Consider the following 142,157-nt stretch of genomic DNA (forward strand, 5'->3'; position numbering starts at 1 on the left):
CACCCCAAGACGGAGGGCTCTAATTTATGGATAAAAACCACAGGGTTTTTATTCATCTTTTACAATTATCCAGTGACCACAGGAAAGTCCTCAGAATGTTTGCCCTTCGTTTATTTTTAATCGAACTACTCACCAATAAACTCAGTACTAGCGCGTGTAGGGGCTGCGGGAGGAACCCCGTCCCAGGCCTGTAACTGGGGGGGGTGGGGGGGGGGGTGTGGGCCTGATGGCTTTCAGCTGTTTGTAGACCTGGACAGATTCACTAGAAATCTTACATTAAAGGGATGATTTGCTAAAGCAGATAACAGGAGGAATTCAGCACGCTTTTCTTTTAGTCCTTCTTGTACAGCTCAGGGGGGCTCAACTCCCATCCTCAATCCCCCCCCCCCAACACAGGGGGGCTCAACTCCCATCCTCAATCCCCCCCCCCCAACACAGGGGGGCTCAACTCCCATCCTCAATCCCCCCCCAATACAGGGGGGCTCAACTCCCATCCTCAATCCCCCCCCCCAACCACAGGGGGGCTCAACTCCCATCCTCAATCCCTCCCCCAACACAGGGGGGCTCAACTCCCATCCTCAATCCCCCCCCCCAACACAGGGGGGCTCAACTCCCATCCTCAATCCCCCCCCCCAACACAGGGGGGCTCAACTCCCATCCTCAATCCCCCCCCCAACACAAGGGGGCTCAACTCCCATCCTCAAGCGCCCCCCCCAACACGGGGGGGTTCAACTCCCATCCTCAATCCCCCCCCCCAACACAGGGGGGCTCAACTCCCATCCTCAATCCCCCCCCCAACACAGGGGGGCTCAACTCCCATCCTCAATCCCCCCCCCCCAACCACAGGGGGGCTCAACTCCCATCCTCAATCCCCCCCCCCCAACACAGGGGGGCTCAACTCCCATCCTCAATCCCCCCCCCCAACACGGGGGCTCAACTACCATCCTCAATCCCCCCCACCAACACAGGGGGGCTCAACTCCCATCCTCAATCCCCCCCAACACAGGGGGGCTCAACTCCCATCCTCAATCCCCCACCCCACAACACAGGGGGGCTCAACTCCCATCCTCAATCCCCCCCCCAACCACAGGGGGGCTCAACTCCCATCCTCAATCACCCCCCCCCCCAACACAGGGGGGCTCAACTCCCATCCTCAATCCCCCCCCCAACACAGGGGGGCTCAACTCCCATCCTCATCCCCCCCCCCCAACACAGGGGGGCTCAACTCCCATCCTCAATCCCCCCCCCCAACCACAGGGGGGCTCAACTCCCATCCTCATTCCCCCCCCCCCCAACACAGGGGACTCAAATCCCATCCTCAATCCCCCCCCAGCACAGGGGGGCTCAACTCCCATCCTCAATCCCCCCCCCCCAACACAGGACGGCTCAACTCCCATCCTCACCCCCCCCCCCAACCACAGGGGCTCAACTCCCAAACCCCCCTAACACAGGGGGGCTCAACTCCCATCCTCAATCCCCCCCCCCCCAACACAGGGGGGCTCAACTCCCATCCTCAATCCCCCCCCAATACAGGGGGGCTCAACTCCCATCCTCAATCCCCCCCCCCCAACACAGGGGGGCTCAACTCCCATCCTCAATCTCCCCCCCCCAACACAGGGGGGCTCAACTCCCATCCTCAATCCCCCCCCCAACCACAGGGGGGCTCAACTCCCATCCTCAATCCCCCCCCCAACACAGGGGGGCTCAACTCCCATCCTCAATCCCCCCCCCCAACACAGGGGGGCTCAACTCCCATCCTCAATCCCTCCCCCAACACAGGGGGGCTCAACTCCCATCCTCAATCCCCCCCAACACAGGGGGGCTCAACTCCCATCCTCAATCCCCCCCCCCAACACAGGGGGGCTCAACTCCCATCCTCAATCCCCCCCCCAACACAAGGGGGCTCAACTCCCATCCTCAAGCGCCCCCCCCAACACGGGGGGGCTCAACTCCCATCCTCAATCCCCCCCCCCCCAACACAGGGGGGCTCAACTCCCATCCTCAATCCCCCCCCCAACCACAGGGGGGCTCAACTCCCATCCTCAATCCCCCCCCCCAACCACAGGGGGGCTCAACTCCCATCCTCAATCCCCCCCCCCCAACACAGGGGGGCTCAACTCCCATCCTCAATCCCCCCCCCCAACACGGGGGCTCAACTACCATCCTCAATCCCCCCCCCCAACACAGGGGGGCTCAACTCCCATCCTCAATCCCCCCCAACACAGGGGGGCTCAACTCCCATCCTCAATCCCCCACCCCACAACACAGGGGGGCTCAACTCCCATCCTCAATCCCCCCCCCAACCACAGGGGGGCTCAACTCCCATCCTCAATCACCCCCCCCCCCCAACACAGGGGGGCTCAACTCCCATCCTCAATCCCCCCCCCAACACAGGGGGGCTCAACTCCCATCCTCATCCCCCCCCCCAACACAGGGGGGCTCAACTCCCATCCTCAATCCCCCCCCCAACCACAGGGGGGCTCAACTCCCATCCTCATTCCCCCCCCCCCCCCAACACAGGGGGGCTCAAATCCCATCCTCAATCCCCCCCCCCCCAACCACAGGGGCTCAACTCCCAAACCCCCCTAACACAGGTGTGCTCAACTCCAGTCATCCCCCCCCCCCCCCCCACGGATGCTCAACTCCAGTCCTCACCCCCTCCCCCCTCTGATTGAGCCACCTGTGCTGAAGCGGGGATATCCTGAAAACCTGACCTGTTGGGGGAGGGGTTTGATGGCTGGAGATGAGCTCCCCTGGTATAGCTGACGAATCTGAAGCCCTTACAATTTTAAAACCCAAATCTACGTTTTATCCAGTTGGGCCTAAGAGGTGTTAAATTGATACCTTTTACAATTTAGTGAAAATAATTGTTTTTTGTGTTTTATCTTCCAGTCGGGCCTGTTTTAAATATAGTTTGGTAAAAACGGAGTGAATGGCGCTGGATAACCTCCTTAAAAATGATAATAAGAGTATTATTAAACGTCATCATACAAGATGTTACAATTTTAAGAAGGCACAAAGGCTTTTAGGGAATGTATCTTCTTATCAAATAACTAGTGATGTAACTCAAGATATATACACCGGTATATATGTAAAAAAAATGATAAAGGTTTTACATTTTTTTGCTAGATGAAGCTTTGCCTAATGAGATACTTACCAGTAAAAAAATATAAGGTTTTTATTTGATGGTTATCCAAGAATTTTTAATTTTTTTAATTTAAATTTTTTTTATTATATATTAATAAACTGCTCAAGATACATGAGAACCTGGTGGACGCTCGAGTCAGACTAATTAAAGCAGCATTTCCTCCTGCCCGGGTGTTGTAATAAATGCGGCGGTTCTGTACGTTTACGTCAATGCGATTACCCGAGCTGCCGATCGCTCTATTCTCCCGCGATCAATCGGCGAAGATCCTGCTTCCCGGGGCACCCAATATGGCCGCCTATGTCAAAAGAGGAAGTGCTGTGGCTTCCTAAACCATTGCTATGGCAACCCAAAAAAGCTTAATACATACAAAACCATTAATAAGGACGTACAGAGTGAAAATAAGTATTATCTAATTCTACCAAACTGATTTATTTAAAAAAAACAAAAAACAAGGTTTTGGATGAAATGCCACTTTAATGGGAAAGAAGGTATCAGTTGAGTTAACACTTGTATCACATATAAGATATTTGGCATCTACTGGGCTTCTAAATAGAAAGTATCTGCTCTGGTGGGGTTTATTGTCACTTGTCCTCTCTGTTATTATCAGTTGCTCTTTTATACAGAGCTGGGTGTTTATTATAGAGAATACAAATAATCCTATTCATAAAAATATTCCTCATAGCAATAAATAATGAATCCCACCAGTCATTATGACACAGCCCCTATGTCACGGTTACTATATCACTTCCCCTGCTACTGTCCCTATAGCACTACCCCTCGACCCTATATCACTGCCCCTGTTCCTATATCAATGCCCCATACCCTATAGCACTGCCCCAAACCTATATCACTGCCCCTGTCTCTATATCTCTGTCCCCGTCCCTATATCACTGCCCCAGACACTATATCACTGCCCCAGACACTATATCACTGCCCCATACCCTATATCACTGTCCCCATCTCTATTTCACTGCCCCTGTCTCTATATCACTGCCCCTGTCTCTATATCACTGCCCCATGCCCTATATCACTGCCCCAGACACTATATCACTGCCCCAGACACTATATCACTGCCCCATACCCTATATCACTGTCCCCATCTCTATTTCACTGCCCCTGTCTCTATATCACTGCCCCTGTCTCTATATCTGCCCCATACCCTAAATCACTGTCCCCGTCTCTATATCACTGCCCCATACCCTATATCACTGTCCCTGTCTCTATATCACTGTCCCCGTCCCTATATCACTGCCCCGTCTCTATATCACTGCCCCATACCCTATATCACTGTCCTGTCCCTATGTCACTTGCCCTGTCCCTATATATCACTGCCCCTGTCCCTATATATCACTGCCCCGTACCTATATATCATTGCCCCTGTCCCTATATATCACTTTCCCTGTCCCTATATATCACTGCCCTTGTCCCTTTATATCACTTTCCCTGTCCCTATATATCACTGCCCGTCTCTGTATATCACTGCCCCTGTCCCTATATATCACTGCTCCATCCCTATATATCATTTCCCTTGTCCCTTTATATCACTTTCCCTGTCTCTGTATATCACTGCCCCTGTCCCTATATATCACTGCCCCTGTCCCTATATATCACTGCCCCTGACCCTATATCACTGACCCTGTCCCTATATATTACTGCCCCTGTCCCTTTATATCACTTTCCCTGTCCCTATATATCACTGCCCCTATATATCCCTGTCCCTATAGATCACTGTCCCCGTCCCTATATTACTGCTCCGGTCCCTACATATCACTGCCCTGTCCCTATATATAATTGCCCCTGTCCCTATATATCACTGCCCCTGTCCCTATATATCACTGTCTGTATATATATATACACACAAAAAGGAGACAAAGAAGTGGCGCCTACTGATGGCTAAACTGACAAAATATAATAGGCAATGACTGTGATGAACTAGTAAACCAAAAAAAAGTTGGGGAGTATATGAACACAATATATATATATATATATATATATATATATATATATATATATATCTCAACTACTAAAAATATATATATTTAAAAAATGAAATAAATGTAAAAACAATGAATATCAATCAAAAAAATTAAATAAATATAAAAATATAAAAAATAGAAGATACAAAAACCAGTCCCAGAACACTGTCCCCCAGTCTTTTCAGCCTGTTTGGGGGGAACAGCACTCCCTTGAAGATATCTAAAGGAAAAACAAACAGAAAACAGTTGCACTCATAGTGTAGTAAGGTTAACAATTTTATATGGGACTGGGATAAAATATGAACTGCGCACTCACAAACGGATGAATAAAAATCGCATGTATTAGATATTGTCTCAATCGCCAACAGCTGTAGCAGGAACTCAGCTGGATCTCCGGAGTAGGTACTGTCCCGTCACTGTACAGGAGGGACCAGATGATCGCGGTAAACGCTCCATGTATCGGAAACAGGATGCATACACGATACACCTCTCTGTTGTTCAAACGTTCCTCTCACCATAGAGAAGGTCCGGGTCAGCTTCGTCACTCCCACCACAGTGAGCGGTGTAATGCTAGTCAGTCCCGATTGCACAGGGACAGGCGCTCCGTTTGTAAGCAAATATTGCAAGTTCAATACAATGAAAAAATATACTCCAAATTATATGCCCTACGCGTTTCGTCTTGTGGACTTCGTCAGGGGTATATATAAATATATGGTTTACACACATTATTTATAGCTAGAAAAGCCAATCGCAAATAGACTTGATTTGATTAGGTAATTATTAACAGGTGAGTAATTGGAACCAGATAGAATTAACCCATATTCAGTGCTGGTAAAAAGATTATAGATTCAGAACATATATATATATATATAACATCAATGAATAAGTATGAAACATACAAATATGTTGAGATCAGCATGTACACATGTATAACAGGATAAACATTGTAACAACATATATTGTAACAGGATGAAAAGTGGAGCCACAGTGTAAGGCCTCGGTCCCGCTGCGCTCGTTGGCGCGGGCGGCAATGTAGCGAGTTCACCACCAGCAGGGGAATCCTCGCGAGCCGGTCCCGGTCCCCCCTGGCTGCACAGCTGACTACACGCTGTGGCGCGTCAGCCGCTAGGAGACACAACAGAATGGTGTTTCCTAGCGTTGACGCGTCACGTGGTGTGGCTGTGAGCCAATGGGGAGGGGAGGCTGCGGGAGGAGGAGAGGCTTCGGGGAGCGGGGAGGAGTGTGGAGTGAAAGCAGGTGAGTGCCTGTCTGTGTGTGTCTCTGAGTGCGTGCGTGCCTGTCTGTGTGTGTGTGTGTGTGCCTGAGTGCGTGTGCGTGTATGTGTATGTATGTGTGTGCCTGAGTGCCTGTCTGTGTGTGTGTGAGTGCGTGAGTGCCTGCATGTGTGTGCGCGCGTGTGTGTGTATGTGTGTATGTATGAGTGCTCCAGCCCGAGTCCGTGGAGGGAGGGGGGGGGGAGAGTAGCGGGACCCTCCTGCAGCCAGTGGAGGGAGTGGGGGGAGAGTAGCAGCTCCCTCCTGCAGTCCGGGGAGGGGGGGGAGAGTAGCAGCTCCCTCCTGCAGTCCGTGGAGGGGGGGGGGAGAGTAGCGGGTCCCTCCGCTCAAGCCACGCCCCCCCTCCCTGTCAAACTGCCCACCTCCCGCTCCCGCTCCCTACAGACCGCATATTGCGGTCTGTGTATCTCAGCGCACCGCCCGTATGCAGCGCGGGTGCGCTGACTCTGGGAGCGGGGCCTTAGCCTTAGGGTTGCCAGAGCACTAGAGATTCAAAGGAAATGTCAGGATTCATAGAGGAAACAAGGATAAATGTGTTAAAATAACCCATCAATATCCTCCATAATAGGGGAACTTGTACAAAATATATTGTATATAAAATACATATACACACAATATATATGTACAGATATAGCATTATTTAGGTAAACATTAGAGATCATATGTAAAAATGTGTGATAAAATAGAAAAGAATATATATACATATACAGTATACCACACATAATGCTTGTTGGATATTGAAAGACAGGAAGAGGAGATGAACGACAGCCACTACCCTAAACAGAGTGTGGCATACAAACAAATTATTAAGAATGTATATTATTATAATTAATCACAATGAAAAGAAAGAGAGTGGTATCTCTAGATATACACGAAAGACAACAACCCAGAGGGAACAAGACTAGCTTGTTCAAACCAGACCTCCAGAATGGTCCAACATGGTATAATGAGGGAAAGAACACTACACCACCATACTAATATCAATAGTGTCATTGAGACCTCCAGGGTGCAATGTACCCAAGACATACACCCAGTAGGTCTCCCTGACACAAAGTCGTTTAAACCTATCACCTCCCAAAAGGGATGGTGAGATGGATTCAATACCCATGACAGACAGGGAACAAGGGTTCTTAGCATGTGTATTGCAAAAATGACGGGACAAGTTGTGAGCTTGAAAACCATGTATTATGTTTCTCCGATGTTCAAGAAACCTAGTACTTAGGGACCTTGAAGTGCAGCCCACATACTGTAGACCGCACTGGCAAGATATGAGATACACAATATATGTACTTATCATAGGCAATCTATATAACTGTTAACCTCATAGGAAGAGCCATTGGAGAAAGAAGTAAATGATTTATTTATATTTAGATGTTTACATGTTATACATCTACTCCTTTTACAGGAGAAATTTCCTTTTAATAGGCTAGTATTGGTTTTCTCCATTAATGTATTTTGTATAGTTTTTAGTTTGCTAGGAGCTATGATGGTTTTTAAATAAATAGCTTTTCTAAATATGATAGGAACTCTTGTAGGCACCATGGGCCTCATGCAGTAAGCGACGATTATGTGAAATCGGCAAGCTTACCGATTAGTCATGTTATTGGCGATTTTTCCTCTCCGTATGCAGTAAGTGCCGAATACATTCAAAATCAAGCCGAAAACAAATCCGCCCACTCTCACGATGATTAGCCGATCACACACAGGTGTATCGGCGTGCGTGGCGGGGTGCTGTTAGGTTGCCCAATCACAAATCTTGCTGAATCAGGCGAAACAAGCATGTATTGGATAGCGCGCCATATTTAAAGGCAACGTGTACTGCTAATCATTCTCTGTGTTGTTGGGAGTGAGAGAGAGAGAGACGCAGAGAGCTTGGTGATTGAAGATTTGCATATTGACTGAGAGACTTGTTGTGTATTGGGAGAGCTTTGTCCTTTGTTGTTTTGTTTACATCTTTGTCTTGTTTTATATGTGGAAGTGTTTCGTGTGATTGGCTGTACATTTGTTGTCTGTTTTTTGTGAGTGCTGTAAGTATGCCCGCAAAGCGTGGGAAGAGTGATGCTGGTGGGAGTGGGAGTGCTACTCGTGCGAGTACGCGTCGGAGTGAACGTACTGTTCAGGGGAGTGATGTTGCTGGGAGTGCGAGTGGTGTTGCTGGGAGTGGGAGTGCTGGTGCTGCGAGTGGTGTTGCTGGGAGTGTGAGTGCTGTTGCTGGGAGTGTGAGTGCTGTTGCTGGGAGTGGGAGTGCTGGGAGTGCTGGTGCTGGGAGTGCTGGTGCTAGGAGTGGGAGTGCTGGTGCTAGGAGTGGGAGTGCTGGTGCTAGGAGTGGGAGTGCTGGTGCTGGGAGTGCTGCTGGTGGCGCAGTTGCTGATGGGGTGTCTGGTGGTGGCGTGCTTGCTGGTGGCCAGCTTTTGGAGGCTCTTCCATTGGAAGAAGGAGAGTCCAGTCAGCACCAGCCAAGCTCTGACCCTAAACCTGCTCGGAAGAAACGTGTGGAGAAGCCACGTAATCCTCGCTTCAATGACCAGGAAAATACAGCTCTTGTCACTGGGATTCTGGAGCACTATGACAGTATCTATGGACATTTAGTAGGTAAGTGTACCTTTACATTTATTCTTCAAATACATGTGATCCTAGGTCATCTGAGTTTTGTTCATATGCAAATATGGGTACAGAATATCTTTCTATGTTAATTAGTGTGGAAACACAGCTTTTTATCATGCGTTACAAGGACAACTAAACACAGGCGTTCAATTTGCCATAACTGCATACAATATGAATGCAAGCTTGCTTACATGTATAGGTTTAGTAGTGAATGCTCATGTGCTTCACATATTACACCTAAAACAGCATGTTTGCTATCTCTTGGAACAGCTAGCAGTGTAGGAAACTGGTGCTTCTATTATTATTAATTTACCTCATATATTTTATATGTTTTTCAAGGGCGGACAAGTTCATCAAGCAGAAAAGAAATGTGGGACACAATAGTCATTGGTGTCAATGCGTGTGGGAATAGTGTCAGGGACAAGTATCATTGTCGGAAAAGATTTGATGATATTAGGTCAAAATTGAAAAAGAAAATACAAGACCAACGCGTGCATGCTACTGGCACTGGAGGTGGGCCGACACCACAACGTCTGATATTAACTCCATTGGAGGAGCTGCTTCGGGCAAAATTACTTCCCGTCGTCGTGGAGGGATTGGCTGGTGACCGTGATATTGGAATTTATCCCTCACAATTTCCACCAGGTGAGAAATATTACTGTACTAGGCGTGTCGTTGTTTACAGTTATTTAGCATATTTACGCAGCTTTTTATAGTGTCTTCCCAATATAAACATACCTACATCTATATATGTATATGTGTGTTTCTCTCTGTCTCTCATATATATATATATATATATATATATATATATATATATATATATATATATAGTGTGTGTGTGTGTGTGTGTGTCAAATTAGACATATCTGTTGTAGTCCTACTAAAAGCAGTAACTAATATACCACGTTGCATTGCGTGCTCATTTGCATGTGAATACCCACAATGCTTTGCTGCATTGGAAGCAATTTATGGTGGGCGAAGATGGGGAACAACAGGGTAGCACACATGTGTAACACATGATAATGAGAAATTATTACTACCTACAGGTACAGAACATAAATATGTATAATATTATTGTGTATTTTATTTATTTTACTCCTACAAACACGACATTACTGCCTATTTTAAACATGCATCAAATATATTGCATGCAACGGCCTACAAACATCACTTGCACTAACACATCTATAGTTGTTTATGAAAAGGTCCATTTTTGCTTTATGTCATATACAGACAGCATAATGAGGCACACGTAGCATATGTTATGTCATTGTGTTCATAACTTAAACAGTGCAGACGACTATTTAGCTCCTCTACCATTGTGTTAAAGCAGCTGCAATTAATATCTCATCACAGCATACACTTCAACAGAGGGGGTGGGGTTCAGCACACACACAAATTACAGGCTCATTTTAGGGTCAACTTAGTTCACACCATTTTCACCTGTTTGAAGTAATTGAAAGGTGTGGCTGATTAGGCTTTTTGGGGAAGGGAATACCGTTCTTACAACCTGACTAGCACAACTGAAGTTAATCACACTCATTTGAAAGCTTAACTCTAGCTACTAAATGCCCCAACAACTCATTACTTATCAAAGCGTACATCACACATTAGTTCACTCATATCTATAGTTGAACTACTATCAACGACACATTATCACACACTGCATGTGTTGTCTTGTTGAGTGACAGCCACATTCAGGTGTGCCACATCTTCTATTAATGTACCACACATATCCTGTACCAAAAACAAAACTTTTTGCAATATGACCACCTTCATGATAACCATTGTGAATGGTCATCTCATGATAGTTATGTACATTATGATACTGATATCACTACACAACATATGATTTTTATGTACAAATTTAATCTATTTATCCTCACGCATTACTGCAGAAACATAGTATGTTGTATGTTAGGGAACTCAAAACTTCTAAGTACACAGGCATGTACATTGTTATTACAACTATTTATGTTCACTTTCACACACACATTTTCGGTTAAGGAACTGATGCTGTTAGGTAATCATAAATACAGAACATACAATAAGTGTTTGTTCAATATTTACACATGTAAATGTAAAACTAATGTTATTGTTATATATAGTTGCCCCTGGAGGACATGTGTCACCTGAGATGGAACAAGTGTCTTCACCTGGGTCATGCAGCTCAACACACCTAGAAGGTGAGTGTATCAGTTGGTGGCCATATAATATGTGCACTTCTATATGTTATGTTGTCATATTCATTATTTGTTTTGCACATCTTCTTTAAATAGGATTACTTAGTGTCAGTGAAAATGAAGTGTAAGGCAACATGTATTGTGTTAGTGATGTTAACTATCATGTAGGAGTTCTGAGTTTAGAGCAAGTTTTCATTCATTCATATTTCATACTGAGTCCAAACATTATTCGTAAGTCAAGGTAGTTTTTAATGTGAGGTTATAAAACGTATGGAAACATGTTAGGTGTTACTTATGACACAGTAGAATTACATAGTAACACAGCAGAGATTAACATGCCATTTAATAATGTGTACATTTATTTGTAGAACATGATGATGAGGATTATGATGATGATGATGATGATGCCGCCATAGACACAGAAATACAAGCAAGTGACCATGAAGAGGTTCCAATTGAAACTGTTTTACCGCCAAATCGTCCAGCAACTACCACATACGATGCAATTGTAGCTTCTGAGGGAAAAATTGTGGAAGCAGAAAATCGTCGCCATTCTGACCTGATGACAGTGCTGGAAAGGATGATTGCACTGCAGGAAGAAACAGTATCACAATTGGCACATCTCCACAGAGTCTTCATTGAAGTGCCTAAACAGTTGCAAAGAATCAACACCTCATTCGAAGCATTAGTTGTTCAGCAAACCCAAGCAAATTACTTGAGAATGACTAATGTACCACAATTCAACTTGAACACCTCACAGGCAGGATCTGTACATGCTGGTCAGTTTTCACCACATGCATCTGATCTTCATTCCCCAGGTCCGAATGTTACCGGTCAAGTAGCAGACATTGCTGTGCAGGTTCCTGACGACATCCTACCGCTGCCATCTGTACAAAATCAGCAGCTGACACCTACAAAGGAGGCGACAAAAACAAAACAGCACAAGCAGTTACTACTGACCAGTTTTTGGACACAAACAAAAAAAGACACACATGAAACAAACCAACCATCACTTGTGCAGTGTCTACCAACTTGCTCACATGTGTCAGTGGGCACAAGCTCTGTCCGTGAACAGTCACTGCCCAAAAGCCCTGTAGGTGAGTCACTGCCCAAAAGCCCTGTAGGTGAGTCACTGCCCAAAAGCCCTGTAGGTGAGTCACTGGCCACAAGCCCTGTAGGTGAGTCACTGCCCAAAAGCCCTGTAGGTGAGTCACTGCCCAAAAGCCCTGTAGGTGAGTCACTGGCCACAAGCCCTGTAGGTGAGTCACTGGCCACAAGCCCTGTAGGTGAGTCACTGGCCACAAGCCCTGGCCGTGAAGTGCCAGAGGCCACTCAAAGTGGCTCTGTTGTGGCTAAAGTTGTTGCAAAAAGAAAAAGGAAAATCCAAGAGACAACAAGCAGGCCTGTTACTCGCTCTCAAAAGGAACAAAAAAAATAAATGTTATAATTCACTAAATATGTCTTTGGCCTTGTTTTGTTGACTTCAGATTATCTAATTAATATTGTATGTATGCTGAAGACTGTGTTGTTTCCAAACTTTCAAGTATGTTCTTGTACACGTGAAGTTTTGGAAATTTTAACAGTCGTAATTAATGAATAGTGTTATTAATATTGATGTATGAATCGTGTATTCAGTAATGGTCCACCAGGAGCCAGTTGCTAAGTTTAGAGAAGCTGCCATTGACTTTGCAGCAAAACATTGCATTTGGGTGTGTTACTTGATGTAATCATTGCATGTGCATATTATTCACATGCAATTAAAAAAACACCTATTTAACTGCAAACATCTTTCTTGTACGTGTACAGCAGGATTATGTGTTAAATATTACTTACCTTTGCCTTGCTTGGGCATTGTAATGTTGTCCTTTAATCATTTATGTGTTCTTGTTTCAAGAACATCTCTGAATGTATACTAATATATATATGTAGTATGTATGGATATATGCACACACACACACACACACACACACACACACACTGTGTGTGTGTGTGTGTGTGTATGTATATATAGTACTATCTAAACTGGTATAGATGTATTTACAAAAAACATACACTTCATGCTTCCTTGTGAAAACACAGTATTTTAATAATACAGGCCTAATGTTTGAGAACTATACTAAGTGTGAGCCTCTAACAGTATTGGGCGCAAACAAATGTTTATTACTTAATTCACTCATGTTTATCACCATTTAAATAGGTTTCATACAAGGCCTACTTACTGCCATCAATATGTTGTGTGTACTCCTGCAATATAAAAAAAATAAATAAAAAATAAATATATATATATATATATATATATATATATATATATATATATATATACACACAATATACATATAGTACAATATACACTTTATATATATATATATTTATGAGAGAGATATATTTATATATATATATATATAGATACACACGTATTTAAACTCATGCAGACAGGGAGTTAACCAGACTTTCAAATACACACAGAAATGTATGCGGGAAAGAAACATTTCATTTTGCAGGTGTGTGTATTTACTGATATGGCTGTCTAAGCACTATTTTCACACAGTGCTCTTTGTTATTTTTCAAGAAAACTCAATGTTACTGAATTAAAAGTGTAGGAATGTTTTCAGAAACGAGATAAAAAAAGGATACATGTTTGTCCCACAAGCGGCTATCAGAAACCACAAATGTTCAACCAATTAAAACTACAGATCCAATTGGCGTTTGAAATAAGGAGTAAAAGTTTATACTTTTGTTGACCTTGAAAAGGAAACACAGCAATTTGTTAGCCATTGAGCAGTTTCATTTTTATGAGCAAAGAACAGATACCTGCACACATCTTTTGTGCTAATCTGCAATGGCTGATGAATTCGTTAAAAATATGAATCCGCAATAAGGGTAATAATACATGGTATCAGAAGCGATTTTGACAACTTGCGGACACAAAGCGAGCACACGCCAAATCTATGATTTGATTCGAGCAAAATATCCTTATTACCAAGACCGTGGGCATGCGCGCAATTTTAATTCCTCAGTAAGATTCACTTTATCAACTAATGACTGTTTTGAACGTGTGCAGGATAAGCTAGAAGACAAGTATGGTTTCTGGAAGATTGCCAAGGAAAAACATTTCACCGTGAAAGAGGGCACACATATTGTGCTTAAAGGCATATTTATTCCTAATGCCAATAGCAATGGATCCGCTACTACTGTTCCGTGTGAATCGATACCTGCTGCAATATCTGCACCCTCCATTCCTGAAACCCACATTGTACAAGAACAAAACTACTATGATTATGTAGCAAGCCTTTCAGCTGAAAATGCATTGGAATGGGTACACGAAGAAATGAACCTACCTCCGGACCAATTGTTTGAAGAAAGCAGTGGCGATTCCTATGAGCGCTTCATGGAGGAGATGTGTGTCATACTGGATTCAGCGGTTGGGTCAAGCGTGGATGAAAATGCCTTGCATTTCTGGAGCGACCAGTTGCAGGCAGACGAAGAGTTAATTCTAGAAGAATGGTAAATATAACAACCGTTATGCGTTGACTCTGCGTTTAAAAATTTTTTTTTTTGTAACCACCATTTTCACTTTCAATGCGTGGATACAGCGTAACATTGCAGACTGCATAACATGTAGCGATCACAAAGAAATTGTTTCCTAATACAATATAGTAGAACCTGAAAGAGTAGTACACATTGCTGACGGAATAAATATACGTACTTTCCTATCCCTTTAAACATATTAGCAACATTTTACCATAACTCTAACACATACCTGTTTTGTTATCATGCAACATCTACAACATTTAAAACCGGGTCCACCACGTATGACGTGGGACCCTTGTCATGGGCCAAGGCGTCCTTAAAAAGGATTACGGATGTAAGTCCCGCCCCCAAGCGACGTGCGCGCCTCAAAGCCTATTGGCTGTCATGTTTTGTTATAGTAACGGTAACTGCAGTGTGTCATGCGTGCGGCTCAGTGTTTGTAGGCGTCAACTGTGTGTTAGCCGAATGTTAATTGAGTGGGAGGAGTGTTAGCGTGCGTTTCACGCTGGCTTAACATGACGTCACACGTATTGCATTTGCGCATTGTGTTATCGGCCGTGCTTTCTGTCCAAACACGTCTGTTTAAAAAGAATACAGATGTACTCGTTTAGAACGAATGTAGTTTCATCTTCATTGTATTTGAAATAAAGATTTTATGTTTACTGGTATTTTCAACATGTATTGAACGCACAACGTACGCTTTGTTTTGCGCATGCACTAACAGTTAGTGGAGCCAAGCGTGAAGTGCGTGCGCACACTAAGATATGCGCGCACATTTTTCAGTATACAGGCAACGTTCACTTCATATACATAGTTATGGCTGCTACCAATTTAAAGAAAAATTACATACTGATGTACACTTGTAGTTCTAACATATAAGTGAGTGACGTGTGTATGTACACAATCATATAGAGCTGTGTAACGCGTTGTCACGGATACATATATAGTAAGGTGCCATCTTTGACCATCATGTGTTTGCTGTATTTCAGAGATGTCGGGGAAGATACAATCGGATCAATGTATGATTTCAGAAGAGTCTACCTTTATATGAGATGATTGTGAGGAGGAGCCACCGACTACTATACTACATATGGAACTAATTTTATATTGCTTGCAGCGCTTATTAACAAACAATTAAAAATGTGATACCCTTATGCCTATATTGCATAAGCACTTAATTAACATAATGATGTTGCAAAAGAGTGCCTCATGAATTTTTCTTGAGTGTTCTTTAATTACTACTAGCATTTTATGGCATGGTGTGTTTTATATATAACAACCATTCCCACTCTGCTAACACATTTGTGTATTCTATTGTGTAATGGAACGTATGACTGTCGAAACTATGTAACAATAATAATAATAATAATATGAGCATGTTCATGTATAGTGCTGCTAGTTGTACGCAGCGCTTTACAGACACATTTTTCAGGCTGAGGTCCCTGGCCCGTGGAACTTACAATTTATTTTTTGCCGCCTGAGGCACAGGGAGATAAAGTGACTTGCCCAAGGTCACAAGGAGCTGACACCGGGAATTGAACCAGACTCCCCTGCTTCAAACTCTCAGTGCCAGTGTGTGTCTTTACTCACTGAGCCACTCCTTCTCCCAATGTAAAGGACACTTACAACCAACTAGCCATTTATTGTTAAAAATCTCTTGTTACATGGGTATGTTGATAAAATGGTTTGGGACTGTAGCAAATAATGTTATTGGCCAGATGTTGTGGTCCCCTACAATGCATGATGTTCTGAATATGACATCAACATCATGTAATGAATTACGTTTCTGTGTATATTTCATTAACCTAACTAACTATAGTTTACTGTGTTTATTAAACGTTCTAAAAATAAATAGTATAGTCAATATGATGATATAAGCTACCATAATAAAGCTGCTGTTATCATTTGTCGGTGTTATACATGGATCCTACACAAATTGATACAGACACAAACAGTTGTCTTAAAAAGTGTGTCTATGCTAATGTGCACGTGATTGACGTTACAATTGTGAGAATACTTGATAATTATCATCATGATAATGATGAAGTGACGTGATTGACATTCCAAAAATATTACCAACATTGTCATATTGGTAAATTAGAAATGCTAAATGACAGTAACATTTGCGACAAAATTGTCTTTTCTGTTAACAGTTTTACACTTGGTACATGTAGGACACATCCACACACGTGTGACTTATACATACACATGTCACAAATTTAAATTAATGTTGACTATTAATTCCTAGCATTAATAAACACCTACATTGCTAAATATAAGATGTAGTACGCATTGTTGTGATTACAGGCATTCATGCATGGAGTGTTATGATCAGTCAATTTCATCCGTGATGAATGATCTCCCGTAAGTAAACAAATAAGTACAGTTATCCCCTTGTCTCCAAACACCTCTATATTACATTAATGGAATTTATAAGGAAACATACATAAAATGTGATGAAATGGGAGTAATCATTTTCTAATACAATGCACATGAAACCTCAAGAGTAGCTAAATGCATATACATGATACAGAAAGTACATGTATGTTACATTTGTGTTTAAACCAATATGTTGGGTTTTTACTTCAAATAATTATAGGAAGATTGAGGTAGGCACATCTTATGAGAGATGTCAGCAAATATACATACCATGATCAGTCATACTGGAGATATACCTATAATGCAAAGGAACAATATATAAATTGCAAACATTGACATGCCATCTTCAGTACCGTAAACAACACAGCAAAGTGTGTATTTGGTGTTAAATGTGCAACACCATGTATATTTAATCACATTCAAAATGTAAATCAGCCTGGTGTACACATCATATGGATGTACATGTTACACTGCACCAATAACATTGTATGTAAGCATACTAGAAGCATGAATGAGTATGGGCATAATATGTGTATTGTCTTAGCATAAGGAACAACACAATGCTAAAATATTAGTGCTTTGTTACCCCAGTTGTATTCACATACACACAACTAAAGTACAATTGAAGAGGGATTATATAACCTGTGCAACAATAACATACCGGTGCCACATCCCTTTGTGCACACAGCAGAGAAAAGAAAGGTGTGCAACCCATATTCATCTGTGTCCTACCAGAAGGGTATATAAAAAAACATTATTGTTAAGATAACATAATGTAACTATAAAAGTAGAACTTGGAACATATATGTTTTTACTTACAAGAAAAAAATGAATTGATGAGATTCTGGCGTGTCTGGCCACCACTGGCTGTTTGTTCATTTTCAGCAGCTACATGGGTGGGATGCTCGTCTACCAAAGGCTCAGCTAGGTCTGATTGTACATTGTGCCTGAGTGCAACATTGTGCAAAATGCAACAGGCAAGGATAATATCAGAGACTTTTTGAGGCTTGTATAGAAGAGCCCCACCAGTTCTGTCCAGACACCTAAATATGGTCTTGAGTAGGCCAAATGTCCTCTCTATAACAGATCTTGTAGATATATGGGCTGCATTGTACCTCTCCTCTGCTTCAGTTTGAGGGTTTAGCACCGGAGTCAAGAGCCACGGCCTAATTCCGTATCCTGAGTCACCTATAATGAATGGAGCACACATAAGCTGACATTAGTGATCAAATTGTACAATGCCAACATTCCTAAATAAAAATGTGTTTTGTGTTAGAACATGTAAATCTGTACTCACCCAGCAGCCAACCATGTTCAAAATGTCCCTCTTCGAACGCATGGAAGACTGAAGAGTTCCTCAGGATAGAGGAATCGTGACTGGAACCAGGGAATTTGGGTACCACATGCATTATCCTCATCGTCGCATCACATACCACCTGTACATTGAGTGAATGGTAGTGCTTACGATTGCGGTACACATGCTCACTCTGACTAGGTGCAATCAAAGCAACATGTGTGCAATCGATTGCACCCAGCACACATGGTATCCCTGCTATATTATAAAAGCCAGTCCTGACTTCCAGCCACTCTGTCGCCTCTGTAGGAAAATGAATATAATTCCTAGCGCGTCTATTGAGTGCATAGAGAAACTGGGTAAAGGCCCGCGAGAATGTAGATTGCGAGACCCCGCCCACTATGCCCACAGTTGTCTGGTATGACGCGGAAGCAAGATAATGTAATGAGCACAGCATTTTAACAAGCCCAGGGACTGCACGACCTCTGGCTGTGAAAAAATCTAAATCTCCCCTTATCTCCTCATAAAGAGATAAGATTGCTGCTGAACTCAAACGATAGCGACTTACAATCTCCTCCTCACTCATCCCATCTAACAGGGTTCTCTCCCTGTACACACGCGGACGAGGCACAACTTGTCTCCTCTGTCTTCTCCTCTGATCTCCTGTCCCTCTACCTGTCCCTCGGCCTGTCCCTCTCCCTGTCCCTGTCGTATCCGCGTGACTGTCCCTGTCACTGTCCCTCGGTCTGTCCCTCCCTTGCCCTATATCATTCTCTTGATCAGCAAGCATGTCATAGAAAAGAATGTTCCTCCGTCTCCTAAACAATCGCAACATTTTGAAATGAGTAGCTGTGAATGAGCAGGTAATGGGCGTCCTTTAAATAGGTATGTGATGATGTCAGGTGACATAGTAAAATGCAAGGTGTTACATTAACATAATAAAGTACTTCTGTGGCAAGCTGTGTGCAGTTGTTCTTAGAAGTATTTGTTGTGTGTATTCTGCAGGGAATGATGATATTTGCCAATGATGTGACGTGAAGCTTTGTACAAAGATTGCTTGAAAATAAATAGTTGAATGTGCAATGCATGTAACACTTCTGAAGGCAACAGTCAGTCATGTAATTAGACAAAAAGGCTGAGATTGACGTGGGAAAAGTTTGGTGTAACATGTGTAATTAGGCATGTTATTGTCACATGTTGACAACAATGAATAGTCGTGTGCATATGCATGCATTTCTGTAATGAGGATAGTTGCTATAGAATGAGTTTACAAGGTGTCCCAATGATGAATTACTGTACATGTGTGTATAGGTTAGGTTGAAGTGCTTGTAATGCTACGGTTACAATGTAAACATGCAATGTGATTGAGCGTCCAATAAGTGACGTCATGAAAATAGGGAGGACCCAAAACTAGATGTAAACATGAGAAGACAGATGTACATGAACGTTTAAAGATGCGTGTCACATTACAAGCATTGTGTAATGTAAAGGAACATGAATATACGGTGTATGTGTGACATGTGTGACATGTGTAACATCATGTAAATAATTGTTGCTCAGTTCAGTAAAATGTGTGATATGATGTGAGGTTCTCCTTTAAGAGTTGAGTATAGTATTTTCCCTTGCCACATCATCACATGATGAGTAATGTGACCCGCAAATGCTGAAAACATGTAAAAGTAGAATGTTATGCAAATAATACACGTCAGCTGTGACACAATGCAGGGAATGCCCCCACACTGTAATGCAAATGACGTTTGTATTGTGAGCAATGAAACGTAAACAGTACTATACTGTTATACGTCCCCGCTCCATTGACTCCATTGATGTACAGAAGATTTTTTTTTTCTAAGTGCCGTTCCGGCAGCCTTAGCGATCGTTCTCCCCTCCAAACTGCCAACTTTAGTTGGCGGCAGAAATTGGCCATAACATCTCAATTTCGTAGTGCGGATCAGCCCCGATAAGCTGATTTTTTTTCTTGAATCCAGCCGATTTAAAAAAGTGACGATCAGTGGCGAAAACAGGCTTATCGGCAGCCGACTGGCCATAACAAAATTATCGGCTCCGAAACCTGGCGAAATCAAGCACTTATCGGCGCTTACTGAATCTCAAACCCAATTTTGGCTATAAAATGCCGAAAAATACCTTATCAACGCTTACTGCATGAGGCCCCATATGTCCTATAATAGGGTCATTTTGTATAATGTTCCAATGTTTGTTAAAGATACCTTTAATTTTATAAGCTAATTGATTGTACTGTGTTATGAATTTGGGAGTAGATTGTAAGGTCTTAATGTCATGAGTAACCACATTGTTACTGAATGTAGCCGGGACAGATTTAGCCTTGGACCTCTCCAACAGGACATCCCTGTTGGTACCATTAGCTTCTTCAAAAGCCTTTCTAACTACTTCATGGTTATAACCTTTATCAATAAACTTCTGTGTCAGTTTCCTACCTTGATCACAGAAATCAGCGGACAAGGAACAATTTCGACGTAATCTAAAGAATTGGCTTTTTGGTACATTGTTTAACCATTTTTTATAATGGTTACTGCTATATTGTAAATAGCTGTTAGTAGATACTGCTTTGAAGTGTGTCCAACTTTGGATGTTCATATTTGATTTATCAATAAAGAATTCAAGATCCAAAAATATTATACTGTCTGGATGTATAGTGTGGGTAAATTTAAGACCCATATCGTTGTTATTAAAGGATTCCAGAATGTTTTCCAGTGTGTTTATGTCACCATCCCAAATAATAATGATGTCGTCAATGAAACGGCCATAGAACACCAGACCCGCCGCCAGCTGTGTATCACCACAAACATGGAGGTTCTCCCATAACCCCATGAAGAGGTTAGCGTAACTAGGGGCGAATCTGGTCCCATGGCCGTCCCACATGTCTGTAAATAATAAGTGCCATCAAATAAACAGTAATTATGTGTTAAAATAAATCTAATACATGCCAAAATAAATAACCGTTGTGAAGTGTTTAAATGTGAACCTGAACTCAAAAAGTGATCTATAGCACCTAGACCTTTAACGTGATCAATACAAGTGTAAAGTGAACAAACATCACACGTGGCCCAACAAAAAGTGTCTTTCCATATAATGGCAGAGGTGGAGTCAATGACATGCAACGTGTCCCTAATGTATGAAGGTAACTTAGAAACATAAGGTTGTAAAAAATAATCAACATATTGGGACACGTTCGACGTCATTGACCTCACCCCTGATATAATGGGTCTTCCAGGGGGATTTGTGGTATTTTTGTGTAATTTAGGTATGTGATAAAATATAGGTGTTCTTGGGTGTTTTATATATAAAAAAGTGCTCTCTGATTTAGTGATGATTCCCTCTATTTGTGCTTTCTGTAACAAGTCATGAAATTCTAACTGGAAAGACATGAACGGATCCTCATCCAGTACACAGTAAGATAAACTGTCCTGCAGGAGACGATCGGCCTCACAAAAGTAGACTTCTCGGTCCTGCAGGACAATAGCTCCACCCTTGTCGGCTTGTCTCACGACAAGATCAGTATTATCTCTAATGTTTCTCAATGCCAATTCTTCATTTTTACTTAGATTTCTATGAACCAGATTAGTATTAGTGTGACACAGTAGCTCAAGAGCTTTAAGAACTATTGTATAGAATGTGTCAATAAAATTTCCCTTGGATTGATAGGGAAAATAAGTGGATTTGGGAAGAAATGGAGAATGTTTGAAGTTCAAGGCTAAATCCGAACCAACTTCACAGTCAATCAATGAGTGTTTGGTAAGATTCTCAGGTAAATCACTCATATCTGGATGTGTTACCACTATTGAGGATGGTGTTTCCTCTTGGTCCACCTCATGAATGGTAAAATCCCCATTTAGTGGTCCCAATAAATCATCAGACATAGCTTGTATCTGAGTACTGGTATTACCTCCACCCATGAGGAATGTACTTAGTGCTCGAATACACTCCTGTTCTTGGGTACCAGTATCAGTGGGACATAGTTTCCCCCTGTCTTTGATGGAGTAATGTCTCATAAGTGTTAGCATTCGTATATATCTATTGAGATCCACAAATAGATCAAACTTATTTGGCAAGCTGCTAGGTGAAAAAGATAATCCCTTTGCCAAAAGCGACAAATGGTAAGGTGTAAGTGTGTATTTAGATAAGTTATATATGACACACTCTACCGTTTCCGTGACCATCAGTCTCTTCTCTTCCAATCTTTTCCTCTGCTTTCCTCCTCTGACTCATCTGAATCTCTTTTTCGTCTCTGGGAACCTTGAGACTGTTGATTCTGTTGTTTGATCCATAGGGGATACTGTTTCCCCTTTTCTTTCGGATTGTGATGATGACTTCTCTCTAAAAAAGAAGACGAGGATGTTGTTTTAATAGGTGAGAAATTAATCGGTTCTGAATTTCCATTTGACCTAGATTTGGGTCTAGCACCTTCAGTTTTGTTTTCTGTATGTTCATTAAGATTAGATTCCTCAGATCTATCTTGTAAGACAGAATATGTATTAGATGTGGTGCAACCTATATATATATATAGGCAGTGGCAGTGATATATAGGGGCAGTGATATATAGGGACAGGGGCAGTGATATATTGGGGCATTGTGATATATATATATATATATATATATATATATATATATATATATATATATTAATACACACAGAATACCGCTCAACACAGTGAATAACTGGTGTCCACAAAACTGTCAGTAAGTAATACAAATAATACTCAGCAGTGGTGCTAAAGGTTGAAATAGTATTTGTACAACAGAGAAAGCAACCTGTAAAGAGCACACGGACATACCAAGCAAGTGTCAACAATAATTTTATTAGGGTAAATAAAAACAAGGGATGAAGTTAAAATGGTGGGGGGGACTAAACTCTACCAAGTTTGTGTACCTAGAGGCAAGGGTCTAAACATAGAGCCAAATCTGACACCCGAGAGAACACACAGGGAGCTCTGTAAAGCACACATGTGAAAAAACCTGTGCACACACTGGAATAAAGTATATTCGCAGATAAAAATGCACCACACAATCTAGGTGAAGAGTAGCATTGAGTGGAGGCAAAAATAGTACACAAAGCGGTTGGTTATATACATCACCACTCAGACTGCGGGTGTCACGGGCAAAAGGTAAGCCAAGGCCTCATATCAGGGTAGAAGAGGTAGGGTCCCCCCCCCCACGAACTCCCACTCAATGCTACTCTTCACCTAGATTGTGCGGTGCATTTTTATCTGTGGATATACTTTATTCCAGTGTGTGCACAGGTTTTTTCAGGTCTTTACAGGTTGCTTTCTCTGTTGTACAAATATAAATATATATATATATTTATATATATAAGACAAATTAAATACACTTAAAATAGAGATTGCAGATATTAAGGATCTAATTAAACCATGTATAGATACAGAAGATTTTAAGGAATTAGATGAAGCTGTGAGCAAAAGGGTTGTAGACTTTGAAAAGGAAGTGTTAGAGAGAAAGAGGAATAAATATGCTACAGATAAGGAGGACTATGCCAATAACAAAGTTCGAGACTGGAGAAAGAGGAATCCTAATTTTTAATATATATATATCACACTGCCCCAATATATCACTGCCCCTGTCCCTATATATCACTGACCCTATATAGAAAACTGCCCCTATATATCACTGCCCCTGTCCCTATATATCACTGACCCTATATAGCAAACTGCCCCTATATATCACTGCCCCTGTCCCTATATATCACTGACCCTATATAGCAAACTGACCCTATATATCACTGCCACTGCCCCTGTATATCACTGCCCCTGTCCATATATATCACTGCCCCTGTCCCTGTATATCATTGCCCCTGTCCCTATATATCACTGCCCCTGTCCCTATATATCACTGCCCCTGTCCCTGTATATCACTGCCCCTGTCCCTATATATCACTGCCCCTGTCCATATATATCACTGCCCCTGTCCCTGTATATCACTGCCCCTGTCCCTATATATCACTGCCCCTGTCCCTGTATATCACTGCCCCTGTCCCTATATATCACTGCCCCTGTCCATATATATCACTGCCCCTGTCCCTGTATATCACTGACCCTATATAGCAAACTGACCCTATATATCACTGCCCCTGTCCCTATATATCACTGCCCCTGTCCCTATATATCACTGCCCCTGTCCCTGTATATCACTGCCCCTGTCCCTATATATCACTGCCCCTGTCCATATATATCACTGCCCCTGTCCCTGTATATCACTGCCCCTGTCCCTATATATCACTGCCCCTGTCCCTGTATATCACTGCCCCTGTCCCTATATATCACTGCCCCTGTCCCTGTATATCACTGACCCTATATAGCAAACTGACCCTATATATCACTGCCCCTGTCCCTGTATATCACTGACCCTATATAGCAAACTGCCCCTATATATCACTGCCCCTGTCCCTATATATCACTGACCCTATATAGCAAACTGACCCTATATATCACTGCCACTGCCCCTGTATATCACTGCCCCTGTCCATATATATCACTGCCCCTGTCCCTGTATATCATTGCCCCTGTCCCTATATATCCCTGCCCCTGTCCCTATATATCCCTGCCCCTGTCCCTATATATCACTGCCCCTGTCCCTGTATATCACTGCCCCTGTCCCTATATATCACTGCCCCTGTCCATATATATCACTGCCCCTGTCCCTGTATATCACTGCCCCTGTCCCTATATATCACTGCCCCTGTCCCTGTATATCACTGCCCCTGTCCCTATATATCACTGCCACTGCCCCTATATATCACTGCCCCTGCCCCTATATATCACTGCCCCTGTCCCTATATATCACTGCCCCTGTCACACTCCTGCTGTGGGCGGGAAAGTCCCTTTAACCCGGCTCCGCCCACACCGTTTAAACGGACCAATCAGCGTGCGGCGCTGCAGTTGCTCCGGGGACCAATCGGGTTTAAGAATACTGGGCTGTAAGCGTTCAAACGGGCGACAGCAACGGTTGCGAGTCTGACACGCTGGGATATATCGCGATACAGCGTGGGGGGGAGCCAGCACCAACACAGGTCAGGGTCCATGGGGAGAGCCCGGTCACTGAGTTCAAGAGGTGTGTGAGGAATATGTGGGGGGCCCTGGGCTGTCCTTGAGGTGTGTGAGGAATATGAGGGGGGCCCTGGGCTGTCCTAGAGGTGTGTGAGGAATATGTGGGGGGCCCTGGGCTGTCCTAGAGGTGTGTGAGGAATATGAGGGGGGCCCTGGGCTGTCCTAGAGGTGTGTGAGGAATATGAGGGGGCCCCTGGGCTGTCCTAGAGGTGTGTGAGGAATATGAGGGGGGCCCTGGACTGTCCTAGAGGTGTGTGAGGAATACGAGGGGAGCCCTGGACTGTCCTAGAGGTGTGTGAGGAATATGAGGGGAGCTCTGGACTGTCCTAGAGGTGTGTGAGGAATATGAGGGGAGCCCTGGGCTGTCCTAGAGGTGTGTGAGGAATATGAGGGGAGCCCTGGGCTGTCCTTTGAGGAATATGTGGGGGGCCCTGGACTGTCCTAGAGGTGTGAGGAATATGTGGGGGGCCCTGGGCTGTCCTAGAGGTGTGTGAAGAATATGAGGGGAGCCCTGGACTGTCCTAGAGGTGTGTGAGGAATGAGGAGAGCCCTGGGCTGTCCTAGAGGTGTGTGAAGAATATGAGGGGGGCCCTGGGCTGTCCTACAGGTGTGTGAAGAATATGAGGGGGGCCCTGGGCTGTCCTAGAGGTGTGTGAAGAATGAGGGGAGCCCTGGGCTGTCCTAGAGGTGTGTGAAGAATATGAGGGGGGCCCTGGGCTGTCCTAGAGGTGTGTGAAGAATATGAGGGGGGCCCTGGGCTTTCCTAGAGGTGTGTGAAGAATATGAGGGGAGCCCTGGGCTGTCCTACAGGTGTGCCATGAAGATGAGTGGCCCCATGGCTGTCCTACAGATGTTTGTGGGGAAGATGATGGCCCCCTGGGCTGTCCTAGAGGTGTGGAAAGATTACGAGGGAGCCTTGGGCTGTCCCAGAGATGTGGGGGTACTTGAACTGTTCTAGAGGTGTGGGGATTCCTGAACTGTCCTAGAGGTGTGGGGATTCCTGAACTGTGGGAAGATGCGGGGGTGGCTGCTGTCCTAGAGGTGTGTGTGGGGTGAAGATGAGGGGGCAATGGGCTGTCAAGAGCTTGGGTCTAGTTATGATGCTGCTGAAGCAGACATGACATTGAGCAATGCTGTAACTATTGGGCTGCCCCATGAAGCAGGCTTGGGCTTCTCTGGGAGTGTCACTGCCCACTATGTCTGTGCATCTGCGCTGCTGCAGGTACCATCCTACCTGTTGTGGGGCAGTTTCTGGCACCATTAATGTGCCAAGTCCGTCACATGCTTGTCGATCCCATGGCAAATGGGTTACCCTGAACCTACGCACAGCATTCTGGACCAGAAGCCCAGATGCTCTGTTCTGTCGCAGATGGTAATGTGTGGATCCCGGCTTCAGAACGGTTATTTGCTAGCTGTCGTAGAGTGGGGCCGGGGGGTCTCGTCCCTTTGATATCCCATGTTCCACCACAGAAAACATACATTTGTAAATCATGTAACCACAGAACTGGCTTTAACAATGCTAATAGCAAAGGTTTGGCTTCCTTTATTTTTTGGACATGTCGGCGCCTACGAATGGGAAAGTGGCAATCAACGGTTTTTCACCTTTATCCCACCCTGCTCTGATCAGAGCCACTGGAATGTGTACAAACACTTAAGTGACATCAGACAAAATACTTATACAGTAGGTGTCAGATTTTGGTGAAGACTGTATTGATCACACAGATGAGACCTCTTAAAGCACCTATGTCTTTTTAAAAAACAAAAACTTGTCTCCCCCTAGGTGAGAAGCAGGGGGTCTCCATAGGTGATCTCCACTCCAGGGACCCCTACTCGAGATACTTGCATCTCAAGGTGATGCCGGTATCCCTCTGGTTTGAAGGGATGGCGTTGCGTCTTCCTATTAGCCGGAGGAACCTTTATTTTAAGAGTAATTTCTGTGCCCAGCCGAAGCTGCTACAGGCAGCCTCTTCCTGGTATGTACCGTGGGAAGCAGCGGGTCCCCAAAGGTGAAATAAAGGCGATTCAGCTCTAGACTCCATCTAAAAACCTAGTGTTAAAAAAACATGGGGTAAATGCTGCTTTAAACGTGGAATTGGTTCACTTTGCTCCCAGGTGGGATTCAAAGGAGCAGGGCATTTCTAGTTCAGCCGTTGTGACTGCGTTTCTAAAGGGCTGCTACATATTATGGAACATATTCAGTGATTGTATTCATGTTTAAACGTATGTAATGGGTTGTGTGCTGTGTGAGGTGTATGCCATGGTATCTGTCGTGCAGTCCTGGCCAAAGAAAATCTTTGATCTGCTAATTATCATAGTGCTTCAGCTTTCAACTCGCAGGGCCATATAAAATAATCTGAGCTGCTTTCTGGTCTATGACAAATTACACATCAAAATTGTATATAGCATATGTCGGAGGACCCACTCCTTTCTGGGGCTTGGAGGACCCCAAGAATCTCTGTTTAATGTTTTTCAAACTACGGAGATAAATATTGTGTGTTCATAAAATCATACTGAGAACATGTATTGCAAAGGTAGAGAAGGGTGATAATGCCATGGGACGTTATGCATTCGTAAATATTTAAATTAAAAAACACTTGGGGTTAGGGTTATGGCTTCATAACGAAAGAGCTGGGATTCGGCATTCTGCCCCTCAGCTAATTAGCACTTATCTTATTGCGAACCTCTTCATGGGATGTAATATAAATTTAGAGTTTATGGGGCTACAAAGAGTTGTCACTCACTAAGACTTTGGGGTTGAAGAGATGTTGGGTGACTTGCCCAAGGAGAGAGGTCACTGATGTGGAACATGCTCACCTGCGTCAGATAGTGACATTACCCCAGCGTTGCTCCTTCAGCCCTCCCTGTGACCTCTTCCCAGGTTTCTAGCAACCTCGCCCTTTTTCATTTCTCTGGTGTTTTGTAACTTGTAAAGTTACCTAGTCAGTCTTCAGTTCTTTGTCCTGCCCATGCTTTGTTATGTTTTTAGAATATTGTTGTAATTGAAGTACTGTTTGTTACCTGCCTAGCAACTGTAAAGTTGGGTACCATGTATTGCTGGTACCGAGGTGGGAGTGCTTACTGCTTGTGTACTGTATCCCCATGATGTGTTATTTGTATGATCTGTTTTATGATTGTCGCGTGTATTACTGCTGTAAAGCGCTATATAAATAAAGGCATGCATGCATTTTGCCATCAGCACAGACTCTGGTGGGCACGTGCTTGTCACGTAAACTGGCAGTGTTAAGGTAAGAGGTTTACTCAACCATAGGAGTCTGAAACACCACCAACTACACGAGAGTAACTTCTTGGTGTCTATACCTGGTATCTGATTAGAACGGTGTGTTCTGTTTTAAGAGGCAGCAGTATGGTATTATCAGGAGAAGTATTAGATGAGCACTGTGGTCTCATGGACAGCCGCTGGTTCCCCCTCCTCCCGGCGCCACAAGCCAGATGGTTATGCTGTCACACTTGACTCCTCCCATTTTTACCACACATCCAATGCCTCCAAACATTACAGATATACACCCCCCCCACACCACGCAGTTAACAATTCTAGTTGATGCACTTTCCATATCTTGACTGGACTACTGCTAGTCTCCTCCTTCCCCCTGCTGCCAGGCTCCATCACCTCTCCAATGCTTCCATTCCTGCTGCTTCACTGCATGTTCTGATACTGGATTCCTATACCCAGCACTCTCATCCAAGGTTCTGGTTCTCCCCTACAAAGCTCTCATAACACCCTGCCCCCCCCCCCCTCCCTCTACATTTCCAATCTCCACGTACTCTCCCACACGCAGGCTCATGGCCTACAGCTCTCCTCCTTACTCATTACTTCCATTCATTCCTGCCTCCAAGACTTCTCCAGGGCTGCAGCCCAACTGTGAAACGCATTACACTACATCACTCTCTGACCCCCCCGCGCCACCATTCACACTTTCTGACGTTCCCCAAAGAACACCTCTGTAAGGAGACATGCCCAGCACCCTCCTGATAAGCCTACAGTTTGCCATAGTGAGTGGCCTTATACCCCCTCCTGTCCTTGTCATCTCTCCCATTGCTTTTAGATTATAGGCTTCTTGGAGCAGGGACCTCATTACCTATGGCTTTATATTGTATGTGATGTTCTTGTCTCCATATTGCACTTTAGTATATGCTCACACCATATAAATATGATGATGGGGAAAATAAAATGCTTTGTGCCTGCTCTGGTAATTTCTAGTTCTATATACCTGGTTTGCTGGTCCAAATCTGTCATATCTCTTGGTTTGAGAGGACGGTGCCTGGGAGTTGTACCAAGTGCTACAGGTGTGGCTGGTTAGCTCTGCTGCCCTGACCGTGCCAATTGTATACTCTAGAGCAGTATTTCCCAACTCCAGTCCTCTGGGAACCCCAACAGGTCAGGTCTTAAGGATATCCCTGATCCAGCACAGGTGGGTCAATCCAAATGACTACTCGGGTTCCCTGAGGACTGCAGTTGGGAAACACTGCTCTAGAGGTAAATCTCCTTCAGTGATGGTGGAAATTAGTTGGTGGAAAGAGAAGCCATGGGACTCCACGTCAACTTGACCCACATGGACATGAGCTAGGCAAGTAGCTTTCATGACAGTTATCAATGGAACGTGACTTTTCTCGATCATTGTCTTGTAGCAATGGAAGATATGGACTCTTTCTGGTGATGGGTATCTTCTGTTTGTCACCATGTGAGTAACAAAGTCAATGGCACATAGGTTGCTATTATCAGATGTGAAGGGGTGACATCCCATGAGCTACAAGTACCACCTAATAGTAGCTCGGTGTGGGAAGAACCCGCTGTGCCACCTCCCATTTGTGTTGGTGTACTACAGGTCCCTTTGGGCAACCTGGCTGGTCCTAGTGAAGTATTTTGGTGTAATCTTAATAGCAATCCATAAAATGATTTAAAATATATCTAAAGGCTGGGGCAGGCTCTGCAAGCTATTGGAATGTTCTGTATGAAGCAAGGTGATGGTGTCCATGCGTCATGGTGTTTAATGCACTGTTTGCCTCTCCTGGTTGTGGAATCGCACAGAATCCCTCTGTCTCTGGTGCTGTTGGCACAGAGCCCGATTCTGTGATGGGATTTACCCCCGCCCCCCTTTGTATTTCACCCACTGAGTGCCCAGTTGATGAATAACAGGGGGGGCATGCTTTGCGGCCCCCCAGCTCTGTGGGTATCATTACTGTTGGTGCTAAGCGGTCACTAGTGGCAGAGGCTGGGTTCCCCTGTTGGTGGCATGGGTGCCCGGTTATGGGAATGAATGCCCAGGGGCACCAGATAGACATAGGGGAGTAGCATGGGCAGGCTGCCAACGTCACGGGGGGCCGGGTGTGGCAGCTTCATGTGCTGGGGGCGGGGCCTCGGTGCTCTGTCGTTGGGGGCGGGACCTCGGTTTTCTGTCGGTGGGGGCGGGGCCTCTGGCAGTGAGCGGCAGGGCTATAGTGATTGGCTCCCGTCGCCGGAAAGGGTAGTGTCACGTTTTTGTGGCTGTTACGTGATTGGCTGCCTGGTCTTAGCGGCGTGAGCCCCGGGAGGTGCGTCCCGGGCCCTTTGTGTGAGCTGCCTGACCGGTCCCGGTATCACTGCTCCGGTCCCCCGGGGAGACGGCGGCTGCAGGGCCGGGAGGTAAACCAGGTGTCGGCTACATCAGTATCTCCCCACCCTCTATACTGCCATCTCCCAACCCTCCCTCTGTACTGCCATCTCTCCCCCCTACCCTCTGTACTGCCATCTCTCCCCCCTACCCTCTGTACTGCCATCTCCCAACCCACCCTCTGTACTGCCATCTCTCCCCCCTCTCCTCTGTACTGCCATCTCTCCCCCCTCTCCTCTGTACTGCCATCTCTCCCCCCTCTCCTCTGTACTGCCATCTCTCCCCCCTCTCTGTACTGCCATCTCCCAACCCTCCCTCTGTACTGCCATCTCTCCCCCTCTCCTCTGTACTGCCATCTCTCCCCCTCTCTCCTCTGTACTGCCATATCTCCCCCCTCTCTCCTCTGTACTGCCATCTCTCCCCCCTCTCTCCTCTGTACTGCCATCTCTCCCCCCTCTCTCCTCTGTACTGCCATCTCTCTCCCCCTCTCTCCTCTGTACTGCCATCTCTCCCCCCCTCTCTCCTCTGTACTGCCATCTCTCCCCCCCTCTCTTCTCTGTACTGCCATCTCTCTCCCCCCTCTCTTCTCTGTACTGCCATCTCTCTCCCCCCTCTCTTCTCTGTACTGCCATCTCTCTCCCCCCTCTCTCCTCTGTACTGCCATCTCTCTCCCCCCTCTCTCCTCTGTACTGCCATCTCTCTCCCCCCTCTCTTCTCTGTACTGCCATCTCTCTCCCCCCTCTCTTCTCTGTACTGCCATCTCTCCCCCCCCTCTCTTCTCTGTACTGCCATCTCTCTCCCCCCCTCTCTTCTCTGTACTGCCATCTCTCTCCCCCCTCTCTTCTCTGTACTGCCATCTCTCTCCCCCCCTCTCTTCTCTGTACTGCCATCTCTCTCCCCCCCTCTCTTCTCTGTACTGCCATCTCTCTCCCCCCTCTCTCCTCTGTACTGCCATCTCTCTCCCCCCCTCTCTCCTCTGTACTGCCATCTCTCTCCCCCCCTCTCTCCTCTGTACTGCCATCTCTCTCCCCCCCTCTCTCCTCTGTACTGCCATCTCTCTCCCCCCCCCTCTCTCCTCTGTACTGCCATCTCTCCCCCCCCCCCTCTCTCCTCTGTACTGCCATCTCTCCCCCCCCCCCCCTCTCTCCTCTGTACTGCCATCTCTCCCCCCCCCCTCTCTCCTCTGTACTGCCATCTCTCCCCCCCCTCTCTCCTCTGTACTGCCATCTCTCCCCCCCCCTCTCTCCTCTGTACTGCCATCTCTCTTGCCACACCCCCTTGTACTCTGCTTAAAGATAGACATTGTTTTTGTTTATTTGTGACTTCACATGTGTGAGGCTGGAAGTGTGCATTGCTCTCCAGCGTCTCTGCACTATACGTGATGCTCATGTCTGTCTTATTGATGCATTGTGCACTGGATGCACATTGAGTTGAGTCATAGCTGTCACATTACAGGGCGGGTCAAACCAGCCGAGCTTTGCTAAGAGTTTCATGGCCTGTATGAAATGCTCAGGCAGGAGCCGGTGTGGGGTCGTACCTGGCGTGAGCAGCACCGGGCAAGCAATATACCAATGTAAATGTGTTGTATTAATGGAGCTCTGATTACAGATACTTTCTCGCTCCCGCCGGAGTTATTACTGATCCAAATGATATGCAGCACGTCTCAGGGGGTATTCCTGAAACAGGAGAGATGTGTATAGTCTATTTCTATTTTCTCGTGACTGAGGTCAGGTTTTGTGATGTAACGTTCTGCCCATCCTCCTTTGTAAATGACCTGGCTGTGAGTGATCCCACAGAGGTGGTGAAAATGTTTCCATGCACCAGGAATGTATATCTGCTTTACATGTCATACAGCGGACTTGTTTCCATGCCGTCCTTTACATACGCTGCTTAGGAATTGTTCCTAGTGCATACATGTTTTTTCTGAGTGCTCTTCAATGTGTAACAAAGGCTGTTCCCAGAAAAGCGCTTCCGTATTGGAGGGCCCAGAAACACAACCTAGTTCTGTATGGGCTTCTGCTGCATTAGATGATTCTGCACCTGCTGTGTATAACACCATTTTATTTGCGTAGCCTTGGTATTGGGGGAATGAGTGGAGATCTGAGCACCTATTTTGTTTAACAAGCTGCTGTGCAGGACGGCAGTTCTTCAAACACCCGGGGGTCCTCGGGATGCCTGGAACCGAGTGCAACTTCAGAAGGCATATTCCTTAGCCCATCTGTTTCCGAGTGACCCTAGAATGTATTGCAAAGCACTCCTCCTCACGCACGTAGCTGCTCGTGAGCACCTATATGATGCCTGTTATCTGCCGTACCATAACCGCGCAGGAACATGCTGGATAATATAGGGAAGCTTTTATTGGTTCATAATCGAAAGATGGAGCCGGCAATTGCCTCTAACTTTTTTTATTTATTTTTTTATTTTTCCAGCAATAATTTGGCACTGGAGCGGCAATCATAGCTGCACTCTTGCAAAACCAATAATGGTAATATAATAAGTAAAATGACAATACAGTATAACCGATAGAGCTACACATGTATTGGTGAAGCTTTAGTATAAGCATTGATAATATTACTGTGAACTTTGATTCCTCCTGTTGGTTAGTGGATCAGGTGCAGACACAAAGCAAAACTGAGCCGTGGCATTTACTATATTCAGTGGTGGCATTTACTATATTCAGTGGTGGCATTTACTATATTCAGTGGTGGCATTTACTATATTCAGTGGTGGCATTTACTATATTCAGTGGTGGCATTTACTATATTCAGTGGTGGCATTTACTATATTCAGTGGTGGCATTTACTATATTCAGTGGTGGCATTTACTATATTCAGTGGTGGCATTTACTATATTCAGTGGTGGCATTCACTATATTCAGTGGTGGCATTTACTATATTCAGTGGTGGCATTTACTATATTCAGTGGTGGCATTTACTATATTCAGTGGTGGCATTTACTATATTCAGTGGTGGCATTTACTATATTCAGTGGTGGCATTTACTATATTCAGTGGTGGCATTTACTATATTCAGTGGTGGCATTTACTATATTCAGTGGTGGCATTCTCTGCTCCCCTCTTGCTGAATTCTGAGGCTCCCTGGAGCGTCTCTTCCCTGATGCATGGCTGGTTTCATGGTCTTGTTACATTAGTGTTACAATTTGCAAACACGACTCATTGTAACTGTCCTGGTGGTTACTTTCTGATTCGGTAAACAAAGAGCACAGGTTTTAGTTGGCGTGAGATCTATCGAGCGGGTTATCCCCTTCTCTTGAATTAAAGCCACACACCCATTTATGAGGGCCCTTTTTGATATGTTGGAGCAGGTGTGGCCAACTCCAGTATCCCTGCTTCAACACAGGTGGTGCAATCTTCAACTGAGCCACCTGTGCCAAAGCTGGGATATCCTGAAAGCCTGGCCTGTTGGCTCTTGTGGACTGGAGTTGGCTGCTCCTGCGTTAGAGTAAACACTGGCCCTTGTTACATAACATTGGACATTATTTGTAGTAGCTCTGTACATTTATGCTCTGTAGGGAATACGATCAGGATGTGATTTCCTGGGAAGAATGGCAGCAATCCCTATGATGTAGGGATGGGTACCCTATTCATGGTATAGCTTTGGTAATTTGCATTAATTGGGCTCATTACTTTGACCTAGTCAGGACTACCTGTAAAGTTACAGTAATGTATACAAAATTGCCGTTTATTCTGCCCACACCCTGTGTGCTGCTTGGATGTGCCCAGGACATACTTGAAACTGATGGGTAACGTGCAGTATTATTTCCTGGTGAAACTTTCTATAAATATACTTCTGTGCTTCCCCCTGGAACATTGACCACACCTGTCTGTGCTTCCCCCTGGAACATTGACCACACCTGTCTGGATGTGAGATTTTCAGATACTTTGTTACTACTTTAATGACCGCATGATCTGGCTGCATTTTATTTTCCCCAACAAATATCAAACCGTGTCACTAACCAGTTTCACAGCCTGACTTTTAACTAGTTCCAGGGACCGGAGCTTTTCAATGCATTCTGTCACCACACCCACAGACCGGTCTGGATAATTGCAGCCCTTGGGTTGGAGTAGCTTGGTGTTTTCTGCCTATCCCAGCTTAGAGCAGTAACTGGTACTAAACACTAGGAGGCTGCAGCGGAGGCCTCTGTGTGCAAGTGGAGTATAGTAAACTGGTTTATACCTTGGGACCAAAGGAGGCCAGTAACGCTTCCCTGCCTCCTTTGGCAGTAATGGGGTGGAAGATATACACCCCCCCCCCCCCCCCTGCTTTTATTTCTCACTGCATAACAGGCACTCCCATCTCCCAACAGATCACATAGCACGGAAACCGTAACGCCACCATGGCAGACGACAGTGAGTGGATGAAGCTGCCTGTTGACCAGAAGTGCGAGCACAAGGTACGTCCAGACATCGCATGGGGAGGAATCTGGGGGTTGGGGTGGGTGACATTGCTGGCCTTCTGGCTGTTTTGAACGGAAAGTCCCTGAGCCTGCGGGAATCGGTTAATGCCGGGTGCTCTGAAAGGCCCGGTGAGAATTCTAATTATTTGTACCTTCTCAACTGGTTTTCCCCTGTGCCGTACCATATGGTCTGCAGCCCCAACCCTTCACACCAGCCCGAATAGTCGCCAACCATTGTATTTTTCTGTCTCACGGGTTTGCACAGCATGTGGCTGATTAAAGATTCTATTGATCTGGCATGGGGGTGCATAGTCTGGTTTTATAAAATGCTGAGGTACAATGTCGTAATGTAAGGTACAATTCCAAAAGTATGGGGAAATGGCCTCCGGCGAGGAGAACCCCGCTTGTGCAGCCAACAAAACAAAGAAACAATTTCTTCAACGTGCAGGTCTCCTCAAAGACAGAGACTCAAAGCAGATCTCTACTCAAGTTCTCCTTTAATGTGACGGTCAAGAACAGTGGGAAAAATAACTTTTCCGGTCTCGTATGGACCTTTCAACCTGATGAAAGGTCCATATGGGACCTGAAACGTTGTTCCACTGTTCTTGGCTGTCACATTAAATGGAGAACTTCATTATTTACTGTAGGGTATCCAGCTGACCATTGATCTGGAACAAAATATTGTCAACTTCAGAAGTCGGCCCCACAAAGCCTTCATTTTTAAGCATGGATCATGACCTGACCTCACCTTTTGGTTAGGGTGAAATCTGTTGTGTTATCCCCTTCATGGATTAAAGCTGCACGCCCATTGTATCAAGGGGCTTCCCGATATGGTCAAGTGAAAACACTGTTGATCTGCCGTGCAAGACATAGTGCCATGGTGGCCAACTCCAGTCATCAAGGGCCACCAACAGGTCAAGTGTTAAGGATATCCTTGCTTCAGCACAGGTGGCTGTCGTTGACTGAGCCACTGATGGAGCCACCTGTACTGAAGCAGGGATATGGATCTTCTTAACCTGACCGGTTGGCCCTTGAGGACTGGACTGGCCCACCCCCGCCCTAGTGAATACATTCTGGGTAGGAAGTGGTGCTACGAAGATTGTATTTTTGCTACCATTCTTTCTGTGATGCTCACTGATCACTATCCTCCATTCCCAGCTGTGGAAAGCAAGATTAAGTGGCTATGAAGAGGCCGTGAAGCTGTTCCAGAAAATCGTTGATGAGAAGAGCCCAGAATGGTCCAAATATCTGGGTCTGCTGAAGAAGTTTGTGACCGACTCAAATGCAATTGCCCAGTTGAAAGGTCTGGAAGTGGCCCTCATCTATGTAGAAAATGCACAGGTTGCAGGAAGGTGAGTACGTTGGTTATAGTATACAGAGCAGTGTCATTCAGCAACTTCTCATCTCATGTTTGAGGCTGAAAAATAAACCTATCCATGTAGCTGCCATCCTGATTATACATGGTTCTTAGTGCACACTGACGTAGGCTTGAATCGTGTGATGTGAGTTTATCAGCTAAATGTCGGGCAATTTTAGCCCTGTCTTGTGTTTTCTTAGGCCCAGGCCATGCGAGGCGCGCGTCACGTGCGCCTGCTGCAGGGGCGATTTGTGGCCTAGAGGGAGGTGTGGCGGTGACATCATGGCGCTGGTTCACCCTCATTGGCTGAACCGCTCACATGACCCGGCCGTCGCACGTTCTATGGCCTGCCTAATAGAGGCACGGCCTTGTGTTCGCGTCTCGCCAGGTATGGGCGTGCCTTACTTTCCAAATAAAGCCAAGCAGCAGATTGAAACCATGCATATTATCCGTCTTATTGCCAGATGGAACGAGATTATTTAGCAATTGTATGAAATAAAATCTTTGGGAATGGATTTGACTAACAAGGAAGAATTAACTTACTTGGGCCTCATCCCGACTGCGTGCTACGGCGCAAACAAGATACGGTCCTCTATGGGGCCGATCACTGCCTGCAGAAAGCGCCATGCGTAACCACCTTTGCCAAAAGACACAACATTTGTCTTTTGGTGCAGCGGCCAAGCGCTGGCAACGTCACAGTGGCAGTCCAGCCAACGAGGGCCAACCAGCTGCGTAACTTCATGGCTGCACCCCCTGCGTGCCAGCCCCTTCTCTCCCTCCCCGTCCCTGCTCTTCTCTGGACGCGCAAGCACAGATCGCGACAGAAACTGGTGCATGCGCAGCTAGACGCTCCGACATATGCACGCAGTGACTGGGGCTGTAGCTTTAAATGACATTTGTGTGGCGCTTGTTTTGTCTCCCCTCAGTGTCGCCTTTTTTATGTAAACCACCAAATAACGTCACTTTGGCTGCTCTGCACAGGGGTTCTCATCTCCAGTCCTCAACAGGAGAGGTTGAAAGGATATCCTTGCTTCAGCTCAGGTGATTGTCAGTCCCTGCTTCTTTGACTGAGCAACTGAGCGAGCCACCTGTGCTGAAGCAGGGAGATCCTGAAAACCCAACTTGTTGGTCAAAAAAGCATGTTGTGTTAAACGGATTTACAGGCAGATAATCCTGTGTGCTGATATAAGTACGGTCACTAGAAAATGAGGCTGTTACAATGTAGTGATGGGCGGGATGCAGCACATCTCGTGGTACTAGGTGAAGATGGCTCTTTTTTTGTTTCTTTGTTTAGGACCACAGGGGAGGTGGTGTCCGGAGTAGTAAATAAAGTGTTCAACCAGCCAAAAGCCAGAGCCAAGGAGCTGGGAATAGACATCTGCCTGATGTACATAGAGATAGAGAAAGGGGAGGCCGTGCAAGAAGAGCTGCTGAAGGGTCTGGAGAACAAGAACCCAAAGGTTGTGGTGGCGTCTGTAGAGGCCCTGCGGAAAGCGCTGAGGTGAGGGGTTCGCCTTGCACGCCTCACTCGGGCCCCGCTGCTGAAGCTGTACTATCTTTGCGCACACCCCTTCATACATGACATATTCTTTTCTTCCCTAGTGAATTTGGTTCCAAAATCGTGCCCCTGAAGCCAATTATTAAGGTGTTGCCAAAGCTATTTGAGTCTCGAGAGAAAGCGGTTCGAGACGAAGCCAAACTCCTATCAGTGGAGATCTTCCGCTGGATCAGAGACGCCGTGAGGCCTCCCTTACAAAACATTAACCCCGTGCAGGTGAGAGGAGGGACATAACATCAGATGGGGCCAATGTTTGCGCTGCCGCCTTCATTTTGTCTACGAAACAGCCAAGATCCGTGTCCTGCTTCAGATGCGTGTGCATGTTTGGTATAGCCCATTTTATAGCTTGGTGTTTAGTTGGTCGTGCCCAGGCCGCTTTAAATGGGCCCCGTCCAAGTGGGAGGTTTCCTCGGCTCATAAACATTTTTTCTGTTGCTCTTCAGCTGAAAGATCTGGAAGAGGAGTGGGTGAAGGTTCCCCAAATTGCTCCCAAACAGACTCGTTTCCTGCGCTCACAGCAAGACCTCAAGGCGAAGTTTGAGCAGCAGCAGGCAGGCGGTGATGCTGAAGGTGAGTGTCCCTCGGAGCGATAACCATGTACGCAGAGGTGATTGCTGCAGGGGTGCTCCAGTCCTCCAGAACTGATCTCTCGCGCCCACCCCCAGCAGGTCAGGTTTTAAGCACATCCCAGCTTCAGCACAGGTTGCTCAGTTGAAGACAGCCTCTGAGCCACCTGTGCTGAAGCTGGAAAAAGCTGACCTGTTTGAGGACTGGTGTTATCGACTCCAGGCTGCTGGCATTGAAGGGAGTGGGTTTGGGAAGAGGCTGGGCCGTGGGGGTCAAACCTTTCTCTCCTGGGCACGAATTGCTGTATGAATAGGGCTGGTTGTCGTTCTCTGAATCCCGCTCCCATGTGCCCCAGGGGAGGAGTGCGATGAGGAAGTGGTCCCTCAGGTGGATGCCTACGAGCTGCTGGAAGCCGTGGAGATCCTGTCCAAACTGCCCAAAGATTTCTATGATAAAATTGTAAGTGCCTCTTCTAGCTTTTTCTATGGGAGTATAAATAGGATTCAGTGCATTTTCTGGCTAGAAACAGCCTGCCTATTCTGCTGTCTGACACCCCTCAATCTTTTTACTTGTAGGAAGCCAAAAAGTGGCAGGAGAGGAAGGAGGCTTTGGAAGCTGTAGAGGTCCTTGTAAAAAATCCCAAGATAGAAGCCGGAGACTTTGCAGACCTTGTGAGAGCCCTGAAGAAGGTAGCGACAATAATAGTACCCGCTAGACATGCCAGATCCCCCGACATTGAGTTGAATACGGCATACAAGGGGTGACGGGTGGTGCTGAGCAGGCTCTCCCATTACTTCTGCAGGTGGTTGGGAAAGACACAAATGTTTTGCTTGTGGCTCTGGCTGCCAAGTGTTTGACAGGACTGGCGGTTGGTCTCCGGAAGAAGTTTGGAACCTACGCCGGACATGTGAGTGATCCTTCTGTGTGGGCACTGCTGCTAGCACATAGCTGTGGTGATTGATGGGAGCTTTACATGGGAATGTTTACTCTGTAAAGACAGTCATTTTTGCCTCGTCCCAAGGGGGGACCTTTCCAGCAACCAAAGGTAGAGACTTGTGGAACTCCATTAGACTTCAGCATTATCCTTTTTATATAGGAACCTTGTTCCTGCATTAAATGCATAGCGGCATATCCGAGTCTAAAGATGCTGAGTAACAAACATGCATCTGACTATATTAACGCATTAACTGAAACATTTCTGAAGCAGTGTATCCTTGTTAACATGACATGCTTTCCAGCTCCTGTGCAAGGCTTGTCCTATCAGCTTCCTCGTGCTGACATGAGCAAGTCCAGTACTGCACTGGCACTGGGTGCATAGAACAAGGGGGTTGTGTAGGGTTATGGCTTATGAAGAATAAATGCAGACAGCAGGTTTCCTTGGAGTCTGAGGAGCTATGGGGAAGCGGCATGCAATAGCTGGATGTGAATAGCCTGTCTGGTGGTATGAGGGGATCAAAGGTACATTCTAGCATGAGACCAAATGTATTTAATGACTGCTGATTTAAATGGGTTTAAAAAATTATTCTGACTTGTTCATAAACCATATGTAGGAAATGTTTAAACCTTTAAGTTTTGATGTATTGTGATGCTTTTTATTTCTGCCTGAGACACACTGCTGGTTACAGCCCTTGTAGATAAGAACATGCTGTGTGCAGCAGGTGTGAGACTTTTTTTTTTTTTTTTTTAATTTTGTTTAACGCATCAATGATCTGAAAGGAAAACATTGATTGCCACTGAGTGCAGGCTACACGTGAGTTGCTGGTTGCACAAGCTATCACTGAACTAACTAGTCCATCTCTGCAGGTTGTGCCAACGGTATTGGAGAAGTTTAAGGAGAAGAAGCCCCAGGTACTCCTGGCCCTGCAGGAAGCCATAGATGCCACTTTCCTCACGGTGAGTGCCTTGAAAACACACCGGATACAGGAACCTGTCCTGCAGGTGTGAGGCTTACACATGGTGTGCTGTTTTAGACCACATTGCAGAACATCAGTGAGGACGTCCTGGCGGTCATGGACAACAAGAACCCAGCAATAAAGCAGCAAACCTCTCTCTTCCTTGCAAGAAGCTTCCGTCACTGCACTCCTTCCACTCTGCCCAAGAGCCTGCTAAAGTCTTTCTGTGCCGCACTCCTCAAGGTAATCATCTGTAGGCCTGTGTGCCCAAGGTGTCTGGAAGCTAGTGGCTTAATGTCTAATTTTATTATTTGTTAGTCCTTCTTTGCCGGCTCCAGTACTGATTAAGACTTCAGCACAGTCTGCTCTGGAAAATGATCAAACGCTGCAAGATATAACTCTTTATAGCACTTTTCTGTCATTGGGACTCTACCTGTAGTACGATATAATGCACTGTAAGCAGCATTGCACATAAGGTTTTACACAGTCGCTGCTACAATCTGTTTGGCAATTGGTGTCTTGCCCAAGATTGCACGGTGTCGACATTGGGACTTGAACCAGGTTCCCCTGCTTCAGTTCAGTGTCTTTACTCTGAGCCACTCCAGCCCAGATATGACACTATTGCTGCTTTTGTTGGGAGAGTGCATTCTCCTGGAAGCAAGAAGCAGGATGATGATGAGTCGCACAGCCACGAGAATCCAACTCCCAAGGGGACCGGAAGGTATGAAACAAAAGCACACACTCCAATGATGCAATAGGTCTGGTTTAATGCAGGTTGGTGCAACAACAGGACAACACGAACGTTGATAAAGTGCCTTGTGCACGAAACGCGTAGGTGCGTTCGTGTTGTCCTGTTGCACCAACCTGCATTAAACCAGACCTATTGCATCATTGGAGTGTGTGCTTTTGTTTCATACCTTCCGGTCCCCTTGGGAGTTGGATTCTCGTGGCTGTGCGACTCCTCATCCTGCTTCCTGCTGTTTACCTACCTGGATGGGCTGGATGCCTGGAAGTCCTGCCAAGCACTCAGGTAAAGGGCCGCAGTGCCCTAACATATATACATATGGAGACCTGTGCTTCTGCTATTTACATATTGGTTACTTGGCTGGGTTCATATAGTGTTTAAGCTGTGGAGGTCAAGTGGACCCTACTAGACACTTAGCCCTTGCCATATACACTGGCGACACACTTTATTCGAGCTCGGCTAGTCCCACGAATTCGGGTATACCCGGGTGTATTGAGGTTTGTGACTGTTTTCTGCCCGAGTGCATTGAGGTATTTTCCAAGCAGGGATTGAAGCATTTTATTCCCGCTGGCTGCAATACTGCACAGTATGTATCTGCCAGGTACATACTGGGTATTTGCTCGAATAAAGTGTGTCGGTGCAGTATATGCCTTATTATTCATGGACTTTCCATTGTCATCCTGATTATTAATACATGCTATGGAGGAATTCTCTCTAATTTTGGAAGCATCACATCTGTTCTACTTTGTCCTGGAAGCAAGGAATAAAAGATAAGTGCCAGAACTTTTAATAGCATCTACACGGTTCAATAAATTGCCAGCTACCTGGCCATCCAGCTATTTGTTATACACTTCTCTTTTCCTGGGCCATGCTGACGTAAATACATCAACACAAGTGTTTGGGATGCAGAATTGAACCCTTGGGATAGGGGCCAGCCAGGATCTTAGACTTCACAGGAAGGGGAGAAAGTTCAGACTTGTTGGACCAAATGGTCATTTTGTGAAGTGTTTTTTTTTTTTTTTTTTTAAATTTTATTTAATGTATAAATGGTTTCATGTCTTCATCCTCAAAACCGCTTGGTTTTCCTTCAGGAACTCTGAATTCCAGCATGTCGGATACTTCTTTGTGTGTCGGCCTGATTTAGTGGTGGCTCCATACTTAATGTCTCCAGATGTAGTCATTGGGTTCTTTGTCTCCACAGCAAATCAATGACTCTGCTGCTGAGGTCAGAGACGCAGCCTTTGAGGCTCTAGGCACAGTACAAAAGGTGGTTGGCGAGAAAGTGATCAACACTTTCCTTGCTGAGGTGGACAAGCTGAAGCTTGACCGGGTAAGTGCACCATGTCCAGTGGTGGTTCTGGTACGGTCCAATGGGGGGGGGGGGGGGGGGAAAGTATCTTAATGCATGTCCAGGGTCCATTGGCAACACCAGAATAGACACCATGGGTGTAAACTATGAAAACGTGTTAACTGCTTTGGCAGACAGCTGGGCCTGGTTAACCAAGGGTGTCAGATTGAAAGTTGTTTTTGTGCGTTAAAATAAAAAAATAAACCACAAGCAATCAATTCGGGGGTCCCGAAAGATTGGGGGACCACTGAAATTCCTGGGGGACCTCTCCAGTCTGGTATTTAAATAAACACACTATATTGTGCATGCACGTGGATTACATGTACATTGGAATTGTGTTGGTGATGGCACTGATTTTTACCACCATGCTAGAATGGGTTGTATCCCAAGAGCTTCTTTGTAAAGCGCACATGATCACAACTAACTGAATGCACTTGATGCTTTAGCTGTTTCTTATTGCGTTCAGTTAGTTGCAGCTTGGCTTCTATCAAATAAGCTATTGGGATACAACCCTTTCTACATGGCGGTAAACGCGGGGTGCAATGTGTTAAAGTCTTTTCTCGATTTTTATGATCAGGAATCGGGTTTCCAGTTCAAAATCAACATTCTTTATTTTCCTTAATCGGCTTTCAGCAGGGATACAGCATACTATGTCAGCTCAGTGTAACGTATCTGAAGGTAGCTCATTAGCTTCTATTCGATGTAACGAGCATCTTTAGACAGTAGAAGGTAGTAACGTATGCTTAACATTGTTCCCTTATACGCTCAGGACAAAGATATAAATCACTCGTCTTGGCTAACTAGACTAAATGACGTACTGGTTTCTCACGAAGCTAAAAGTCAGAATATAAGTTGGAGAATCAGCAGAATACAATGTGTGGGAAAGTTTGAAATTGGGCAAAAACAAGTTTTCTCTCTAATATATACATCTTGTCGCTCTGTTTCAAGTCACCCCTGATACTAATAACATTGTATATCATTAGTTTCAAGTTGCCCATAAGAACCACTTGTAAGGAAACATTTTAACCTATTGTGTGCTGAATATATTTATCGCTCATAATATATCGCACTGTATGCCTAATGTTCCACTATTCCACAGATCAAAGAGTGTGCAGACAAGGTGGAGCTGGCTCATGGCAAGAAGGGAGTTACAGCCCCTGGAGAGAAGGCGCACACTACTCCAGGGAAACCAGCTGCAGCTCAGGGAGCAGCTGGTGACAAGGATGCAGCCAAGCCTGGAGCACCCGCCAAAAAGGCCACTGCTGTAAAGGTGTGTGCAGTCGGAGATCTGTAGGGAGAACAGTACATTGCAGTTGAGCGGCTTGTAATGATGGCATCGGAGCTTAATCTGGAGAGGCGTCCAAGTCTCTTCTATAAAGATTTGTTTTTCTACAGGCAGGCGGACCAGTCAAGAAAGCCAAAGCTCCCGCGTCTGCTGGAGGACCCTCAGCAAAAGGGAAGAAAGGAGTAGATGTTAAAGAAGTCATTGAGTTGGAGCTGTCTGTAAGTTTGTCAAGCTGCGGTAATATGCTCAATCCAGGATTAACTGTTAACATGTTAAGGCCGTTTCCACTGTCGCCGTCCCCTCCATTTGCTGGCCTGTTAAAGGTTCAGTGAATGTTGGAGACATATATATATATATATATATATATATTATTTTCTGTTTTTGCAGCCGGAGGCATGTGAAGAGAAAGCCGCGGCGGTGCTCCCGGCTTCCTGCATGCAGAACTTGGACAGCAGTAACTGGAAGGAGAGGCTTGCAAGCATGGAGGAGTTCCAGAAGGTATCTCACAACTTGGGTGGAGATGAGGTGGGCTGTGAATGTCTTGACACTGGACGTTGTATCAACTATGTTCTCGCTTCCCAGGCTGTGGAGGTGATGGAGAGGAAGGAAATGCCCTGCCAGGCGCTGGTTAAGATGCTAGCAAAGAAACCTGGTTTTAAGGAAACGAACTTCCAGGTGTGTAGTAAATTCACCAGCTTGCTCTGCAGTTTTACTGCCCATCTAAGGGACTTGAGACCTAGCATGTTTTTCCCACTGCTGCGGAGCTTCTACCGAAGGAACAATTGTTCCATGTTGTCAAAGTACCTAGCAGTCGGCACTTTTTTTGTTTTTTGTAGACCTTTACTGCCAGCAAGGCGCCGTGCTGCAATGCAGTAAAAGGGGTTACTACCAGAGCTGGGCTGTAGCAGCAAACTGAGATGAATGGATACTGCTCTGTAAGGCTACGTCCATGCTGCCGCGGGGCGCAATCTGTTTGCCTTAAGGCATTGATTGCGTCCATAGACCGAGCGGCCGCAGGATTTAAACTGATTCCTTGGCGAGATGGGCAGGTCACGTGAGCGTTTTGCCCACCACGGCATGTCTAGCATGGACAAACAATGCGGGTGATGTCACACAGGCGCGGGCAAATGCAGTTTGGACCTGCCCTAAGGCTTTGTCAATAGTGCAGGATACGGCGCGAGCTATGAAACAAACACTGGGACGTCGATGCATACAGTGGCGGCCGCCACCGCGGGATTTTTAGAACGCAGCGTGCGCGCGGCTTTTTTTTTTTTTTAGTTTTCCCGTGCCGCGGGCGCTTCCAATGATGAGCGCCATTAGCGCTTATCTGATGAATGCGGCCGCCACGCGGGAAACTCCGCTAGAAACGGAGATATCGCCCGGATAAATGCGGGCAAGTAGGAGGCTGAAGGCGGGCGCAGCAGTATATGCATAGTGTGTGCACATGCGCTACAGGGAGAGCGTGCTTCGTAATACAAACAAGTTTGTATTTGAAGCGCGACGCCGGGAGGAAGAGTCAGCGCAGAAGCTGGCGTTTTCTACTATGGATGCGTCCTACGGTCTTGTGTGTGTGTCCTCCCTCCCCCTCCCTGGCGTTTCATATTTTTACATCTGCAAAAATGTTCCTTGGGTTCTGTTTTTAGGTCATGCAGATGAAGCTGCATGTTGTGGCTCTCATTGCTCAGAACGGCAACTTTTCCAAAACCTCAGCCAGCGTGGTCCTGGATGGGCTGGTGGACAAAGTAGGAGATGTGAAGTGTGGGGGAAATGCGAAGGAAGCCCTGAGTGCTATTGCTGAGTCTTGCATGCTGCCCTGGACTGCTGAACAGGTGAGTGGCCTGCGCTTGTGCCAAGGTAACCGTGCTCCTCCCGTCTGCATATTCTGATGCACCCCTCGCCTCCACTGTCCACAGGTAGTGTCGTTGGCTTTTGCACAGAAGAATCCCAAGAACCAGTCGGAAACCCTGAACTGGCTGTGCAATGCCATTAAGGAGTTTGGTTTTGCGGGGTGAGTGTAGCTGCTTTTTTTTTACCTGCATGAGCATCTGTTGGGGGAATTTGTGTCCTTGCCAGACGCAGTAGAAAGTCTTGTTGCTTTTAGCTGCTCTTTAATTTTGTAAAAGGTATTTGTACGTGGTTTAATATCCCAGTTTAGTCTGGAGATGGTTATCTAGTCTCCATTTATTCTGTGCTGGTCCATGCATGCTACTGGGTTCACAGACCACTTCTGTATAATGTGTATTGGTTGAGGGGCTGGGAAAGCTGTGGCCTTTTTTTCTTGCGTTCTCTTCTAGGACCAATAGTGTCATTTTGATTAACCTAATTAGATGCTGTAATCTAAGCTTTTGAACTAGCCGCCATTTCTCTACTTGTTGGGTTCAAATTCTCTTAACAACTCTGACACCTACTCAAGGGGTAGGCAACTCCAGTCCTTAAGGGCCACAAACAAGTCTGGGTTTTAGGATATCCCTGCTTCTGCACAGGTTGAGCCACCTGTGCTGAAGCAGGGATCCTGACCTGTTGGTGACCCTTGAGGACTGGAGTTGCCCACCCTTGGAGTAGGTGTCCACGTTGACTCGGTCCAAATGAAGGTATTGCAGCCTGTAAATGTCCCAATTCTCATGCTTGCCCTGTCTTGTCCATCAAATGACCCTCCTGGGGTTTAATAAACAAACCGTTCTTGTTAAAGTGTTGCTGCTGTCTTTCTTTCAGGCTGAACGTTAAGGCTTTCATCAGCAGCGTGAAGACCGCTCTTGCTGCCACAAACCCAGTAAGTAGGATTTGTGGTGAGGGGAGCTGCTTGCATCCATGCTGCAAGTTGTCTGAAGCTGTGCTCTGTCCCTACAGGCGATCAGGACGTCCGCCATCACCTTGCTTGGCGTGATGCATCTGTACATGGGCGCGCCACTGCGCATGTTCTTTGAGGAAGAAAAGCCGGCACTCCTCTCGCAGATCGATGCAGAGTTTGAGAAGGTAGGCGCAGTGCCCAGCTGTATTTAGTCTGACCAGTTGGGCGGTAGCTCTCAGTACATTTTAATCGGCGGTGTTCCTACTGCATATGTCTTCAATGAGACAATTGCTCAACACCAGGGTCACAGTGCAGAATAACCAGTGTAAACGTTGCCTGTTGTATATCATGGGGCCTACTTTCAACTTTACCAGAATAACTTATCTTTAAAAATATCCAGCCTGATAACATACTTTTATTTATGTATCGTACCATGGTCGCGTCGCCGGCTGTATAAGCGCGGCCGAAATGATATCCCTGCTTCAGATTGAGGCACCTTTGAAGCAGGGATATCCTTAAGACATGACCTGTTGGTGGCTGTTGAGGACAGGAGTTGGCCTCCCCTGGTGTATACACCATCTAATGTAGAGCAGATGCCCCCCACTGATTTTTTTTTTTTTTTTTTTTTTATCGTTGCGCTGCTGGAAGAAACCCAGCCCCAGGTTTTTTAACTTTTGCTTCTGCCGACAGGTGAAAGGTCAAACACCCCCAGCCCCAACGCGGGGGTCTTCAAAGAACCGTGCAGGAGGAGAGGAGCGCGAGGAAGGAGAAGAGCCTGAGGAAGAGGCTGCAGTCGATGTGATGGACCTCTTGCCGAGGGCTGACATCAGGTGAGGCGTTAATGCCACAGTCCGCACCGTAACCGCTTTCCTGTGCTCCTTCCCTTGGCGAAGACCTTTTGCTGCAGTTAGAAATGCTGCCTTTAAAATGCTGTAGTTGCAGTCTGAAGAAGTTACCAGTGTCCCTGAGTTTTTAAATGGCATTTAGTTGAGGTTACCCTGGTAGCTGGCAGTGACCTAATCCGGTGAGAACAGTCCTATCGCGCTGAATTATTAGTCGCTGCTTTGTTTTTTAGCGTGTTCCTGCTTTAGGCTGTGTACAAGAGCTCCCTCTTGCATGTGAAGTCGCAGGTTTTGTGGCCTTATAACAGATCTTCCTTCCCAGTGACAAAATCAGCCCTGACCTGGTGACAAAGATGAGTGATAAAAACTGGAAGATCCGGAAGGAGGGACTAGATGAAGTGACCACCATCATTAACGAGGCCAAATTCATCCTGCCCAACATCGGAGAGCTTCCAAGTGCACTGAAGGGCCGACTCAACGACTCCAACAAGATCCTGGTACGTCAGCTAGCCCAGTGTCTGGATACCAGGCAGTGTGTCTGGAGACGTTGTTCTGCTGATGGGCATCCACATCACTCCCACAGTAGAACCTCACTCCCAGCTGTTGTGCTCAGTACCTCTTATGGCTTTTCACGTTCAGGGATCCTTGTGTCCAAAAACCTCTCCGCTCCCTCCCCCGAGTCTGTCCTTTGGAGTCTGCATGTTTTCAATGGATATTTCATTTTTATTTATACCAATGGTTTACCAGGAAGTAATACCTTGAGCGTTACACCTAGTTTTTAAGTGTCTGGGCACAGTTGTGATTACAAGATTGCATTAAAGGAACTGAGGTTATGCATATGTACAGACATTTTTCATGGATGGTCAGATGTTTTTGGGAATTGTAATAGAGCATCCCAAAGATCAGCAAAGCACGTCTGTGTTTTGCTTTAAGGGGGCAGCATCTTCAAAACAATGTTTGGGACAAACCGAATATTAAAACGCTGATTACATTTTTATTCTCCTTCCTATCCTTACTAATCCGGTGTTTAAAGCAACAATACTACATTCCCCCATTTATCTTACATTTTTATTTGTAAATTGTGACCTTGTATAGTTCTACATTTTTACCCAAGATGGCAATTGTTTTGGTGCTCCTATGATGGATCTGTCAAAATCCTGATTGTGTGCAAGTCGATGAAATGCTTAGCGTAATGGGCTGTTTGGAACACGGCATACAAATCACACAGCAACAGATCTGTTTGATACTTTGTTGCCAAAGGGCAGAGCTCAAAAAGATGTGCGCCTGTTTCAAAAGAGGAAGTGGATATGACTTGCTAAATGGTTGCGGCAGCAACCAAAGGATTATCAGTACATTAAAAATGGCATTATGTCTGCATTTTTAAAGCCTATCTAATACAGGCATACCCCGCATTAACGTACGCAATGGGACCGGAGCATGTATGTAAAGTGAAAATGTACTTAAGTGGAAAAAAGGGAGTGTTTCACTTTATCGATGCATGTACTGTACTGCAATCGTCATATACGTGCATAACTGATGTAAATAACGCATTTGTAACAAGCTCTATAGTCTCCCCGCTTGTGCACAGCTTCGGTGCAGGTAGGGAGTTCAACTTTGCTGTTCAGGACGTGCTGACAGGCGCATGCGTGAGCTGCCGTTTGACTATTGGGCGATATGTACTTACTCGCGAGTGTACTTAAAGTGAGTGTCCTTAAAGCGGGGTATGCCTGTAATAACAAACTGATTTATTTACTTTACACCATATAGGGTTTTTCTGCTTTTTAAAGTAGCTAAAGGTTTGTTTACCTCCAGATATTGCCAGGGTTATACGGTGTAGAATGAAATGGTGCTGATCGACACACTATTGCATGGCAACTCCTTGACGTCAGTGGGTGTTTCTGTGCTGGAGTACCCCGATTGTCACTATCGCTGTTGAGTTAATACAGTAATGTTGCGATGGGCGACTGTAACAGGCTGGCACTGCATCTGCTGGTAGCACCGTACCAGTCACTCCTGGTCTAGCCGGCACTTCCCTGGCTTGTAATACACAGCTATCATGTTACTGTTCTTTTGTACAGGTGCTGCATACCCTAACCATCCTCCAGCAGCTCTCCACTGCCATGGGACCCAGCATCAAGCCGCACATCAAGAATCTGGGAATTCCCATCATAACAGTGCTGGGTGACAGCAAGGTGAGCAACACATGGAACTGTGGGGTCAAGGGATCAAGGAGCAATGTGAGGACCAAGTCTGGTAATGTGGCTGTAACTACATTCAGAGGGGAAGCTTTTCCCAAGTTCAGCCCCTGTCTGTTCCATAGACTTCGTCACTTACATGGATTTGCTAAACTTAAAACCCTCTCTAATAAGCGCGTCTGAGATCAGATGCATTGTAAATTCTTCTGTATCTGGTACAATTTTGAAAATTGCAGGAAACCCCTTTAGGGATGCCCACGGAACCCAAGGATCCTAGGAACCCCCAGTTAAATACTAGTGTGAAGATGAACACATGACTATTACACATGCCTGCTCCTATTACACCTGCGCTAGTGACCACGTGCCAGCTCTAGAACACTGCCTATTACATACTGTTCCCTTTTTGTTTTCCCTTTACACCCAGGCCAACGTGCGAGCGGCAGCGTTGGCATCTCTGAATTCCTGGGTGGAACAGACTGGGATGAAGGAATGGCTGGAAGGGGATGATCTTTCTGAGGAGCTGAAAAAGGAGAACCCTTTCCTGAGGCAGGAGGTAGAGACTTGTACACATTAATCAGGCCCTGCTTTAGCACTCCACCTGCTGTTCCTCTGCCAAAATCAGCAGTGTCTCATTTTCTGGGATTGCTCTTTCTCCCTCCTGTAAATTTGTTGGTAATGCGGTCAGGCCCCCGAGGTGCCCTCCGCACTCATTTTATTTAGATTTTTAGAAGTTCCCTTTCTACAACCTGTTTTTACTGGTAGCTTTTCATGCACAATCTTTGTCTGCAGTTTGCCCTGTTCGTGTGGCTGTTAAATTCACAGCGTTTTTTAAATGTTTAAGCCCAAATGCCGAGCCTTTTTAGACGAGATTGCTGTGTCCGTTGCATTTTTTTTATTTCTGCGTTTAGGATGGCGCTGTACTTGGAAAATATTTTGTTTATCGATCAGAGCTTGGGGTTTAGTTGTAATCCTTCCGCCTGGGTTCCAGCTCCTGGGGTGGCTGGCGGAGAAGCTTCCCACCCTCCGCTCTGTCCCCTCCGACCTGCTGCTCTGCGTCCCCCATCTGTACTGCTGCCTGGAGGATCGCAATGGGGACGTGCGCAAGAAGGCCCAGGAAGCCCTACCCATGTTCATGATGCACGTTGGCTTTGAAAAGATGTCCAAAGCTGCCGGCAAGCTCAAGGTACGATGAGCTGTGTCTGGTGCCAGTGTGAACCAACGCAGAACATATCTTTGTAGTTGGTAGTGAGGTTGTAGCTTTACTCCCCCCTTCGGGGTGGGCTGTCTTGGCATTTACGTTGAACGTTTCACTGTCTGTCACTCGGGAGTCCAAATTCGCAGCGTTTATAAATAATGAATTGTGTCGGCTTGCAGCCTTAAGACCGGTTTGTGTGATAGCCCTGATCCCTAAGCGATGTACACCATCAAACGCTCTAAAACAAGGCTGGCAGACTCCAGTCATCAAGGGCTACCAACAGGTCGGGTTTTAAGGGTAGCCCTGCTTCAGAACAGATGGCTGTCAACAACTGAGCCAAATATGCTGAAGCAAGGATATCCTACTTGGTGGTGGCCCTTGGACGGGTTGGCCACCCCTGCTTTAAAACACGGGCATTGTTTGCCCTCACATTGGGCAGAACATTGCTTTAATTTTTTTAACACTACTTCCTGCTGGAATGTGGGAAGTAACGTCACAAACTCTCCATGTTACTTTAGTGCCAGTGCTGCCTGCAATAGATGGTTTGCCTGTTGTATACGTATGTTCTGCATGGTGCTGGGTTCCAGGCAGCAGTGCTGTAGCTCTGTATTGGCAGTGCTCTCTGGGCAGTGACAGTGAGCCTCTGGAGATGTGATGCGATGCGTATGTTCTGCATGGTGCTGGGTTCCAGGCAGCAGTGCTGTAGCTCTGTATTGGCAGTGACGGTTAGCCTCTGGAGATGTGATGCGATGCGTATGTTCTGCATGGTGCTGGGTTCCAGGCAGCAGTGCTGTAGCTCTGTATTGGCAGTGACAGTGACGGTGACAGTGAGCCTCTGGAGATGTGATGCGTATGTTCTGCATGGTGCTTGGTTCCAGGCAGCAGGGCTCTAGCTGTTTATTGGCAGTGACAGTGAGCCTCTGGAGATGTGCATGTAACGCTTGTTTATTCTTAGCCTGCTTCCAAGGACCAAGTCGTTGTCTTGCTGGAGAAGGCTAAAGCCAACTTGCCGGCCAAACCTGCTGCTCCTGCAGGGAAGACGTCTTCCAGACAGCCGGTGGCTGCGGCTCCAGCTTCTGCTTCTGCACCAGTGCCAGGTAAGAGCAGAGTCCGTGGGTGTACGGCAGAAGAGCTCAGTACAGCAATGGATGTGTTTTGACTCTGACACTGGGTTACAATTGGTTGCACATATGGAACGTAAGGTATTCGCATACCTGTCTAGAGGCGGGCAGTCGGCATATATTATGGAAAAGAGACCATGTGAGTGAGGGGGGGTTACCATTACCCCCATAACCTCTTGCCTGCCCTGGTGCTTGCAAATGGTTAAGATAACGAACCGTGGCCCTCGTTCCTCCTTTAATCTACCTTCCCTATTACAACTGCTTAAAGCACTGACTCTTAACCATGTTAAGCTGCTACTGGCTGTTCTTGCGACCCTAGTAAGAAATGAAGGTGCTACTGGCCGGTTCTTGCGACCCTAGTAAGAAATGAAGGTGCTACTTCATGACATTTTTAATTCTAACGCTTGCACTTTTTATTTATTTAAATAAATCATCTCTCTACGTCCCTCCATGCCAGTACAAACGAATGAGACTTAAGCGCTGCCCAGCTGGGCAGGACCGCTTTCATAAAGTCTGGTTCCATCAGCCCCTATTGGACTCTCTGCTTTCCTTTTTAAAGCAACTCCTAGCGATCAGGAGTATGAGCCCACGGTTATTACAACAGGCAGGACTTGTGCTGCCTAGTATTCCAAATGTATGGTGTCTTCTATGATCTTGAACAGTGTTTCTTCAACAGGGGTTTCTAGGTTCCCCGGACACCGGGTTTCTTGCAATTGTCAGGTCATTTAAAAATTACTGAAAACAGACTAATTTACAATGCATCTGATCTCAGACGCGCTATCGGAGAGAGTTGGGGTTCCTTACAATGCATCTGATCTCAGACGTGCTATTAGAGAGGGTTGGGGTTCCTTACAATGCATCTGATCTCAGACGTGCTATTAGAGAGGGTTGGGGTTCCTTACAATGCACCTGATCTCAGACGCGCTATTAGAGAGGGGTCGGGGTTCCTCAGAAATAGTAGAACTTCAAACTGACTCTTGCTCATCACTACTTGTGCATCTTTCTCTTCTGGCTGCAGGCCGTGCTGCATTATACTATTCATAGGTTTCTTTGTTACTGTAATTAGTGGCGCACCAGACTCTTATCTAGAATTCAACCCTACAGAAGAGATTCAGCTTCTGGATCTGATCCCCTATGCTTAGATCTTGAAAGTTATTTAGCTTCCATTGATATTTGTTTCAATGGCTGGTAGTCTCTGTACTGGCATAGGAGGGATGCAGAGGAAAAAATAATCATTCTTGGTTCATTTATTTACTTTTTAGTTCCTCCATGCCCAGTACAACTGTCCCCCCGGTAGAAGGTGTCTTAGAGCAGCGGTGCGCAATCTTTTCTACTCGCGCTTCCCTCCCTGCTCGCGCCCCCTCCCTCTTATCTTCTTTTCGGCTCCCGTCGTCAAATGACGCTGCGGTGTCACGTGACGTCACATGACCACGCGGCGTCATTTGACGAGTCGTTACAGAGGCCTCACGCAATCTCCCGGCATTAATTTAAATGCCTTAGGGGAAGAGCGCGGAGCCCCTGAAACCCCTCTTCTCCCCCCCCCCTCCCAGAATAATCTTGCGCACCGCCATCTTAGATCGCTTATTTGATACCTCTTTGTTGGGTTGTATCTTGCTGCCAGCTGCATGGGGCTTAATCCCCATTTGTTTGTGGCGAGATTAAAAGGAATTGACAGTAAGGATACTTGTCCTGTTTCTGCAATGTTGGATTGGGAGATGTCTTTGTACGAATTTTGGGTGTAATCTTGTATTCTGAGCCTCGTCCAATGTTAAAGCCAGACTTTGAAACGGAGTAGCGTGTAAATCTTTGCCCTGTGATCCCTTCTCTTTCACAAGCTGCTTTAGATTGTGGGACCAGCGCTGCGGACTCCAAAGCAGATCCGAAGAAAATCAAAGGAGGAAGTTCAGCGCCCAAAGCAAAGGTACAATGTTCATCAAGCAGGTGGGGTCACAGGACTGTGGGAGGCTCATGTAATGCTCCCTTAGCCATCGCCTTGTATCAGAGGGAGCTAAAGGTGTGAGGGACATCATCCAGTGTTTGTAACACTGCAGCCTGGTTTCAAAACCTTCCTCTTGCCAGTGAGCGTTGGTGGCAGTTTGCAGGGATGTTGGTGGGAGCTGCTTTGGTACTCCTGATTAAATTCCATTTTTATAATCCCTATGCTTTGAACTAAAATGGTAAAATTGCATCTTTATACCATGACACTGTGCAGGCTCCAGTATTGTAGCATTTGCTAGAAGTATTGAAGGATTACTTTTGGTTCAGAGTAGTTCCATTCTGGGAGGACTTGGCAGCCGTATCCTGGTGCAAACGGTATGAAGCGTTCTAGAAACTAACCCAGAGTGCTGTGTGTGCGCTGCAGACGCCTTTACCAGTTCTGTAAACGTGGAGTCCTTTCTCTGTAGGCACAGTTGTCTGAGGCTAGTAACGGTATGTCTAAAGCAAATGTCAATCTGACCAATGCTAAGCCACAGGTACTGGAAAAGGTGGTGTTTAGGTGGCACCTGGCTGTATGGAGTTGACTTGTGTGCCATGTCTCTGCACTTCCTGGGTGTATAAACTGCTAGAATTGAACATGCACCCCCCTCTTCTCCGCCCCTCTTTCTCTCTCTTTCTCTCTTTCTCCTCTCTCTCTCTTTCTCTCTCTCCTCCCCCTCTCTCTTTCTCTCCTCCCCCTCTCTTTCTCTCTCCTCCCCCTCTCTCTCTCTCTTTCTCTCTCTCCTCCCCCCCCCCCCCCTTAGAGGGCTGTGCTATAATTTCCATAGTGATGGGTTTCTGTGTTTCCCACACTTGCTACTGGTCACCTGTCTTTGTCCTTGTCCTGTATGTGACATGGAAGCTGCTGGAGGATGATGAGCTGCACGAAGGGAGCCACGGTGCTGGGCACTGCGACGCCCGTCAGAACCAGGCTGGTGACACAACTATGTGCACAGGGGCCAGCTGACTCCTTGCAGCTTCCAGAGACACCTTATCTCGCCCATAGCGTCATGTTCAGTGAAGCTTTAAAGCAGTCCCTCTGAAATAGCTTGCAAGACTTCCATTCTCTGTAGCAGGGGCATCGGTCAGGGACAACCAACAGGTCAGGTTTTCAGCATATTCTTGCTTTAGCAAAGGTGGCTGTCGAAGACTGCACCACCTGTGCTGAAGCAGGGATATCCGGAACACCTTGACCTGTTGGTGGCCCTTGAGGACTGCAGTTGGCCGCCCTGGCTCTATGGTGTTGAAACCACTAATTACATTCAATTGTTCTGTTGCATCTTAAAGTATTTTGTATTAGAAAAAGCAGCAACAATTCACCAGATAAGTGAAATATAGCGGGGTGCTTGAAATATGTCCCTTTATTTAATGTCCTCAGGCCGTGCCTGGGAAGAAAGTGCCAAGCAAACCTAATCTGAAGGACGAGGAGGACAAGTCCGGGCCAATCTTTACAATCATTCCCAACGCGAAGGAACAGCGGGTGAAAGATGAGAGGACACTGAAGGTAAAAGGCTGGGGGGGGGGGGCGCGACACTACCAATGGATTGTGCAAACCCAACAAGAATTGGTGAAGTTTGCAGTTGAGATCTTCTCTTTTTGAGCCATTGTGACGTAATATAAAATCTTGTTCCCCGCTTCATCTTTCCATAGCTTGGATTTGCTTCTATAAATGATGCAGTCTGGTTCTTGTCTGTAGTGGTTTCCCACAATCCTTACTGTCATGTCAATGGATGTGCATCCCTTGAGTTGCTCGGACGCCACTCTTCCTCCCTACCACTGCTCTCTTGCACTCTGGTCCGATTCTCCACTCGATGCCATTCCCTTGCACATAGAATGGATCTCACGGAGTCTGCATTGGTTTTTAGATCCTAAAGTGGAACTTCCCTGCCCCCCGTGACGAGTACATTGAGCAGCTGAAGACCCAGATGTTGCCCTGCGTGGCCAAATGGTTACAGGACGAGCTCTTCCACGCGGACTTCCAGCACCACATAAAGGCTCTGGCTGTGATGACCGAGGTGAGCGCGCATCAACACATGTGGTCTCTAGTACAGGTTCCTTTCTATATTTTTAATAAAGATGAATTGCTCTACTTAAACCACGGTTAATTTGTTATTTTAATACATAATCTTAAACGCCCCTGGGATAAATAAAAATGTCTGCCAAGATACAGTCCCCCTTCTCGTACAGCTCTATTTTCTGCCCGGCAAGCGTTGGGCATTTAGGTCTAACACATGTCCCTCTGCTGCCCCATCGCAGCACTTTGAGAGCGAGAAGGAAGGTGTGATCAACTGCCTGGACCTTATCCTGAAGTGGTTCACCCTCCGCTTCTTTGACACAAACACGAGTGTCCTGATGAAGGGGCTGGAGTACCTGAAGCTGCTCTTTGCCATGCTCAGCCAGGAGGAATACCACCTGAGCGAGATGGAAGCCAACTCGTTCATCCCTTACCTGCTGCTAAAGGTGAGCTGCCCAAGCCCCCTCTCCTATGTATAATGTGCCCGGGTTTGGAAGCTGCTGGAGGATGATGAGCTGCACAAAGGGAGCTGCGGTGCTGTGTACTGCAGAGCCCAACAGAACCAGACTGGTGACAGAACCAAGTGCACAGGGGCCAGCTGACTCCTGTCAGCTTCCAGACATTGAGCCCATATCGCATGTAAACCTGTTCTCCAATGTTTTGTGCCCTGTATTGAGCTTGAAGGCGGCACGTGACAGATTCCTGGCATTTGTAGTACATGAGTAAGTAAGTAAATTGTGTCTTTGGTCCTGATAGGACTGCACCTAGGTAAACCCGCTTGTAATGTAGACATTTAACATGGCTCTTTGTATTTCTCTTCCGTGTGATTTTATTTTCTCCCCTTTTTCTATGCTGTTCTGGAGAGATCTGCCTCCTCCATAATCAGACATGTGACTGAAATTAGGACAGCTGCTCTCTCCCCCATGACACTGCTAATGCCAACCCCTGCACGTATAGATCCGCTATCCGATAAGATGCGCAAGTGGGCTCATTTACATACATGTGTTGCATTTACCACCCTCCCCCATTCATAAACTAATGATGGGCATATAGCTATAAAGGAAATACAGCAACACTTTTGACAAACTGTAAATTAGCGCAAATACGGGGTGCATGACTAGGCGTGGGAACATTATAGCACCAGAATTCAGTTTTTGGGGGGGGGGGGGGGGGGCGGGGAAGGGGTAGCATTTCTTGGGTGTCCCAGTCTATGCCTGTGTTGCTGTAACGCTAACCATTGCGCAGGTGGGAGAGTCGAAGGATCTTGTTCGTAAAGACGTGCGTGCCATTCTGAGCAAGATGTGCCAGGTGTACCCAGCCAGCAAGATGTTCAACTTCGTCATGGATGGCATAAAGTCCAAGAACTCCAAGCAGCGGGCAGGTGAGAGGGCAGAGTAATGCAGGGACCCGGGCACGCAAAGCGCAGCTGCAGAAAACATGGCGGAGCTGCCAGCATGGTGGATCTCTCTCCTTGTATTGATTACTGTCCTGTCTGACTTGGGAGCATGAATCGAAAAAGCAAGGACCTCCAGAGACCCCGCTGGAGAGGAGAAGCTTCAAACAGGATTACAAATATAATACATTTTCGTGTGGGTTTAGTTTTTTTGCCCAGTTTATGGAGCCTCTAGATGCAGAGATGCCTGGATCTTCGTATTACATTTGCCAGCAAACCTTACAAGTTGCTAAAGGACCTATGTCAGGGGTGGGCAACTCGGTCCTCAAGAGCCCCCAACACATCGTGATATCCCTGCTTTAGCACAGGCTGAGCCACCTGTGCTGAAGCGGGGATATCCTGAGAACCTGTTGGTGGCCCTTGACTGGAGTTTCCCACCCCTGACCTGCATCACATATCCTCTTTGTAGATAAATGGCAGATGTGTTTTTTTTTTAAAGATACTTTTCCTTTTGTGGGTGTTCCTATAAGCAGAATACGCGCTTCCTTTGCGCCTGTTCTGTATGTTCCTACCTGTCCAGTGAAGAAAGGAGGGACGGGGCACTACGGATTTAACTATAAAGACATTTATTGGCCAATAGATTACGACCTCAGTTGGCCTTTCTCAAGAATAAATTGCATAATGGTAAGAGTCCAAAAAGTTCCAATAAATAGCCCCAACACCAGGTGTCCCACATTGCTACTTATCAGTAGTGCTTGGTGCATCATCCAGCGCCGTCAGTGTATCCGTGGCTATCGCGTCATGCGGCAGAATCATCGTGGGTCCTCTCCAGGGCTTCTTCCTTCCGTTAGGTCCTCACACGATTAGCATATTCCCCTGATGTCTACGGTGGCGCGTGACATCACCACGTGTTGGCGTGCATAGTCATCCGCATCCTCCATTGTTGATGTTTGTCCGGTTGCTGAGCAACCCGACTCCATAGCGGTAAAACAGGTTTTTTATCCTTTTTCTAGTGTGCCAGTATCAGCCACCATCAGCATATCATAGCAATGTCATACTTCGTGGGAAGGATGGCACATTGTTGTTAAAGATGTAGTTATCAACATACTACTTGTGCCCATAATTAATAATTAAAAAATGTTTTTTATTGTGCATAAAAATGACCACAATAATGGTTGTCAAAGTGTAGATCTTCACATGGTCATTTAAAGTGAAAAGTGAAGACCATTAATAAAGTCCTAATTCAAACATACCCTCAAGGTTATGTTCTGAGAAATAGAGAATATGTTCAAAATCCTTCAAAAAACATCCCAGGGCCAAAATATCATTGAGCTCCTTTGGGAAAACCGTATCCAGGGTAAAGATCCAATATGCCTCTCGTCGCAAAAGTGTGATGTCTTTATCTAATCCTGAGCATCCGTGTTGTTTTCCCTATATAACATGAGCCACAAGGGCAAGTTATCATATAGACAACGAATGTTGAGACACGTGATTCTATCCCTAATGGTATACCTCTTTCCACCTCTTGGATGAGAAAGTTCTGTCCCAGTGTTAAGACTGTTGCATACAGAGCAGTTATGACCTCTAAAACAGCCTGTTTTTTGAAAACTCAAAAAGTCCTACCTGTCCAGTAACACTTCACACCTCCAGCCTGTTGCGTGCTCACCCCCAGCCCATCCTCCCTTCTCACCCCCAGAGTGCCTGGAGGAGCTGGGCTGCCTGGTGGAGTCCTACGGTATGAACGTGTGCCAGCCTACTCCGGCCAAAGCTCTGAAGGAGATAGCTGTGCACATCGGGGACAGGGACACGACCGTGCGGAACGCTGCTCTCAACACCATCGTGGCTGTGTACAACGTGCATGGGGAGCAGGTCTTCAAACTCATTGGAAATGTGAGTTGTACCTTTTTTGAGGGGAACCAGGGAAAATAAAGCCCACTTATTGTTGAGCACCTTCCTGTTGGGCAAATTGCAGTCCGTATAGATTTACAATGTATCGATAAAGGTGAGTGTTATATGGAGGCAAATAATGTGTTCTATAGAGGGGAAATGCATCCTCCTGTGACACTCTCTCCGGTTGGTGGTCAGTGCTGTGGACTCCTGGGCTTGTACTTTCTGGCTATGTAATGGCAAAGCTGTGCATGTATGCAACCCTTCCCCATTACCATCGCTCGCACTGCTCTCTCCCCTCAGCTCTCTGAGAAAGACATGAGCATGCTGGAAGAGAGGATAAAAAGAGCGGGCAAAAAGCAGGCGGTGGCAGCGGCAACTAAGCAAGCCGAGGAGAAGCCGCAGCGGGCGCAGAGCGCCAACGCCAGCCTCCTGCGGAAAGCGCCACCCGAGGACATGTCGTCCAAACTGAAGTACGTACAGTGTGGGAGCCGAGATGGGTCTGGTTGCGTGTTGTGATCTCTGGGAGTGGGGTAACATGCTGTGAGATCTCTAAATGTTATGTGCCTTCTTTCACTGCTTCTCATTGGACAGAATAATCTATCGCACTTACAGGATGTAAGTACTGCCCGTAACTTCCCCGCACCTCTCTGACCCCTTCCCCTGGGCAGTAATGCTGCCCGCTTAAGGCTGCGTCCATGGTGGCGTCACGAGCGCCTGTAGCTGCAGCAATTTGTGGCCATGGGGTAGACACCATTGACGCGGCCTCATGCCGTGGTGTTTGTTGAAGGCGGTGCTGTCACTAATCACCTCCGTCTCCAGTGCCTGAAATCAGTGTATTTGTTTCTATTGGATAAATAACGGTAGCAGGAACTCCTTTCCCTAATGTTAGTTTTATGTCTGAAGCGCTTATTCCCATTCTGTTAGAATATTGTCACGTATTATAGCTGTGACGTGCTATATACATATCTTACTCCATATAATCTACATGATGATGATCGTCAATTAACATATTTTTAGTATTATATAAAGAGATTTAGTGGCCATACTTTTTGGCAACAGCCAAATGCTATGATGATAAATGTAAATGCATTTCAAGTGTCATAATATCCCAAACAGAATATGCCCGTAATAAATGTCACTGCGCGCGCGGAATAAATGTGATGCGCAAAACGGTGACGCTTATCCGCAGCCATCAAGATGCTGAGCGCACCCACACGGTCAGGCAAAAAAGGGGGGAGAATCACTGAATCCATCGGCGACAAAAAGTGCCGTTGGCAGAAAAGGACGCCAACGTTTCGGGGGCTGACCCCATCTTCAGGCCCATTCCACTGATGGGAAAATAACAGCAGTAGTTCACTTGGTGAGACGAGAGAATATTTTGTTTTCTTGTCTCAGTAAGGGAAGTACTGTAGGACATCACACACACACCCTTCCTGCACGTGGGGTACACACGCCCACATGTTGTGTTCCATCACACACACTTCCTGCACGTGGGGAGGCACAGAGCCCCAATTATCTCACTCCATTATTCAATCAGTGGGACAGGCCTGCAGATGGGGGTCCGCCCCAAAAACATTTGCCCCCGTTTTTTTTTCTAGATTTCTCGCTGGTGGTTTGATCTTTCTGCCCCCCTCCCCGTCACACGCTGGCAGCCTGAGCATGGGGGCGCGCTCAGCATCTCCGTAGCTGCGGATAAATATAATCGTCTGCGTATCACATTTATTCAGCCTAGCTCATTGTTACTTTTATTCAGGGCACATTCCGTTTGGGATATAGTGTTACATGGTAGGGGAGGTTGAAAGACACATGTCTAAATTAAACATAGGTTGAACTTGGACAACGTATGTAAATCCAGATCAATAGTCATAATCGTCATATTCATCTATTTTTACCATCATACTTTTTGGTAACCGCAAAATGCTATGGCCACAAGTTATACTAACTTTTCCATAAATATCTTTCATTGACTATCCTTGATCGCATGTAGATTGATTATTATATTGTGTGGGATACTATTATTTATCCAAATATCTTTTTTGGGGTTCAGGGCTCTGAGGTTTCCGTGCACCATCTCACGCCGACCTTACACTTTGCAATCGGGTGTTGCTGGTTTTTCTATTTGTTTTTAGTATTTATTGCTATTGCGCTGCTAATGCTTTTTGGCGGGCAACACTATGCATGAATCAACCACACTTACTGCTCCCCTCTGCCATGTTTAATGCTAAAAATGTTCAGTGACCCTTTGACCTGACTTCCTGGGAGAACAGTTTGAGAAGATGTAGGTGATGGTCATGTCTCCTATGGACACCCTGTATAACACCTCACACGGTGCATGCCGTCCCACCTCCGATCTTGCATGTCTCTCGCTGTCTTTTCCCATGTACAAGAACCCAGGCAGGACATCTATTTGGGCCAAGAGTGGCCATCTCCAGTCTTCAAGGGCCCCCAACATGTCAGGTTTTAAGGATATCCCTGCTTTGGCACAGGTGGCTTAATCGAAGATTGAGCCACCTGTGCTGAAGCAGGGTTATCCTTAATATCTGACCAGTTGGTATGGAGTGAGTTGCCCATACCTGGTCTGGACCATACCAGACTCGTAGTGTGTGTTGGGGCTCTCCACGTGTAGGAAAGGTGTCTAATGTCCTACAGTAAGCATGCACAAGGGCACTCCCCCTCCCGCCCTTTTTTTAAATGTATATTTTCACCGTATCTCCTCCCTCAGCCAAGCCAGGAATCTGGGGGGTCACTCGGAAACCTCTCACACTGTCCCGCGGGAGTTTCAGCTGGATCTGGATGAGATTGAGAATGACAACGGCTCCATGAGGTGCGAGATGCCAACACTCGTACAGCACAAACTGGACGAGATCTTCGACCCGGTCTTGATCCCGGAGCCAAAGTGAGTCTCTCACTTGTTCCCTTTTTAAAAAGCTTGTTGGGACATGGAGTGGGGGGGGGGGGGAGAGCTCCTGATCACATGGATTTCCAGTCTAGTTCCATCCTTAACCAGTTGGGCTCCCAGACTAGGAACAGAGCCAGACAGTTATTGGGGTTACAGATTGATATCCTATATACCTGCATATGTTCTGGTTGGTGGGTGTTATAGGTGTAGTCCCGTGTTATTTTTTTTTTTTTTTTTAAATATATACTGAGCAGCTGATGCAAGTTTTTGCTCTAACGTTATACCGTCTGAGGTAACGGTTTCCTTGTATTTGTACTGTGCAGCATTCTGTATCGTGAGAATTTGCTTCTATATGGAAGAGTGCTGTGTGACGGCAATAATGCTCGCGACTTTAAGGTTATCCGTTAAACTGCGATAGTGCTGATCAGGGTGCTACAGCATGTACACTATTGTCTTCAGTGGGAGTTCCTGTGCAGATTGGGGCACTAGCTCAGGTCTGACCCGCCCGGTACGTGTTTTTGTCCCCAGGATGCGGGCCATGTCTCCACACTATGACGACATGCACAGTAACACTGCTTCCACCATCAACTTTGTGATCTCCCAGGTGGCCAGTGGTGACATCAATGCCAGCATCCAGGCACTGGCACAGGTGAGGCTGCAGTCCATTGAACCCAGTGATGACTTGCAACTATGGCAGAAAAGGCATCAGCAAATGTTACTCGGATACCAGGGTTTACCCCCAGCTGGGCACAGTGACCCACATCTAACTTCTGTTATTATAAAGTCTTTCATGAATAAAAGAGCCAATGAGTGTTTTGCAAATATGGGACTTTGCTTGCGCTGAAGGCAAAAGAGGCTTGCAGCGTCTGGATGTAATTACAAACTTCCCCACCTGAGGGCAGTCTTGCCACGGGGCCCCCTGGGAATTGCCGTACGCTGACAAAGGGCTGCGACGCGCTGTTTTGCAGATTGACGAGGTGCTGAGACAGGAGGATAAGGCAGAAGCCATGTCTGGCCACATCGACCAGTTCCTGATCGCCACCTTCATGCAGCTGCGTCTGGTGTACAACACCTACATGGCGGATGAGCGGGTGGACAAGGATGACACGGTGCGACTGTACAGCTGCATCATCGGCAACATGATCTCGGTACGCGGGAGTTCGGCTGCGCGTGCAGCGATGCGTAAAAGCACGTGCCTCTGGGGCAGCCAACATTGACCGAGCCACCTGTTCTGAAGCAGGGATATTCTTTAAAACCTGGCCTGTTGCTGACCCTTGAGGACTGGAGTTGGCTGCCCCTGACTTACATGCAAAAGCATAAAATCACAGATTAATCTGATCTACTGTAGTCTCAATCTGTGTACTGAATGAACTGGAAAGGGCCCTCTGACCCAGCGCTGCCCAGGCTGCGGTTATTTGGTAGGACTTTGTAATAGTCAAACGCGCTCATTTTTGAAATCCGAAATCTGCTTATTTGGCTGTTCTTTTAAATGAACAAGATGCGTGGCAGGTATGTTCTCTCCAGCATGCAGTGTCCGATGCTTTAACCATCACTCTCTGCACAGCTCTTCCAGATGCCGAGTCTGGCTCGGGAAGCGTCCACGGGCGTGCTGAAGGACCTGATGCACGGACTCATCACCCTCATGCTGGACTCCAGGGTGGAGGATCTGGAAGAGGGGCAGCAGGTGGTGCGCTCGGTGAACCTGCTGGTGGTAAAGGTTCTGGAGAAGTCGGACCAGACCAACATATTGAGGTGGGTCCCTGGATTTTATTTCTTCGTAGTTTGGGCTCTGAGCTCTGCACATTGTAACCAGTGTCCCCTCTGCAGTGCTTTGCTGATGCTGCTCCAGGACAGCCTGCTCGCAACATCCATCTCTCCCAAGTTCTCTGAGCTGGTTATGAAGGTGAGTGAATGATGTGAGCTAAAGATTAAAGGGAGTGGGGGCCAGGGGGTTAAAGTGTTTTACAGCATCTTGAAAACACACGTAGAATTAATTGTCATCGGCTGCTGGTTTCTGTTCCAGCTTCCTTTTATTGGGGCTGCAGTTTATCAAAGACAGGACTTGCTAATTCAGACCTTCGAGTTGTGGCAGCTTCTGTCATAGGTTCCTAAAGCCAATTTTAGTCCAAGTTGATAAATTTCTGGAGAGATAGGCAAATAGTTTCCTTATTTCTCCTGCTGCATGAATTGCCCTAAACATGTAAAAGGTGCCTGTGGCAATTTCATTAACACACACCACAAGCCTATTGCACTGGGTCACAAACCTAGAACCCATTCAGTGATAGAACCTCGTGTTACTCCAGGGAATTCTCACACACCTTCCTGGTCTCTTCGATACTCTCTGAACACCAGGACTTTCTCCTCCTCCCCTGCAGTGTCTGTGGAGAATGATTCGTCTCTTCCCAGAAGTCATAAACCACATTAACTTGGACCGCATCCTCCTGGACGTGCACAACTTCATGAGGGCCCTGCCCAAGGATAAGCTGAAGCGGCAAAAGAGCGAGTTGCCCATGCGGACCCTGAAGACACTGCTGTACACGTTCTGCAAGCTCAAAGGGCCCAAGGTGATGCACTGGTGATGGGAGTTGGTGGGAACTAATCCTTGCTGGAGGTTGAAGAACTTTGGGCTTTGTACACGAGCGAAGCTCAAGATCTTTAGCAGGAGAGGTAGATTCGGTCCTCGAGGGTCACCAACAGGTTAAGTTTTCAGGATATCCCTGCTTCAGCACAGGTGGCTCAGTCAAAGGCTGATCCCATGTGCAAGATTTAGCTTTTTGTACTTTGTGTAAATTGCATATTAACCTGTAGAACTGAACCTGTTTCAGTGCTCCCAAGCCTGTGTGCACTGTACACCTTACTCTTGGCCTGTCAGTCCTGACTCTGAACCTCTTCCAGATCATGGACCACTTGAGCTTGATTGAGAACAGGAATGAGTCCGAGCTGGAGGGTCACCTGCTTCGGGTCATGAAGCTCTCCGTGAATCAAACCGGGTCGAAAGCAGATAAGGAAACGGAGAAAGGAGCCTCTCGCAATGTGAGTGAGAAGCCTGAGGGGTCTGGGTCCTCATTGATGGCTATCTGGTCCATAATTATCCATTTGCCAAATTCCATTCACACCCTCCGCTTAGCTGAAGGTAACAGGAAAGGATATGTTTATATCCTGTCCGTGATTACCGTTACACTGCAGCTCATAACTGTTTGCTTCCTTTTGTACTCGGCTGCCACACTACTTGAGTGGGGGTTTTATTAGTATGTCTTCACCAGCTACAGCCGGGTGGCTTTAAAACCATGTGTATTGTAAGCCACCCAAGGGTGTTCCTAGGTATGAGTGGGTAATCTCTTATCTCCACATAGGATGAAAAGGGTTCGAAAGCCAACGTGAGCGACTTCCTGGCAGAGATTTTCAAGAAGATCGGCTCCAAAGAGAACACAAAGGAGGTGAGGGGGAGTGTAGCTTGTATTGGGCCTGTGTTCCCTGAAAGGTCTTGCTGTCCGGGAGATATTAGGGGTGTGTCTTGGTGCTTAGGCAAAGCTTTTTATGGATGCATTTTCAGGCCCCTTGTTGGCCTATAAAAGGCCCAATCATAGGGGTAGAAACTCTTCCTTCATAGCTTGTATTGAATTGTATATCCCTAAAGTATTGGGAGTGATGCCCAGTGCTTCTATGAACCATTATAGGGCTCGCAGGAGCTTCCCTTGATGTGAAGAACCTCGGACTAGGTGTTTGCTATACTGCTATGTGCCAACAAGGTGTTCCTCCGCAGGGTCTGGCCGAGTTGTACGAGTACAAAAAGAAATATTCTGACGCCGACATCGAGCCCTTCCTGAAGAACTCCTCCCAGTTCTTCCAGAGCTACGTGGAGCGCGGCCTTCGACTCATTGAGATGGAGAGGGAGGGCAAGGGTCGCATCACCACATTCGCAGGTAACTGCATCCCAGGGGCCATCCCCCTCGCTGCTGGGACTTGCAGGTTTTAGAGGTCCCCTGAAGGCGGCAATATCTGCGGCTCCGCTTTCAAGTACAAATGTTCAAACCAGGTCTCCTGAATCCCAAGTTTTGTTCCCCTACATTTTGTCCATCCTGGTAGCTAGGACCCTGCATGCAAAGGCAGTCATTTTACCTGTGAACGGCAACGTGAATACAGCTGTCTTGCATCTCAAAGGGAAGCTGCTGGCTGTGGTGCCAAGAAACCCTTCTGGCATCAAAAGTGATCACAAGTTCCTCTTTGGGTAGAGGGAGCCAATTCTTGGTGATTTCAACCTAAAATTTGCTTGACTCGAGGGGAAAAAAATAATCTAGACACCATTCGTCACTAAATGTAACCCAACTACTCAAATCTTCCAACCATTTCTCGCGAGATTGGATTCTATCCTCGTGTCCCACCAGACGTTAATGTCTGTAAATTGAATGTATAACCTCTGTTCTTTTACTGTAACATAACTCTGTGCCCAGGACATACATTAAGTCACCTCTCTTGTTGTTCCACGTACCATTTCCTGGTCAAACCTTTTCTAAAAACATCGCTATGCTCCACAGGGATTTCCCCCGATGCGATCGATTTCACCCCTGGCCCTGCAATTACCAGCACCACTCACCTTACTACAAACTCAAATGGGGAGGAGTTGGGGCCCTCTGTGTACCTAGAGAGACTGAAGATTCTGCGTCAGAAAGGCGGGCTGGATAATGCTAAGGTGAGCAGGCTGCGTGTACCAGGGGCTGGTGGTACTAGTATAAAGTGGAGGCCGGTGAGTTGGGTATTTTTAGAAGGCCGGCGTGCACGTGATGTACAGTGCTGTGGATAAAATGTTGCTCACGTGGTATACCTTCTGTTTTAACTGAACCCAAAGCTTCATGTAGCAGTCTTGGTGGGATTGGGAAATGGTGCAATTCTGGTCTGTCAAGATGTTTTTAACTCCATAGAGTAGTTCTGATGCATGTCTGGGAGGGGGAGGATGGGTTAGGAGTAAAGTCACGGCCCTAGCATTGTGCTGACTGGCATGTGGTAAAGTGTCCAGCATTGGCAGGTGTGAGCAGTCAGAAGCCTGCAGTAAGTGTGCTTTCTTTCCCCCACAGCAGGACGAGAGGCCCATGCTGAGCTCCCTGCTCTCAAAGTCCCCTGCCTCATCGGTCGTGTCCTCTACAGACATGCTGCACAGCAAACTCTCCCAGCTCCGGGAGTCACGCGAGCAATTCCAGCACTTGGAACTGGACTCCAACCAGATGCCCCCCAGCAACTACAGCTCCTCGTCCTCCTCTCCTTCCTCCGCAACCAACATTGACGACTTGAAAAAGAGACTGGAAAAAATAAAAAGCAATCGGAAGTGATGACCCCCCCCCCCCCAAGCTCCACAGCTGCTGTCCTGTCCCTTAAAGTCCTTTCTCAATGCCCCTGTACCCAGCTCAGTGGCTGTCTAGGCCTAATGTATACTATTGTCTTATGTATTATACTGTGCATCTCTTTGGGCTTGGAGGGTAAAGTTGAGTATTTGTACATACATTGCTGTTCTGACTTCCTGTGTGTTAGTGTACAGATGTCTTCCCCCCCCCCCCCCCCTTCCATTTCTGGCCTCCGGAAATTCTCCTTTTCGTGTCTGGTTTTACATCCGTCTGTTTCCGTGTCTCTTATATTTGTATCTCTGTGGCTGTTTAACTTGCTTTTAATTTAACACAAAGCGGTGGATCTCTGGTTCTGTACTGAATCGCATGGCATGAAGAAAATTATTTTTGTAAATAAAGTTTGAATTAAGTGAGACCGTGTAAACGATGCAGTCTCTTCCGTTTCTCTGTTCTATTTGTGTACATTGGTTACTTTATAATTGGGGGAGAGGGGCCTCTTGCTACAGTCTGTACTAGATGGCTGGTGCCACGGGTATATAGATAAAAGGATTGGTTACTTGGTATATTGTGTTGTTGACGGTAACTTTGACATGTAGGTAGTTGTCCAGCAGTTTGAGTTAAAACATCACTGCATCGTCTGGAGTATAGTCTGGTATAAAGTCCTAAAAAAAACACTTCTAGGGGATTCTCTGGCATAAAACCTGTCCCGATACTGTGTGAAACCGCATTCTTTTGTTGTGCAGCTGCATCTCCATACATTCTTCCCATTCAACTAACATTTAGTTTGTCTGACCCCAAAATAAGATTTACCTTACAATCTGAAACAATGGGGAAAACCATTCTATATATTTGTATTTTTTCCTCCCCGTCTTGGATAATGTCCCGAGACCGAAGCAAACTGCAGTCCTGGGGTCTTTCATTTTGTTTTTTGGGCTGTAAATCTGAGGCCTGGGTAGCTTACCTGCATATTGCCGGCACTGTGTCTATACAATGGTACTCCTCTCTGGGAACTAGTGATTAGCGCAGGAGAGGAGCGGTCACTACAGGATTTCTCAGCCGGTCAGGGAGTGAGGAAGCTGGAACACGCTGCAGCTCCCTGCTCACTACGAGTGAGGGCTTTTGATGACCTGTTAAACCTCAAAGTACCACAAAACTTTTTTTTTTACCTACTTTAACCCGCTCGACTCGTCCTCAAGCCACCCAGCAGGTCCAGTTTTCAGGATATCCCTGCTTTTTGTTTTTTTTTAATGAGTTTGTAATGTCACCTGTCTAGATCTGAAAACCTAGTGACGTGTGTAAAGCTGGTGCTTGTCCTGTAGGTGCACGCGTCACTGGCAGCTATGTGCCTTATCCTCTAAACTTCATGAAACCCATTCATTTCCACTAGTAAGAATACTATGCTTACAAATATTACTTTATAGGGGGGGGGGGGGTAGGCTGAAGGAGTACAATTGGTCCAAATAACTGGACACAAGAACACCTTATAAGCACTCCCAGAGAGACCGCCTTACATCATTGGAAATTAGCTTTTACTTTGCATTTTATTTTTATTTTTTTGTACTAAACTAATTTTGTAAGCATTCATGAACCAACCTTCATCCTCAATCTGGGACGATGATGAGCTGGGTTGAAAGTATGTGGTGGGTGTAATCTGACGAACAAATCCAGTGCCTAGCTAGATCAGAAAGATATTTTCAGTGTTGCCTTATAACGTCGTCAGGATGGTGTAGCAGGAAGATAATCTGAATCATTCAATGTTTAAAAGGAGAGAAATCAAAGACATGATTTCTGTGCTCTGCTTCTCATTGCAAACCTCCCTGCCTTCGTTAATTGATATCTGGTTAAACTTGGCATACTAGTGCGTCTTACTACTGTTGTCTGTGCCCTTAGGTCGAGCTTGTGACGTTTCGGAGGTCACCGGAGTGAAACGTGCGTTGGACTAAAGTGATGTCGAGCACTACTGAGGTGCACAGCTGTGGTTAGAGTAGCAAGACGCACCAGTACACTGCGTTTAACCAGATCTCAACTAACTAAGGCAGGGAGGTTTGCCACGGAGATCAGACGGAGCACACCGCAATCATTGGGGTGATTTCTCTCCCCACCTCACAGATAAGGTAACGGCACCCTGAAAATACTTCTGAGACAAGGATAAATACTGGATTAATTCACATTGATCCCCCCTTCCCCTTTTATTTTCAACACCATATTGTGGGAACAAGACAGAGTTAATCTCTATTCTATAAATACAAAGCCCAGCTCATCAACTAGGTCCCAGATCTTGTGAGTTTGAGGATTAAGTGTGGGCAATTCGTTTTCTTACAAAATTGGTTTACTAAAACAAATCAGAAGTGAATTTTTAATTCTGTAAGGAAGTGCCCCTTAGAGTGCTTATAACGGGGGTTCTTTATGTTCAGATTTCGATAAACAATTCACAGTAGGCATATTCTACAAATTAGACTGGTGATTTCTTCATGGTGAAGGTTACGGCGCGCGCCTGTCCTAACTGCCGAACTTCTCTATCGTTTTCATCAGCCACTTCCTCATGCGGTGCACGTGAACGTAGAAGCCGTACTTCCCATCACGGTCGCAGCCTTCGCCCCATGAGACTATGCCAGACTGGTACCAGCGGTTGCTGGCTGGGTCCTAGGAAGAGAAAAAAAAATGGGGAATATCAGTCTTGAATGTAAATTAGGGGTGGGAACCCCCTAACCCCTTTTTGGAGCAACGTGTTGCCAACTGGTTATGGTTTTGTAGGATTTGGCGTGGGAGTTTTTAATGTCTCTTACGGCTGCCATGATCTCTCTTCTCCCATTCTCCCTCCATCACACGATGAAAGAAAAGTAATCCCGGTTAAAGCGCTTGGGAGTTTTCTCCCGGATAAACCTGGTGTAATTGTTTTTGCGTGACGCCCGTTTCGCACCCAGAAGACACCAGTAAGTACACCCTTTTCTGTCTTCCCTCGGCTAGCAAAAATGAGGGGCTTGCTCGGGGTGTGTACAAAGTTGGAGTCACAAACTTGAGGCTCCCACTTCAAAGATCAATGTTGCCCTGATACAATCAAAGGCTTCATTCACCACCTGAGTTGGATATCGATACAATCCTCCCCTGCCTGTATGCAGTGCGAAGTGCTCAGTTTATACCAAGGTTTGGCAGTAGCGGATTCTTGTATAGCCCCACAGCTTGTACACCCGACTCCTGAGAGTTTATTGCCCCACTTACCTTCATAACAAAGGGACCCCCACTGTCCCCCTCACATGCATCACCCCTCTTGTTATCTTCAGGCTGTAACCTGCAAAAAGAAAGTCGCACTGAGTGGGAGAGGAGGGACGTGCAGGGTTACTAGTTAAATTCGATCTGCATGACTTTTTCAGTATGCACGCCGGTTATTATTGTGATCCAACATCTCGAGGCTTTGATATACAGTGAAAGCACTCAGGCATTCAACATCGTGTCCAAGGCGTTCACGTTTGCCTTAATTATTGAAAAAGCCTTTTAAATTTGAATTACAGAATTCCAGTGGAAATTGCCTGGATTGTACATTATGTACTATGTTCATTCAGGGCTAGTAAAGATATTATACCTAAATAAGGCAAGATTTGTCCTGAAATACTGATGTATAAGACTTCACTTAGGAAGCTCCCGTTGGTGATGATATTCAAAAGGCCCCTCCAAACCTCATCAATACTTATCTGACAGATTTTACAGTCGTGATCAGGAGGATAAGAGACAAAATAATGAATAATCTGTAGCACTGGAATTGTGAGTATCACAGATCAGATCTCATTTCTTTGGCTGAGTGGTCACGCTGATCAGAAAAAGTGATCTTTATTCACCCTATTTCATGTCGTAACTGGCTGTGGGACGCGCTCATGTGTCACGATCATCCTGCAATAGGTGCAGGTCCCCTACCGCTTCTGTCACCCTGCAGTGTGAGGGACAGACTCTTTGGCAGGGTGGCCAACCCCAGCCCTCAAGGGCCACTAACAACTCAGGTTTTCTGGATATCCCTGCTTCAGCAAAGGTGGCTCAATCTGATTGAGCCACCTGTGCTGAAGATGGGACTAATTGAGCCACGTTTGCTGAAGATGGGACAGATTGAGCCACCTGTGCCGAAGCAGGGTTATCCTGAAAAACCTGACCTGTTGAGGACTGGAGTTGGCCACTCCTGGTTGATAGCCTCCATGTCCCTACGTGTGACGGTAGCACGCACCTGCACAGAACATGTTGTCTGTCACTTTGATCTTGGTGGACGCTTTGCAAATCTCGTGGTCGACCATGGGAAGGTTTATCTGCTGTAGGGTCTGGGGTAAGGACTGCCCCCCAGATCCAGAGCTCCACGTCTCGTAGAGATTGCCCCAGCCGAGACACGGCCTTTGTGTTTAGACACCATCAACCTACAGAGAGAAGATTCATTTATATAGGTCATTTAGTGGCCAAATGGCCTTGGAGACGTGTAGATTTGTTGTAGGGTTGTGATACGTTATAGGGGAGCACTGTAGATGGGATTATAGGGCAGAGAGCTTTCAAAGTCTCATCTGTCTCGAAGAAACCCGTGAAGTTTCAACTGCTCTGTATCCTATACTCCTCTTGTCTATGAAGAACTCTCATGTTGCTCCACTGAAAGGCATCCCAACCTGTAATGTTTTCTCTTTCTCCATAAGTAGTATTTATTATAAAATGTCTGATATTTATAATTTAGTTCAGTTAAACGTAATATGTCTTTCCAACCTAATAACAGAGAGGAATACACCGCTCACTATTAAGTAACGTCATTAAAATCAGTTAATGTAAATATGAGTTTGCCCTAATGCCTAGAGTGGCAGTGGGTGCTACCTGTGTGCCTGAGTTTGAAAAATTATCAAAATAGAGATGTAGATGGTAAAACCAACTATTCTCTAGCAAGCAGCACACAAGTGGTGCACACCGGGGCAGTTAAACATAACATTTAATAGTACCCACAATTAATATAGGTCTACACATGCAAAAACAATGTTGTATTTTAAGTGTGTATATTATAATCATAAAAATGACAGGAGGTGAAAAGATCGGATCGCTTACATTCGCTGTGCAGTACCTGTTACCACTTCTGAACAACTAGGGCACAATGCGTTTTTCACTACTAATCTGCTCCAATAGTATACAGCAGACTACCCTTGGTGTATATTGGCAAATTCGTATAGTAGAGTTGTTCAGTTTGTGATTGATTGGCTAATGAACAGCAGGCCCCGCCTTAATTGGCAACAAAACAACACATATCTAGATTGGCTCAACACTCAATTGTATATAATAAGAGTACCCTGCAAGAAACTAATCCACAAACGTCTGTGATAGCTAACTAAATATAAAAGCTGTGAGTTGCACAGTGCAGCTCTAACATCACTGCATAATTTTACCACTCCCTTAATTGAATTTCACCGACGCCTTTAATGCGGAAAACACATTCATACAATGTTGCAGGGCTAGTTAGTGGATGAGACTTATTTCTGGTAGATAGTTCAAATGAAAATGTGTGTTGTGATCATGTTTTTACAATTGCTGAAATGTGTCCAAATGAATTGGCCGTAATGGGTCTGCTGGTAATCGCACTAATTGCCAGAGAATACACAGCAGCAATCTGTCAAGCTGTATGGGTAAACATTGTGAGAGTAGGCTAGCCCACTTTGATAATTACAAAGTAGGAAGCGTTGCACCCGCTCCCCCTGTCACTCTCTTCTTCTCCTCCCCCCGCTCCAGTTTGAGAAGCTGCCTTATTGTCTGCTGGACCAGTCCTGCTGTGCAAAGGTTTAAGTTGCCACTTTCCTCCCTCTGCCTCCCTATCCCTATCCCTTCCTCCCCTCCCTATCCCTTCCTCCCCCTCCCTATCCCTTCCTCCCCCTCCCTATCCCTTCCTCCCCCTCCCTATCCCTTCCTCCCCCTCCCTATCCCTTCCTCTATCCCTTTCCCCCTCTATCCCTTTCCCTCTCCCCCTCTATCCCTCTCCCCCTCTATACCTCTCCCCCTCTATCCCTCTCCCCCTCTATCCCTTTCCCCCTCTATCGCCCTCCCCCCCTCCCCCCTCTCTCTCGCCCCCCCCCCCTCCCCCCTCTCTCTCGCCCCCCTCCCCCTCTCCCTCCCCCCTCCCCCTCTCCCTCCCCCCCTCCCCCTCTCCCTCCCCCCCTCCCCCTCTCCCTCCCCCCCTCCCCCTCTCTCTCGCCCCCCTCCCCCTCTCTCTCGCCCCCCTCCCCCTCTCTCTCCCCCCCTCCCCCTCTCCCTCCCCCCCCTCCCCCCTCTCTCTTGCCCCCCCTCCCCCTCTCTCTCGCCCCCCCCTCCCCCTCTCTCTCGCCCCCCCTCCCCCTCTCTCTCGCCCCCCTCCCCCTCTCTCTCGCCCCCCTCCCACTCTCTCTCGCCCCCCTCCCACTCTCTCTCGCCCCCCTCCCACTCTCTCTCGCCCCCTCTCTCTCTCTCGCCCTCTCTCTCGCCCTCTCTCTCTCTCGCCCCCTCTCTCTCTCGCCCTCTCTCTCTCTCTCGCCCCCTCTCTCTCTCTCTCGCCCCCTCTCTCTCTCTCGTCGCCCCCTCTCTCTCTCTCTCGCCCCCTCTCGCTCTCGCCCCCCTCTCTCGCTCTCGCCCCCTCTCTCGCTCTCGCCCCCTCTCTCGCTCTCGCCCCCTCCCTCTCTCTCGCCCCCTCTATCCCTCTCCCCCGCCCCCTCTATCCCTCTCCCCCGCCCCCTCTATCCCTCTCCCCCGCCCCCTCTATCCCTCTCCCCCGCCCCCCTCTATCCCTCTCCCCCGCCCCCTCTATCCCTCTCCCCCGCCCCCTCTATCCCTCTCCCCCGCCCCCTCTATCCCTCTCCCCGCCCCCTCTATCCCTCTCCCCCCGCCCCCTCTATCCCTCTCCCCGCCCCCTCCCCCGCCCCCTCTATCCCTCTCCCCCGCCCCCTCTATCCCTCTCCCCGCCCCCCGCCCCCTCTATCCCTCTCCCCCGCCCCCTCTATTCCTCTCCCCCGCCCCCTCTATCCCTCTCCCCCGCCCCCTCTATCCCTCTCCCCCGCCCCCTCTATCCCTCTCCCCCGCCCCCCTCTATCCCTATCGCTCAACCCCTCCATCTCCCTCACCCCCCTCTCTATCCCCTCTTACTTCTGCACAATCTCCTTGGTTGGGAGGCACACCGATGGATGTAGTTACTGAAGACCACCGGTCTCTTCAGCTGGATCAGTGCGATGTCCCTGTCAAGGTTCTCCTTCCAGTTATATTTGGGGTGAACGATGATGCGCTCCAGCAGGGCAATCTTCTCCGTTTCTCTCTCGTACCTCAATGGCGGAGAGAAAGGGTGAGGGGGATTTTAGGATAGTTGGAGTCTGTCCTGAACCCCTTTCCCCAAGGTTACAAGGGCTGGTACTGGGATTTGTATCAGGCGCTCCCACTACAAAGGCAGCACCCTCATCAATAGCCACACAGCAACCTATGCCCAGACCCAGAAAGGCAGGTGAACGCTGCACACAGATTGCCAGCTCTTCTGCAAGAACAGTCACTTCCAGAGCCCCTATTCATGTCCCTCCTTACCCTCCCCTCATTAGAGAAGGTGTCACGTGGGTGAGTGCCTTTATTTTATTGTAATGCCAATATATTTCTAAGTGGGTCTGACCCGAGTCAGGAATCTGCCCTGTATGGGACGGCATCAGAGCAGACAGAACAGACCCAATGAGACTGCACTTGGTACCACACTCTGTGTTATCATGAGATGCAAGGCCAGTCCTGTTTTTCCAAGTTTCCATAAGAACACAGGTTGAATGGGGTTACAGTGAAAAAACAAGGGCTGGATCATTGTCCGATGGTGTCAGCGTGTTAAACGCAGCATGTGCAGGCTTCAAGGAGAGGGGGGAGAGAAAGAGAGAGGCTGGAAGGAGAGGAAGGAAGGAGAGGGAGACAGAGGGGCGAGAGGAGTGGAAGGAAGGAGAGAGGGGAGAGAAAGAGGGGCAGGAAGGAGAGGGGGGGAAAGAAAGAGTGAGGCAGGGAGGAGAGAGGGAGAGAAAGAGGCAGGGGGGAGAGGAAGGAAGTAGATGGGGGAGAGAAAGGCAGGAAGGAGATGGGGGAGAGAAAGGCAGGAGGGGGAGAAGGAGAGGAAGGAAGGAGAGATGGCAAGGAAGGAAGGAAGGAAGAAGAGGGGGAGAGGAGAGGAAGGGAGGAGAGGGGAGAGAGAGGCAGGGGGGAGAGAAGAAGAGGGGGGAAAGAAGGAGAGGGGGGAAAGAAGGAGAATATGGAGAGGAGAGGGGGGAAAGAAGGAGAATATGGAGAGGAGAGGGGGAGAGAAGATAGGAAGGAAGGAGAGGGGGGAGAGAAAGAGAACTTTAGGAAGGTGAGGGGGGGGATGATGAAGAAAACATTCAGATATAGAAATAGTTTCAGCAAAGTACAGGAGGGGAGCATATTTCAGAGCAAGACGTTCTAGAACACGAGGGTGGCTGCCGGCTCAGCAGAAATGTGAGGCAGGATGTCTTCACGGAAAGGGTGCTGGATTCTTGGAATAGCCGCTCAGCAGAGGCGGTAAGGAACTTCAAAAGGCCAAATCTTAAATACGAGAGGGTCTGCGGTTTCCCACCAGATAGAAGAATGGGTACGCTGGGTGGGGTGTGAGAGAGGAAGGGGCGGATTGGATGCAAAATATCAAGCACGTCATGGGTATGTACATGTGTGCAGGACGGAATACATTGCCATAGATAGAGCTAGAACATGTCCTGCTCTGACGCAGGAGGGTGGGAGTGCTGGATGCATGGCACAGCCACCAAGCAGAGGTGGTGGAGCTAACACAGTAATATTCGGGAAAGACATAAAGGAACAATTGGGGTTTGGAGGGTTTACAGAAGGTTAGGGAAATATAGTACAGTGATCCCAGGCGCGGCGTGAGCCCGCGGCCCTTATCTTACTTTGCCCGGACGTGCTTGCCGATCCTCACTAGGATATCGTCCGTGGTGAAGTTCTTGTCCCAGGGAGGGTAGAAGATGCAGTGAGCAGCGGTCAGCACCCAGCGGTCACTGATCAGACTGGCCCCGCAGAGCAGCTCCTGGGGGCTCTTCTTAAACAGCATGACCTGCCTGCGTGCAGAGGGGGACAGGATGAGACGCGGCGGCTCAGGTAACTTTATATCTGTGTTACTGGGGGCCCCACCCAGTCCTGGAGTTCTGGGGCATTACCATGGCGCGCTGCCCTGCTGGGCACTTTCTCCCCCGACGACTCTGCCCCCTATGTATGATTCCATCAGCTCGTGCTCAGAGTTATCCTCCTGTTTCTTCTGCTCAAAGAGAGGGCGCAGGCCGCAGGCTGTGAACAGAGTACAGCTTTCCCATATAATCACAATGTATGACCATAGCACCCCCAACATAACGACAGCACCCCCAACATAACCCCAGCACCCCAATATAACCCCAGCACCCCCAACATAACGACAGCACCCCAATATAACGACAGCACGCCCAACATAACCCCAGCACCCCCAACATAACCCCAGCACCCCAATATAACAGCACCCCCAACATAACCCCAGCACCCCAACATAACGACAACACCCCCAACGTAATCCCGGCACCCTATTATAACCCCAGCACCCCAATATAATGACAGCACCCTATTATAACCCAAGCACCCCAATATAACCACGGTATCACAATATAACCCCAGGAACCCCGCTATAAACTCAGCATCCCAATATAACCACAGGACCCCAATATAGAACCATATATACTGGCACGGCCCACATAACCACAGCATCCTAAAATTGCAATATATCTACAAGACACCAATATATACTGACAGTGGCCAGAAACGCCCACAGCACCCTATAACACCCCAGTATTCCCATTATAACACGAAGCCCTCTGCCTCTTCTCACCTGCCTCCCCTGCACCAAAACTCTTCTCATCAAAGAATATTGGGTGCTCTTGAGCGTCCGTGCGTCCAGCTTGCTCCTTAATTTCTTCTTCTTGTACAGGGCTATCTGCCAGAGAGAGAGGCGAGGCCGATGACCGGAGGGAGGAACAGGGAGAGACCAGAACGAGAGTAGAGCGCGCGAGAGGCGAAGAAGAAGTGGTAAATGTAAATGTGTCCGCCATTTATACAGAGCTGCAAACACACCGAGAATATGATATTGGTTATTTTCTGGAATGCAATAAAAACGACTGTATTGAATCTTTACAAGTGCAACATAAGGTGGGTAAGGTTTGCCACAGTGATAGATTCTGGGTTCTGCCCGAGAAGTGTTGCACGCCGAAACTCCCTGTCATCTCCATCCAGTCCTTGTATGATCCGAATTAATTCCGGGTCAGAACAGTCCCGCTAAGCTGCTGGAAAATAAGATTTGGAGAAGCAGGACTGGGCACGAATCTGTGTGCCCACGTGGCATTTATCCCCACCGGAGACTGGGATACAGATTGGGCGCCATATTTACTTAGCAGTAATCCCTACACCCCATAAGACACCTGGTGCCGTAGGCATCGCACCACCTATTTAAGTAGTAACACAGAAGGGAGAGGAAGGGAGTAGGGGGATGATACGTTTTATTGGACCTACAAGTAGTTGATATGTTCCAAGCTTTCCACCTTTGGGAACCTGATGAAGGACCCAGAGAGGTTGTTGACCCAACTACTTGTTGGCCCAAAAGGTATCATCACCCTTAATCCCTCTCCCTCCTTTGTAACTACATGGAAGGTCCAACGTGGCGACCCACCTATTTAAGTAATTAGGCCAGAAGACGTGTTATAATGCTCAGTAAGTATGGACCTGGTGTACAGAAGTGTACTGATCCAGAGAGAGATCTCACGCCAGTGAGCAGGTCTAAAAGATAACCTTTGTTCCTCGTTGTGAAACATAATTAGCAGATGTTACGCTTTTTATACTGGAAGCTTTCGTTGGGTGGAAGGACGTAGGAATGTAATGGGACTATCACCCCCAGTTTACCCAAAGGCTGATGTCAAACCCCAGGTGTGATGTTACTAGGTGTCCTCAGGGTGACACAGAGTGGGCTTTGCAGCTTTTGCTTACCACAGTAGTGCAGGGAGCAGTACTCGAAGGTGAGGTTTAGGTGGGAGACATAGCACCACACGCCCTCGTCGTCGTTGTCCGGGTTCCTGCAGTAGTTGTTCACCAGCTTGACCTGTGGCAGGAAGTCCTTGCGGCTGCCCAGTTTCAGGGCGGCGGGAGAGTCCCAGTGCAGACAGGGGAGGCCGGATATAGTGACCGACAGATTCCCCTTATACTGCAATCCATTCTCTGTCTCACATGGGACAATATCGAGGGACCGGCCTACTGATTTCACCACAGGCACCGCTGTGCTCCGGTTTTGACCTACAGGGAGAAGGTGTGGTCACGGGGGGGACGGGGTCAGGGCAGTATAAGTGCTAAACCCCCACTTCCCCTCTCTGCTCTATGAAGTGGGAGAATTGTAAATATGGAGAGGTTGAGTTTGGAATCAGTGTCAGTGAGCAGGGGACACAGAGAGCGCTGGGGGACACGGAGAGAGAGCAGGGGGACACGGAGAGAGAGCAGGGGGACACTGGGAGAGAGAGCAGGGGGACACTGGGAGAGAGAGCTGGGGACACTGGGAGAGAGAGCAGGGGACACAGAGAGCGCTGGGGGACACGGAGAGAGAGCAGGGGGACACGGAGAGAGAGCAGGGGGACACTGGGAGAGAGAGCAGGGGGACACTGGGAGAGAGAGCTGGGGACACTGGGAGAGAGCAGGGGGACACTGGGAGAGAGAGCAGGGGACACTGGGAGAGAGAGCGCTGGGGGACACTGGGAGAGAGAGCAGGGGGACACTGGGAGAGAGCAGGGGGACACTGGGAGAGAGAGCAGGGGGACACTGGGAGAGAGAGCTGGGGACACTGGGAGAGAGAGCAGGGGGACACTGGGAGAGAGCAGGGGGACACTGGGAGAGAGCGCTGGGGGACACTGGGAGAGAGAGCTGGGGGACACTGGGAGAGAGAGCGCTGGGGGACACTGGGAGAGAGAGCAGGGGACACAGAGAGAGAGCTGGGGGACACTGGGAGAGAGAGCAGGGGGACACTGGGAGAGCGCAGGGGGACACTGGGAGAGAGAGCAGGGGGACACTGGGAGAGCGCTGGGGGACACTGGGAGAGCGCTGGGGGACACAGAGAGAGAGCAGGGGGACACTGGGAGAGCGCTGGGGGACACGGAGAGAGAGCAGGGGGACACTGGGAGAGCGCTGGGGGACACGGAGAGAGAGCAGGGGGACACTGGGAGAGCGCTGGGGGACACTGGGAGAGAGAGCAGGGGGACACTGGGAGAGAGAGCAGGGGGACACAGAGAGAGCGCTGGGGGACACGGAGAGAGAGCAGGGGGACACAGAGAGAGCGCTGGGGGACACTGGGAGAGAGCAGGGGACACAGAGAGAGAGCGCTGGGGGACACTGGGAGAGAGAGCAGGGGACACAGAGAGAGAGCAGGGGGACACTGGGAGAGCGCTGGGGGACACTGGGAGAGAGCAGGGGGACACTGGGAGAGAGAGCTGGGGGACACTGGGAGAGAGCAGGGGACACAGAGAGAGAGAGCAGGGGGACACTGGGAGAGAGCGTTGGGGGACACTGGGAGAGAGAGCAGGGGGACACTGGGAGAGAGAGCTGGGGACACTGGGAGAGCGCTGGGGGACACTGGGAGAGAGCAGGGGGACACTGGGAGAGAGCGCAGGGGGACACAGAGAGAGCGCTGGGGGACACTGGGAGAGAGCAGGGGGACACTGGGAGAGAGAGCAGAGGGACACTGGGAGAGAGAGCGCTGGGGGACACTGGGAGAGAGAGCGCTGGGGGACTCTGGGAGAGAGAGCTGGGGACACTGGGAGAGAGAGCGCTGGGGGACACTGGGAGAGAGAGCGCTGGGGGACACTGGGAGAGAGAGCAGGGGACACTGGGAGAGAGAGCAGGGGACACTGGGAGAGAGAGCTGGGGATACTGGGAGAGAGAGCTGGGGACACTGGGAGAGAGAGCGCTGGGGGACACTGGGAGAGAGCGCTGGGGGACACTGGGAGAGAGAGCAGGGGGACACTGGGAGAGAGAGCAGGGGGACACTGGGAGAGCGCTGGGGGACACTGGGAGAGAGAGCTGGGGGACACTGGGAGAGAGAGCGCTGGGGGACACTGGGAGAGAGAGCTGGGGGACACTGGGAGAGCTGGGGGACACTGGGAGAGCGCTGGGGGACACGGAGAGAGAGCAGGGGACACTGGGAGAGCGCTGGGGGACACGGAGAGAGAGCAGGGGGACACTGGGAGAGAGAGCAGGGGACACAGAGAGAGCGCTGGGGGACACTGGGAGAGAGAGCAGGGGACACAGAGAGAGCGCTGGGGGACACAGGGAGAGAGAGCAGGGGACACTGGGAGAGAGAGCAGGGGGACACTGGGAGAGAGAGCAGGGGACACAGGGAGAGAGAGCAGGGGGACACTGGGAGAGCGCTGGGGGACACTGGGAGAGCGCTGGGGGACACTGGGAGAGAGCGCAGGGGGACACTGGGAGAGAGAGCAGGGGACACAGAGAGAGAGCAGGGGACACAGAGAGAGAGCAGGGGGACACTGGGAGAGCGCTGGGGGACACGGAGAGAGAGCAGGGGACACAGAGAGAGCGCTGGGGGACACTGGGAGAGAGAGCAGGGGACACTGGGAGAGAGAGCAGGGGACACAGAGAGAGAGAGCAGGGGACACAGAGAGAGAGCAGGGGGACACTGGGAGAGAGAGCAGGGGACACTGGGAGAGAGAGCAGGGGACACAGAGAGAGAGAGCAGGGGGACACTGGGAGAGCGCTGGGGGACACGGAGAGAGAGCAGGGGACACAGAGAGAGCGCTGGGGGACACTGGGAGAGAGAGCAGGGGACACAGAGAGAGAGCAGGGGGACACTGGGAGAGAGAGCAGGGGACACTGGGAGAGAGAGCAGGGGGACACCGAGAGAGCAGGGGACACTGGGAGAGAGAGCAGGGGACACTGGGAGAGAGAGCTGGGGGACACCGAGAGAGCGCTGGGGGACACTGGGAGAGAGAGCAGGGGACACTGGGAGAGAGCTGGGGATACTGGGAGAGAGAGCGCTGGGAGACACTGGGAGAGAGAGCAGGGGACACTGGGAGAGCGCAGGGGGACACTGGGAGAGAGAGCAGGGGGACACTGGGAGAGAGCAGGGGGACACTGGGAGAGAGAGCAGGGGGACACTGGGAGAGAGCAGGGGACACTGGGAGAGAGAGCAGGGGGACACTGGGAGAGAGAGCAGGGGGACACTGGGAGAGAGAGCAGGGGGACACTGGGAGAGCGCTGGGGGACACTGGGAGAGAGAGCAGGGGACACTGGGAGAGAGAGCAGGGGGACACTGGGAGAGAGAGCAGGGGACACTGGGAGAGCGCTGGGGGACACTGGGAGAGAGAGCAGGGGGACACTGGGAGAGAGCAGGGGGACACTGGGAGAGAGAGAGCTGGGAGACACTGGGAGAGAGAGCAGGGGACACTGGGAGAGCGCAGGGGGACACTGGGAGAGAGAGCAGGGGGACACTGGGAGAGAGCAGGGGGACACTGGGAGAGAGAGCAGGGGACACTGGGAGAGAGAGCAGGGGGACACTGGGAGAGAGAGCAGGGGGACACTGGGAGAGCGCTGGGGGACACTGGGAGAGAGAGCAGGGGGACACTGGGAGAGAGAGCAGGGGGACACTGGGAGAGAGCAGGGGGACACTGGGAGAGAGAGCAGGGGGACACTGGGAGAGCGCTGGGGGACACGGAGAGAGAGCAGGGGGACACTGGGAGAGCGCTGGGGGACACTGGGAGAGAGAGCAGGGGGACACTGGGAGAGAGAGCAGGGGACACAGAGAGAGAGCAGGGGGACACTGGGAGAGCGCTGGGGGACACTGGGAGAGCGCTGGGGGACACTGGGAGAGCGCTGGGGGACACTGGGAGAGAGCGCAGGGGACACAGAGAGAGCGCTGGGGGACACTGGGAGAGAGAGCAGGGGACACAGAGAGAGCGCTGGGGGACACAGGGAGAGAGAGCAGGGGACACTGGGAGAGAGAGCAGGGGGACACTGGGAGAGAGAGCAGGGGACACAGAGAGAGCGCTGGGGGACACTGGGAGAGCGCTGGGGGACACGGAGAGAGAGCAGGGGGACACTGGGAGAGAGAGCAGGGGACACAGAGAGAGAGCAGGGGGACACTGGGAGAGAGAGCAGGGGACACTGGGAGAGAGAGCAGGGGGACACTGGGAGAGAGAGAGCTGGGAATACTGGGAGAGAGAGCTGGGGATACTGGGAGAGAGAGAGCTGGGAATACTGGGAGAGAGAGCTGGGAATACTGGGAGAGAGAGCTGGGAATACTGGGAGAGAGAGCTGGGGACACTGGGAGAGAGAGCTGGGAATACTGGGAGAGAGAGAGCTGGGGACACTGGGAGAGAGAGAGCTGGGGACACTGGGAGAGAGAGAGCTGGGGATACTGGGAGAGAGAGAGCTGGGGATACTGGGAGAGAGAGAGCTGGGGATACTGGGAGAGAGAGCTGGGGATACTGGGAGAGAGAGCTGGGAATACTGGGAGAGAGAGAGCTGGGGATACTGGGAGAGAGAGAGCTGGGGATACTGGGAGAGAGAGAGCTGGGGATACTGGGAGAGAGAGCTGGGGATACTGGGAGAGAGAGCTGGGAATACTGGGAGAGAGAGAGCTGGGGATACTGGGAGAGAGAGAGCTGGGGATACTGGGAGAGAGAGAGCTGGGGATACTGGGAGAGAGAGAGCTGGGGACACTGGGGGAGAGAGCTGGGAATACTGGGAGAGAGAGATCTGGGGATACTGGGAGAGAGAGCTGGGAATACTGGGAGAGAGAGAGCTGGGGACACTGGGAGAGAGAGCTGGGGACACTGGGAGAGAGAGAGCTGGGGATACTGGGAGAGAGAGCTGGGGATACTGGGAGAGAGAGCTGGGAATACTGGGAGAGAGAGAGCTGGGGATACTGGGAGAGAGAGAGCTGGGGACACTGGGAGAGAGAGAGCTGGGGATACTGGGAGAGAGAGAGCTGGGGATACTGGGAGAGAGAGAGCTGGGAATACTGGGAGAGAGAGAGCTGTGAATACTGGGAGAGAGAGAGCTGGGGATACTGGGAGAGAGAGAGCTGGGGACACTGGGAGAGAGAGCTGGGGACACTGGGAGAGAGAGAGCTGGGGATACTGGGAGAGAGAGCTGGGGATACTGGGAGAGAGAGCTGGGAATACTGGGAGAGAGAGAGCTGGGGATACTGGGAGAGAGAGAGCTGGGGACACTGGGAGAGAGAGAGCTGGGGATACTGGGAGAGAGAGAGCTGGGAATACTGGGAGAGAGAGAGCTGGGGACACTGGGAGAGAGAGCTGGGGATACTGGGAGAGAGAGAGCTGGGGATACTGGGAGAGAGAGAGCTGGGGATACTGGGAGAGAGAGCTGGGGACACTGGGAGAGAGAGAGCTGAGGACACTGGGAGAGAGAGAGCTGGGGACACTGGGAGAGAGAGAGCTGGGGATACTGGGAGAGAGAGAGCTGGGAATACTGGGAGAGAGAGAGCTGGGGACACTGGGAGAGAGAGCTGGGGATACTGGGAGAGAGAGAGCTGGGGATACTGGGAGAGAGAGAGCTGGGGATACTGGGAGAGAGAGAGCTGGGGACACTGGGAGAGAGAGAGCTGGGGACACTGGGAGAGAGAGAGCTGGGGACACTGGGAGAGAGAGAGCTGGGAATACTGGGAGAGAGAGAGCTGGGGATACTGGGAGAGAGAGAGCTGGGGACACTGGGAGAGAGAGAGCTGGGGATACTGGGAGAGAGAGAGCTGGGGATACTGGGAGAGAGGGAGAGCTGGGAATACTGGGAGAGAGAGCTGGGAATACTGGGAGAGAGAGAGCTGGGGATACTGGGAGAGAGAGCGCTGAGGACAGTGGGAGAGAGAGCTGGGGACACTGGGAGAGAGAGAGCTGGGGACACTGGGAGAGAGAGAGCTGGGGATACTGGGAGAGAGAGAGCTGGGGATACTGGGAGAGAGAGAGCTGGGAATACTGGGAGAGAGAGAGCTGGGGATACTGGGAGAGAGAGCTGGGAATACTGGGAGAGAGAGAGCTGGGGATACTGGGAGAGAGAGAGCTGGGGATACTGGGAGAGAGAGAGCTGGGAATACTAGGAGAGAGAGCTGGGGACACTGGGAGAGAGAGAGCTGGGGATACTGGGAGAGAGAGAGCTGGGGATACTGGGAGAGAGAGAGCTGGGGATACTGGGAGAGAGAGAGCTGGGGACACTGGGGGAGAGAGCTGGGAATACTGGGAGAGAGAGATCTGGGGATACTGGGAGAGAGAGCTGGGAATACTGGGAGAGAGAGAGCTGGGGACACTGGGAGAGAGAGCTGGGGACACTGGGAGAGAGAGAGCTGGGGATACTGGGAGAGAGAGCTGGGGATACTGGGAGAGAGAGCTGGGAATACTGGGAGAGAGAGAGCTGGGGATACTGGGAGAGAGAGAGCTGGGGACACTGGGAGAGAGAGAGCTGGGGATACTGGGAGAGAGAGAGCTGGGGATACTGGGAGAGAGAGAGCTGGGAATACTGGGAGAGAGAGAGCTGTGAATACTGGGAGAGAGAGAGCTGGGGATACTGGGAGAGAGAGAGCTGGGGACACTGGGAGAGAGAGCTGGGGACACTGGGAGAGAGAGAGCTGGGGATACTGGGAGAGAGAGCTGGGGATACTGGGAGAGAGAGCTGGGGATACTGGGAGAGAGAGCTGGGAATACTGGGAGAGAGAGAGCTGGGGATACTGGGAGAGAGAGAGCTGGGGACACTGGGAGAGAGAGAGCTGGGGATACTGGGAGAGAGAGAGCTGGGGACACTGGGAGAGAGAGAGCTGGGGATACTGGGAGAGAGAGAGCTGGGGATACTGGGAGAGAGAGAGCTGGGAATACTGGGAGAGAGAGCTGGGGACACTGGGAGAGAGAGAGCTGAGGACACTGGGAGAGAGAGAGCTGGGGACACTGGGAGAGAGAGAGCTGGGGATACTGGGAGAGAGAGAGCTGGGAATACTGGGAGAGAGAGAGCTGGGGACACTGGGAGAGAGAGCTGGGGATACTGGGAGAGAGAGAGCTGGGGATACTGGGAGAGAGAGAGCTGGGGATACTGGGAGAGAGAGAGCTGGGGACACTGGGAGAGAGAGAGCTGGGGACACTGGGAGAGAGAGAGCTGGGGACACTGGGAGAGAGAGAGCTGGGAATACTGGGAGAGAGAGAGCTGGGGATACTGGGAGAGAGAGAGCTGGGGACACTGGGAGAGAGAGAGCTGGGGATACTGGGAGAGAGAGAGCTGGGGATACTGGGAGAGAGGGAGAGCTGGGAATACTGGGAGAGAGAGCTGGGAATACTGGGAGAGAGAGAGCTGGGGATACTGGGAGAGAGAGCGCTGAGGACAGTGGGAGAGAGAGCTGGGGACACTGGGAGAGAGAGAGCTGGGGACACTGGGAGAGAGAGAGCTGGGGACACTGGGAGAGAGAGAGCTGGGGATACTGGGAGAGAGAGAGCTGGGGATACTGGGAGAGAGAGAGCTGGGAATACTGGGAGAGAGAGAGAGCTGGGGATACTGGGAGAGAGAGAGCTGGGAATACTGGGAGAGAGAGAGCTGTGAATACTGGGAGAGAGAGAGCTGGGGATACTGGGAGAGAGAGCGCTGAGGACAGTGGGAGAGAGAGCTGGGGACACTGGGAGAGAGAGAGCTGGGAATACTGGGAGAGAGAGCTGGGAATACTGGGAGAGAGAGAGCTGGGGACACTGGGAGAGAGAGCTGGGGACACTGGGAGAGAGAGAGAGCTGGGAATACTGGGAGAGAGAGCTGGGGACACTGGGAGAGAGAGAGCTGTGAATACTGGGAGAGAGAGCTGGGGACACTGGGAGAGAGAGAGCTGGGGATACTGGGAGAGAGAGCTGGGGACACTGGGAGAGAGAGAGCTGGGGATACTGGGAGAGAGAGAGCTGGGGATACTGGGAGAGAGAGAGCTGGGGATACTGGGAGAGAGAGAGCTGGGGACACTGGGAGAGAGAGAGCTGGGAATACTGGGAGAGAGAGAGCTGGGGACACTGGGAGAGAGAGAGCTGGGAATACTGGGAGAGAGAGAGCTGGGGACACTGGGAGAGAGAGAGCTGGGGACACTGGGAGAGAGAGAGCTGGGGACACTGGGAGAGAGAGAGCTGGGAATACTGGGAGAGAGAGAGCTGGGGAATACTGGGAGAGAGAGCTGGGAATACTGGGAGAGAGAGAGCTGGGAATACTGGGAGAGAGAGAGCTGGGGAATACTGGGAGAGAGAGCTGGGAATACTGGGAGAGAGAGCTGGGAATACTGGGAGAGAGAGCTGGGGATACTGGGAGAGAGAGAGCTGGGAATACTGGGAGAGAGAGAGCTGGGGACAGGGAGAGAGAGCTGGGAATACTGGGAGAGAGAGAGCTGGGGACACTGGGAGAGAGAGCTGGGAATACTGGGAGAGAGAGAGCTGGGGATACTGGGAGAGAGAGAGCTGGGGATACTGGGAGAGAGAGAGCTGGGGATACTGGGAGAGAGAGAGCTGGGGATACTGGGAGAGAGAGAGCTGGGGAATACTGGGAGAGAGAGAGCTGGGAATACTGGGAGAGAGAGCTGGGAATACTGGGAGAGAGAGCTGGGGATACTGGGAGAGAGAGAGCTGAGGACACTGGGAGAGAGAGAGCTGGGGATACTGGGAGAGAGAGCTGGGGACACTGGGAGAGAGAGAGCTGGGGATACTGGGAGAGAGAGCTGGGAATACTGGGAGAGAGAGAGCTGGGGATACTGGGAGAGAGAGAGCTGGGGACACTGGGAGAGAGAGAGCTGGGGACACTGGGAGAGAGAGAGCTGGGGATACTGGGAGAGAGAGAGCTGGGGATACTGGGAGAGAGAGAGCTGGGGATACTGGGAGAGAGAGAGCTGGGAATACTGGGAGAGAGAGAGCTGGGGATACTGGGAGAGAGAGAGCTGGGGATACTGGGAGAGAGAGAGCTGGGGATACTGGGAGAGAGAGAGCTGGGGATACTGGGAGAGAGAGCTGGGAATACTGGGAGAGAGAGCTGGGAATACTGGGAGAGAGCTGGGGATACTGGGAGAGAGAGAGCTGGGAATACTGGGAGAGAGAGAGCTGGGAATACTGGGAGAGAGAGAGCTGGGAATACTGGGAGAGAGAGAGCTGGGGACACTGGGAGAGAGAGCTGGGAATACTGGGAGAGAGAGCTGGGGACACAGGGAGAGAGAGAGCTGGGGATACTGGGAGAGAGAGCTGGGAATACTGGGAGAGAGAGCTGGGAATACTGGGAGAGAGCTGGGGATACTGGGAGAGAGAGAGCTGGGAATACTGGGAGAGAGAGAGCTGGGAATACTGGGAGAGAGAGAGCTGGGAATACTGGGAGAGAGAGAGCTGGGAATACTGGGAGAGAGAGAGCTGGGGACACTGGGAGAGAGAGCTGGGAATACTGGGAGAGAGAGCTGGGGACACAGGGAGAGAGAGAGCTGGGGATACTGGGAGAGAGAGCTGGGAATACTGGGAGAGAGAGCTGGGAATACTGGGAGAGAGCTGGGGATACTGGGAGAGAGAGAGCTGGGGATACTGGGAGAGAGAGAGCTGGGGATACTGGGAGAGAGAGAGCTGGGGATACTGGGAGAGAGAGAGCTGGGGATACTGGGAGAGAGAGAGCTGGGGATACTGGGAGAGAGAGAGCTGGGGACACTGGGAGAGAGAGAGCTGGGGACACTGGGAGAGAGAGAGCTGGGGACACTGGGAGAGAGAGAGCTGGGGACACTGGGAGAGAGAGAGCTGGGAATACTGGGAGAGAGAGCTGGGAATACTGGGAGAGAGAGCTGGGAATACTGGGAGAGAGAGAGCTGGGAATACTGGGAGAGAGAGAGCTGGGAATACTGGGAGAGAGAGCTGGGGATACTGGGAGAGAGAGAGCTGGGGATACTGGGAGAGAGAGCTGGGAATACTGGGAGAGAGAGCTGGGGACACAGGGAGAGAGAGAGCTGGGAATACTGGGAGAGAGAGCTGGGAATACTGGGAGAGAGAGCTGGGAATACTGGGAGAGAGAGCTGGGGACACAGGGAGAGAGAGAGCTGGGAATACTGGGAGAGAGAGCTGGGGATACTGGGAGAGAGAGCTGGGGATACTGGGAGAGAGAGAGCTGGGAATACTGGGAGAGAGAGCTGGGGATACTGGGAGAGAGAGAGCTGGGGATACTGGGAGAGAGAGCTGGGAATACTGGGAGAGAGAGCTGGGAATACTGGGAGAGAGCTGGGGATACTGGGAGAGAGAGAGCTGGGAATACTGGGAGAGAGAGAGCTGGGAATACTGGGAGAGAGAGCTGGGGATACTGGGAGAGAGAGAGCTGGGGATACTGGGAGAGAGAGCTGGGAATACTGGGAGAGAGAGCTGGGGACACAGGGAGAGAGAGAGCTGGGAATACTGGGAGAGAGAGCTGGGAATACTGGGAGAGAGAGCTGGGGACACAGGGGGAGAGAGAGCTGGGGACACAGGGAGAGAGAGCTGGGAATACTGGGAGAGAGAGCTGGGAATACTGGGAGAGAGCTGGGGATACTGGGAGAGAGAGAGCTGGGGATACTGGGAGAGAGAGAGCTGGGAATACTGGGAGAGAGAGCTGGGGATACTGGGAGAGAGAGAGCTGGGGACACTGGGAGAGAGAGAGCTGGGGACACTGGGAGAGAGAGAGCTGGGGACACTGGGAGAGAGAGCTGGGGATACTGGGAGAGAGAGCTGGGGATACTGGGAGAGAGAGCTGGGGACACTGGGAGAGAGAGAGCTGGGAATACTGGGAGAGAGAGCTGGGGATACTGGGAGAGAGAGCTGGGGATACTGGGAGAGAGAGCTGGGGACACTGGGAGAGAGAGAGCTGGGAATACTGGGAGAGAGAGCTGGGGATACTGGGAGAGAGAGAGCTGGGGATACTGGGAGAGAGAGCTGGGAATACTGGGAGAGAGAGCTGGGGACACAGGGAGAGAGAGAGCTGGGAATACTGGGAGAGAGAGCTGGGAATACTGGGAGAGAGAGCTGGGAATACTGGGAGAGAGAGCTGGGGACACAGGGAGAGAGAGAGCTGGGAATACTGGGAGAGAGAGCTGGGGATACTGGGAGAGAGAGCTGGGGATACTGGGAGAGAGAGAGCTGGGAATACTGGGAGAGAGAGCTGGGGATACTGGGAGAGAGAGAGCTGGGGATACTGGGAGAGAGAGCTGGGAATACTGGGAGAGAGAGCTGGGAATACTGGGAGAGAGCTGGGGATACTGGGAGAGAGAGAGCTGGGAATACTGGGAGAGAGAGAGCTGGGAATACTGGGAGAGAGAGCTGGGGATACTGGGAGAGAGAGAGCTGGGGATACTGGGAGAGAGAGCTGGGAATACTGGGAGAGAGAGCTGGGGACACAGGGAGAGAGAGAGCTGGGAATACTGGGAGAGAGAGCTGGGAATACTGGGAGAGAGAGCTGGGAATACTGGGAGAGAGAGCTGGGGACACAGGGAGAGAGAGAGCTGGGAATACTGGGAGAGAGAGCTGGGAATACTGGGAGAGAGAGCTGGGAATACTGGGAGAGAGCTGGGGATACTGGGAGAGAGAGAGCTGGGGATACTGGGAGAGAGAGAGCTGGGAATACTGGGAGAGAGAGCTGGGGATACTGGGAGAGAGAGAGCTGGGGACACTGGGAGAGAGAGAGCTGGGGACACTGGGAGAGAGAGAGCTGGGGACACTGGGAGAGAGAGCTGGGGATACTGGGAGAGAGAGCTGGGGATACTGGGAGAGAGAGCTGGGGACACTGGGAGAGAGAGAGCTGGGAATACTGGGAGAGAGAGCTGGGGATACTGGGAGAGAGAGCTGGGGATACTGGGAGAGAGAGCTGGGGACACTGGGAGAGAGAGAGCTGGGAATACTGGGAGAGAGAGCTGGGGACACTGGGAGAGAGAGAGCTGGGAATACTGGGAGAGAGAGAGCTGGGAATACTGGGAGAGAGAGCTGGGGACACTGGGAGAGAGAGAGCTGGGAATACTGGGAGAGAGAGAGCTGGGGACACTGGGAGAGAGAGCTGGGGACACTGGGAGAGAGAGAGCTGGGGATACTGGGAGAGAGAGCTGGGGACACTGGGAGAGAGAGAGCTGTGAATACTGGGAGAGAGAGCTGGGGACACTGGGAGAGAGAGAGCTGGGGATACTGGGAGAGAGAGCTGGGGACACTGGGAGAGAGAGAGCTGGGGATACTGGGAGAGAGAGAGCTGGGGATACTGGGAGAGAGAGAGCTGGGGATACTGGGAGAGAGAGAGCTGGGGACACTGGGAGAGAGAGAGCTGGGAATACTGGGAGAGAGAGAGCTGGGGACACTGGGAGAGAGAGAGCTGGGAATACTGGGAGAGAGAGAGCTGGGGACACTGGGAGAGAGAGAGCTGGGGACACTGGGAGAGAGAGAGCTGGGGACACTGGGAGAGAGAGAGCTGGGAATACTGGGAGAGAGAGAGCTGGGGAATACTGGGAGAGAGAGCTGGGAATACTGGGAGAGAGAGAGCTGGGAATACTGGGAGAGAGAGAGCTGGGGAATACTGGGAGAGAGAGCTGGGAATACTGGGAGAGAGAGCTGGGAATACTGGGAGAGAGAGCTGGGGATACTGGGAGAGAGAGAGCTGGGAATACTGGGAGAGAGAGAGCTGGGGACACAGGGAGAGAGAGCTGGGAATACTGGGAGAGAGAGAGCTGGGGACACTGGGAGAGAGAGCTGGGAATACTGGGAGAGAGAGAGCTGGGGATACTGGGAGAGAGAGAGCTGGGGATACTGGGAGAGAGAGAGCTGGGGATACTGGGAGAGAGAGAGCTGGGGATACTGGGAGAGAGAGAGCTGGGGAATACTGGGAGAGAGAGAGCTGGGAATACTGGGAGAGAGAGCTGGGAATACTGGGAGAGAGAGCTGGGGATACTGGGAGAGAGAGAGCTGAGGACACTGGGAGAGAGAGAGCTGGGGATACTGGGAGAGAGAGCTGGGGACACTGGGAGAGAGAGAGCTGGGGATACTGGGAGAGAGAGCTGGGAATACTGGGAGAGAGAGAGCTGGGGATACTGGGAGAGAGAGAGCTGGGGACACTGGGAGAGAGAGAGCTGGGGACACTGGGAGAGAGAGAGCTGGGGATACTGGGAGAGAGAGAGCTGGGGATACTGGGAGAGAGAGAGCTGGGGATACTGGGAGAGAGAGAGCTGGGAATACTGGGAGAGAGAGAGCTGGGGATACTGGGAGAGAGAGAGCTGGGGATACTGGGAGAGAGAGAGCTGGGGATACTGGGAGAGAGAGAGCTGGGGATACTGGGAGAGAGAGCTGGGAATACTGGGAGAGAGAGCTGGGAATACTGGGAGAGAGCTGGGGATACTGGGAGAGAGAGAGCTGGGAATACTGGGAGAGAGAGAGCTGGGAATACTGGGAGAGAGAGAGCTGGGGACACTGGGAGAGAGAGCTGGGAATACTGGGAGAGAGAGCTGGGGACACAGGGAGAGAGAGAGCTGGGGATACTGGGAGAGAGAGCTGGGAATACTGGGAGAGAGAGCTGGGAATACTGGGAGAGAGCTGGGGATACTGGGAGAGAGAGAGCTGGGAATACTGGGAGAGAGAGAGCTGGGAATACTGGGAGAGAGAGAGCTGGGAATACTGGGAGAGAGAGAGCTGGGGACACTGGGAGAGAGAGCTGGGAATACTGGGAGAGAGAGCTGGGGACACAGGGAGAGAGAGAGCTGGGGATACTGGGAGAGAGAGCTGGGAATACTGGGAGAGAGAGCTGGGAATACTGGGAGAGAGCTGGGGATACTGGGAGAGAGAGAGCTGGGGATACTGGGAGAGAGAGAGCTGGGGATACTGGGAGAGAGAGAGCTGGGGATACTGGGAGAGAGAGAGCTGGGGATACTGGGAGAGAGAGAGCTGGGGATACTGGGAGAGAGAGAGCTGGGGACACTGGGAGAGAGAGAGCTGGGGACACTGGGAGAGAGAGAGCTGGGGACACTGGGAGAGAGAGAGCTGGGGACACTGGGAGAGAGAGAGCTGGGAATACTGGGAGAGAGAGCTGGGAATACTGGGAGAGAGAGCTGGGAATACTGGGAGAGAGAGAGCTGGGAATACTGGGAGAGAGAGAGCTGGGAATACTGGGAGAGAGAGCTGGGGATACTGGGAGAGAGAGAGCTGGGGATACTGGGAGAGAGAGCTGGGAATACTGGGAGAGAGAGCTGGGGACACAGGGAGAGAGAGAGCTGGGAATACTGGGAGAGAGAGCTGGGAATACTGGGAGAGAGAGCTGGGAATACTGGGAGAGAGAGCTGGGGACACAGGGAGAGAGAGAGCTGGGAATACTGGGAGAGAGAGCTGGGGATACTGGGAGAGAGAGAGCTGGGGATACTGGGAGAGAGAGCTGGGAATACTGGGAGAGAGAGCTGGGAATACTGGGAGAGAGCTGGGGATACTGGGAGAGAGAGAGCTGGGAATACTGGGAGAGAGAGAGCTGGGAATACTGGGAGAGAGAGCTGGGGATACTGGAGAGAGAGAGCTGGGGATACTGGGAGAGAGAGCTGGGAATACTGGGAGAGAGAGCTGGGGACACAGGGAGAGAGAGAGCTGGGAATACTGGGAGAGAGAGCTGGGAATACTGGGAGAGAGAGCTGGGGACACAGGGAGAGAGAGAGCTGGGAATACTGGGAGAGAGAGCTGGGAATACTGGGAGAGAGAGAGCTGGGGATACTGGGAGAGAGAGAGCTGGGAATACTGGGAGAGAGAGCTGGGGATACTGGGAGAGAGAGAGCTGGGGACACTGGGAGAGAGAGAGCTGGGGACACTGGGAGAGAGAGCTGGGGATACTGGGAGAGAGAGCTGGGGATACTGGGAGAGAGAGCTGGGGACACTGGGAGAGAGAGAGCTGGGAATACTGGGAGAGAGAGCTGGGGATACTGGGAGAGAGAGCTGGGGATACTGGGAGAGAGAGAGCTGGGAATACTGGGAGAGAGAGCTGGGGATACTGGGAGAGAGAGAGCTGGGAATACTGGGAGAGAGAGCTGGGAATACTGGGAGAGAGAGAGCTGTGAATACTGGGAGAGAGAGAGCTGGGGATACTGGGAGAGAGAGAGCTGGGGATACTGGGAGAGAGAGAGCTGGGAATACTGGGAGAGAGAGAGCTGGGGATACTGGGAGAGAGAGAGCTGGGAATACTGGGAGAGAGAGCTGGGAATACTGGGAGAGAGAGCTGGGGACACTGGGAGAGAGAGAGCTGTGAATACTGGGAGAGAGAGAGCTGGGGATACTGGGAGAGAGAGCAGGGGATACTGGGAGAGAGAGCTGGGGACACTGGGAGAGAGAGAGCTGTGAATACTGGGAGAGAGAGCTGGGGATACTGGGAGAGAGAGCTGGGAATACTGGGAGAGAGAGAGCTGTGAATACTGGGAGAGAGAGAGCTGGGGATACTGGGAGAGAGAGCTGGGAATACTGGGAGAGAGAGCTGGGGATACTGGGAGAGAGAGAGCTGGGAATACTGGGAGAGAGAGCTGGGGACACTGGGAGAGAGAGAGCTGGGGATACTGGGAGAGAGAGCTGGGGATACTGGGAGAGAGAGAGCTGGGAATACTGGGAGAGAGAGCTGGGGATACTGGGAGAGAGAGAGCTGGGAATACTGGGAGAGAGAGAGCTGGGGACACTGGGAGAGAGAGAGCTGGGGATACTGGGAGAGAGAGAGCTGGGGACACTGGGAGAGAGAGCAGGGGGACACAGAGAGAGCGCAGGGGGACACTGGGAGAGCGCTGGGGGACACTGGGAGAGAGCGCTGGGGGACACAGAGAGAGCGCAGGGGGACACTGGGAGAGCGCTGGGGGACACTGGGAGAGAGAGCAGGGGGACACTGGGAGAGAGAGCAGGGGGACACTGGGAGAGAGAGCAGGGGGACACAGAGAGAGCGCAGGGGGACACTGGGAGAGCGCTGGGGGACACTGGGAGAGAGCGCTGGGGGACACTGGGAGAGAGAGCTGGGAATACTGGGAGAGAGAGCAGGGGACACAGAGAGAGCGCTGGGGGACACTGGGAGAGAGCGCTGGGGGACACAGAGAGAGCGCTGGGGGACACTGGGAGAGAGAGCTGGGGGACACAGAGAGAGCGCTGGGAGACACTGGGAGAGAGAGCAGGGGGACACTGGGAGAGAGAGCAGGGGGACACTGGGAGAGAGAGCTGGGGGACACTGGGAGAGAGAGCAGGGGGACACAGAGTGAGCGCTGGGGGACACTGGGAGAGAGAGCAGGGGACACTGGGAGAGAGCAGGGGGACACTGGGAGAGAGCAGGGGGACACTGGGAGAGAGCTGGGGGACACTGGGAGAGAGAGCAGGGGGACACTGGGAGAGAGCAGGGGGACACTGGGAGAGAGCAGGGGGACACTGGGAGAGAGAGCAGGGGGACACTGGGAGAGAGCAGGGGGACACTGGGAGAGAGCAGGGGACACTGGGAGAGAGCGCAGGGGGACACTGGGAGAGAGCAGGGGACACTGGGAGAGAGCAGGGGGACACTGGGAGAGAGCTGGGGGACACTGGGAGAGAGAGCAGGGGGACACTGGGAGAGAGCAGGGGGACACTGGGAGAGAGCAGGGGACACTGGGAGAGAGCGCAGGGGGACACTGGGAGAGAGCAGGGGACACTGGGAGAGAGCGCAGGGGGACACTGGGAGAGAGAGAGCTGGGGACACTGGGAGAGAGCAGGGGGACACTGGGAGAGAGAGCAGGGGGACACTGGGAGAGAGCAGGGGGACACTGGGAGAGAGAGCAGGGGGACACTGGGAGAGAGCGCAGGGGGACACTGGGAGAGCGCTGGGGGACACTGGGAGAGAGAGCTGGGGGACACTGGGAGAGCGCTGGGGGACACTGGGAGAGAGAGCTGGGGGACACTGGGAGAGCGCTGGGGGACACAGAGAGCGCTGGGGGACACTGGGAGAGAGCAGGGGGACACTGGGAGAGAGCGCAGGGGGACACTGGGAGAGAGAGCAGGGGGACACTGGGAGAGAGCAGGGGGACACTGGGAGAGAGCGCAGGGGGACACTGGGAGAGAGAGCAGGGGACACTGGGAGAGCGCTGGGGGACACTGGGAGAGCGCTGGGGGACACTGGGAGAGAGAGCAGGGGGACACTGGGAGAGCGCTGGGGGACACTGGGAGAGAGCGCTGGGGGACACTGGGAGAGCGCTGGGGGACACTGGGAGAGCGCTGGGGGACACGGAGAGAGAGCTGGGGGACACTGGGAGAGCGCTGGGGGACACTGGGAGAGAGCGCTGGGGGACACTGGGAGAGCGCTGGGGGACACTGGGAGAGCGCTGGGGGACACTGGGAGAGAGAGCAGGGGACACAGAGAGAGCGCTGGGGGACACTGGGAGAGAGAGCAGGGGGACACTGGGAGAGAGAGCAGGGGGACACGGAGAGAGAGCAGGGGACACAGAGAGCGCTGGGGGACACTGGGAGAGAGAGCAGGGGGACACTGGGAGAGAGCAGGGGGACACTGGGAGAGAGCAGGGGGACACTGGGAGAGAGCAGGGGGACACTGGGAGAGAGCAGGGGGACACTGGGAGAGAGCAGGGGGACACTGGGAGAGAGCAGGGGGACACTGGGAGAGAGCAGGGGGACACTGGGAGAGAGCAGGGGGACACTGGGAGAGAGCAGGGGGACACTGGGAGAGAGAGCAGGGGGACACTGGGAGAGAGCAGGGGGACACTGGGAGAGAGCAGGGGGACACTGGGAGAGAGCAGGGGACACTGGGAGAGAGCGCAGGGGGACACTGGGAGAGAGAGCAGGGGGACACTGGGAGAGCGCTGGGGGACACGGAGAGAGAGCAGGGGGACACTGGGAGAGAGAGCAGGGGACACAGAGAGAGCGCTGGGGGACACTGGGAGAGCGCTGGGGGACACTGGGAGAGCGCTGGGGGACACAGAGAGAGCGCTGGGGGACACTGGGAGAGCGCTGGGGGACACTGGGAGAGAGCGCTGGGGGACACTGGGAGAGAGAGCAGGGGACACAGAGAGAGCGCTGGGGGACACTGGGAGAGAGAGCAGGGGGACACAGAGAGAGCGCTGGGGGACACTGGGAGAGAGAGCAGGGGACACAGAGAGCGCTGGGGGACACTGGGAGAGAGAGCAGGGGACACAGAGAGAGCGCTGGGGACACTGGGAGAGAGAGAGCTGGGGATACTGGGAGAGAGAGCTGGGGATACTGGGAGAGAGAGAGCTGGGGATACTGGGAGAGAGAGAGCTGGGGACACTGGGAGAGAGAGCTGGGAATACTGGGAGAGAGAGAGCTGGGGATACTGGGAGAGAGAGAGCTGGGGATACTGGGAGAGAGAGAGCTGGGAATACTGGGAGAGAGAGAGCTGGGAATACTGGGAGAGAGAGAGCTGGGGATACTGGGAGAGAGAGAGCTGGGGATACTGGGAGAGAGAGAGCTGGGGATACTGGGAGAGAGAGAGCTGGGGATACTGGGAGAGAGAGAGCTGGGGATACTGGGAGAGAGAGAGCTGGGGATACTGGGAGAGAGAGAGCTGGGGATACTGGGAGAGAGAGAGCTGGGGATACTGGGAGAGAGAGAGCTGGGGACACTGGGAGAGAGAGAGCTGGGGATACTGGGAGAGAGAGAGCTGGGAATACTGGGAGAGAGAGAGCTGGGGATACTGGGAGAGAGAGAGCTGGGGATACTGGGAGAGAGAGAGCTGGGGAATACTGGGAGAGAGAGAGCTGGGGATACTGGGAGAGAGAGAGCTGGGGACACTGGGAGAGAGAGAGCTGGGGATACTGGGAGAGAGAGAGCTGGGGACACTGGGAGAGAGAGAGCTGGGGATACTGGGAGAGAGAGAGCTGGGGACACTGGGAGAGAGAGCTGGGAATACTGGGAGAGAGAGCTGGGAATACTGGGAGAGAGAGAGCTGGGGATACTGGGAGAGAGAGAGCTGGGAATACTGGGAGAGAGAGAGCTGGGGATACTGGGAGAGAGAGAGCTGGGGATACTGGGAGAGAGAGAGCTGGGGATACTGGGAGAGAGAGAGCTGGGGATACTGGGAGAGAGAGAGCTGGGGACACTGGGAGAGAGAGAGCTGGGGATACTGGGAGAGAGAGAGCTGGGAATACTGGGAGAGAGAGAGCTGGGGATACTGGGAGAGAGAGAGCTGGGGATACTGGGAGAGAGAGAGCTGGGGATACTGGGAGAGAGAGAGCTGGGGATACTGGGAGAGAGAGAGCTGGGGATACTGGGAGAGAGAGAGCTGGGGATACTGGGAGAGAGAGAGCTGGGAATACTGGGAGAGAGAGAGCTGGGGACACTGGGAGAGAGAGCTGGGGACACTGGGAGAGAGAGCTGGGAATACTGGGAGAGAGAGAGCTGGGGAATACTGGGAGAGAGAGAGCTGGGGACACTGGGAGAGAGAGAGCTGGGGATACTGGGAGAGAGAGAGCTGGGAATACTGGGAGAGAGAGAGCTGGGGACACTGGGAGAGAGAGAGCTGGGGATACTGGGAGAGAGAGAGCTGGGGATACTGGGAGAGAGAGAGCTGGGGATACTGGGAGAGAGAGAGCTGGGGATACTGGGAGAGAGAGAGCTGGGGATACTGGGAGAGAGAGAGCTGGGGATACTGGGAGAGAGAGAGCTGGGAATACTGGGAGAGAGAGAGCTGGGGATACTGGGAGAGAGAGAGCTGGGGATACTGGGAGAGAGAGAGCTGGGGATACTGGGAGAGAGAGAGCTGGGGATACTGGGAGAGAGAGAGCTGGGGATACTGGGAGAGAGAGAGCTGGGGATACTGGGAGAGAGAGAGCTGGGGATACTGGGAGAGAGAGAGCTGGGAATACTGGGAGAGAGAGAGCTGGGGACACTGGGAGAGAGAGCTGGGGACACTGGGAGAGAGAGCTGGGAATACTGGGAGAGAGAGAGCTGGGGACACTGGGAGAGAGAGAGCTGGGGATACTGGGAGAGAGAGAGCTGGGGATACTGGGAGAGAGAGAGCTGGGGATACTGGGAGAGAGAGAGCTGGGGACACTGGGAGAGAGAGAGCTGGGGATACTGGGAGAGAGAGAGCTGGGGATACTGGGAGAGAGAGAGCTGGGGATACTGGGAGAGAGAGAGCTGGGAATACTGGGAGAGAGAGAGCTGGGGACACTGGGAGAGAGAGCTGGGGACACTGGGAGAGAGAGCTGGGGATACTGGGAGAGAGAGCTGGGGACACTGGGAGAGAGAGAGCTGGGGATACTGGGAGAGAGAGAGCTGGGGATACTGGGAGAGAGAGAGCTGGGGATACTGGGAGAGAGAGAGCTGGGGACACTGGGAGAGAGAGAGCTGGGGGACACTGGGAGAGAGAGAGCTGGGGACACTGGGAGAGAGAGAGCTGGGAATACTGGGAGAGAGAGAGCTGGGGATACTGGGAGAGAGAGAGCTGGGAATACTGGGAGAGAGAGCTGGGAATACTGGGAGAGAGAGCTGGGGATACTGGGAGAGAGAGAGCAGAGGACACTGGGAGAGAGAGCTGGGAATACTGGGAGAGAGAGCTGGGGACACTGGGAGAGAGAGCGCTGGGGATACTGGGAGAGAGAGCTGGGAATACTGGGAGAGAGAGAGCTGGGGATACTGGGAGAGAGAGAGCTGGGGATACTGGGAGAGAGAGAGCTGGGGACACTGGGAGAGAGAGAGCTGGGAATACTGGGAGAGAGAGAGCTGGGAATACTGGGAGAGAGAGAGCTGGGAATACTGGGAGAGAGAGAGCTGGGGACACTGGGAGAGAGAGAGAGCTGGGGACACTGGGAGAGAGAGAGCTGGGGATACTGGGAGAGAGAGAGCTGGGGACACTGGGAGAGAGAGCTGGGGACACTGGGAGAGAGAGCTGGGAATACTGGGAGAGAGAGAGCTGGGAATACTGGGAGAGAGAGAGCTGGGAATACTGGGAGAGAGAGAGCTGGGGAATACTGGGAGAGAGAGAGCTGGGGACACTGGGAGAGAGAGCTGGGAATACTGGGAGAGAGAGAGCTGGGGATACTGGGAGAGAGAGAGCTGGGGATACTGGGAGAGAGAGAGCTGGGGACACTGGGAGAGAGAGAGCTGGGGACACTGGGAGAGAGAGCTGGGAATACTGGGAGAGAGAGAGCTGGGAATACTGGGAGAGAGAGAGCTGGGAATACTGGGAGAGAGAGCTGGGAATACTGGGAGAGAGAGCTGGGGAATACTGGGAGAGAGAGAGCTGGGGAATACTGGGAGAGAGAGAGCTGGGAATACTGGGAGAGAGAGAGCTGGGGATACTGGGAGAGAGAGAGCTGTGAATACTGGGAGAGAGAGCTGGGAATACTGGGAGAGAGAGCTGGGGATACTGGGAGAGAGAGAGCTGGGGACACTGGGAGAGAGAGAGCTGGGAATACTGGGAGAGAGAGCTGGGAATACTGGGAGAGAGAGAGCTGGGGACACTGGGAGAGAGAGAGCTGGGAATACTGGGAGAGAGAGAGCTGGGGATACTGGGAGAGAGAGAGTTGGGAATACTGGGAGAGAGAGCTGGGAATACTGGGAGAGAGAGCTGGGAATACTGGGAGAGAGAGCTGGGGACACTGGGAGAGAGAGAGCTGGGAATACTAGGAGAGAGAGCTGGGAATACTGGGAGAGAGAGAGCTGGGAATACTGGGAGAGAGAGTGCTGGGGACACTGGGAGAGAGAGAGCTGGGAATACTGGGAGAGAGAGAGCTGGGGATACTGGGAGAGAGAGAGCTGGGAATACTGGGAGAGAGAGAGCTGGGGATACTGGGAGAGAGAGAGCTGGGGACACTGGGAGAGAGAGAGCTGGGGATACTGGGAGAGAGAGAGCTGGGGATACTGGGAGAGAGAGAGCTGGGAATACTGGGAGAGAGAGAGCTGGGGACACTGGGAGAGAGAGCTGGGGATACTGGGAGAGAGAGAGCTGGGGATACTGGGAGAGAGAGAGCTGGGGATACTGGGAGAGAGAGAGCTGGGGATACTGGGAGAGAGAGAGCTGGGGATACTGGGAGAGAGAGAGCTGGGGACACTGGGAGAGAGAGAGCTGGGGACACTGGGAGAGAGAGCTGGGAATACTGGGAGAGAGAGAGCTGGGAATACTGGGAGAGAGAGAGCTGGGAATACTGGGAGAGAGAGCTGGGAATACTGGGAGAGAGAGCTGGGGATACTGGGAGAGAGAGAGCTGGGGATACTGGGAGAGAGAGAGCTGGGGATACTGGGAGAGAGAGAGCTGGGGACACTGGGAGAGAGAGAGCTGGGAATACTGGGAGAGAGAGAGCTGTGAATACTGGGAGAGAGAGAGCTGGGGATACTGGGAGAGAGAGCTGGGGATACTGGGAGAGAGAGAGCAGAGGACACTGGGAGAGAGAGCTGGGAATACTGGGAGAGAGAGCTGGGGACACTGGGAGAGAGAGAGCTGGGAATACTGGGAGAGAGAGCTGGGAATACTGGGAGAGAGAGAGCTGGGGATACTGGGAGAGAGAGAGCTGGGGACACTGGGAGAGAGAGAGCTGGGAATACTGGGAGAGAGAGAGCTGGGGATACTGGGAGAGAGAGCTGGGGATACTGGGAGAGAGAGCTGGGAATACTGGGAGAGAGAGAGCTGGGAATACTGGGAGAGAGAGCAGAGGACACTGGGAGAGAGAGAGCTGGGAATACTGGGAGAGAGAGCTGGGGACACTGGGAGAGAGAGAGCTGGGAATACTGGGAGAGAGAGAGCTGGGGATACTGGGAGAGAGAGAGCTGGGAATACTGGGAGAGAGAGCTGGGGACACAGGGAGAGAGAGAGCTGGGAATACTGGGAGAGAGAGCTGGGAATACTGGGAGAGAGAGAGCTGGGGACACAGGGAGAGAGAGAGCTGGGAATACTGGGAGAGAGAGCTGGGAATACTGGGAGAGAGAGCTGGGAATACTAGGAGAGAGAGCTGGGGATACTGGGAGAGAGAGCTGGGGACACAGGGAGAGAGAGCTGGGAATACTGGGAGAGAGAGCTGGGGACACTGGGAGAGAGAGAGCTGGGGACACAGGGAGAGAGAGCTGGGGACACTGGGAGAGAGAGAGCTGGGAATACTGGGAGAGAGAGCTGGGGACACTGGGAGAGAGAGCTGGGAATACTGGGAGAGAGAGAGCTGGGGATACTGGGAGAGAGAGAGCTGGGAATACTGGGAGAGAGAGAGCTGGGGATACTGGGAGAGAGAGAGCTGGGAATACTGGGAGAGAGAGCTGGGGACACTGGGAGAGAGAGAGCTGGGAATACTGGGAGAGAGAGAGCTGGGGATACTGGGAGAGAGAGCTGGGGATACTGGGAGAGAGAGCTGGGAATACTGGGAGAGAGAGCTGGGGATACTGGGAGAGAGAGAGCTGGGGATACTGGGAGAGAGAGAGCTGGGAATACTGGGAGAGAGAGCTGGGAATACTGGGAGAGAGAGCTGGGGACACAGGGAGAGAGAGAGCTGGGAATACTGGGAGAGAGCGAGCTGTGAATACTGGGAGAGAGAGAGCTGGGGATACTGGGAGAGAGAGAGCTGGGGACACTGGGAGAGAGAGAGCTGGGGATACTGGGAGAGAGAGAGCTGGGAATACTGGGAGAGAGAGCTGGGAATACTGGGAGAGAGAGAGCTGGGGATACTGGGAGAGAGAGCTGGGAATACTGGGAGAGAGAGCTGGGAATACTGGGAGAGAGAGCTGGGGACACTGGGAGAGAGAGAGATGGGAATACTGGGAGAGAGAGCTGGGAATACTGGGAGAGAGAGAGCTGGGGATACTGGGAGAGAGAGAGCTGGGGACACTGGGAGAGAGAGAGCTGGGAATACTGGGAGAGAGAGCTGGGAATACTGGGAGAGAGAGAGCTGGGGATACTGGGAGAGAGAGAGCTGGGAATACTGGGAGAGAGAGCTGGGAATACTGGGAGAGAGAGCTGGGGACACTGGGAGAGAGAGAGCTGGGAATACTGGGAGAGAGAGCTGGGAATACTGGGAGAGAGAGCTGGGAATACTAGGAGAGAGAGCTGGGGATACTGGGAGAGAGAGAGCTGGGAATACTGGGAGAGAGAGCTGGGGACACAGGGAGAGAGAGAGCTGGGGATACTGGGAGAGAGAGAGCTGGGAATACTGGGAGAGAGAGAGCTGGGGACACTGGGAGAGAGAGCTGGGGACACTGGGAGAGAGAGCTGGGGACACAGGGAGAGAGAGAGCTGGGAATACTGGGAGAGAGAGCTGGGAATACTGGGAGAGAGAGCTGGGGATACTGGGAGAGAGAGCTGGGGACACTGGGAGAGAGAGCTGGGGATACTGGGAGAGAGAGCTGGGGATACTGGGAGAGAGAGCTGGGGACACTGGGAGAGAGAGCTGGGGATACTGGGAGAGAGAGCTGGGGATACTGGGAGAGAGAGAGCTGGGAATACTGGGAGAGAGAGCTGGGGATACTGGGAGAGAGAGAGCTGTGAATACTGGGAGAGAGAGAGCTGGGGATACTGGGAGAGAGAGCGCTGGGGATACTGGGAGAGAGAGAGCTGGGGACACTGGGAGAGAGAGAGCTGGGGATACTGGGAGAGAGAGAGCTGGGGACACTGGGAGAGAGAGAGCTGGGAATACTGGGAGAGAGAGCTGGGGACACTGGGAGAGAGAGAGCTGGGAATACTGGGAGAGAGAGAGCTGGGGACACAGGGAGAGAGAGAGCTGGGGATACTGGGAGAGAGAGAGCTGGGAATACTGGGAGAGAGAGCTGGGGATACTGGGAGAGAGGGAGAGCTGGGAATACTGGGAGAGAGAGAGCTGGGGACACTGGGAGAGAGAGAGCTGGGAATACTGGGAGAGAGAGAGCTGGGGACACTGGGAGAGAGAGAGCTGGGGATACTGGGAGAGAGAGAGCTGGGGACACTGGGAGAGAGAGAGCTGGGAATACTAGGAGAGAGAGCTGGGAATACTGGGAGAGAGAGAGCTGTGAATACTGGGAGAGAGAGCGCTGGGGATACTGGGAGAGAGAGAGCTGGGGACACTGGGAGAGAGAGAGCTGGGAATACTAGGAGAGAGAGCTGGGAATACTAGGAGAGAGCTGAGGACAGTGGGAGAGAGAGCTGGGGACACTGGGAGAGAGAGAGCTGGGAATACTGGGAGAGAGAGCTGGGGACACTGGGAGAGAGAGAGCTGGGAATACTGGGAGAGAGAGAGCTGGGGATACTGGGAGAGAGAGCAGGGGATACTGGGAGAGAGAGAGCTGGGGATACTGGGAGAGAGAGCTGGGAATACTAGGAGAGAGAGAGCTGGGGACACTGGGAGAGAGAGAGCTGGGAATACTGGGAGAGAGAGAGCTGGGAATACTGGGAGAGAGAGAGCTGGGGACACTGGGAGAGAGAGCTGGGAATACTGGGAGAGAGAGAGCTGGGAATACTGGGAGAGAGAGCTGGGGATACTGGGAGAGAGAGCTGGGAATACTGGGAGAGAGAGAGCTGGGGATACTGGGAGAGAGAGAGCTGGGGATACTGGGAGAGAGAGAGCTGGGGATACTGGGAGAGAGAGAGAGCTGTGAATACTGGGAGAGAGAGAGCTGGGAATACTGGGAGAGAGAGAGCTGGGGACACAGGGAGAGAGAGAGCTGGGAATACTGGGAGAGAGAGAGCTGGGGACACTGGGAGAGAGAGAGCTGGGGATACTGGGAGAGAGAGAGCTGGGGACACTGGGAGAGAGAGCTGGGGATACTGGGAGAGAGAGCTGGGGATACTGGGAGAGAGAGAGCTGGGAATACTGGGAGAGAGAGCTGGGGACACTGGGAGAGAGAGAGCTGGGGATACTGGGAGAGAGAGAGCTGGGGACACTGGGAGAGAGAGAGCTGGGACACTGGGAGAGAGAGAGCTGGGGACACTGGGAGAGAGAGAGAGCTGGGAATACTAGGAGAGAGCTGAGGACAGTGGGAGAGAGAGCTGGGGACACTGGGAGAGAGAGAGCTGGGAATACTGGGAGAGAGAGCTGGGGACACTGGGAGAGAGAGAGCTGGGAATACTGGGAGAGAGAGCTGGGGACACTGGGAGAGAGAGAGCTGGGAATACTGGGAGAGAGAGCTGGGGATACTGGGAGAGAGAGAGCTGGGAATACTAGGAGAGAGAGCTGGGAATACTGGGAGAGAGAGAGCTGGGAATACTAGGAGAGAGAGCTGAGGACACTGGGAGAGAGAGAGCTGGGAATACTAGGAGAGAGAGCTGGGAATACTGGGAGAGAGAGAGCTGGGGACACTGGGAGAGAGAGAGCTGGGAATACTGGGAGAGAGAGCTGGGGACACTGGGAGAGAGAGAGCTGGGGATACTGGGAGAGAGAGAGCTGGGAATACTAGGAGAGAGAGCTGGGGACACTGGGAGAGAGGGAGAGCTGGGGACACTGGGAGAGAGAGCTGGGAATACTGGGAGAGAGGGCTGGGAATACTGGGAGAGAGAGCTGGGGATACTGGGAGAGAGAGAGCTGGGAATACTAGGAGAGAGAGCTGGGAATACTAGGAGAGAGAGCTGGGGACACTGGGAGAGAGAGAGCTGGGAATACTGGGAGAGAGAGAGCTGGGGACACTGGGAGAGAGAGCTGGGAATACTGGGAGAGAGAGAGCTGGGGACACTGGGAGAGAGAGAGCTGGGGACACTGGGAGAGAGAGAGCTGGGGACACTGGGAGAGAGAGGGCTGGGAATACTGGGAGAGAGAGCTGGGAATACTGGGAGAGAGAGCTGGGAATACTGGGAGAGAGAGAGCTGGGGACACTGGGAGAGAGAGAGCTGGGAATACTAGGAGAGAGAGCTGGGGACACTGGTTTTAGCGGTGCTTCCTGGGCCTGGCAGTAACTGACCGCATACTGGCACCGCACACTCCTCCTGTCGCACGGTGGGGTCTCTCGTGTAACACCACGGGCCTAATGGACTGTCGTCAGGGTTACGGCAGAAGTTTTGCGTCAGGCTGAAGTTTGGATGCGTGATAGGGTTAATCCTGTGAGAGAGAGTAAGAACCCAGGAGAGGAGAGAGTCAGAACCTGTGAGAGTCAGAACCCAGGAGAGGAGAGAGTCAGAACCTGTGAGAGTCAGAACCAAGGAGAGGAGACAGTCAGGACCTGTGAGAGAGTCAGAACCCAGGAGAGGAGAGAGTCCGAACCTGTGAAAGAGTCAGAACCCAGGAGAGGAGAGAGTCAGAACCCTGTGAGAGAGAGTAAGAACCCAGGAGAGGAGAGAGTCAGAACCTGTGAGAGTCAGAACCAAGGAGAGGAGACAGTCAGGACCTGTGAGAGAGTCAGAACCCAGGAGAGGAGAGAGTCCGAACCTGTGAAAGAGTCAGAACCCAGGAGAGGAGACAGTCAGAACCTGTGAGAGTCAGAACCCAGGAGAGGAGAGAGTCAGAACCTGTGAGAGTCAGAACCCAGGAGAGGAGACAGTCAGAACCTGTGAGAGTCAGAACCCAGGAGAGGAGAGAGTCAGAACCTGTGAGAGTCAGAACCTTTGAGAATCAGAAACATCAACACAGAGTTGGCAAAAACATGCACATCACTCCCCCATGTACACCTGGCTCAGCATGACTCCATCATACCCCAACATCTGTACGACTATGTGCACCTCAACCAGCAAGCCTCGCGCTACTTTGCAGAGACCTTGAAAGATGTCACCTTGGAGAGAACAGCCAAATACTCCCCACAGGACAGAACACTGCACCATGGACCCAGAATACACACATCTCATGAGACACAGAGATACTCACATAGACAGCAGCATTGGGACAACAACCCAGCATCGCAGCAAAGCACCACACCAACAACCTCCAGAACCAGACTAACGGCTAGCAACGAACTAAAGGAAATCCGGGAACTGCTCACTTCCATCTGCACCAGCCTGACGTAAGTATGCATAATCCTACCAAAATCACTACCACAAACAAGCATACACCACTACATGCAGAGAGAGAGAGAGAGAGTCACACACAGAGAGAGAGAGAGAGAGAGAGAGAGAGAGAGAGAGAGAGAGAGAGAGAGAGAGAGAGAGAGAGAGAGAGAGAGAGAGAGAGAGAGAGAGAGAGAGAGAGAGAGAGAGAGAGAGAGAGAGAGTCACTACCATCTGCACCAGCCTGACGTAAGTATGCATAATCCTACCAAAATCATTACCACAAACAAGCATACACCACTACATGCAGAGAGAGAGAGAGAGAGAGAGAGAGAGAGAGAGAGAGTCACACACAGAGAGAGAGAGAGAGAGAGAGAGAGAGTCACTACCACAAACAAGCATACACCACTACATGCAGAGAAAGAGAAGTACATCCATGCTAAGAATGAATGTACCCCCATGTATTGTATCAACAAAGACTAGTAACAAAACAAACAAAAAAAAACTTGCAAATTAACTCACTGGAAGGCATAAGATATATAACTTATAGAGTATTCAAGATGGGATCTTTTAAAATTAGCAGTTGGGACATCCAGGGCCTGAATGCGTCAGCATTTGGTTCTAAACCACAAGATCCAGACTTCATAAACAATTTGAGGAGCATAGACATTTTTATCCTCCACGAAACATGGATCCAATCGGAGGAGATGTCTCTCATACCTAGGGGTTATAGGTAGCTCCTAGTCCCAGCCCAAAAACACAAAGGTGTGAAACGAGGCCGTCATTCAGGAGGAATCATAATATGGTACAAAGAGGAGCTAAACAGCCAAATAAACCCAATGAAGAGAGGAGATACCCACATGTGGCTACAAATAAAAGGCTCCATGTTCACCCATGAATATGACACATACCTCTGTGCAGCATACATCCCCCCCTCCGACTCCCCATACTACAATCCAGACATCTTCCAGACCCTCCAGACAGAGGCAAACCCCTTTTAGACCCTGGGTAAAGTGCTGATATGTGGAGACCCGAACAGGCAGAGAACAGGACTACATATCTACCGAGTGAAATAACTACATCTTTGGAAGTGGCACTTGCTGCCATAGCTCTGTGACACGCCAAAGAACCAGCTACGACAGCGCAATAAGCAAGAAAGGTAAAGAGCTGCTGAACCTGTGTCGCGGTCTGGGACTGTACATTATCAATGGACGGACAAGGGGAGACTCTTTGGGTAGATACACATACAGCTCCGTGCTGGGCAGCAGCGTAGTAGATTACGCAATCACTGGTATAGACCCACAAGCCATCAGTGCTTTCATAGTCACACCAGCATCGCCCCTATCAGACCACAATAACACCCTGCTCTTTACTAAGAGACCAGACCAACCAAGCACAACACAAAGAACCCATCTCCACCTTACACCATTGTGTCCAGTATTTTTGGAAAAGCGACCTGGCAACCTTATACACACACACAGTGTACGTACATACACACACACACACACACACACACACACACACACACACACACACACACACACACACACAGATATACACACACAGTGTACGCAGATACAGATACACACACACAGTGTACGTACATACAGATACACACACACACACACACACACACACACACAGATATACACACACATTGTACGCAGATACAGATACACACACACAGTGTACGTACATACAGATACACACACACACATATATACACACACAGTGTACGCAGATACAGATACACACACACAGTGTACACAGATATACACACATTGTACGCAGATACAGATACACACACACAGTGTACGTACATACAGATACACACACACACACACATATATACACACACAGTGTACGCAGATACAGATACACACACACAGTGTACACAGATATACACACAGTGTACGCAGATACAGATACACACACACAGTGTACGTACATACAGATACACACACACACACACACATATATACACACACAGTGTACGCAGATACAGATACACACACACAGTGTACACAGATATACACACATTGTACGCAGATACAGATACACACACACAGTGTACGTACATACAGATACACACACACACACACATATATACACACACAGTGTACGCAGATACAGATACACACACACAGTGTACACAGATATACACACAGTGTACGCAGATACAGATATACACACACATTGTACATAGATACAGATACACACACACAGTGTACACAGACAGATATTCACACGGTATGCAGATACAGATACACACACACACAGTGTACACAGAGAGATACACACACACACACACACACACACACACACACACACACACACACACACACACACACTGTACGTAGATAAAGATACACACACAATGTGTACAGAGATACAGAGACATACACAGTGTACACAGACAGATATACATACACAGTGTACGCAGATACACACACACAGTGTACGCAGATACAGATATACACATGTAGCAGGGTCCCCCCTGACTACTATTCTGCCCAGTGCTGGCAGTAAGCCCTGGTACTATCTGTTTGCCAGTAGTTATCATGGGGTTTTCCCCCTCACCTTTGGAACTGCATTTGAGTGACAGCAGGGGGTGGTACATCCTGTTGTAGCTGGGACGGGGTGCCCGCCTCCTGGCTGTACTTACGGGCAGGACCGCCCGGTCACACATTGGAGAGGCTGCATATTGGGCCTACTCTATTCCTCTTCCCTGCAGGGAGGAGTGAGTGTGATCATACCTCCGCCTCCACTAGGGAGGTGGGGAAGGGCTAGGACGGCTGCGGGTGCCCTTGGCCTGTAGTGGCGGTCCAGGGACCATCATCCGGTGAACCCTGAGAGACTGTATTGGGCAGAACCTGCCTTGTTCCTGTTACTGCAGAGTATAGTAATAAACCCGTTCCTGTTTGCATATACCTCCTGCCTGGTGCGTGACCTTACTGGGTGGAGAGGTAATAAGTTCTACCGTGGGAGATCACCTTCAGTTCCTGGAGCCTACGGCAGATGGAGGCGCTGCACTGCTAAAGAGATATGTGGGGTATGAACCCCAGAAGCCTGTTCCTGTGTCCCCACTACCATCGGCGGACGACTCGGCCCTCCTGTTGCCAGCAGGTATATGCACCACACACCCTGTAATGGCCCCTATCTGCGATTGGGTGGGGGAAGCACCGTTACATTTGGAGGCACTGCAGAGATCTGTTTACCAAACAGGCCAGGCTTTCAGCAAAACAAAGCTGGAAGTAATAAGATACGCTTCCAGAACAAGTGCTGAAACTGAAGGAGGGAGGCTAGGTGTAGTGTCCAGGGGACCCCTCCATACCATAACCAGGGACCACTTTCCCCGCTATGGAATTCTAACTTAGACGGCCCTATCAGGTGAATGGTCTGGAGATACAAAGGCTATTGTTGTTCTAAGTCGCCCTAAGGCGGGTAGTGGAGATGCCTAGAAGGGGGTGTACCTGGGAGCCCCAGGAGCCACTGAAGGGTCTGCAATACTGGCAGCCCAGAGGGGCAGCTTAAGGGTACTGCATAGGGAAGAAGCCCAGAGTACTACTAACCAGTAGCCAGACTAAAGAACCACAGAGTGCTTGTTATGGACTGTAATCGTGTGCAGCGTATCGAGGTGGAGCTTTGCTAGCCAGGGGTACAACCTACTCTCGGTAGACCGCAACCATGTGCTGTACAGATCCGCAGGAAATGAGTTCCCGCCAGAACCACGCAGACTGCGTGGCGGAGTTGCAAACTGCAGAAACCAGTGTTGCAAGAATGTTATGGAGTGCCGCGAAAGCCATAACCGCGCCCTTTTTCTGCTGCTTAGGACTTCTGGTTCCTCCAGACGTGCCTGCTCTTCAGATCGAGGAGACCGTCATAACTGCCCAAGTTCAACCCGCAAGTGAACGGTTTCAAAATGGCGTCCGGCCTCCCGCCGACAGCCACAAGGTTGTGCTCAGCGTGGGTGCTGAACCACGTGCTAATGGGTGCACCCTACTCCCGGGGACTTGGGATCCGCCTATGAAGCGAAAACCAGGACTCCACCCCAGCAGCGATGCGACTGGCTCAGTCAGGAGCCCAAGTCATCCTCTGTCACCGTCGGCCCCTCCTCTGATCTCCACCAGAGGGAGGGGACACTGTGACAACCAATGCTCATCGACTACCAAAGATAAGGGAGGAGTCGGACGCGCCCGACCGCACCCTCAGTTCTTCTGAGCCAGCAGTGTCAGCGGCGCTATCCTACCTGTGCTTCTGCCTCCACGCACTTTAGTCCGATCTAAAATGGCGGACTGTGCCGCAGGACATTGTTCCCTGCCCAGGGGATACCTAGAAGTAATAACTGGGGGTGCGTCTATGCCCAACTTGTGCCTATCCGGGTCAAGACCTGGACTGTGAAGCTCTGTGCCCTGCCTGTGGTGCCAGTTACTTCACACCCTGTCTGCCCTCGTCTATGTCTTGTTTGCCTGGATCAGGACCGACTCTGACACCGGGTCAGACGGTGGGGAGCTTCCTCTCCGTACAGCGGAGGCGGGCTCAGTATCCGAGACGGTTCCACAGCCGGAGCCGATCCCTGAGCGAGTCGAAGGGCCGAAATTTACATCCAGCATGAGCCGCAGCTCGGCCCCTGTCATGCCGCAATCACCGGTGTGCGGTTCTACTGTTGTCCTTAAAGACCAGGACTTTGCCGGAGATTCCAGACGATGGCGCGGCTTAGTCTGGAAGTCCCATCTGGGAGGAACTGAGCAGCAGCCGAGCCTTTCCTGGGTGACGAGACTCAGCGACTCGAGCAGCCGCCGGACTGCGCCTCCAGGGATCATCGGGGTTCCGGTATATCCGCGGGGCGGTGAGGAACCACCTCCTTACTCCCAGCAGGGCCCGATGGCGACGCCTGCGGAAACTCCCGGGCAAATATAGACATACACACAGATATATACACCGCATACATATACACCGCATACATATACACCGCATACATATACACCGCATACATATACACAGATATACAGATATATACACTGCATACATATACACCGATATACAGATATATACCACATACATATACACAGCATACATATACACAAAGATACAGATATATACACCACATACATACACACCGATATACAGATATATACACACAGATATACAGATATACAGATATATACACCGCATACATATACACCGCGTACATACACACAGATATACAGGAAAAGGTGGAATCCATACGTCAGAACATCCCCTCTGTTTCTTCCTCCCATCCTACTCCTCTTCCTAACTCTCCTCCTGCCTTCCTTGACTCCTTTTCCACTGTCTCAGAGGAGGATGTGTCGCTGTTGATCGCCTCTTCTCCCTTTACCACTTGCCCTCTTGATCCCATTCCCTCCCATCTCCTAAAACCTCTTGCTCCTACTATAATCCCTACGCTCACACACATTTTTAACTCCTCCCTATGCTCTGGAACCTTTCCCTCCTCCTTCAAACATGCAACAGTTATACCACTACTCAAAAACAGCAAGCTTGACCCTACTTGTCTTTCTAACTATCGACCTGTCTCCCTCCTGCCTTTGCCTCTAAACTCCTTGAACGTCTTGTATTCTCTCGCTTGCTCCATTTTCTCAACACCTATTCTCTCCTAGACCCTCTACAACCTGGCTTCTGCACTGCTCACTCCACGGAAACAGCCCTCACTAAAATAACTGACAACCTCCATGCTGCCAAAGACAGAGGTCATTACACTCTGCTCATATTACTCGACCTCTCTGCAGCATTTGACCGTGGACCACCCTCTTCTCCTTCACATTCTCCATACTCTTGGTATTCGGAACAAAGCTCTATCCTGGATCTCCTCTTACCTCTCCCATCGTACTTTCAGTGTCTCTTCTACTAACACCTCCTCCTCTATTGATCTCTCTGTGGGGGTACCCCAGGGCTCTGTCCTGGGACCTCTTCTCTTTTCTCTTTACACACTCTCTCTAGGTGACCTAATAACATCTTTTGGGTTTAATTATCACCTCTATGCTGACGACACACAAATATACTTTTCAACACCCGACCTTACACCTGCTGTACAAACCAAATTTTCTGAATGTCTCTCTGCTATATCATCCTGGATGGCCCTCCGCCGCCTTAAACTCAACATGGCTAAAACAGAGCTCCTCATACTTCCTCCCAAACCTGGCCCTACTACCTCCTTCCACATTACTGTTTGAACTACCATCATTCACCCAGTAGCCCAAGCACGCTGCCTAGGGGTCACACTCGACTCCTCTCTCACATTCGCCCCTCACATTCAAAACATATCTAAAACCTGTTGCTTTTTCCTCCGCAATATAACAAAGATACGCCCTTTCCTCTGTTGCTCGACTGCTAAAACTCTGACTCAGGCCCTCATTCTCTCCCGTCTTGATTACTGTAACCTCCTGCTGTCCGGCCTTCCTGCCTCTCACCTGTCTCCCTTACAATCTATCCTAAACGCTGCTGCCAGAATCACTCTGCTCTTTCCTAGATCTGTCTCAGCATCTCCCCTCATGAAATCCCTCTTCTGGCTTCCGATCAAATCTCGCATCTCACACTCTATTCTCCTCCTCACTTTTAAAACTTTACACTCTTCTGCCCCTCCTTACATCTCAGCTCTAATTTCTCGCTATGCACCATCCCGACTCTTGCGTTCTTCTCAAGGATGTCTTCTTTCTACCCCCTTTGTATCTAAAGCCCTCTCCCGCCTTAAACCTTTTTCACTGACTGCCCCACACCTCTGGAATGCCCTTCCCCTCAGTACCCGACTAGCACCCTCTCTATCCACCTTTAAGACCCACCTTAAGACACACTTGCTTAAAGAAGCATATGAATAGCACTGTGGATTATAATGGACACATGATACATAAAGCTTGGCCCCCTGCAGACGCACTTACCAGAACTCCCGCCTACTGTCTCTGTACGTTCTCCCTACCTACCAATTAGACTGTAAGCTCCTCGGAGCAGGGACTCCTCTTCCTTAATGTTACTTTTATGTCTGAAGCACTTACTCCCATGACCTGTTATTTATATTATCTGTTATTTATTTGGTTACCACGTGTATTACTACTGTGAAGCGCTATGTACATTTATGGTGCTATATAAATAAAGACATACATACATACATACATACATACATATACACTGTATACATATACACAGAGATACAGATACAGAGATATATATATATATATATATATATATATATATATATATATATATATATATATATATACACACACACATACATACTCCGCATACATACACACATGTACACAGATAAACAGATTTATACACACTGCATACACACAGATATACAGATACAGTATATACACACATATGGGGGTTCAATTTGAGCTTGTAGGTGTTCTGTATGTTATATAGACACATATACACAGATATATACGCACTGCATACACACAGATATACAGATACAGTATATACACACATATACACAGATATATACACACTGCATACACACAGATATACAGATACAGTATATACACACATATACACAGATATATACACACTGCATACACAGAGATATACAGATACAGTATACACACACATATACACAGATATATACACACTGCATACACACAGATATACAGATACAGTATATACACAGATATATATACACACTTCATACACACAGATATACAGATACAGTATATACACACATACACAGATACAGTATATACACACTGCATACACACAGATATACAGATACAGTATATACGCAGTCTGGACAGACTTACTTTGTTCTGTGAGGGAAGTTACTGGACCAGAACTGACACTCCAGGCCAGACTTGGTCACGCTGACGTTCCCTCTGTAATTTGCGCCATCTCCCCATGCGCAGTCACCTGTCAATAGCAGCAGCACAGTGTGAGCAGGGACATTGTTCTGCAGAACATCGCACCTGCAGCTACACTACATTATTAGAGATCCTGCAGAGCGTTGCATCCTCAGCACCTCCAGCTTTAGCAGTAGCCTGCACTAACACCTGTCTTATAACCGGCAGAGCCTCACACCGCTATGCATACCGCAGAGCTAATAAATAACCCTGCAGAGCGTCACATTGAGCACACCGTGCTGATAGTGATGTGGATCAGGGCTCTGCGTGAATGCACGCGCAGTATACACCTGTAAATAAGTTACGGAGTACCTCTCAGATACAGGACGGATGGCGGGCTCTCTGTGCGCACGCGAGCAATAAGGAATAGTAATGACACATAGTAACATTGGACGATCTTAGGTCACCTTTCAAGCATAGATCGAGGATCTGCCGGGTTTTCTTCTTCTCCGGCTCACATGCTGTGGGTGAGACAAGAGTTACACACAGCACAGGGTCAGGGCTCTGATTCCTACTGTTCTATCTGCTGGGAAGCTGCCTGCCCCAAGCTCAGGAATAACCGCACCCTATAACTCCTCCTATTATCCCATATAACTGCACCCTATAACTCCTCCTATTAACCCATATAACCGCACCCTATAACTCCTCCTATTATCCCATAAAACCGCACCCTATAACTCCTCCTATTAACCCATATAACCGCTCCCTATAACTCCTCCTATTATCCCATAAAACCGCACCCTATAACTCCTCCTATTAACCCATATAACCGCTCCCTATAACTCCTCCTATTATCCCATATAACCGCACCCTATAACTCCTCCTATTAACCCATATAACCGCACCCTATAACTCCTCCTATTATCCCATATAACCGCACCTTATAACTCCTCCTATTAACCCATATAACCCCTCCCTCCAACACCTATTATCCCATATAACCGCACCCTATAATTCCTCCTATTAACCCATATAACCCCTCCCTCCAACACCTCCTATTACCCCATATAACCGCTCCCTATAACTCCTCCTATTAACCCATATAACCGCACCCTATAACTCCTCCTATTACCCCATATAACCGCTCCCTATAACTCCTCCTATTACCCCATATAATTGCTCCCTATAACTCCTCCTATTACCCCATATAATTGCTCCCTATACCTCCTCCTATTACCCCATATAATTGCTCCCTATAACTCCTCCTATTACCCCATATAACCCCTCCCTATAACTTCTTCCTATTACTCATATAACCGCACCCTCTAACTCCTCCTATTACCCCATATAACCGCACCCTATAACTCCTTCTATTACCCCATATAACCGCACCCTATAACTCCTCCTATTACCCCATATAACCCCTCCCTATAACTCCTCCTATTAACCCATATAACCGCACCCTATAACTCCTCCTATTACCCCATATAACCGCTCCCTATAACTCCTCCTATTACCCCATATAATTGCTCCCTATAACTCCTCCTATTACCCCATATAATTGCTCCCTATACCTCCTCCTATTACCCCATATAATTGCTCCCTATAACTCCTCCTATTACCCCATATAACCGCTCCCTATAACTTCTTCCTATTACTCATATAACCGCACCCTCTAACTCCTCCTATTACCCCATATAACCGCACCCTATAACTCCTCCTATTACCCCATATAACCGCACCCTATAACTCCTCCTATTACCCCATATAACCGCACCCTATAACTCCTCCTATTACCCCATATAACCCCTCCCTATAACTCCTCCTATTAACCCATATAACCGCACCCTATAACTCCTCCTATTACCCCATATAACCGCTCCCTATAACTCCTCCTATTACCCCATATAATTGCTCCCTATAACTCCTCCTATTACCCCATATAATTGCTCCCTATACCTCCTCCTATTACCCCATATAATTGCTCCCTATAACTCCTCCTATTACCCCATATAATTGCTCCCTATACCTCCTCCTATTACCCCATATAACCTCTCCCTATAACTCCTCCTATTACCCCATATACCCCCTCCCTATAACTCCTCCTATTACTCATATAACCGCACCCTCTAACTCCTCCTATTACCCCATATAACCGCACCCTATAACTCCTTCTATTACCCCATATAACCGCACCCTATAACTCCTCCTATTACCCCATATAACCCCTCCCTATAACTCCTCCTATTAACCCATATAACCGCACCCTATAACTCCTCCTATTACCCCATATAACCGCTCCCTATAACTCCTCCTATTACCCCATATAATTGCTCCCTATAACTCCTCCTATTACCCCATATAATTGCTCCCTATACCTCCTCCTATTACCCCATATAATTGCTCCCTATAACTCCTCCTATTACCCCATATAACCGCACCCTATAACTCCTCCTATTACCCCATATAACCGCACCCTATAACTCCTCCTATTACCCCATATAACCGCACCCTATAACTCCTCCTATTACCCCATATAACCCCTCCCTATAACTCCTCCTATTACCCCATATAACCGCTCTCAGGAGCCTGAGCCGTGGCGGATAGGAAGAAATAGGAAGAAATAGGAAGAAATAGGAAGATATGATACATGATATTGCTGTTACACGTGAGCCTGAGCCGTGGCCTGAGCCGTGGCCGATAGGAAGATATGATACATGATATTGCTGTTACACGTGAGCCTGAGCCGTGGCCTGAGCCGTGGCCTGAGCCGTGACGGATAGGAAGAAATAGGAAGATATGATACATGATATTGCTGTTACACGTGAGCCTGAGCCGTGGCCTGAGCCGTGGCGGATAGGAAGAAATAGGAAGATATGATACATGATATTGCTGTTACACGTGAGCCTGAGCCGTGGCCTGAGCCGTGGCCTGAGCCGTGACGGATAGGAAGAAATAGGAAGATATGATACATGATATTGCTGTTACACGTGAGCCTGAGCCGTGGCCTGAGCCGTGGCGGATAGGAAGAAATAGGAAGATATGATACATGATATTGCTGTTACACGTGAGCCTGAGCCGTGGCCTGAGCCGTGGCGGATAGGAAGAAATAGGAAGATATGATACATGATATTGCTGTTACACGTGAGCCTGAGCCGTGGCCTGAGCCGTGGCCTTGGCGATTCCGATTTTTCCTTTGCACACAGAATTTGAAAAAGATCTGGGGGCACAAACTGAACCCGACAATAATTGCGAGCCGAGAACCTCACAGCCGGGCCACATGTACAGGACACGCCGAATTGTCCCACAGTGGCCAAAAGGCCGTGGCGATTTGTCCCAGATGGGTCTAGGACAGTTTGCCGCGGCCATTTGGCCGTCAGGACAGTTCACCTATGAAGATGACCCAGGGAGTCTAGCGGATTCCGGGCCATTTTGGGAATTGCTGATAACTGCAACCTAGGACCTTAACCCTAACTAAACCCCTAACCCCTATCCTAACCCCAATATTCCTAACCCCAATATTCCTGACCTTAACCCTAACTAAACCCCTAACCCCTATCCTAACCCCAATATTCCTAACCCCAATATTCCTGACCTTAACCCTAACTAAACCCCTAACCCCTATCCTAACCCCAATATTCCTAACCCCAATATTCCTGACCTTAACCCCTAACCCTAATATTCCTACCCTTAACCCTAATATTCCTGACCTTAATTTCTAACCCTAATATTCCTGACCTTAACCCCTAACCCTAATATTCCTGACCTTAACCCCTAACCCTAATATTCCTGACCTTAACCCCTAACCCTAATATTCCTGACCTTAACCCCTAACCCTAATATTCCTGACCTTAACCCCTAAGCCTAATATTCCTGACCTTAACCCCTAACCCTAATATTCCTGACCTTAACTCCTAACCCTAATATTCCTGACCTTAACCCCTAACCCTAATATTCCTGACCTTAACCCCTAACCCTAATATTCCTACCCTTAACCCCTAACCCTAATATTCCTGACCTTAACCCCTAACCCTAATATTCCTGACCTTAACCCCTAACCCTAATATTCCTGACCTTAACCCCTAATCATAATCCGAACATTAACACCTAATGCTAATTATTCCTAACGTTAACCCCCAATCCCTCATTTTAACCCCTAACCCCCAAGCCAAACCTTAATATCTAACCATAATATTCTGAACCTCAACCCTGAAAAACCTAAACCCTGCGGTGAAACGGCGGTGGCAAATTGTCCCGTTCCTTATTTAATATGGACAGAGCTCTGTCACGGGATCAGCAAACAGGGAGAAAAATATAACTCACCTCTGTACCGCATCCAGAAGATGTTCTGTAACACATGAAAAGAAACATATAATATATATATATATATAGCAAATGGAAATATTACTGTATGCTCATTTGCATGTCTTGGACAGGTCTGCAACCCCGCCTTTCATTTCCCAGAATCCTTTACTGCAGTGGAAGCACTGTATGCTAGGTCAGCTTTTCCCAAATGGTGGCTCGCGACCCGGCACCGGGCCACGGAACCAAAATTGCCGGGTCGCAGCGAGCCTGGCTGCGAGGCTGGCCCCCGCTCAAGTAAAAAAAATGGCGGCGATTCCCCCGCGGTCCCGCGCGCATGCGCAGGGCAAGCAGGGCTCGCTCCACCCCCCCCCCCCCGTGCTCCACCACCCCCCCCCCGCTCCACCACCCCCCCTGCTCCAGTCACTCACATCCGTCGCTGCCTGTAATTCACTGTGTGTGTCTGTGTGTGTATAGGGGAGAGTGTGTATGTGTATCAGTATCAGTGTGTGTGTGTGTATCAGTGTCTGTGTGTGTGTATCAGTGGCTGTGTGTGTGTATATCAGTATGTGTGTGTATCAGTATCAGTGTGTGTGTATCAGTGTCTGTGTGTCAGTGTGTTTGTGTGTGTCAGTGGCGGCGTGTGTGTCAGTGGCTGCGTGTGTGTCAGTGGCTGCGTGTGTGTCAGCGGCTGCGTGTGTGTCAGTGGCTGCGTGTGTGTGTATCAGTGGCTGTGTCTGTGTGTGTGTGTGTATCAGTGGCTGTGTGTGTGTCTGTGCAGGCCAGCAGTGGCTGTGTCTGTGTGGGTGTCTGTGCGTGGTCAGTGGCTGTGTTGGTCTGTCTGTGTGAGTGTCTGTAGGTCAGTGACTGTGAGCGTCTGTGCAGGTCAGAGAGAGAATGGGGGGGATTGGGAGAATATATGAAATCTGTATGGACATTCATAACTGTTTTATTTTACCTATAGGCCAGTATAGGTGATAACATTTTTAGTGGGTCACGAAGGAGAAGTTCAAAAATAACCGGGTCACGGAAAAAAAAGTGTGGGAAACGCTGCTGTGCTAGGTGATAATGGTGAAAGGCGCAGGGTTGCAGACCTGTCTAAGACATGTGAATGTGCTCACAAGTGATATTCTTTATTGGCTATATGCTAACGGTGGAGGGTTTTTTCCGCGTTTTTCACCCACCATAATGTACATACATACATACATACATACATACATACATACATACATACATACATACATACATACAGAGAGAGAGAGAGAGATCATTGCACCGAGACAAAGGTATCAACACCTGCACCCTATCAAACAGTGAACTGGGAAACACACACACACACACACACACACACACACACACACACACACACACCCTCCCCCCACCCCCCACCCCCCACCTGCTGCTTTATCACTGACATTCTGAAGTCTGTGCTCTCAGCTCTATGCTGCACAGCGGAGGGTGAATAGGCAGTGTGCTCAGTGCTGTGTGCCTGCGCTGTGATAGTGCTGTGTGTGCCTGCGCTGTGATAGTGCTGTGTGTGTGCCTGCGCTGTGATAATGCTGTGTGTGCCTGCGCTGTGATAGTGCTGTGTGTGTGCCTGCGCTGTGATAGTGCTGTGTGTGTGCCTGCGCTGTGATAGTGCTGTGTGTGCCTGCGCTGTGATAGTGCTGTGTGTGTGCCTGCGCTGTGATAGTGCTGTGTGTGCCTGCGCTGTGATAGTGCTGTGTGTGTGACTGCGCTGTGATAGTGCTGTGTGTGCCTGCGCTGTGATAGTGCTGTGTGTGTGCCTGCGCTGTGATAATGCTGTGTGTGCCTGCGCTGTGATAGTGCTGTGTGTGTGCCTGCGCTGTGATAGTGCTGTGTGTGTGCCTGCGCTGTGATAGTGCTGTGTGTGCCTGCGCTGTGATAGTGCTGTGTGTGTGCCTGCGCTGTGATAGTGCTGTGTGTGCCTGCGCTGTGATAGTGCTGTGTGTGTGACTGCGCTGTGATAGTGCTGTGTGTGCCTGCGCTGTGATAGTGCTGTGTGTGCCTGCACTGTGATAGTGCTGTGTGTGCCTGTGCTGTGATAGTGCTGTGTGTGTGCCTGCGCTGTGATAGTGCTGTGTGTGTGCCTGCGCTGTGATAGTGCTGTGTGTGCCTGCGCTGTGATAGTGCTGTGTGTGTGCCTGCGCTGTGATAGTGCTGTGTGTGCCTGCGCTGTGATAGTGCTGTGTGTGCCTGCGCTGTGATAGTGCTGTGTGTGTGCCTGTGCTGTGATAGTGCTGTGTGTGTGCCTGCGCTGTGATAGTGCTGTGTGTGTGCCTGCGCTGTGATAATGCTGTGTGTGCCTGCGCTGTGATAGTGCTGTGTGTGTGCCTGCGCTGTGATAGTGCTGTGTGTGTGCCTGCGCTGTGATAGTGCTGTGTGTGCCTGCGCTGTGATAGTGCTGTGTGTGTGCCTGCGCTGTGATAGTGCTGTGTGTGCCTGCGCTGTGATAGTGCTGTGTGTGTGCCTGCGCTGTGATAATGCTGTGTGTGCCTGCGCTGTGATAGTGCTGTGTGTGTGCCTGCGCTGTGATAGTGCTGTGTGTGTGCCTGCGCTGTGATAGTGCTGTGTGTGCCTGCGCTGTGATAGTGCTGTGTGTGTGCCTGCGCTGTGATAGTGCTGTGTGTGTGCCTGCGCTGTGATAGTGCTGTGTGTGTGACTGCGCTGTGATAGTGCTGTGTGTGCCTGCGCTGTGATAGTGCTGTGTGTGCCTGCGCTGTGATAGTGCTGTGTGTGCCTGTGCTGTGATAGTGCTGTGTGTGTGCCTGCGCTGTGATAGTGCTGTGTGTGCCTGCGCTGTGATAGTGCTGTGTGTGCCTGCGCTGTGATAGTGCTGTGTGTGGCTGCGCTGTGATAGTGCTGTGTGTGGCTGCGCTGTGATAGTGCTGTGTGTGTGCCTGCGCTGTGATAGTGCTGTGTGTGCCTGCGCTGTGATAGTGCTGTGTGTGTGCCTGTGCTGTGATAGTGCTGTGTGTGTGCCTGCGCTGTGATAGTGCTGTGTGTGCCTGCGCTGTGATAGTGCTGTGTGTGCCTGCGCTGTGATAGTGCTGTGTGTGCCTGCGCTGTGATAGTGCTGTGTGTGCCTGCGCTGTGATAGTGCTGTGTGTGCCTGCGCTGTGATAGTGCTGTGTGTGCCTGCGCTGTGATAGTGCTGTGTGTGCCTGCGCTGTGATAGTGCTGTGTGTGCCTGCGCTGTGATAGTGCTGTGTGTGCCTGCGCTGTGATAGTGCTGTGTGTGCCTGCGCTGCGATAGTACTGTGTGTGTGCCTGCGCTGTGATAACGCTGTGTGTGCCTGCGCTGTGATAGTGCTGTGTGTGTGCCTGCGCTGTGATAGTGCTGTGTGTGTGCCTGCGCTGTGATAGTACTGTGTGTGTGCCTGCGCTGTGATAGTGCTGTGTGTGTGCCTGCGCTGTGATAGTGCTGTGTGTGGCTGCGCTGTGATAGTGCTGTGTGTGTGCCTGCGCTGTGATAGTGCTGTGTGTGGCTGCGCTGTGATAGTGCTGTGTGTGTGCCTGCGCTGTGATAGTGCTGTGTGTGCCTGCGCTGTGATAGTGCTGTGTGTGCCTGCGCTGTGATAGTGCTGTGTGTGCCTGTGCTGTGATAGTGCTGTGTGTGTGCCTGCGCTGTGATAGTGCTGTGTGTGTGCCTGCGCTGTGATAGTGCTGTGTGTGCCTGCGCTGTGATAGTGCTGTGTGTGCCTGCGCTGCGATAGTACTGTGTGTGTGCCTGCGCTGTGATAGTGCTGTGTGTGGCTGCGCTGTGATAGTGCTGTGTGTGTGCCTGCGCTGTGATAGTGCTGTGTGTGTGCCTGCGCTGTGATAGTGCTGTGTGTGTGCCTGCGCTGTGATAGTGCTGTGTGTGTGCCTGCGCTGTGATAGTGCTGTGTGTGTGCCTGCGCTGTGATAGTGCTGTGTGTGTGCCTGCGCTGTGATAGTGCTGTGTGTGTGCCTGCGCTGTGATAGTGCTGTGTGTGCCTGCGCTGTGATAGTGCTGTGTGTGCCTGCGCTGTGATAGTGCTGTGTGTGTGCCTGCGCTGTGATAGTGCTGTGTGTGCCTGCGCTGTGATAGTGCTGTGTGTGTGCCTGCGCTGTGATAGTGCTGTGTGTGCCTGCGCTGTGATAGCGCTGTGTGTGTGCCTGCGCTGTGATAGTGCTGTGTGTGCCTGCGCTGTGATAGTGCTGTGTGTGCCTGCGCTGTGATAGTGCTGTGTGTGTGCCTGCGCTGTGATAGTGCTGTGTGTGCCTGCGCTGTGATAGTGCTGTGTGTGTGCCTGCGCTGTGATAGTGCTGTGTGTGTGCCTGCGCTGTGATAGTGCTGTGTGTGGCTGCGCTGTGATAGTGCTGTGTGTGTGCCTGCGCTGTGATAGTGCTGTGTGTGTGCTTGCGCTGTGATAGTGCTGTGTGTGCCTGCGCTGTGATAGTGCTGTGTGTGTGCCTGCGCTGTGATAGTGCTGTGTGTGTGCCTGCGCTGTGATAGTGCTGTGTGTGTGCCTGCGCTGCGATAGTGCTGTGATAGTGCTGTGTGTGCCTGTGCTGTGATAGTACTGTGTGTGTGCCTGCGCTGTGATAGTGCTGTGTGTGTGCCTGCGCTGTGATAGTGCTGTGTGTGTGCCTGCGCTGTGATAGTGCTGTGTGTGCCTGCGCTGTGATAGTGCTGTGTGTGTGCCTGCGCTGTGATAGTGCTGTGTGTGTGCCTGCGCTGTGATAGTGCTGTGTGTGCCTGCGCTGTGATAGTGCTGTGTGTGCCTGCGCTGTGATAGTGCTGTGATAGTGCTGTGTGTGCCTGCGCTGTGATAGTGCTGTGTGTGTGCCTGCGCTGTGATAGTGCTGTGTGTGCCTGCGCTGTGATAGTGCTGTGTGTGCCTGCGCTGTGATAGTGCTGTGTGTGCCTGCGCTGTGATAGTGCTGTGTGTGCCTGCGCTGTGATAGTGCTGTGTGTGCCTGCGCTGTGATAGTGCTGTGTGTGTGCCTGCGCTGTGATAGTGCTGTGTGTGTGCCTGCGCTGTGATAGTGCTGTGTGTGTGCCTGCGCTGTGATAGTGCTGTGTCTGTGCCTGCGCTGTGATAGTGCTGTGTCTGTGCCTGCGCTGTGATAGTGCTGTGTGTGTGCCTGCGCTGTGATAGTGCTGTGTGTGCCTGCGCTGTGATAGTGCTGTGTGTGCCTGCGCTGTGATAGTGCTGTGTGTGTGCCTGCGCTGTGATAGTGCTGTGTCTGTGCCTGCGCTGTGATAGTGCTGTGTCTGTGCCTGCGCTGTGATAGTGCTGTGTGTGCCTGCGCTGTGATAGTGCTGTGTGTGCCTGCGCTGTGATAGTGCTGTGTGTGTGCCTGCGCTGTAATAGTGCTGTGTGTGCCTGCGCTGTGATAGTGCTGTGTGTGCCTGCGCTGTGATAGTGCTGTGTGTGCCTGCGCTGTGATAGTGCTGTGTGTGTGCCTGCGCTGTGATAGTGCTGTGTGTGCCTGCGCTGTGATAGTGCTGTGTGTGCCTGCGCTGTGATAGTGCTGTGTGTGTGCCTGCGCTGCGATAGTGCTGTGTGTGTGCCTGCGCTGTGATAGTGCTGTGTGTGCCTGCGCTGTGATAGTGCTGTGTGTGTGCCTGCGCTGTGATAGTGCTGTGTGTGTGCCTGAGCTGTGATAGTGCTGTGTGTGCCTGCGCTGTGATAGTGCTGTGTGTGTGTGCCTGCGCTGTGATAGTGCTGTGTGTGCCTGCGCTGTGATAGTGCTGTGTGTGTGTGCCTGCGCTGTGATAGTGCTGTGTGTGTGCCTGCGCTGTGATAGTGCTGTGTGTGCCTGCGCTGTGATAGTGCTGTGTGTGTGTGCCTGCGCTGTGATAGTGCTGTGTGTGTGCCTGCGCTGTGATAGTGCTGTGTGTGCCTGCGCTGTGATAGTGCTGTGTGTGCCTGCGCTGTGATAGTGCTGTGTGTGTGCCTGCGCTGTGATAGTGCTGTGTGTGCCTGCGCTGTGATAGTGCTGTGTGTGTGCCTGCGCTGTGATAGTGCTGTGTGTGTGCCTGCGCTGTGATAGTGCTGTGTGTGTGCCTGCCCTGTGATAGTGCTGTGTGTGTACCTGCGCTGTGATAGTGCTGTGTGTGCCTGCGCTGTGATAGTGCTGTGTGTGTGCCTGCACTGTGATAGTGCTGTGTGTGTGCCTGCGCTGTGATAGTGCTGTGTGTGCCTGCGCTGTGATAGTGCTGTGTGTGTGCCTGCGCTGTGATAGTGCTGTGTGTGTGCCTGCGCTGTGATAGTGCTGTGTGTGTGCCTGCGCTGCGATAGTGCTGTGTGTGTGCCTGCGCTGTGATAGTGCTGTGTGTGTGCCTGCGCTGTGATAGTGCTGTGTGTGTGCCTGCGCTGTGATAGTGCTGTGTGTGTGCCTGCGCTGTGATAGTGCTGTGTGTGTGCCTGCGCTGTGATAGTGCTGTGTGTGCCTGCGCTGTGATAGTGCTGTGTGTGCCTGCGCTGTGATAGTGCTGTGTGTGCCTGCGCTGTCATAGTGCTGTGTGTGCCTGCGCTGTGATAGTGCTGTGTGTGCCTGCGCTGTGATAACGCTGTGTGTGTGCCTGCGCTGTGATAGTGCTGTGTGTGCCTGCGCTGTGATAGTGCTGTGTGTGTGCCTGCGCTGTGATAGTGCTGTGTGTGCCTGCGCTGTGATAGTGCTGTGATACTGCTGTGTGTGCCTGCGCTGTGATAATGCTGTGTGTGTGCCTGCGCTGTGATAGTGCTGTGTGTGCCTGCGCTGTGATAGTGCTGTGTGTGCCTGCGCTGTGATAGTGCTGTGTGTGTGCCTGCGCTGTGATAGTGCTGTGTGTGCCTGCGCTGTGATAGTGCTGTGTGTGTGCCTGCGCTGTGATAGTGCTGTGTGTGCCTGCGCTGTGATAGTGCTGTGTGTGCCTGCGCTGTGATAGTGCTGTGTGTGCCTGCGCTGTGATAGTGCTGTATGTGCCTGCGCTGTGATAGTGCTGTGTGTGTGCCTGCGCTGTGATAGTGCTGTGTGTGCCTGCGCTGTGATAGTGCTGTGTGTGTGCCTGCGCTGTGATAGTGCTGTGTGTGTGCCTGCGTTGTGATAGTGCTGTGTGTGTGCCTGCGCTGTCATAGTGCTGTGTGTGTGCCTGCGCTGTCATAGTGCTGTGTGTGTGCCTGCGCTGTGATAGTGCTGTGTGTGCCTGCGCTGTGATAGTGCTGTGTGTGTGCCTGCGCTGTGATAGTGCTGTGTGTGTGCCTGCGCTGTGATAGTGCTGTGTGTGTGCCTGCGCTGTGATAGTGCTGTGTGTGCCTGCGCTGTGATAGTGCTGTGTGTGCCTGCGCTGTGATAGTGCTGTGTGTGTGCCTGCGCTGTGATAGTGCTGTGTGTGTGCCTGCGCTGTGATAGTGCTGTGTGTGTGCCTGCGCTGTGATAGTGCTGTGTGTGTGCCTGCGCTGTGATAGTGCTGTCTGTGTGCCTGCGCTGTGATAGTGCTGTGTGTGTGCCTGCGCTGTGATAGTGCTGGTTGTGTGCCTGCGCTGTGATAGTGCTGTGTGTGCCTGCGCTGTGATAGTGCTGTGTGTGCCTGCGCTGTGATAGTGCTGTGTGTGTGCCTGCGCTGTGATAGTGCTGTGTGTGGCTGCGCTGTGATAGTGCTGTGTGTGTGCCTACGCTGTGATAGTGCTGTGTGTGTGCCTGCGCTGTGATAGTGCTGTGTGTGTGCCTGCGCTGTGATAGTGCTGTGTGTGTGCCTGCGCTGTGATAGTGCTGTGTGTGCCTGCGCTGTGATAGTGCTGTGTGTGTGCCTGCGCTGTGATAACGCTGTGTGTGCCTGCGCTGTGATAGTGCTGTGATAGTGCTGTGTGTGTGCCTGCGCTGTGATAGTGCTGTGTGTGTGCCTGCGCTGTGATAGTGCTGTGTGTGCCTGCGCTGTGATAGTGCTGTGTGTGTGCCTGCGCTGTGATAGTGCTGTGTGTGTGCCTGCGCTGTGATAACGCTGTGTGTGCCTGCGCTGTGATAGTGCTGTGATAGTGCTGTGTGTGTGCCTGCGCTGTGATAGTGCTGTGTGTGTGCCTGCGCTGTGATAGTGCTGTGTGTGCCTGCGCTGTGATAGTGCTGTGTGTGTGCCTGCGCTGTGATAGTGCTGTGTGTGTGCCTGCGCTGTGATAACGCTGTGTGTGTGCCTGCGCTGTGATAGTGCTGTGTGTGCCTGCGCTGTGATAGTGCTGTGTGTGTGCCTGCGCTGTGATAGTGCTGTGTGTGTGCCTGCGCTGTGATAGTGCTGTGTGTGTGCCTGCGCTGTGATAGTGCTGTGTGTGTGCCTGCGCTGTGATAGTGCTGTGTGTGTGCCTGCGCTGTGATAGTGCTGTGTGTGCCTGTGCTGTGATAGTGCTGTGTGTGTGCCTGCGCTGTGATAGTGCTGTGTGTGTGCCTGCGCTGTGATAGTGCTGTGTGTGCCTGCGCTGTGATAGTGCTGTGTGTGCCTGCGCTGTGATAGTGCTGTGTGTGCCTGCGCTGTGATAGTGCTGTGTGTGCCTGCGCTGTGATAGTGCTGTGTGTGTGCCTGCGCTGTGATAGTGCTGTGTGTGTGCCTGCGCTGTGATAGTGCTGTGTGTGTGCCTGCGCTGTGATAGTGCTGTGTGTGCCTGCGCTGTGATAGTGCTGTGTGTGTGCCTGCGCTGTGATAGTGCTGTGTGTGCCTGCGCTGTGATAGTGCTGTGTGTGTGCCTGTGCTGTGATAGTGCTGTGTGTGTGCCTGCGCTGTGATAGTGCTGTGTGTGCCTGCGCTGTGATAGTGCTGTGTGTGCCTGCGCTGTGATAGTGCTGTGTGTGTGCCTGCGCTGTGATAGTGCTGTGTGTGTGCCTGCGCTGTGATAGTGCTGTGTGTGCCTGCGCTGTGATAGTGCTGTGTGTGCCTGCGCTGTGATAGTGCTGTGTGTGCCTGTGCTGTGATAGTGCTGTGTGTGCCTGCGCTGTGATAGTGCTGTGTGTGCCTGCGCTGTGATAGTGCTGTGTGTGTGCCTGCGCTGTGATAGTGCTGTGTGTGTGCCTGCGCTGTGATAGTGCTGTGTGTGCCTGCGCTGTGATAGTGCTGTGTGTGCCTGCGCTGTGATAGTGCTGTGTGTGCCTGTGCTGTGATAGTGCTGTGTGTGCCTGCGCTGTGATAGTGCTGTGTGTGTGCCTGCGCTGTGATAGTGCTGTGTGTGCCTGCGCTGTGATAGTGCTGTGTGTGCCTGCGCTGCGATAGTACTGTGTGTGTGCCTGCGCTGTGATAGTGCTGTGTGTGGCTGCGCTGTGATAGTGCTGTGTGTGTGCCTGCGCTGTGATAGTGCTGTGTGTGTGCCTGCGCTGTGATAGTGCTGTGTGTGTGCCTGCGCAGTGATAGTGCTGTGTGTGTGTGCCTGCGCTGTGATAGTGCTGTGTGTGCCTGCGCTGTGATAGTGCTGTGTGTGCCTGCGCTGTGATAGTGCTGTGTGTGTGCCTGCGCTGTGATAGTGCTGTGTGTGCCTGCGCTGTGATAGTGCTGTGTGTGCCTGCGCTGTGATAGTGCTGTGTGTGTGCCTGCGCTGTGATAGTGCTGTGTGTGCCTGCGCTGTGATAGTGCTGTGTGTGTGCCTGCGCTGTGATAGTGCTGTGTGTGTGCCTGCGCTGTGATAGTGCTGTGTGTGTGCCTGCGCTGTGATAGTGCTGTGTGTGTGCCTGCGCTGTGATAGTGCTGTGTGTGTGCCTGCGCTGTGATAGTGCTGTGTGTGCCTGCGCTGTGATAGTGCTGTGTGTGTGCCTGCGCTGCGATAGTGCTGTGTGTGTGCCTGCGCTGTGATAGTGCTGTGTGTGTGCCTGCGCTGTGATAGTGCTGTGTGTGCCTGCGCTGTGATAGTGCTGTGTGTGTGCCTGCGCTGTGATAGTGCTGTGTGTGTGCCTGCGCTGTGATAGTGCTGTGTGTGTGCCTGCGCTGTGATAGTGCTGTGTGTGCCTGCGCTGCGATAGCGCTGTGTGTGTGCCTGTGCTGTGATAGTGCTGTGTGTGTGCCTGCGCTGTGATAGCGCTGTGATAGTGCTGTGTGTGTGCCTGCGCTGTGATAGTGCTGTGTGTGCCTGCGCTGTGATAGTGCTGTGTGTGTGCCTGCGCTGTGATAGTGCTGTGTGTGCCTGCGCTGTGATAGTGCTGTGTGTGCCTGCGCTGTGATAGTGCTGTGTGTGCCTGCGCTGTGATAGTGCTGTGTGTGCCTGCGCTGTGATAGTGCTGTGTGTGCCTGCGCTGTGATAGTGCTGTGTGTGCCTGCGCTGTGATAGTGCTGTGTGTGCCTGCGCTGTGATAGTGCTGTGTGTGCCTGCGCTGTGATAGTGCTGTGTGTGCCTGCGCTGTGATAGTGCTGTGATAGTGCTGTGTGTGCCTGCGCTGTGATAATGCTGTGTGTGTGCCTGCGCTGTGATAGTGCTGTGTGTGTGCCTGCGCTGTGATAGTGCTGTGTGTGTGCCTGCGCTGTCATAGTGCTGTGTGTGTGCCTGCGCTGTCATAGTGCTGTGTGTGTGCCTGCGCTGTGATAGTGCTGTGTGTGCCTGCGCTGTGATAGTGCTGTGTGTGCCTGCGCTGTGATAGTGCTGTGTGTGCCTGCGCTGTGATAGTGCTGTGTGTGTGCCTGCGCTGTGATAGTGCTGTGTGTGTGCCTGCGCTGTGATAGTGCTGTGTGTGTGCCTGCGCTGTGATAGTGCTGTGTGTGTGCCTGCGCTATGATAGTGCTGTGTGTGTGCCTGCGCTGTGATAGTGCTGTGTGTGTGCCTGCGCTGTGATAGTGCTGTGTGTGCCTGCGCTGTGATAGTGCTGTGTGTGTGCCTGCTCTGTGATAGTGCTGTGTGTGTGCCTGCGCTGTGATAGTGCTGGTTGTGTGCCTGCGCTGTGATAGTGCTGTGTGTGCCTGCGCTGTGATAGTGCTGTGTGTGTGCCTGCGCTGTGATAGTGCTGTGTGTGTGCCTGCGCTGTGATAGTGCTGTGTGTGTGCCTGCGCTGTGATAGTGCTGTGTGTGTGCCTGCGCTGTGATAGTGCTGTGTGTGTGCCTGCGCTGTGATAGTGCTGTGTGTGTGCCTGCGCTGTGATAGTGCTGTGTGTGTGCCTGCGCTGTGATAGTGCTGTGTGTGCCTGCGCTGCGATAGCGCTGTGTGTGTGCCTGTGCTGTGATAGTGCTGTGTGTGTGCCTGCGCTGTGATAGTGCTGTGTGTGCCTGCGCTGTGATAGTGCTGTGTGTGTGCCTGCGCTGTGATAGTGCTGTGTGTGTGCCTGCGCTGTGATAGCGCTGTGATAGTGCTGTGTGTGTGCCTGCGCTGTGATAGTGCTGTGTGTGTGCCTGTGCTGTGATAGTGCTGTGTGTGCCTGCGCTGTGATAGTGCTGTGTGTGTGCCTGCGCTGTGATAGTGCTGTGTGTGTGCCTGCGCTGTGATAGTGCTGTGTGTGCCTGTGCTGTGATAGTGCTGTGTGTGTGCCTGCGCTGTGATAGTGCTGTGTGTGCCTGCGCTGTGGTAATGCTGTGTGTGTGTGCCTGCGCTGTGATAGTGCTGTGTGTGTGCCTGCGCTGTGATAGTGCTGTGTGTGCCTGCGCTGTGATAGTGCTGTGTGTGCCTGCGCTGTGATAGTGCTGTGTGTGTGCCTGCGCTGTGATAGTGCTGTGTGTGTGCCTGCGCTGTGATAGTGCTGTGTGTGCCTGCGCTGTGATAGTGCTGTGTGTGCCTGTGCTGTGATAGTGCTGTGTGTGCCTGCGCTGTGATAGTGCTGTGTGTGTGCCTGCGCTGTGATAGTGCTGTGTGTGCCTGCGCTGTGATAGTGCTGTGTGTGTGCCTGCGCTGTGATAGTGCTGTGTGTGCCTGCGCTGTGATAGTGCTGTGTGTGTGCCTGCGCTGTGATAGTGCTGTGTGTGTGCCTGCGCTGTGATAGTGCTGTGTGTGTGCCTGCGCTGTGATAGTGCTGTGTGTGCCTGCGCTGTGATAGTGCTGTGTGTGCCTGTGCTGTGATAGTGCTGTGTGTGCCTGCGCTGTGATAGTGCTGTGTGTGTGCCTGCGCTGTGATAGTGCTGTGTGTGCCTGCGCTGTGATAGTGCTGTGTGTGCCTGCGCTGTGATAGTGCTGTGTGTGCCTGCGCTGTGATAGTGCTGTGTGTGTGCCTGCGCTGTGATAGTGCTGTGTGTGTGCCTGCGCTGTGATAGTGCTGTGTGTGTGCCTGCGCTGTGATAGTGCTGTGTGTGTGCCTGCGCTGCGATAGTGCTGTGTGTGTGCCTGCGCTGTGATAGTGCTGTGTGTGTGCCTGCGCTGTGATAGTGCTGTGTGTGTGCCTGCGCTGTGATAGTGCTGTGTGTGTGCCTGCGCTGTGATAGTGCTGTGTGTGCCTGCGCTGTGATAGTGCTGTGTGTGCCTGCGCTGTCATAGTGCTGTGTGTGCCTGCGCTGTGATAGTGCTGTGTGTGGCTGCGCTGTGATAACGCTGTGTGTGTGCCTGCGCTGTGATAGTGCTGTGTGTGCCTGCGCTGTGATAGTGCTGTGTGTGTGCCTGCGCTGTGATAGTGCTGTGTGTGCCTGCGCTGTGATAGTGCTGTGATAGTGCTGTGTGTGCCTGCGCTGTGATAATGCTGTGTGTGTGCCTGCGCTGTGATAGTGCTGTGTGTGCCTGCGCTGTGATAGTGCTGTGATAGTGCTGTGTGTGCCTGCGCTGTGATAGTGCTGTGTGTGTGCCTGCGCTGTGATAGTGCTGTGTGTGCCTGCGCTGTGATAGTGCTGTGTGTGTGCCTGCGCTGTGATAGTGCTGTGTGTGTGCCTGCGCTGTGATAGTGCTGTGTGTGTGCCTGCGCTGTCATAGTGCTGTGTGTGTGCCTGCGCTGTCATAGTGCTGTGTGTGTGCCTGCGCTGTGATAGTGCTGTGTGTGCCTGCGCTGTGATAGTGCTGTGTGTGCCTGCGCTGTGATAGTGCTGTGTGTGCCTGCGCTGTGATAGTGCTGTGTGTGTGCCTGCGCTGTGATAGTGCTGTGTGTGTGCCTGCGCTGTGATAGTGCTGTGTGTGTGCCTGCGCTGTGATAGTGCTGTGTGTGTGCCTGCGCTATGATAGTGCTGTGTGTGTGCCTGCGCTGTGATAGTGCTGTGTGTGTGCCTGCGCTGTGATAGTGCTGTGTGTGCCTGCGCTGTGATAGTGCTGTGTGTGCCTGCGCTGTGATAGTGCTGTGTGTGTGCCTGCGCTGTGATAGTGCTGGTTGTGTGCCTGCGCTGTGATAGTGCTGTGTGTGCCTGCGCTGTGATAGTGCTGTGTGTGTGCCTGCGCTGTGATAGTGCTGTGTGTGTGCCTGCGCTGTGATAGTGCTGTGTGTGTGCCTGCGCTGTGATAGTGCTGTGTGTGTGCCTGCGCTGTGATAGTGCTGTGTGTGTGCCTGCGCTGTGATAGTGCTGTGTGTGTGCCTGCGCTGTGATAGTGCTGTGTGTGTGCCTGCGCTGTGATAGTGCTGTGTGTGTGCCTGCGCTGTGATAGTGCTGTGTGTGCCTGCGCTGTGATAGTGCTGTGTGTGCCTGCGCTGTGATAGTGCTGTGTGTGTGCCTGCGCTGTGATAGTGCTGTGTGTGCCTGCGCTGTGATAGTGCTGTATGTGTGCCTGCGCTGTGATAGTGCTGTGTGTGTGCCTGCGCTGTGATAGTGCTGGTTGTGTGCCTGCGCTGTGATAGTGCTGTGTGTGCCTGCGCTGTGATAGTGCTGTGTGTGTGCCTGCGCTGTGATAGTGCTGTGTGTGTGCCTGCGCTGTGATAGTGCTGTGTGTGCCTGCGCTGTGATAGTGCTGTGTGTGACTGCGCTGTGATAGTGCTGGTTGTGTGCCTGCGCTGTGATAGTGCTGTGTGTGCCTGCGCTGTGATAGTGCTGTGTGTGTGCCTGCGCTGTGATAGTGCTGTGTGTGTGCCTGCGCTGTGATAGTGCTGTGTGTGTGCCTGCGCTGTGATAGTGCTGTGTGTGCCTGCGCTGTGATAGTGCTGTGTGTGCCTGCGCTGTGATAGTGCTGTGTGTGTGCCTGCGCTGTGATAACGCTGTGTGTGCCTGCGCTGTGATATTGCTGTGATAGTGCTGTGTGTGTGCCTGCGCTGTGATAGTGCTGTGTGTGTGCCTGCGCTGTGATAGTGCTGTGTGTGCCTGCGCTGTGATAGTGCTGTGTGTGTGCCTGCGCTGTGATAGTGCTGTGTGTGTGCCTGCGCTGTGATAACGCTGTGTGTGTGCCTGCGCTGTGATAGTGCTGTGTGTGTGCCTGCGCTGTGATAGTGCTGTGTGTGCCTGCGCTGTGATAGTGCTGTGTGTGTGCCTGCGCAGTGATAGTGCTGTGTGTGCCTGCGCTGTGATAGTGCTGTGTGTGTGCCTGCGCTGTGATAGTGCTGTGTGTGTGCCTGCGCTGTGATAGTGCTGTGTGTGCCTGCGCTGTGATAGTGCTGTGTGTGCCTGCGCTGTGATAGTGCTGTGTGTGCCTGCGCTGTGATAGTGCTGTGTGTGCCTGCGCTGTGATAGTGCTGTGTGTGCCTGCGCTGTGATAGTGCTGTGTGTGCCTGCGCTGCGATAGTGCTGTGTGTGTGCCTGCGCTGCGATAGTGCTGTGTGTGGCTGCGCTGTGATAGTGCTGTGTGTGCCTGCGCTGTGATAGTGCTGTGTGTGTGCCTGCGCTGTGATAGTGCTGTGTGTGTGCCTGCGCTGTGATAGTGCTGTGTGTGTGCCTGCGCTGTGATAGTGCTGTGTGTGTGCCTGCGCTGTGATAGTGCTGTGTGTGTGCCTGCGCTGTGATAGTGCTGTGTGTGTGCCTGCGCTGTGATAGTGCTGTGTGTGTGCCTGCGCTGTGATAGTGCTGTGTGTGCCTGCGCTGTGATAGTGCTGTGTGTGTGCCTGCGCTGTGATAGTGCTGTCTGTGCCTGCGCTGTGATAGTGCTGTGTGTGGCTGCGCTGTGATAGTGCTGTGTGTGTGCCTGCGCTGTGATAGTGCTGTGTGTGTGCCTGCGCTGTGATAGTGCTGTGTGTGTGCCAGCGCTGTGATAGTGCTGTGTGTGTGCCTGCACTGTGATAGTGCTGTGTGTGTGCCTGCGCTGTGATAGTGCTGTGTGTGTGCCTGCGCTGTGATAGTGCTGTGTGTGGCTGCGCTGTGATAGTGCTGTGTGTGCCTGCGCTGTGATAGTGCTGTGTGTGGCTGCGCTGTGATAGTGCTGTGTGTGTGCCTGCGCTGTGATAGTGCTGTGTGTGTGCCTGCGCTGTGATAGTGCTGTGTGTGTGCCTGCGCTGTGATAGTGCTGTGTGTGTGCCTGCGCTGTGATAGTGCTGTGTGTGTGCCTGCGCTGTGATAGTGCTGTGTGTGTGCCTGCGCTGCGATAGTGCTGTGTGTGTGCCTGCGCTGTGATAGTGCTGTGTGTGTGCCTGCGCTGTGATAGTGCTGTGTGTGTGCCTGCGCTGTGATAGTGCTGTGTGTGTGCCTGCGCTGTGATAGTGCTGTGTGTGCCTGCGCTGCGATAGCGCTGTGTGTGTGCCTGCGCTGTGATAGTGCTGTGATAGTGCTGTGTGTGTGCCTGCGCTGTGATAGTGCTGTGTGTGCCTGCGCTGTGATAGTGCTGTGTGTGTGCCTGCGCTGTGATAGTGCTGTGTGTGTGCCTGCGCTGTGATAGTGCTGTGTGTGCCTGTGCTGTGATAGTGCTGTGTGTGTGCCTGCGCTGTGATAGTGCTGTGTGTGTGCCTGCGCTGTGATAGTGCTGTGTGTGTGCCTGCGCTGTGATAGTGCTGTGTGTGCCTGCGCTGCGATAGCGCTGTGTGTGTGCCTGTGCTGTGATAGTGCTGTGTGTGTGCCTGCGCTGTGATAGTGCTGTGTGTGTGCCTGCGCTGTAATAGTGCTGTGTGTGCCTGCGCTGTGATAGTGCTGTGTGTGCCTGCGCTGTGATAGTGCTGTGTTCCTGCGCTGTGATAGTGCTGTGTGTGTGCCTGCGCTGTGATAGTGCTGTGTGTGTGCCTGCGCTGTCATAGTGCTGTGTGTGTGCCTGCGCTGTGATAGTGCTGTGTGTGCCTGCGCTGTGATAGTGCTGTGTGTGTGCCTGCGCTGTGATAGTGCTGTGTGTGCCTGCGCTGTGATAGTGCTGTGTGTGCCTGTGCTGTGATAGTGCTGTGTGTGTGCCTGCGCTGTGATAGTGCTGTGTGTGTGCCTGCGCTGTGATAGTGCTGTGTGTGCCTGCGCTGTGATAGTGCTGTGTGTGTGCTTGCGCTGTGATAGTGCTGTGTGTGCCTGCGCTGCGATAGTGCTGTGTGTGTGCCTGCGCTGTGATAGTGCTGTGTGTGCCTGTGCTGTGATAGTGCTGTGTGTGTGCCTGCGCTGTGATAGTGCTGTGTGTGCCTGCGCTGTGATAGTGCTGTGTGTGTGCCTGCGCTGTGATAGTGCTGTGTGTGTGCCTGCGCTGTGATAGTGCTGTGTGTGCCTGCGCTGTGATAGTGCTGTGTGTGCCTGCGCTGTGATAGTGCTGTGTGTGTGCCTGCGCTGTGATAGTGCTGTGTGTGCCTGCGCTGTGATAGTGCTGTGTGTGTGCCTGCGCTGTGATAGTGCTGTGTGTGCCTGCGCTGCGATAGTGCTGTGTGTGCCTGCGCTGTGATAGTGCTGTGTGTGTGCCTGCGCTGTGATAGTGCTGTGTGTGTGCCTGCGCTGTGATAGTGCTGTGTGTGTGCCTGCGCTGTGATAGTGCTGTGTGTGCCTGCGCTGTGATAGTGCTGTGTGTGCCTGCGCTGTGATAGTGCTGTGTGTGCCTGCGCTGTGATAGTGCTGTGTGTGTGCCTGCGCTGTGATAGTGCTGTGTGTGTGCCTGCGCTGTGATAGTGCTGTGTGTGCCTGCGCTGTGATAGTGCTGTGTGTGTGCCTGCGCTGTGATAGTGCTGTGTGTGTGCCTGCGCTGTGATAGTGCTGTGTGTGCCTGTGCTGTGATAGTGCTGTGTGTGCCTGCGCTGTGATAGTGCTGTGTGTGCCTGCGCTGTGATAGTGCTGTGTGTGTGCCTGCGCTGTGATAGTGCTGTGTGTGCCTGCGCTGTGATAGTGCTGTGTGTGTGCCTGCGCTGTGATAGTGCTGTGTGTGTGCCTGCGCTGTGATAGTGCTGTGTGCCTGCGCTGTGATAGTGCTGTGTGTGTGCCTGCGCTGTGATAGTGCTGTGTGTGCCTGCGCTGTGATAGTGCTGTGTGTGCCTGTGCTGTGATAGTGCTGTGTGTGTGCCTGCGCTGTGATAGTGCTGTGTGTGTGCCTGCGCTGTGATAGTGCTGTGTGTGCCTGTGCTGTGATAGTGCTGTGTGTGTGCCTGCGCTGTGATAGTGCTGTGTGTGCCTGCGCTGTGATAGTGCTGTGTGTGTGCCTGCGCTGTGATAGTGCTGTGTGTGTGCCTGCGCTGTGATAGTGCTGTGTGTGCCTGCGCTGTGATAGTGCTGTGTGTGTGCCTGCGCTGTGATAGTGCTGTGTGTGCCTGCGCTGTGATAGTGCTGTGTGTGCCTGCGCTGTGATAGTGCTGTGTGTGTGCCTGCGCTGTGATAGTGCTGTGTGTGCCTGCGCTGCGATAGTGCTGTGTGTGCCTGCGCTGTGATAGTGCTGTGTGTGCCTGCGCTGTGATAGTGCTGTGTGTGTGTGCCTGCGCTGTGATAGTGCTGTGTGTGTGCCTGCGCTGTGATAGTGCTGTGTGTGTGCCTGAGCTGTGATAGTGCTGTGTGTGCCTGCGCTGTGATAGTGCTGTGTGTGTGTGCCTGCGCTGTGATAGTGCTGTGTGTGCCTGTGCTGTGATAGTGCTGTGTGTGCCTGCGCTGTGATAGTGCTGTGTGTGTGTGCCTGCGCTGTGATAGTGCTGTGTGTGCCTGCGCTGTGATAGTGCTGTGTGTGCCTGCGCTGTGATAGTGCTGTGTGTGCCTGCGCTGTGATAGTGCTGTGTGTGCCTGCGCTGTGATAGTGCTGTGTGTGTGCCTGCGCTGTGATAGTGCTGTGTGTGTGCCTGAGCTGTGATAGTGCTGTGTGTGCCTGCGCTGTGATAGTGCTGTGTGTGTGTGCCTGCGCTGTGATAGTGCTGTGTGTGCCTGCGCTGTGATAGTGCTGTGTGTGTGTGCCTGCGCTGTGATAGTGCTGTGTGTGCCTGCGCTGCGATAGTGCTGTGTGTGCCTGCGCTGTGATAGTGCTGTGTGTGCCTGCGCTGTGATAGTGCTGTGTGTGTGCCTGCGCTGTGATAGTGCTGTGTGTGCCTGCGCTGTGATAGTGCTGTGTGTGTGCCTGCGCTGTGATAGTGCTGTGTGTGTGCCTGTGCTGTGATAGTGCTGTGTGTGTGCCTGCGCTGTGATAGTGCTGTGTGTGTGCCTGAGCTGTGATAGTGCTGTGTGTGTGCCTGCGCTGTGATAGTGCTGTGTGTGCCTGCGCTGTGATAGTGCTGTGTGTGCCTGCGCTGTGATAGTGCTGTGTGTGCCTGCGCTGTGATAGTGCTGTGTGTGCCTGCGCTGTGATAGTGCTGTGTGTGTGCCTGAGCTGTGATAGTGCTGTGTGTGCCTGCGCTGTGATAGTGCTGTGTGTGCCTGCGCTGTGATAGTGCTGTGTGTGCCTGCGCTGTGATAGTGCTGTGTGTGTGCCTGCGCTGTGATAGTGCTGTGTGTGTGCCTGCGCTGTGATAGTGCTGTGTGTGTGCCTGAGCTGTGATAGTGCTGTGTGTGCCTGCGCTGTGATAGTGCTGTGTGTGTGTGCCTGCGCTGTGATAGTGCTGTGTGTGCCTGCGCTGTGATAGTGCTGTGTGTGCCTGCGCTGTGATAGTGCTGTGTGTGTGTGCCTGCGCTGTGATAGTGCTGTGTGTGCCTGCGCTGCGATAGTGCTGTGTGTGCCTGCGCTGTGATAGTGCTGTGTGTGTGCCTGCGCTGTGATAGTGCTGTGTGTGCCTGCGCTGTGATAGTGCTGTGTGTGCCTGCGCTGTGATAGTGCTGTGTGTGCCTGCGCTGTGATAGTGCTGTGTGTGTGCCTGCGCTGTGATAACGCTGTGTGTGTGCCTGCGCTGTGATAGTGCTGTGTGTGTGCCTGCGCTGTGATAGTGCTGTGTGTGTGCCTGCGCTGTGATAGTGCTGTGTGTGCCTGCGCTGTGATAGTGCTGTGTGTGCCTGCGCTGTGATAGTGCTGTGTGTGTGCCTGCGCTGTGATAGTGCTGTGTGTGTGCCTGAGCTGTGATAGTGCTGTGTGTGCCTGCGCTGTGATAGTGCTGTGTGTGCCTGCGCTGTGATAGTGCTGTGTGTGCCTGCGCTGTGATAGTGCTGTGTGTGCCTGCGCTGTGATAGTGCTGTGTGTGTGCCTGCGCTGCGATCGTGCTGTGTGTGTGCCTGCGCTGTGATAGTGCTGTGTGTGCCTGCGCTGTGATAGTGCTGTGTGTGTGCCTGCGCTGTGATAGTGCTGTGTGTGCCTGCGCTGTGATAGTGCTGTGTGTGTGCCTGTGCTGTGATAGTGCTGTGTGTGCCTGCGCTGTGATAGTGCTGTGTGTGTGCCTGTGCTGTGATAGTGCTGTGTGTGCCTGTGCTGTGATAGTGCTGTGTGTGCCTGTGCTGTGATAGTACTGTGTGTGTGCCTGCGCAGTGATAGTGCTGTGTGTGTGCCTGCGCAGTGACAGTGCTGTGTGTGCCTGCGCTGTGATAGTGCTGTGTGTGCCTGCGCTGTGATAGTGCTGTGTGTGCCTGCGCTGTGATAGTGCTGTGTGTGCCTGCGCTGTGATAGTGCTGTGTGTGCCTGCGCTGTGATAGTGCTGTGTGTGCCTGCGCTGTGATAGTGCTGTGTGTGTGCCTGCGCTGTGATAGTGCTGTGTGTGCCTGCGCTGTGATAGTGCTGTGTGTGTGCCTGCGCTGTGATAGTGCTGTGTGTGTGCCTGCGCTGTGATAGTGCTGTGTGTGCCTGCGCTGTGATAGTGCTGTGTGTGTGCCTGCGCTGTGATAGTGCTGTGTGTGTGCCTGCGCTGTGATAGTGCTGTGTGTGCTTGCGCTGTGATAGTGCTGTGTGTGCCTGTGCTGTGATAGTGCTGTGTGTGTGCCTGCGCTGTGATAGTGCTGTGTGTGTGCCTGCGCTGTGATAGTGCTGTGTGTGCCTGTGCTGTGATAGTGCTGTGTGTGTGCCTGCGCTGTGATAGTGCTGTGTGTGCCTGCGCTGTGATAGTGCTGTGTGTGTGCCTGCGCTGTGATAGTGCTGTGTGTGTGCCTGCGCTGTGATAGTGCTGTGTGTGCCTGCGCTGTGATAGTGCTGTGTGTGCCTGCGCTGTGATAGTGCTGTGTGTGCCTGCGCTGTGATAGTGCTGTGTGTGCCTGCGCTGTGATAGTGCTGTGTGTGTGCCTGCGCTGTGATAGTGCTGTGTGTGCCTGCGCTGCGATAGTGCTGTGTGTGCCTGCGCTGTGATAGTGCTGTGTGTGTGCCTGCGCTGTGATAGTGCTGTGTGTGTGCCTGCGCTGTGATAGTGCTGTGTGTGTGCCTGCGCTGTGATAGTGCTGTGTGTGCCTGCGCTGTGATAGTGCTGTGTGTGCCTGCGCTGTGATAGTGCTGTGTGTGCCTGCGCTGTGATAGTGCTGTGTGTGTGCCTGCGCTGTGATAGTGCTGTGTGTGTGCCTGCGCTGTGATAGTGCTGTGTGTGTGCCTGAGCTGTGATAGTGCTGTGTGTGCCTGCGCTGTGATAGTGCTGTGTGTGTGTGCCTGCGCTGTGATAGTGCTGTGTGTGCCTGCGCTGTGATAGTGCTGTGTGTGCCTGCGCTGTGATAGTGCTGTGTGTGTGTGCCTGCGCTGTGATAGTGCTGTGTGTGCCTGCGCTGCGATAGTGCTGTGTGTGCCTGCGCTGTGATAGTGCTGTGTGTGCCAGCGCTGTGATAGTGCTGTGTGTGCCTGCGCTGTGATAGTGCTGTGTGTGCCTGCGCTGTGATAGTGCTGTGTGTGCCTGCGCTGTGATAGTGCTGTGTGTGTGCCTGCGCTGTGATAACGCTGTGTGTGTGCCTGCGCTGTGATAGTGCTGTGTGTGTGCCTGCGCTGTGATAGTGCTGTGTGTGCCTGCGCTGCGATAGTGCTGTGTGTGCCTGCGCTGTGATAGTGCTGTGTGTGTGCCTGCGCTGTGATAGTGCTGTGTGTGTGCCTGCGCTGTGATAGTGCTGTGTGTGCCTGCGCTGTGATAGTGCTGTGTGTGTGCCTGAGCTGTGATAGTGCTGTGTGTGCCTGCGCTGTGATAGTGCTGTGTGTGTGCCTGAGCTGTGATAGTGCTGTGTGTGCCTGCGCTGTGATAGTGCTGTGTGTGCCTGCGCTGTGATAGTGCTGTGTGTGCCTGCGCTGTGATAGTGCTGTGTGTGTGCCTGCGCTGTGATAGTGCTGTGTGTGTGCCTGCGCTGTGATAGTGCTGTGTGTGTGCCTGAGCTGTGATAGTGCTGTGTGTGCCTGCGCTGTGATAGTGCTGTGTGTGTGTGCCTGCGCTGTGATAGTGCTGTGTGTGCCTGCGCTGTGATAGTGCTGTGTGTGCCTGCGCTGTGATAGTGCTGTGTGTGTGTGCCTGCGCTGTGATAGTGCTGTGTGTGCCTGCGCTGCGATAGTGCTGTGTGTGCCTGCGCTGTGATAGTGCTGTGTGTGCCTGCGCTGTGATAGTGCTGTGTGTGCCTGCGCTGTGATAGTGCTGTGTGTGCCTGCGCTGTGATAGTGCTGTGTGTGCCTGCGCTGTGATAGTGCTGTGTGTGTGCCTGCGCTGTGATAACGCTGTGTGTGTGCCTGCGCTGTGATAGTGCTGTGTGTGTGCCTGCGCTGTGATAGTGCTGTGTGTGTGCCTGCGCTGTGATAGTGCTGTGTGTGTGCCTGCGCTGTGATAGTGCTGTGTGTGCCTGCGCTGTGATAGTGCTGTGTGTGCCTGCGCTGTGATAGTGCTGTGTGTGTGCCTGCGCTGTGATAGTGCTGTGTGTGTGCCTGAGCTGTGATAGTGCTGTGTGTGCCTGCGCTGTGATAGTGCTGTGTGTGCCTGCGCTGTGATAGTGCTGTGTGTGCCTGCGCTGTGATAGTGCTGTGTGTGCCTGCGCTGTGATAGTGCTGTGTGTGTGCCTGCGCTGCGATAGTGCTGTGTGTGTGCCTGCGCTGTGATAGTGCTGTGTGTGCCTGCGCTGTGATAGTGCTGTGTGTGTGCCTGTGCTGTGATAGTGCTGTGTGTGCCTGCGCTGTGATAGTGCTGTGTGTGTGCCTGTGCTGTGATAGTGCTGTGTGTGCCTGTGCTGTGATAGTGCTGTGTGTGCCTGTGCTGTGATAGTACTGTGTGTGCCTGCGCTGTGATAGTGCTGTGTGTGTGCCTGCGCTGTGATAGTGCTGTGTGTGCCTGCGCTGTGATAGTGCTGTGTGTGCCTGTGCTGTGATAGTGCTGTGTGTGCCTGCGCTGTGATAGTGCTGTGTGTGCCTGCGCTGTGATAGTGCTGTGTGTGCCTGCGCTGTGATAGTGCTGTGTGTGTGCCTGCGCTGTGATAGTGCTGTGTGTGCCTGCGCTGTGAAGCTGTGTGTGCCTGCGCTGTGATAGTGCTGTGTGTGTGCCTGCGCTGTGATAGTGCTGTGTGTGTGCCTGCGCTGTGATAGTGCTGTGTGTGCCTGCGCTGTGATAGTGCTGTGTGTGTGCCTGCGCTGTGATAGTGCTGTGTGTGTGCCTGCGCTGTGATAGTGCTGTGTGTGCTTGCGCTGTGATAGTGCTGTGTGTGCCTGCGCTGTGATAGTGCTGTGTGTGGCCTGCGCTGTGATAGTGCTGTGTGGTGCCTGCGCTGTGATAGTGCTGTGTGTGTGCCTGCGCTGTGATAGTGCTGTGTGTGCCTGTGCTGTGATAGTGCTGTGTGTGTGCCTGCGCTGTGATAGTGCTGTGTGTGCCTGCGCTGTGATAGTGCTGTGTGTGTGCCTGGTGTGCCTGCGCTGTGATAGTGCTGTGTGTGCCTGCGCTGTGATAGTGCTGTGTGTGCCTGCGCTGTGATAGTGCTGTGTGTGTGCCTGCGCTGTGATAGTGCTGTGTGTGTGCCTGCGCTGTGATAGTGCTGTGTGTGCCTGCGCTGTGATAGTGCTGTGTGTGTGCCTGCGCTGTGATAGTGCTGTGTGTGTGCCTGCGCTGTGATAGTGCTGTGTGTGCCTGCGCTGTGATAGTGCTGTGTGTGTGCCTGCGCTGTGATAGTGCTGTGTGTGTGCCTGCGCTGTGATAGTGCTGTGTGTGCCTGCGCTGTGATAGTGCTGTGTGTGCCTGCGCTGTGATAGTGCTGTGTGTGTGCCTGCGCTGTGATAGTGCTGT

General features: G+C 50.9%; 3 protein-coding genes, 1 long non-coding RNA gene and 2 other non-coding genes across 11 annotated transcripts; 4 read left to right on the forward strand and 2 right to left on the reverse strand.

Annotated features, from left to right (window-relative positions):
• The first annotated feature begins 8,910 nt into the window (after positions 1–8,910).
• Positions 8,911–26,468, forward strand: LOC142483875 (uncharacterized). Its single transcript, XM_075583804.1, has 5 exons — positions 8,911–9,011; positions 9,363–9,668; positions 11,132–11,209; positions 11,575–11,860; positions 26,321–26,468. Exons 2-5 carry the CDS (start codon positions 9,392–9,394, stop codon positions 26,466–26,468), a joined length of 789 nt encoding a protein of 262 aa, XP_075439919.1. The 5' UTR covers positions 8,911–9,011; positions 9,363–9,391.
• On the forward strand, positions 25,365–68,361 carry CKAP5 (cytoskeleton associated protein 5). Of its 6 annotated transcripts, none has more exons than XM_075583809.1 (45): positions 25,365–25,473; positions 35,446–35,532; positions 36,694–36,887; positions 38,187–38,393; positions 38,495–38,666; positions 38,894–39,020; positions 39,373–39,476; positions 39,593–39,706; positions 39,820–39,924; positions 40,821–40,910; positions 40,988–41,152; positions 42,856–42,984; positions 44,102–44,272; positions 44,398–44,505; positions 44,675–44,785; positions 44,870–44,962; positions 45,931–46,116; positions 46,201–46,295; positions 47,000–47,057; positions 47,135–47,260; positions 47,766–47,905; positions 48,240–48,414; positions 49,996–50,109; positions 50,537–50,665; positions 51,101–51,295; positions 52,263–52,404; positions 54,264–54,349; positions 55,784–55,909; positions 56,271–56,420; positions 56,662–56,865; positions 57,665–57,800; positions 59,509–59,702; positions 60,003–60,172; positions 60,294–60,317; positions 62,425–62,598; positions 63,130–63,250; positions 63,570–63,749; positions 64,166–64,353; positions 64,429–64,504; positions 64,977–65,165; positions 65,497–65,634; positions 65,964–66,038; positions 66,365–66,524; positions 67,137–67,291; positions 67,674–68,361. In XM_075583809.1, exons 2-45 carry the CDS (start codon positions 35,476–35,478, stop codon positions 67,923–67,925), a joined length of 6,105 nt encoding a protein of 2,034 aa, XP_075439924.1. In that variant the 5' UTR covers positions 25,365–25,473; positions 35,446–35,475; the 3' UTR covers positions 67,926–68,361. The 6 variants fall into 6 exon arrangements, with proteins under 6 accessions (XP_075439924.1, XP_075439920.1, XP_075439923.1 ...); XM_075583805.1 differs by having other exon boundaries at positions 25,366–25,473; positions 65,955–66,038; XM_075583808.1 differs by having other exon boundaries at positions 25,366–25,473; positions 65,955–66,038; positions 67,677–68,361.
• LOC142483877 (small nucleolar RNA SNORD67) lies at positions 55,271–55,378 on the forward strand. The gene has a single exon (XR_012797478.1). It is a non-coding gene; the product is annotated as a small nucleolar RNA SNORD67 (small nucleolar RNA).
• LOC142483878 (small nucleolar RNA SNORD67) lies at positions 56,920–57,027 on the forward strand. The gene has a single exon (XR_012797479.1). It is a non-coding gene; the product is annotated as a small nucleolar RNA SNORD67 (small nucleolar RNA).
• A 972-nt stretch (positions 68,362–69,333) lies between the features above and the next one.
• Positions 69,334–119,011, reverse strand: F2 (coagulation factor II, thrombin; the record flags this gene model as incomplete). The annotated part of the gene is given in 14 exon segments (XM_075583802.1): positions 69,334–70,580; positions 71,157–71,226; positions 72,144–72,300; positions 72,303–72,331; positions 75,051–75,084; positions 75,087–75,223; positions 76,838–77,005; positions 77,105–77,231; positions 77,800–77,904; positions 78,948–79,250; positions 105,779–105,915; positions 114,569–114,669; positions 115,067–115,125; positions 118,928–119,011. Coding segments are annotated over 14 exon segments (1,655 nt in total), but the record flags the coding sequence as incomplete, so codon positions are not given.
• Positions 105,922–107,030, reverse strand: LOC142483874 (uncharacterized). The gene is made up of 3 exons (XR_012797477.1): positions 106,417–107,030; positions 106,284–106,322; positions 105,922–106,162 (listed from the first exon to the last, which is right to left on the reverse strand). It is a non-coding gene; the product is annotated as an uncharacterized LOC142483874 (long non-coding RNA).
• Positions 119,012–142,157: the final 23,146 nt, after the last annotated feature.

The sequence above is a fragment of the Ascaphus truei genome, unplaced genomic scaffold (assembly GCF_040206685.1).
Source record: "Ascaphus truei isolate aAscTru1 unplaced genomic scaffold, aAscTru1.hap1 HAP1_SCAFFOLD_380, whole genome shotgun sequence".
Taxonomy (NCBI): Eukaryota; Metazoa; Chordata; class Amphibia; order Anura; family Ascaphidae; genus Ascaphus; species Ascaphus truei.

Coding starts and splice junctions, on each gene's coding strand:
- LOC142483875 (XM_075583804.1), top strand. CDS start 9,392: ATGTGGGACACAATAGTCATTGGTGTCAATGCGTGTGGGAATAGTGTC. Junction 11,210..11,574: donor CAGCTCAACACACCTAGAAG/GTGAGTGTATCA, acceptor ATTTATTTGTAG/AACATGATGATGAGGATTAT. Junction 11,861..26,320: donor TTCATTGAAGTGCCTAAACA/GTTGCAAAGAAT, acceptor GCTGTCCTACAG/GTGTGCCATGAAGATGAGTG.
- CKAP5 (XM_075583805.1), top strand. CDS start 35,476: ATGGCAGACGACAGTGAGTGGATGAAGCTGCCTGTTGACCAGAAGTGC. Junction 40,911..40,987: donor TAGATGCCACTTTCCTCACG/GTGAGTGCCTTG, acceptor GTGCTGTTTTAG/ACCACATTGCAGAACATCAG. Junction 63,750..64,165: donor TCATCGGCAACATGATCTCG/GTACGCGGGAGT, acceptor CTCTCTGCACAG/CTCTTCCAGATGCCGAGTCT.